This window comes from Hydractinia symbiolongicarpus, chromosome 8, assembly GCF_029227915.1.
Source record: "Hydractinia symbiolongicarpus strain clone_291-10 chromosome 8, HSymV2.1, whole genome shotgun sequence".
Taxonomy (NCBI): Eukaryota; Metazoa; Cnidaria; class Hydrozoa; order Anthoathecata; family Hydractiniidae; genus Hydractinia; species Hydractinia symbiolongicarpus.
The window spans coordinates 16,039,583-16,183,761 of NC_079882.1; the positions used below are offsets into that span (position 1 = coordinate 16,039,583).

The 144,179-nt window shown below is 37.5% G+C and overlaps 8 protein-coding genes across 12 annotated transcripts in view; 3 read left to right on the forward strand and 5 right to left on the reverse strand.

The window, feature by feature from the left end:
- The window catches only part of LOC130654279 (protein YIPF6-like), a 6,980-nt gene extending 3,709 nt beyond the window's left edge, over positions 1-3,271 (forward strand). Inside the window, exons 4-5 of the mRNA XM_057456831.1 lie at positions 2,394-2,551; positions 2,892-3,271. Of these exons, the coding sequence (XP_057312814.1) occupies positions 2,394-2,551; positions 2,892-3,007 (274 nt within the window). The 3' untranslated portion in view covers positions 3,008-3,271. The remainder of the gene's footprint in view (positions 1-2,393; positions 2,552-2,891) is intronic.
- A 21,485-nt stretch (positions 3,272-24,756) lies between these two features.
- Positions 24,757-35,005, forward strand: LOC130654367 (inhibitor of growth protein 1-like). The gene is made up of 2 exons (XM_057456931.1): positions 24,757-24,890; positions 33,929-35,005. The coding sequence occupies exon 2, from the start codon at positions 33,954-33,956 to the stop codon at positions 34,938-34,940; it is 987 nt and encodes a 328-aa protein (XP_057312914.1). The 5' UTR covers positions 24,757-24,890; positions 33,929-33,953; the 3' UTR covers positions 34,941-35,005.
- Positions 35,006-38,705: 3,700 nt separating this feature from the next.
- On the reverse strand, positions 38,706-41,699 carry LOC130653787 (uncharacterized). Its single transcript, XM_057456299.1, has 5 exons — positions 39,683-41,699; positions 39,523-39,624; positions 39,269-39,464; positions 38,879-39,158; positions 38,706-38,804 (listed from the first exon to the last, which is right to left on the reverse strand). Exons 1-5 carry the CDS (start codon positions 41,697-41,699, stop codon positions 38,706-38,708), a joined length of 2,694 nt encoding a protein of 897 aa, XP_057312282.1.
- Positions 41,700-47,637: 5,938 nt separating this feature from the next.
- On the reverse strand, positions 47,638-48,465 carry LOC130653788 (uncharacterized). The gene has a single exon (XM_057456300.1). The coding sequence runs from the start codon at positions 48,463-48,465 to the stop codon at positions 47,638-47,640; it is 828 nt and encodes a 275-aa protein (XP_057312283.1).
- A 276-nt stretch (positions 48,466-48,741) lies between these two features.
- Positions 48,742-53,056, forward strand: LOC130654366 (uncharacterized). Its single transcript, XM_057456930.1, has 2 exons — positions 48,742-50,060; positions 50,855-53,056. The coding sequence occupies exon 1, from the start codon at positions 48,922-48,924 to the stop codon at positions 49,930-49,932; it is 1,011 nt and encodes a 336-aa protein (XP_057312913.1). The 5' UTR covers positions 48,742-48,921; the 3' UTR covers positions 49,933-50,060; positions 50,855-53,056.
- A 2,493-nt stretch (positions 53,057-55,549) lies between these two features.
- On the reverse strand, positions 55,550-79,250 carry LOC130654363 (alpha-L-fucosidase-like). 2 transcript variants are annotated; one of them, XM_057456926.1, is made up of 10 exons: positions 78,757-79,250; positions 67,454-67,595; positions 67,219-67,325; positions 66,977-67,107; positions 66,692-66,822; positions 66,190-66,258; positions 56,721-56,818; positions 56,363-56,495; positions 56,109-56,279; positions 55,550-56,036 (listed from the first exon to the last, which is right to left on the reverse strand). In XM_057456926.1, the coding sequence occupies exons 1-10, from the start codon at positions 79,049-79,051 to the stop codon at positions 55,799-55,801; spliced, it is 1,515 nt and encodes a 504-aa protein (XP_057312909.1). In that variant the 5' UTR covers positions 79,052-79,250; the 3' UTR covers positions 55,550-55,798. The 2 variants fall into 2 exon arrangements, with proteins under 2 accessions (XP_057312909.1, XP_057312910.1); XM_057456927.1 differs by lacking the exon at positions 66,190-66,258 and having other exon boundaries at positions 78,757-79,246.
- A 5,686-nt stretch (positions 79,251-84,936) lies between these two features.
- LOC130654364 (uncharacterized) lies at positions 84,937-102,754 on the reverse strand. 2 transcript variants are annotated; one of them, XM_057456929.1, is made up of 7 exons: positions 102,511-102,754; positions 102,303-102,365; positions 102,147-102,221; positions 101,642-101,671; positions 100,516-100,612; positions 99,811-99,903; positions 84,937-99,066 (listed from the first exon to the last, which is right to left on the reverse strand). In XM_057456929.1, the coding sequence occupies exon 7, from the start codon at positions 91,027-91,029 to the stop codon at positions 89,878-89,880; it is 1,152 nt and encodes a 383-aa protein (XP_057312912.1). In that variant the 5' UTR covers positions 91,030-99,066; positions 99,811-99,903; positions 100,516-100,612; positions 101,642-101,671; positions 102,147-102,221; positions 102,303-102,365; positions 102,511-102,754; the 3' UTR covers positions 84,937-89,877. The 2 variants fall into 2 exon arrangements, with proteins under 2 accessions (XP_057312912.1, XP_057312911.1); XM_057456928.1 differs by having other exon boundaries at positions 102,303-102,754.
- Positions 102,755-103,289: 535 nt separating this feature from the next.
- LOC130654361 (uncharacterized) lies at positions 103,290-112,933 on the reverse strand. 3 transcript variants are annotated; one of them, XM_057456924.1, is made up of 3 exons: positions 112,866-112,933; positions 111,655-111,933; positions 109,496-111,454 (listed from the first exon to the last, which is right to left on the reverse strand). In XM_057456924.1, the coding sequence occupies exons 2-3, from the start codon at positions 111,820-111,822 to the stop codon at positions 109,943-109,945; spliced, it is 1,680 nt and encodes a 559-aa protein (XP_057312907.1). In that variant the 5' UTR covers positions 111,823-111,933; positions 112,866-112,933; the 3' UTR covers positions 109,496-109,942. The 3 variants fall into 3 exon arrangements, 2 of the variants coding, with proteins under 2 accessions (XP_057312908.1, XP_057312907.1); XR_008984404.1 differs by lacking the exons at positions 109,496-111,454; positions 112,866-112,933 and adding an exon at positions 103,290-104,893 and having other exon boundaries at positions 111,655-111,796; XM_057456925.1 differs by lacking the exon at positions 112,866-112,933 and having other exon boundaries at positions 109,494-111,464; positions 111,655-111,900.
- Positions 112,934-144,179: the final 31,246 nt, after the last annotated feature.

The window sequence follows — 144,179 nt, forward strand, 5'->3', positions numbered from 1 at the left end:
TGCATATTTAAGTACTTTGACTCATCATGTAAAGCCTCAGAAAATGTTGTAATTTTTTTTATTGCAAGCACTAACTTTTTGTTCAATGCATCTCGATCACAAAAATGATTCACAAAATTTTTGTCCATGCCTCTTATTTCCAGAAATCCTGCAAAGTTCAGCAAAAATTTCTCACATCGGATATTAAATCCACCAACATAAACAGTTTTTTGTGAAATGTCAAACGCAAGCTATCAATTCTGTCTATTGTGTATCACAAACAAAAAATAGTTTGGTGGCATTCAAAAATTAAATTCCAGAATTTTTTCGACCTTGTGCATGGGCATTAGGAGCCTGATTATATGAGGCAGTGTTGGCTCAGTTGGCAGGTCAACCCATTTTAAAAAAAAATCATATTATGAGAAAAGTCAACCCATGACATGATCGGCAATATAATGGATAAATAGTTAGCTAACTAGTGTGCTAGATTTTTACGTATACGTTTTTTTTTATATAAGCAATGAAAAATCCAAAATCAGGCTGGGATATGCTTGCGCCAAGATCTTATAAGGCTTAATTAATGCTTCCAAGATGCTTATCTCAAAAAAAATTAATGGGATATGCTGATGAAAAACAGTCGAATTGCTACAATATTTTAATCAATAAATAAGGCCATGCTTATAAAGTACAGTACTGTATTCCTTTTTTCTTTTTTTTTTAGTAAAAAACATACAGGAAAAAAGATTATTGTAAAGCATTTTTAAAGGCTCGGCATGCTTAAATTTCCCCGTATCCCAGCCTAGATATGCTTAAAAGCGCAATACTTATAAAAAAAAACATGTAGTGAGACTTTTACTTATAGCCATCTAAAACTAGCACATAAGCTCCATAACAAAGACTGGCCATGTAAGTAACTTTCAGATTTGCATGCAGCCTAAACGTTAAGAAGTTTAAAATTTAAATAAGTGCTTAGGAAGTCATCATCAAATTAGATTTCTTTTTAGAGTCTTCTACTGTGCTTCAGATGCGCTTACTCAAGTTGTTCTAAATCACGAATCCAATTAGGTGCCACAAGCGATAAGGCAAATTAAAAACGGATAGTTTACAGGTCTAGAGCTACTTTTAGGATTTAATTCTCTAAGAGCTCTGGGGACAAAAATGTAATAAAACCTCAGCGCCAGTTTTAAAAAGGGCTTTTATGTAGGGAGATTTATGATAAGTTATATGGTCTATCAGTTCACATTCCTTACAAACTGCTAACCGCCATGCTTGATACAAATATATGATTATTGACCTTCAATAAGAGAGAAAAAGAGAGAGAAAGAGAGTGTTGACAGAGGATGTGTGGTAGTTACATAATTAAAATAGCCAATAGATACAACTCTGAAAAAATATTTGGAAAATGTGATAAGAAAGTCTTGGGTTTTTTTATTAGTCTTAATTTTGAAAGTTCTTTTTACTCTCCCGTCTCCTTCCCTCAAAGTCAATTTTACTACTTACCTCTAAGGTTGCTGTGGTTCTTGTGTCAGCATCAGCTAAGCAGATTCCATCTGCAACATTAATCTTTGGAGAAGGGAGTGCTCAAAATAAAATTTCCAATATACTTTTTCAGAGTTGTAACTGAGCTGGATACTTGCTATTTTGACTGCCTAGCTAAGCTAGCTAGTTTTTATTATTTATTTTTTGTTGGTAGACTGTACATTAAGTTTTAACTCTTAATTTACGAGCAAACAGTAATGTAAAAATTTATTCACATCTTTTAAAAACGTGACTAGGTTGGTTTAGCTAGCACAGCTGTACGGAAAGATTACGCACTAAGATCTACAATATTTTAACTTATTTCAAAAATTTGTGAAAGTTAATATTTTGTTGATAAATTCTTCAAACTTGTATTTAAATAAATAGCATTCGTATGCTTATTTCTCGAAAGGAAAAGGGATATAGAAATAGGTTTCTTCTCGCATTATATTTCATTTTTGGAATGCAAAAGCTTGTAACATTAACTTATAGCTTACATAGATTTATTGTTGTGAATTCTTTGCTGTCTTTAGAATGTGTTATATAGTTGCGTTTGATTCCTCTTTGGTTTTAGTAAACATTTGTCTTTTTAGTTCATATTTACGTAGCATTCTATCAGTTTAGCTTTCTTTTAATGAATTGCTCATCTGTATATTCCGAGCCATTCTTTGTAGATTTTGGTGGTTTCATTAAAAAGAAAGAACAGTTTGTTGCCTGTCCGTTTCTGAATTTTTCTCTAATCTTTTTCTCTAAATCCTGTTGAATCGGATTACATAAAAACGCACGTTGTTTAAATAAGGACGTCCTGCTGCTAATGAACTAATTGCAGTCTTCACTGCTAATTTAGTCTTTCTGAAAGTATATAAAATGTATATTTTATTATTATTATTTTTCAGTTCTTTCTTTCAAAGTTTATGTGTTCTCGGCTACTGCATACTTCCATTGACGCTGGCTCTTCTGGTTTGCAAGATCATTCTGTTAGCAAAAAACAACACCATTTTGTTTGCCGCCAGATGTTTAGTAGTGCTAGCAACATTAATTTGGTCATGCTTAGGTAATTGTCTTTCTTTTTGTTAAGTACCTTAAAATAATTTTGGGAGTTTTGCGAAATAGTGACATTTTTTTTTTGCAAATTAAATACACGATAACATTGCTTTTTGTAAAAATAAACACACTTGATAAACTAACCACAGAAAGATCGGCGACAACAAATATACATTGATTGTAGTTCATTTAAATTAAATTTCTTCCTTTTACATAGTAATATACTAGAAAACTAAAAATTGATCTGCGAAAATACGCGAAAATTAACATTTTCTGGGTCGCGTATTATGCCTTCGCTTACAAATCATTTCTGGTGATTTCAATTTCAATTTGATTTTTCTTCTTTTTAGCTTCTCTGGCATTCCTAGGAGATAGCCAGCCTCACAGAAGGAAACCATTAGCTGTTTATCCCATTTGTTTATTTTATTTTGTTATCAGTTGGCTAGTATTGTCACACACTGGATAATAGAATGTTGCCTTCCAAATTTATGATAACCATTTAATCACCATACAAAAGGGTCATGAAAAGCTGCAGGTGATATCACTACTTAAAATGAAAGCACTCCCGTGTTGGGGTTAAAGGGCATCGCCAATCAAAGCTCCTATGTGTTGTCAAAGGAATAGCAAAACATTTTTTTAAAAAGTTTCGAACTTATTTATTTTTGAAGGTTATATTAATTATTTGTAAGCACGAAATTCGTTGTGTTAACCATGGAATCCATGTCACGAACTGTGTTTCTAACTTTATTAATCTGCGAAGCTTCTTTGTTTATTTCTCCATAATGATCAGCCCTGACCTACATTAGTGGTTGTTTTTTCAGGGCTCTTAAATTGCCAACGATTTCCATAAGATTTGATGTAGTACTTTCAGTTTTTTATTATATGGCCGTGCCGTGCCGAACCGAATAAAATATATATCACTTCTCAGTTTGGCACGTTTTGTAAGAGTCGAACTGAGCCGAGTTAAACTGGACTTCATCAAAACTTCATCAACGCATCAGAATCCAAGATAGTAGCTGTATTTAACAGCAATTCTTTGCTAAATATGGGTATGTTTCAGCACGGCTGGGCTAATGGCCTAAGAAAATTTTTTATCTCAGAAAATATATCGTAAAATAATTTCGCAGAGTTCAGGTGAACATATTTCCATCGAGTTTTGTGTCCATTTAAAAAGTAACACTTGTGAAAATTATTTAGTTATGCTTTTTATTATGGAGGAAGAGTTGATGTATTTGAATTGATCTTAGTTTAACTAGCTCTAGCCTCTCTAACTTTAAACACCGTTCAAAAATTCTCTTTTTTCCTTTTATTTTTATTACCACTACAATCATCATCAGCAAGGTTGTTCTTACTTTAACTCATGCCTTCTAATAACTTTAACTCATGTCTTCTAATAAAGCCCCTATTGCGTCTGTGCGCGAAAAAAATGTCGTGTTACGGAGACACTATATTATGTGTTGCATGAAAGACTATGACTGTCAACGGCACAAAAAACAATAGTCATTTCCTTACGACTCACGCTTTGTCTCCCCAAATCATGGCGTGACGCTAAAATTTACCAAAATTTAAAAAAAATCACGTTACGGGGGTTCATTAACTGTGGAACAAAGTTTCTGGATTCCCCGGCATATCGTTCTGGCTGGGACAGTTTTTAAACCATCCCGTATTTCGTTATGCTTGTGCAGACTCAAAGATGACTTTTTCTTCTTTGCCCTTCTTATAAAAATTACGTCAAGCTTGTCACAAATGATGAAATGAAAAAACGTGAACAAATTGAGAGTTAAAGCTACAATGGAAGATGACAAATCCCAGTAGGCACATAACGTTGTTATAACGTTTGATTTTTTAACCCTAACGCTTTTGGTTTGAACATTGCAAAATTTATGACGCTTCTTTTGCAACGTTTTTTGCACAAAACTAAATTAAACGTGTTTAAAACGGTATGAGAGAAACGTTTTGTAAATACCGCTTAAATGACGTATTTTTAACGTAATAGTGTAACGTTAAAAAACGGTGTATGATTAAAAGTTTTCGTAACATTTTTTTGTAACGTTATTTACACAAACTCAAATTAACGTTTCTAAAACGTTGCTGAGAAAACGTTTTTTGAAAGTCACTGAATTCACGTATTTTTAACATTATAGCATGATGTTAACAAACAGTATAAGATTAATAGGCCATTAGCTGTAAATTGAAAAGAGGCACATAATATGCATACGTAGCACATGAAAGAAAGCCCGCAGTTTCAGTGTCCAAAGTAACTTATTTATATGTGAAAACAAAATAGCCTAGTTGCCCATCTTGGATCTATGCCTTAAATAATGATAACGTCATCAAAAAACTTGAAATTAAAAATTACAATTTTGAAGAAACTAATTATACCACCTTGTAGAACATTGTAAATAAGAAAAAAAACGCTATTATAAGAACATGTTAAAAATCAACTGTGTGAAATTTAAGAATCCTTACGTATGTTTAAATTTCAGTCTATATAAACGTGTTGATCAATCAAAAAATTTAAGAAAAATTTAATGCTGGAGTTTGAACTGCACATATACATTAATTTGTATCGAAAGCACTTCATTATTCTTTTCACGTTTGTTCCAATCCTCCTTCTCATCGTCTTCATCATCATCACTTTCATCATCATTTTTATTATCTTTACTAATGTCTCCATCTGCCTTGTTCGCACAAATATGGCACTGGCACATTTCGGAACATTTGTTACTTGCTCTTTTGCATTGGCAATTACACTCTTCTAAAAGCGCCTCTGGTGTACAAGGTTGATTCATCCACTGAATAGCCAATTTTCCGTTTTCGATTTTCCAGCCTCTACCACCATCTATTTGTGATTGCAAACTTCTAAACCATATCGCAGCTTAATTGTATCGATGAATATGCATATGTAAGCAGTCCTGATTGGATGGCAAGGACTCGTCATTAAACTTGCCGAGACAGAAAGCTGGTATATCTGCATTTATTGACTCTAGTTAATTTGGTACTTTAAGGTGAGAAACTTTCGCGGGAAGTAAGTTTCGCGTTTTTGGGCCTTTTCGCGAAAGTTTTTTTCCTCGAAATTTTTCAAAATACCTCAACCGCGAAAGTTTTTTCCCGCGAAATTTTCCAAAAAAGCTCAACCGTGAAAGTTTTTTCCCGCGGATTCCGCCCCCCCTCAATAACTTTTCATAGGATTGTTCAAATTGAATCAAACTTGGCACACTTATAGTATGTCATAAAAGGAACAAAATGGTGGCATAAATTTTTGCTTACGTCAGCACATTTTCTGTGACGTCATCAGAAGCTTGAAAATTGTTAAAAATGCCACTATCTGCTTAAAATATAATTACCTTTGTTCTAGAGCGAATTTTTACATTCTGTTTGAAGTTTCTGAAAGCTAAATAATTTTTTTTAACATATCTTCCGGTTTTTACATGGATCAAATAAAAAATTGCCCGAAAATCCGTTCTTTTCCGATTTTCGGGTAAAATCCGAGAAAATCGGGAAATCGGATTAGTCACGTGTCAGAAATATTCAAAATGATTCTTCTTGATGAAACAAAGTTGTGTTGCAAGTTTCAAGTTCTAAGAATAATCCTAACAGGAGTTATTATATTTTCCCCATTATAAGGATTTCATAGAGATTTTAGGGGTAGTTTCGAGTAATGGCCAATATCAAAGCCTCTGAAAGGTATGGGACCTAAAAATTTAGCATGCAGGTGTCTAATAGATAAATGTTGAAACTCAGTAAGTATCATAGCTATATAACAAAGCAATCAGGAGTTATTAAAAAAAAAACGTCAGGGGGGGCGGAATCCGCCCCCCCCCCCGGACCGAATAGGGTTAATGATACTAACAAGGTATGTATTTATAAAAGAACAGACCAACAAAAAAATAACTAAACAATAGTATGCCTACAAATCTTCTTTTTTTAAAAATATTGAGATCTGGCGGTCCCCAAATATCTTCTTCGTCTGATTCGCCATTATCATCAGCTTCATCCCCAATATCACCATCTTCATTATTATTTCTAAAGTAAGCGATGGATATAAATTCTTGGGTAATGTGGCAGATTGCGGGGTTGTGCAGAACAGGACTTTCATTTTGCTCCTACCATCATCATCTGATGATGTCCAGCCACTTTCAATAACTTTCTGTTTCTGTGCATCTCCTGACGTCATGTGGTTGTAAAAGTCGACTAGCCACCTTGCGTGTAAAAGTTTTAATAGAGATAAGCGTAATTTATTGTCTATTTCATCGATAGGTATACCTTTATCCAATTGGGCACTAATTTGTTGTGTGTACCAATCATTGAATTTCCGAGCCATAAACCTTTTAGCATAACCATTGACTGTCGAGTCTAACGGTTGATAAAACTTTGTCATATTCGGTGGAATATTGGTCAGCAAGATTTTATTGTCCCGAAGTAGATTCAATACGTCGCTTGTCATTTGCCCTGTAAAAACATCCATTATCACCAATGCATATTGATCTTCCAACAGACCGCTTGACGATTTAACTGATTTGATGTACGGAATGACGATTTCGTTGAAGAATTTCAATGATTCTTCGCTATTTGAATAGTGTTTTTTATTCACACTGAGCGAGAAAGAATCAGGAAACTTGAAACGAGGGACACTCTGATTAGTTTTTTCCTCCACATATCAGTTGCATTGGTCGAAACTCTCCAAAGAGGGTAATTGCAAAGGTTACCGTGATGTTTCTTTTGTCGCTGGCTCCAGCAGTAGTGACAGCTGAACACCCTTTGAGTGCCATGGTTTGTTTTCTTCTTGGAACGATTGCTGAGGATGTTTGGTCCAAGTTAATAATAAGTAAATCTGGTATACTATTTCGTTCAACTTTCGAAACGACGTTATGATTGAACTGATACTCGATTTCTTTGCGTGCTTTGGCTGAAGTAAATCTTCATTTTAGAAACCCCATTCTCAAAAATAAACTTTTCGCCCATTGTGATGAATCGATGTCGATGGCCCCAACAACACCAGGATATTTTTTCAATAGAGCTTTCGCTGCTGAAACAGCACTTGCTCTTTTAATAACTGCTCCTCGATTACTTACAGCCAACAGGTATTTTTCAACCATTGAATCAAGATCTTCCGCTAATTTCAAAGGGCGTCCAGTTTTAGTACTGTATCTGGGGAAGGCTTTCTTCGGAGCTACTCCTTCCTATTTATCAGCTTTTAATTCAGCTTCGACTTGGCTGCGAAAAGTCCGTACGGTACTTTTATTCAGAGAAGGGAAACGTTGCTTGAACTTCCTCATAGCTGCAGTAGGACCATACAAAGACGTGTATTTTTCAACCTTCTAGTGTTGTTCATCACTCTATTTTGTATATTTTGATCGTTTTGATGCCGACGGCCCTTCTTCGTGGGCTGAACTGATGATTCCAAAATCAATTTCACCTATGCCAGTTTCATTTCGAGTAACGGTAGGCACCGAAGGATCTTCTATGAAATGAAAAAAGCACAATGTTAGTACAATGTTATTTTGCACTTTGTCAGTCTTATTTCAAATAGCAGTGATCTTGAAATCATTCTTAGATGTTTATTGTTAAAATTTAAAGGGTTATCTTACTTGCAGAGTTACTGGTTCCAGGTTCTTTTGTAACATTCCCCTGCTTCTCAGTTTTCTTTTTCAAAGCAGCTCTTAAAAAAGACATCCTTCTGCGTTCAGTACAATTTCCCAAAGAAGAAGAGAAAAAAATGTCTTAATTTTTTAACTTCAAAGGAATGTCGCGTTACACAACAATTTTTTTCTTTATGCGGCGGTAAACTTGAAAGAAGAAATCCAATGTTTTTGCTAGCCAACACATGCGGTGGAGTGTATTTTGTTTTGAGTTTTATTGAGGGGAGCTTAAGAATCAGGAAAAACACACCGGATTATTTGGATACTACAAAAACTGTAGGACTACATCATGTCTCACGTGAAGATTTTTGAATTCACTGCTGCGGTGCGTGGGTACTATTATTATAGAAGATTTTGGGTGCCACAGCCATGTCAGAAACTCTTTTTTTTGGACGAATGCGAAATAAAAGTTTGTGAGGTGGGAAACCAGACTCCAGTTAGCCATTTGCTGAGAGAAATTTTCCGAGCGACCAAGATATTTATCGATAGAGAGGCCACAATCAGCGTCCATCTAACAAGTGAACACTACAGACGCTCTCCTTTAGTACAAGGGGGTATAGAAATCGTGTGTAAAGTAACTGAGTCTATCCCTGGAACCAGTATCAATTTGCTTTTGATGGAACGATACAAGCAATTGATTCAGCAAACTTACACTGAACCTAAAATTGATTGGAAGTTATCTGCATGCCGCAACAGTTGGAGAATGACAAAAGTCTACAGTTATTACCCAGGAACTATCCGAACATTAAAGAAAAATTAACGTAAAAGAAAGAAGTCAAAACGGAGGACATTCGTAATTTTTTTAATCCTGTCGCTAGAAATAACGAAATGTCTGAGAACAAGCGTCAAGCAGAAAAAAGATTTGTAGAAATTGATTAAAAAATGAAAAAAATGGATATATAAATAAAAATGTTGTCTTGATTTTTCTCTTTCCGCAAAAGTTTTTTCCCGCGAAATATCTGAAAATAGGCCATCCGCGAAAGTTTTTTCCCGCATAATATTCTGACCTTAAAGTACCATACAAACAGCAAACGAAGATCTCCAACTTTTCTAATAGGTGCTTGGAAAATTCAAAGGATTGGGCAAGCTCGGAGAAAACCTGTAAGAATTTATCATTATTGAATGCTTTTTTCCAAGGAAGAAGCTTGCTTTTTCCTTGAATTGAACTAGTTGAATGACATACTAAAAAGATGAGAAAAAGCTTTTTTCTGTTATGTACTCATTGTGTATAATAAAATAACACACCTCGAAAATACCATATTTCAAGAATAAATATTTTTTAGCAGCCTGTAAACAAGTAGAAACCAATAACAGCTTTGCTTTTCTTCCCACCAAGCGGTTAACATGAATAATCCTTGTCATTTGTCCAACCCTGTTTCGAAGAAAATTTACTTGGTTCTAGAATATGGAGAAGTTAAAGAGCGATAGCAAATCATCAGTGTAAGGACACTTTAAACAAATATTATTAACGTTTTGTGCTGCGTGTTTAGCATATCGAAGCAACCTAGTATCCGCCTCCTCGTGCTCGCTAGTCAGTTGCAAAACGTCATCGACAAGCGCAGAATAAAGAGGTTCTGGAGCCTAAGAAAGGCGATGACACTGATCCTCATAAGTTACATACAAAACATTTCCTTTGAATTTCACAGACTGGTAAGATAACCAACAACTTAATAAAAATTTTGTTAGCTCTTGTTGCGCTTGCAAGGCCAATGCACTATTCTGCAAAGACGCCAAACGTTTTAGGACGGTTTGTGATAGTTTGCAAGATGTACATACCATCGAGTATTAAACAATGCTTATTCGGAATCCTATCAATGGTTCAGTTGTCAGCAGACTTTTCTAGAACAACCATCAATTTACTTCTTTATGTTTTTGAAATAGCTCCAGGAGGTTTGTCCTGCCATTGTGAAGCTTTTCGGTGCCGCTTTTTCTCGTCTGCCAAAAATTGCTGCAGAAATGAGAATAAAATCTGGAAAGTTTTGAACGAAATTCAGAATGCTATTACCTTATATGTTGTTCCACCTACCTGTGTGTTGTTGGCTTGACAGTATGCTTAGAAGGCGTAGTATGTCTGGGAGGTGTAGTAGGCATAGGAGGTGCGGCATGCTTCACAATAGGCTTGTTATTCTCGTCAACTTGGACCCCAACGCTTACGTTGGCAGGTGCAATTAAGATATTGTTGTTGTAACCTTTAATTTTACCAATACGCAGGTTCATGTTTGAGGGTAGCATGTACACGCTGAGCATGACGGCAGAATTGACTGGAGATCGGGCATACTGCGGCACCTTCTGAAATTGTGTTATGTCCTGCCCTACATTCTCCTCCCGCCGCACCATACTTCAAAATTTTTGCAACAGAATTTGCCTTACTGTGTAGTTGTCCGCACTAGACCCGAGTAAGGATGCTTTAGCCCCGCCTGCAACCCCAGCAACAAGACCACGTAGACGCGAATACTCTCGCTTAGCTTTGTCAGACCCTCCGACGTCAGACCCTGACTTGTCGGCATGATGAATTTTGCATAGTCCCCATCAACCTGGGACCACCACGAACCGTTTGTCAGGGAGGACATGACTGCTTTAAATTTGTACAGACTATTAGGATCTGCGCCATATTCCTTACACACCTGTGCATATCCAGATGTTGAGTAGGGATTTTTGTACTGAGAAAAACCGTTGTCATAAGGCATGGGTACCTTTATTCTTGCCAGTATACGCCGGATGTGGTAATACACATGGAATTTAAAGATGTAGTTGACAAGGGGTACGTAGCCAGTCAAGTGTTTAGCGGAGATGCCCAAAGCCGTAGTTGCGCGATGAGTTGCAAAATTAACCTGCACGTTCCAGTAGTCCAGGGCTAGTCCTGTCCAACTCACCCTAACAGGGTCATTCAACAAATTAGTGGGTATTTTTATGGCATATTCGGTAAACTCAGGGAATACCACATAAATATGTGATTCTGTAGACACGTACAGGTCTAGATGCTCCAGGTTTGTAATACCGAGGGCGATTTTTCCCTGTTTGACTTGTACTTTGCCTTGGGGTTGTACGAATACACGTTCATCCTTTTCTTCTAACAAGAAAGGGATGAAGCAACTCTACATCACCGACATTGAAAAACCTACGATATTTGAGGATTACCTGGGACAGGATACGAGAATTGCCCTGAAATCGAGAAGTATTGGACCTATCTGGTTGAACCTGTACAGCAACAACGACTATTATTCGTAAGGTAGGGCCTGATAAGAGGGTTACTCGAATTGAGATCATGAATGGTCTGTATAAGATCGAGGATTTGGCGACTATCGTCAATAATCAGGCAGAGGGTAGCATTAAGCTGTTTGTGTTAAAAAATGGACTCTGCAGGCTCCGTGTCAGTGACGGGTATACGGTTGTGATACATCGACAACTGCAAGAGCTCTTAGGTCTACCCTATGACCCCAGTAATAAGTACTACACGGGTGGTGATTAAGATGCAGTCTACACGACTAAAGTTTACCAAAGATTGAGACTCAATTGCCCTCAGTTGGATGAATGTGATGCCCTACTTGATGGAAAAAAGTCTAAAATTCTCGCTTTGCTTCCCACCAAGGAATTAAATGCTTGGGGGACATGTTCACCTTGAGTTTTGACACTCCAACGTACCTTCCCTTGAAGGGTAGTACGGACCGATTTGAGTTCATGTTAACAGACGAATATCACTATGACAAGAATGTATCGTTTACAGGAATTACGATGTGTTTACTGATAGAATGAATGAATGATGTAACCAAGCTATACCCGAATTTACCGAGTGCATCTGCACAAAGCGCTGAAATGCCGGAGGAAAGCCAGGTCTACAGACTCAAAATGATTGAGGAAATAGAACAGTATCTGCGAAGTGAGATTAAGGAGTGGGACAGGCTTGCAAAGAAGTTTAAAATTCACGGGACCTCGGTACGCCTCTGTGATCATGGGCTGCTGAGTATTAGTATTATCACCTCGGGCGTTGGGATCGGGGCGTTAGCCTCGGGCCTCGGAGCTCCCCTCTGTATTGCCATGGGAGGAATCACGATCGCCGTTGGAATTGGGCAGGCCGGTCTGCGGAACGCTTCAAAAAGATTAGGCGCTAAGTTCAAAAAACATGAAAGTATTAGGCTACTCGCGGAGACCAAATTAAATTCTGTCGTCGACCTGATCAACAAGGCCGTAAAAAATGGGGTGATCAGCGACTACGAGTTTAGTCTCATTATGCAGGAAAAACAACGGTATATGCTGCTGAAGGAGCAAATACGTCAACGCGTTAAACAGATCGTTGATAGACTCAACGAACGAGAACGTGCCCAGCTGATTCAGAATGGAAAACAAGAAGGTAGGGATGACGTCTTAAAAAACTTCAATCTGTACAGTATGCAAGTACTACCTAGAGTCTCCACCTGTTTACACGCCTAATTTTATATATTCTATAGGTCCACAAGACCTATAAAATATGGTGTTTTTAATCCTCACTTAGCAACTATCCGACTTTAAATTCCTTATACTGACATTCCACAACATGTACCTGAGAGTAGTAGTTTTTACCTTGCACATACACCGATGATAATGCCAGGATGGCACTGGCTTGGCAGGGTTCATTATAGGATACTATGGAATAACATACAATGGAATTTAGTCGTGATTGCGTCCTCGTAGTATTTGAGCTTGGCGTTGATGTAGCACTCCTTTTTCATTGGCTCCGTCGTCAGGTTCTAAGAGATCAACTCTTCGAACTTGGTCTAGATTTGCCTATATTTTTCGATCCAATCAGGATACTCTTCAAAATGAAGACTCATCGCTGGTACAGCACTGGCATTGTACCGGCTAACTTAATGCGGAGACCAGATTTTTAGTGTTTTTACTCTGAGGGCTACCACGAAGTCTCGTGTATGATACCCTGCAATGTACCGATTATCCTTACCTCCATTAGCAGGGATACCATCTGACACTGTTAGATAGTCCACATTGATATCATTAATATCGGTAAACGTAGCGGCAAAATTATAGAAAATTTTTAGTTCTCAAATTGTAGCATCTTCTTTATTTAATTTTAAACAAGGTCCGAGGATTGCTTCTCCTCGCACATACACAACTACCCCCGTTATACGTGATGTATTTCTGATAACAGTACCAACACAGCATTTTAGCCTTTCCCACAAATCTACGTCCGCAGGTACATCTATCATACGCATCGAGTACGCGTTCACAGTCCTTACATTGTTCCATTTATTTATAAAGATGATCCTCTAGGTCTTGAATTCTTTGTTTATTCTCCTTCCCCTTCTCTGATTCTTGTACCAAGGCCATCGCCATTAGTGGTAGAGAAAGGCCGATGCCGGTTATAAAAATTATAGCTACGTTTTCTATGGCCTCGAATTTTGATTGACGGTTGATGCACATTTATTATAGTATTTTTTTTTGAATTTTTATCTTACAACCTTTTTGTAAGATAACCTTGTTGTAAGATAACCTTGGAAATTTCACCTACACATGTTGTCACGCATATGCTGCGTTTTTAACTCATCTGGTACAAGCCTTACAAGACCGGCATGCCATTCAACAGCATTGTTGCACATGTCCTGGGTCTTGAATTGTTTCGGATAAACCAGAACATATCATGGTCTTTATTGAAAGCTTTGCTGCACATGTCCTGTGTCTTGAAGGGGTATGGTAAAAACTCGAGCATCAAAGGATCCTCCTCAACAGCCTTGTTGCACATGTCCTGCGTTTTGAAATGATCCGGCACATGCTCTAACTGGTAGGGATACTTTCAACAGCTTTGTTGCACATTTTCTGCGTTTTGATCTCCTCTGTTGCGTACTTTAACGAATTCATCTTCTCTTTCTTATATACACATTTCGGATTTCTTGTGAAGTGGTCAAAAAGTTGAGCAAGTTGGGAATTTCCCCTACTCCACTTGCGCATAGTTGGTCACGTATTACTGCGCATGCGTTGGATTTTTTGCTGATTATTAGCGGATTTTTTGTGGGATGTCAGATTTTTTGTGATGAACAGCTATGACGTCACAACTGGTTTTGTGTATAAGAGACCGTGGTTTTTTGAAATGTGTGGTTATAAGCCATCCCTATACTAGCTCAATCCTCTCCAGAAAAGATGGCAGCCCATTATGTTTTTGATGCAGCTCCATGGGATAATCCACATCGACCTCAAATATGTAGCCGTGCTTATTTTTCTTCACTAGTTTTGCGATCCTTTGGGATGTAAACATATCAACATTATTAACCCATTTAAAATCGTGAGTTGGTAGATCCTCCCGCATAGCCCAACCGTAAAGATTGTTGGCATCGAGGTATTGCAAGTACGACGATTCTTCATCAGGATTATACTGATCGCCCATATATTTATTGTTGGCCTTGGTATAGCTATGAACAACTTGCACAATACCGCCTCAAATACCTTTTTCAAACATTAAATTCATATCGGGGTCAGTTAAAATCTCTAATTCAATTCCAGTGCATTTTAATGAAACCTTCCGTGCCAGTCCCAGTGCACTGTAAAAGTGTGCAGGATCCAACTTATAATGTTTCATACATGTATCAGGAAATGTTTTAAAAACATCATCCAGCAGTACACTGGTGTGATACAATTCCATACTTTTTTAGCATATTTATATTCCATATCGGATTTGCGGTCCATATGAAGTTAACTATAAAATGCTTCCTTCTGACTCTTCAAAAACACTCCGACCCATCCATATACTCATATGGGTACCCGTCCTTACGTCGCATAAGTTTAAGTATACCATCCTCCTGATAAAACTGACGAAGGTGTTTACACTGACCATCGGATTGACCGTCAGATTACTTGATAATTTATCCAAGCTTGATGCCATAAATCGAAAACTATCGATGAATCGAAGCTCTATTTTTTTGATCACCTGTTCCCCATTCGAGTGGGTCACTCCCGCGAGAGGCACGGGGACCTTGACGCTGAAACTTATATATTTATCCTTAATTTCCGCAATACAACCTATATCTTGCGCGTTATATTTTTTTCCAAGCTCCCTGATGAACAGATGCGCATCGTAACCGCTCAGATTGTAAAATATGATAGGGATAATTTTATACACAATTTATATGCAATTGTTATGTGCTGCACCTCGGTAGAGACCTGTATAATGACAATAATCCCGAACCTTGCGATTGTTCTCAGAATCGTTGAATGGCTTCATGCAAATATGACATTCTGATGCCTCGTAAATCCACTCTGTGGTAGCGCTGGATTTTCCACATGAATCAATGTTCATTGATCAATGTTTGCATACATATTGTGTAAATCCTCCGCTCCTCCATTGAAATCTTCTGCATTAGGTTAAACAGTAAGCATTATCTTTTTTTCCACATGATCTACATTGACAGTTGCACTTTGGCAGAACCCATATATTCCACCTGTTCAATAACCAATTGCTCCACATGCGGTCGAACCAATGCTAGATAGCTATCAACGTCAGCTTTTTTAACACCGGGTATTCGGAAAGTTCTAAAATTTTTATGCGGTGCATGTTTATGCTAACTAAGTGTAAGATCAGCTGGTTCTTAGAGTTAGGGGATTTCCCCGATTCAATTTAAGCATGATGACGTCACACTCTGTTGAAGGTTTTGCGCATGCGCAGATGTTTCTTGGATGACGTCATATATTACAATATTTTGCGCATGCGCAGATGGGAGTCAGGGAGAGAGAGAGAAATACGGGTGGTTTAACGATTTAACACCAAAAACTCTACACTATAATTTTAAAACTATACGGATATCCATCGGAACTCCATAGAGCCGAGGGTTTTCCGCTTTAACCCCGAAATCATGTTCTTGGATATCGGAAGGAGTGCTGGGATAGCTAAAGGAGTGCTAGGACAGTGGGAAAACAACACTGTCGCAAAACATAAAAATATATTATATCTACTTTGGGTGCTGAAAACTGGAATGTTTTATTAGCTTTATTAGCATTCGAATGGGGATTCGAACACTTTTTTATCGCAAGTTTTGATAAGAAAATTGCACTGCAAGGAAAGCCTTCTTTTTTGTAAAATGGCAGCTGGAAAAGTATTTATATTCTGATTTATCAGATTCTGATTTTGACCATTCAGAGTCTGAAAGCTCTTATGATGAGGACCAACAGCATGCTGTAAATGAAACAACAACGTCAAATTTCAGGCGAAGGATAAGAACAAGAGGTGGAATAAATGCCCGGAATGCTGCAGCACAAGGAAAGGGAAGACGTATCAATCAAGTTACCCGACATGACAGAGAAATGCAATTATAGATACATGGTCGCGAGATGATAGAGACTCTGTAATACACAAATTTTCAGCAAATGCTGGACTTGAATTTTTGAATTTGACAAAGAGAACGCCGCGATTTTGGATCATTTGAAATTGTTTATCACAGAGGACTTCTATAAACAGATTTTAGCGCAAAAAAATTTGTATGCTGATCAATATATTGAAGCAAATCTTGATAGTGCAACATCCCGGCCGCAGAAAGCGACTACAGCTAAAGAGATAAGACATTTCCTTGCTTTGTATTTGCTAACAGGCTTCATTCGAAAGCCACAAGTCCGTCAATACTAGAGCACTGATCCTATTCTGAAAACTACCGCTTCAACCAGGGGTCATGCCACGGAATAGATGTCAAAAGATATTGGAGTTTCTACAATTTGCAGGCAACTCTAATTATGATGCTAATCACCCAAACCGGGATAAACTGTACAAAGTAAGATATGTGGGGGAGTTTTTAGTCGATAATTTCGAGACAAATTATCTTCCTGCCTGGAGCATTTCTGTAGATGAAGAACTTTTACTATGGGAAGAAAGGTTATCTTTCAAGCAATACATACCAAGTAAAAGAATCCGGTTTGGAATTAAGTTATTTACTCCTTGCGAAGATTCTGGCTATCTCTGAAATTCGTGTAAAATGTGTACTTTGGTAAAACTGCTGCTGGTGATGACCAACAACGTGTATTAAGAAAGGAATTGAAAAAATTGGCCTAATTGTTGCTAACTTAGCCAGCGATCTCCTTGGTTTGGGCTACAAACTGTACGTAGACAACTGGTACACATGCGAAGCGCTATTTCAATACTTTTACGAGAATAAAACGTGGGCTGGTTGAACAGTCAGAAAGAACAAATTGAAGCTTCCAACCTCCTTCAAACAGTAAAAGCTCAAAAGGGCCGGTTTGCATTCCAGAGGAATAAAAATATGCTTGCAGTAAGATACCAAGATAAGAAAGAGATATACATGTTTTCAACAATGCATAAGGCTGACTCAGTGGATGTTAACAGAATATAATCAGAAAATGGCTGGAGTTGACAAAATGACGCAATTATTAGTAATTATTTTGCATACGTAAAAGTTACAAGTGGTATACTAAGATTTTTTTCAACTTCTTGGAAGAAGCAGTTTACAATGCATTTGTTATATACGACAAGATTGAAGAAGAAAAGAAACATAAGTTCATGCAATTTAAGTTTAAAGTTGTTCGCCAGATGGTCGAAGATGCAGGTGTACTTCCTCTTGACATCCTGAAGGATCGTCAATTTCCAACCTTTATTCCTACAACCGAAAAGAAAGAAGAACCACAAAAGAGGTGCATTGTGTGCTACAAAAACAACTTACGAAGAGAAACTCGTTATCATGTGATCAATGTATCAGTAATCCAGGACTATGTGCCGCACCGTGTTTTATGAGATATCACCATAGAGAAAAGAGAAAGAGACAAAACGCGATAATTTGTGCGTTTCTCGCAAAACGACTAATTACCGATTCTTCCAGAGAGAATCCCGACAATTTTACTTGTAAAAGATTAAGAAAATAATCAGGTTTTCCACTAAATTCCGCCAAATGGTTCCGCCAGGTGTTTACCCACGCCTTCGAAATAATTTACCTGCACAATTTTCTTAAAATTTGCTTTAGTCGTATATATTTGTTCTTATAAAAATGTTATTAGTATGTACTGTAGCAAAGCTTGATATACACATTTTTGATCTTTGGCTTTACTTTGAGTTGTTTTTGACATGTTAGCTTGAAATTGTTCTTATATTTCTATATTTTAAGCATTTTTAATTTATTTTGTTGTACATATATTGCAAGTATTTGCAATGTAGCATCACGTAAGTATACACACGTTTCGAATAATAGTAACAATTGATCCAATGAAAATTTTTCCTTGACAGTTGTTCTTCATGTTTTTGAGTGTGCGTGTGTTTTTCAAGAGTCTTATTAGTAAAACTTCGGCTCTCTTTATGTTCTTTTTGTGTTCTTATTTTTTAGCCATTTTCAGCGTAATTGTTTTTAAGTTTAAGTATATTTGGCATAGAAAAAACAGGAGATTTTTATGTCAGGCAGGGAAAATACACCTTTCCCGAGACTTATTCTTTTGATGTGCCGCAACTTTCTCTGTTGAGATTTATGAAAAACGGTCAACAGATTTGAATTCCTTATCAAAAATGTCATAAAAAAAGAAAATTTCGAAACAATGCAGCAAGTAAACAACCTGCTATTCTAATTTAAAGAATTGTGGCATGCCCAACCTCTTTTTGAAAACGAGGCGGGACATGGTAACTTGAGCATATATGTGATATATATATCCTCAAAATAGCACTTTCTGTTGGCGTATCAAGTTAAACTTTTACACATAAATTAAACAAACTATGCTGAATTCAAATATGGTATTCATATTTTACGAGTTTAAAAAAAGTATGACTCATGATCTCGGGAAAGGTGTATTAAAATTGACTGGACACTCTTTCTACATAATCTATTTGTTTATATGTTATGTTATGTTATGTTATGTAGTAACATTTGTTGGCCCACAAAAACAGGTCAATTAAAAGCTATCTAGCTCTGCTTTGCTAAGAGAGAGCTTAATGATATATTTATCAAAATCTTTGATCTTATTTAGTACTGCTAATAAATTTACATTATGTGGTAAAAATCCTTTTCTACCTATGGCTCAAAATAAAATACTTTTTATCATTGACATTTGTTTACATTTTTCTTCCAGGGCCTCGCTTAAATATTTTTCACGACGATTTTCTTTGGTGTAATTTTCCGAGCAAATTGCAAAATCGCTTTAAAGAGTCTAAATTATGCTAACAGGTGCAGTTAATTATTACAAAATATTAAGTTTTGTGAACATTTATCAACCCTGATTGGGCCAAATAACAATCGAAACATTTTCTTTGACACGATTGGATCAGAGAAAACAATTCAACTTCGGGAACTTTAAGCTTTCATGAATGCACCACCTGCTTCAGTGATGCGCCTACTACAATTGAATAGCCGTTGTGTCTCTTTCTGCAGTAGTAGTAGTAGTGTGTATTTTTTTCGTCAAAGAGAGTTACAAGTTCGTTTATATATACAAGTTCGTATCGTTTAAAAGTAAATAGAAAATATATACATACATCAGCTAGTAAAATAAAGATCTCAAACCATACGATGAATTTTAAAAGACTGACTGGAGCTTGCAGAAAGCAATTTTGCCTTATCACCAAGCCCCCCCTTAAGTTTCGTTAGAGTAGAGAGTTATTATTCCTTGTTGTTGTTTAAAAGAAAGTAACTTCGTTTTTAAATTTCGCAATAAAATTTTTCCCACACTGCTTAAAAACACATAATGATGTTAACTTTTTTAAATCTCTGTCTAAAAAGTTATTCCATAGACGTGGTCCTCTTTTAGATATAGCAAAACTAGTTCGCTGCGTAATAATTTTTGGCTGCCTTAGATTATTTTCACGAAATCTAGTCGGAAAATTGTGATTTATTAGCTCAAAACTATTGTGGAATGTTTGTGGTGCTAACTTATTTTTAACTTTAAACATGAAGATTAAGTGTTGATAGATATTTATTTGATAAACGTTAAGCGTCTTTAAATCTTTCATTAAATGCCTTGAGTGAGTGCCATGATCCTGGTGGTAAATTATCCTAGTTGCTTGTTTTTGTTTGCTCAGAATTGGTTTTAATTTGGTCCTGTGTGTACTTGCCCATGCAATGTTTGCATAGTTTATGTACGAGTGAATTAGTGAGAAGTATATGTTTTTTAAACACATCTGGTTCAAAATAGATTTAGCTCTACAAAGAATACCAATATTTTTCGAGATTTTGTTTTCTACCAATTCAATATGTTTATTCCAAGTAATATTTTGATCTAGGATTACTCCAAGGAACTTACTTTCTGTTTCCCTTTCAATTTCTATATTGTTTATTGCTAATTTTGGTAGTTTTAAAGGAATGTGATCTCTTCTACTAAATTTGTGAAAAAAAGTATATTTCGTTTTTTTTATATTTAAAGACAATTTGTTTGCACGAAACCACTCATTTATATCGATAAGTTCAGTATTTACAGAATCGAACAAATCCTTTATGTTGCTACGAGAGTAAAATAAATTCGTGTCATCTGCAAACATTATTGGATCGAGCAATTTTGTAGCTCGTTTCAAATCGTTTACGTATATTAAAAATAAAAGTGGGCCTAATATCGAGCCTTGAGGTACTCCACAAAGTATGTATTCATAGTCAGTTTTACCTTTTTCATAGCTTATAAACTGTTTTCTTTGAGAGAGATAACTACGAAACCAATTGAGTGATATGTTTCTGATACCATAAAATTCGAGTTTTTTTATTAGAATTTCGCGATCTACGGTGTCAAAGGCTTTTGATAAATCTATGAATACACCTATTGTATATTTATTTTCATTAAATGACTGGAGTATTTGGTCAACAAGTTGGACAATTGCATGTTCAGTAGCATGTGCATGTTGAAATCCAAACTGTTTTTCATATAAAATGTTATGCTCTAAAAGAAATTTATATAATCTTTGGTACATGATTCGTTCAAGTAATTTTGAGAAACAGGGCAGTACGGATATTGGTCTAAAGTTTGTTGGTAACGAGTCGTCTCCAGTTTTAAAAATTGGAGATACTCGTGCTATTTTTAGTTGCTCGGGAAAAATACCTTCTTTTAGAGATATCGAAAAAATGTGTTTTAGTGGTTCAAATAGTTGATCTTGACAGTTCTTAACTACATTCGAACTGATATCGTCATATCCTGGACTTTTGTTAATTTTAAGAGAGAGGAAATTATCAGTTATTTCTTTATCAGTCAATGTTTCTTGCTTCATGTTTTCTTGATTTCTGTTTATATACGCGTCAAATTTCCGCTAAGTGTTAGGAATTGCTGATGCAAGTTTAGGTCCGACATTAACGAAGAATTTATTGAAAATTTCAGCTATTGTTTTAGCGTCTGTTATTTCTTCACCATTTGAAATCAGTCTCTTTGGGAATGAACTTACTGTCTTTTTATTCCCAATAACTTCTTTAATAATTTGCCATGTTTTTTTAATGTCAAACTGATACTGTTTTAGTCGATTTGCATAATGTTGTTTTTGTGATTTTAGTTTAATAGATTCAAATAAGGTTTTATATGCTTTATAATTATCCTCGTTCAACATAGTTCTCTTTTTAAGGAATTTATCGTATAATTTTTGTTTCCGCTTTGACGACTTTATGAGCCCTTCTCTTTTAATAATATCTCTATGATGTAACACACATATAAACTATGAATATGCTCTGTAGACTTTGTTTTTTGTAATTTTTTTTTCTTGTAAATGAAGCATTGAGAAAGTTATGTTGCCTGAAAATCTTTTTTATTTCGTGGGAACTACGGAATGACAGGAACATTTTAAGTCAAGAGCCTAAATTGTGACGTATATATACGTCCCGTGGAGTTCAAAGGGTTAATTTCAAGCAAATAAGTTGTTGTTGTTAATGTGAATTTAATTTGACATATTAATGATAACTTGTTTAACTTCTCGTTAGTTGACCGCAGATTTTATTTTATTTTTTTAATTTAGAACGAACGAACATTCTAGGATAAAAAAAAATTTGTTTGCCAGCTTGATCAGAATTTCCACAAAAACTTGGACTGTTAAAATTTTAAATAAAAACTGTTGGAATTCCGGATGTTGGATGACTTGTGCGTATAAAACTATGTGTACTACTAAGGCTATAACGAAACCCTTTTTTGTAATTTTTTGTGACGGATGAACAAACGATACTTTGACCTGTTATAAAAATTTATATAAACTATATATATAAAACTATGGGGTACTACTTTTCACAGCTGCAGAAATTGTTTCCATGCGTTTTACATTACTGGTTGATTTTGCTAAGTTGCCTGTTAAACTGAACTGAATAAAAAATAACAAATCAGTATACAAACGTTACAACGGTGCAGAAGGCTCCATAAAATCATGTTTTTAGCAATGGAAATTTTACATTTCAAGTACTTCACGATCATGCTAAACACTGATCAAATTGATATCTGCAGCAACTTTAGAGAGCCGGATCTTTGCAACGAGAACGAGAAAGAATATATGAATGGAGTTATAAAGAGGTACATCCTGTTTTCCAGTAAAACTAGACAAGGTTTGGATGGCAAGACTCCGGATTTTTTGGATCAAGTAGACTGATACAATGCATATCTATCATGCTTTTAGTAAAAGTCGAAGAGTTGTTGATTTTAAATTTGTTTGCAGCATGTATCCCAGAAATCACAAGCTTTTTTTCTTTCTTTGAACCACCATAATTATGCCAGATGGATGATACGATATTATCACAATTTATTAAGGCTTCGAAACACCCACTCTGAAGTGTTCGAACAATTCAAAGTAGGCCTTTCTCAATTCGTCGCACTTTGGAAACATTTTTAAGATCGCCAGTCGACCTCACACTTGAGCATATTATTAATGCTGATGCCGCAAAGCCAAAGAAAGGAATCACATCAATAACCATAATTCCATCACTGCTCGTCAACCTTGGGTAGAATTACATTCTTTAACGACAACTCTCCTCAACTCAGACGCTCAGATATCTTGGACTGGATAAGAAAGAAGATGTTTCACGACACTTGAAGCCGTACAAAAAAACAGGAATGATAATAAAAGTTTGAAGAAGGTAATTTCTATGAAGATACGTTAAATCCATTTAATGATACGGTGGATAAGGGTTTCCTTTTTATTATTTCAACTGGAAAATCAGCAAAAGAGGAAACGACTACATTCTTGTTATCAATTCATTGGGTCGGAAACGAGGTAAGAGAAAAAATTAGTAAAGAATGCAGGGAAAGAATCCAAATGTTTCGAAGGACGAATCAGCCGCCGCAAACTTTGTACATTTCAAGTGAATGTGACAGAAAGATTATTTCGAGTAAAGACAGCAAAGTCGTCGCTGCCTGCATGTATGGTTAGAGATGTGCTTAGTAGTGTTCTGAGGTCATCTTTGGAAAATAGCATAGATATGGCGAAGGTTTTACGACATCCTCTGACGTCAGTCCCCTCTGTCACTTAGTCATGTTGGTGGAACTAAGCTAAAATGTCCGAAATGTACATTGATGAAGTATTTGAAGTCAATAGTTATGTCTACAACACCTTTGATTAATTTCACATTTATCGACGCAATGTTTTACATGTACCTGGAAGTCAACCTTCCTGACACATTTGGTGGGATTGCAAAACACATCTTAAGAATTCTAATGAATCACGACGGTCATGAGATTCATTTTGTGAGCGATAAGTTACTGTCACCATCCGTGATCACGTCTTTTTCAATGTTAAGAAAAAAGTCATAAAATCAATGTCAAGAAAAGTTTTAAATAATCTTTACAAGAACTTAAATTTTTTCAACAAGTCTATTCAACAACTCTATCAAGTTTATTTTTCAAAGCTCTCACACTTGGCAGCTGGTAAGCAATATATAGTTTATAAATATTTATTATATTTCACCTGTAGTCATTTTTGAATTTATCACTACATACATTTTTCTTATATATTGTATATATATATATCGTTACAAGCATCAAGAGTGTGAGCAAAACTTGTCTTTTTTTGGTTGACCCTACACAGCCTCCCATATTCGATTGTCAATGTGTGGCTTACAGCAGGGATACAGTCAAAGATTCTCAAAGATTCATCTCCTTAAATTAAATTCATACTGCAATGGGAAAATTATCCTCTAACTCTGTTTTTAACCCCGTTCGCAAGGATTTCTGTTATTCCAAAATTGAAAAAAAATCCTGTTTCACTTTGGGCGAAGAGGTTTACGGTCACTTTTTATTTTCACATCCTTAAAAAAGTCATGAATACAAAGAATAGTTGACAATTTACGGGGTCATACCAAAAGGGAAATTTATCCTAAGAAGATGGAGCTATACTTTGCTTGGGCTCCGTTTTGGTCCCATGTTAATGCTATCTTCTTTAAACTGAAGAGGACAATCAATCAATAGCTAAAGCAGATAAAAGTATATTTTTCCTTCCTGTACATATTGCGTCCGTCTATTGAACTCGTTTAGAAAGATCGCATGGATGCCAAGAAAGTTTAGATTATGCAAAAAAAAATTAAACTGACACCGGTTTCTTCAACCTCGTTTTCAGGGCATTTTCCTCCTTTGATGAAGTTGATATAGCAGCACTCTTCGTAATAATGGATCAGGGGCTACAAGAACCTGGGGACGAGGTTGCGGTTTCCTGTGTATATTTCGTGGAACTTTTTCTTGTTGCTATTTCGAAACGAGGCTATTACATAATTCATTTCTTCCTCGATAAAACAGGCCATCAAAAAACAATAACAAAAACATGGTGCTTGTGAATGTAATGGCGCGTTTATTATATTTACTTTGTTAGGGATCGTAAGTGCTTTTCTCTTGATATATGTATAATAATTACATTAGTAAATATCAAGGACAAATATGTTAACTAGCATATACAAACTAACTGCCGCCCTATACTTAAACATCAATTTATCTGTTTTTTATTGGTTATTGTATTATTGTATTTGATTGAGTATCCTGGCATTCGGAACAATGCAAATGTTGAGTTTCATAAAAATTTAAAACAAATGTAGGGAAAACTTCATAAAACCCAATTAAAATATTTAAAAAAACAAAAAATATGGTTGATGTTGCAACAGCTTTTTCGTACTAGCTACTTCTTACTTCATGACATATTTGAATTCTAAAATATATGGAAACATGCAAATTTTTACAAGTTTATACACTAAATACAACTGGCTCTATTAGTAGCCAGACTTTTGATGCTTTTTGAAAAAATAACCACTAATCAACTGCAGGGGAAAATGCCGTAGTTTAGTGGTTATCACTCTCGTACTTTTAATGGCGATTTATTTTGGGAATTGAATATTACCATAGCCCCAGGTTAACCCAAGCCATGAGGGAAATTGGGGAGACTGCACACTATGTGGGCCATTGGATGTTGCAGGGAGTTGTCTGGCAGAGTACTGACCCTAATTGAGTTTGTGTAGCTCAAAGAGAGCATTAAATACTCCAGGACTCCCCATCAAAGCCATGACCCTTCCTTGAAATAGTAGACAGGGTATATCCCTCGATATTTGTGAAGCTAGCCATGCAAATTATGCACATCTATCTATATATCTATGTTTCACTGCAGGTAAAAATTACGGTTAACTGTTATAAAATTTTAAATTACAAATTCTGTTTTAATAATCTTTTGGTATTCCAAATTTTCTATTTTAAATAATTTTTGCTGATAAATCCAAATATGCCACATATTTTCCTTGAAAGTTTTTTGTTCTCTTTTTTAAAATTTAATAATGTTAACCCGGATCCCAGAATGTGAAAAATTATGTGTTGCATCGCCAAGAGAAAAAAATTTAAAACATTTGGTTTGTTACACATCAGTGAAACACCAAGCAATATATACACAATCTAATTTGTCTACGTCAAACTTTGCATTCATAAGTAATTGGGAGATACAAAATCCATTTTTTAATTTAATTTTGAAAATTCAACAAACATTCAAATTTTATTTCGAAACACATGATTGGTTGCAAATCTTTGATAAATTTTGAAAAAAACTGATTGGTTGATTAGTTTTAAGATTTTTAATCATATTTTACAAAATATATAGATCGTGTATCACCCACTTTAGGCATTTTTTCAAAAGATAACTATTGTCACTTCAGATATGCATTAAAACACAATCCACGGTAAAGTTGTATATATGGGCAGGTAAAATTAACCTGACTGCTGTTAGAAAACTGCTTTATGTTGAAAAGAGTTGGTAACTTTTTTTTTAGTTTTCCATAACAGAATTTAAAAATAATCATTTCAGAATGTTTAAATCGCAATGATGGCCTTTTTGTCAGATAGGGAGAGATTATTTCATCATTTCACACATTTCAAATATTACCAAATTGTGTTACACAACCGTATCTGACTTATTTTAGTCATAAGAATATTATTGTTTTTCTGTCCATGTATCTTTGTTAAAATTAATATGCAGTCAAAAATTATTTTTCAGCATCTCAGAAAACAGCTATAATCAGGAAGTCTGGAACTATAATAACTATATCATAGTTACGGAAATGTTTTTACTCCATTTCATCAAACCTTTGTAAGTTTAAAGGGGCTAGAGAACGGGGGTTAGTTTTCAACTTTAGTGACTTACACGAAAGTCGAGCTGATGGCAGTGATAAACAAAAATTGCTATTTTCCAGCATGTATGTAATTTACACACTTGAACATATAGATATATCTAGAATTTTTATCTTTCCAACCTCGGTCATGTTTTCATCCAGAATAAGTCTTGCTGTAATATTTTTTTGTAATATGCTTTTCAAAAAAGAACCAGCGAGCAAAGTGCACTGGTCTGTTCATTGCACGAAGCGCGTTTGCTGGATTTTTAATATGTGCACAGGATATACGGAATGTGAGCATTTTAACCGGTTCGTAGCCCCTTTAAAGTAATTTAAATTTGACAGAAGTTAATATGATAAGTTGCAAATCATATCATTTTAAAGGAAAATTACTTTTTTAAACTGGTGACTTTAGTTGACACTTGTATAGCTTATGTCATTTTCTTTTCTTTGTTTCAACATTGTATATACAAGATTTGGTTTGCCTATAGGTCAAGTGGTTGCCAAGATATTAAAAGCGAGTTGATTTCTGCCTTTAAATGTCCCAGCATGAATAGAGTTAATACACAAGCCACCGCTTGCTGTTACACTGGTTTAGATAGAACAATTATCCACCTTTTTTTATTTCACGATTGTAATAAGCCAGGTTTGTTGTGTGACCGTACCACTTTCAGGTCTCATGGTGTTCTTGGAGGAGCAGCACGTGGTACTGGTGGTGGTCGTGAGTGATCAGTTGTGACATCAGGTAGTTGTGGTTGAGGGGGTGACAGAGAATGAGGTGATTTTTCCTGAGTGATTCATGCATATTCGTATTGATGAAGACCCTGGACTTCTGTGATTGTGCCTGTTTTGGTCCACTTGTTCCCACTAAGTATTTTGTCCTGAACCCCACTTTGTGCCAACAGTCAGGGTCGGTAGCTGATGTGTGTGATCATTGTAACGTTAAACGATGATGTGGGTGCGTTTGGCAAGAGCTGCTTCTTGTTCTTTTTGCAGAGACGATCTAGCCTTTGTGAAGGCAGTAGTGGGCCGGGTGCACAGGAATGCTATCTCTCAGTTAACAGTAAAATAAAATTTGGACTGAACTCAGGTTAATGTAAGGTGCCAGCACAATCCTTGGCTAAGGATCCATTACGGGATAGGTTGTTGTAGATGATCCTTTTAGTGGCCTTTACTCCTAATTTAGATTGATTAGATTGTGGATATAATACAGAGGAGATAAAGTGTTTGACTCCCCATGCCTGTAGAAATTCTTGGAATTTAGTTGCTGTGAGTTGGGGCCCACCATTGGAGCTGATCTCCAGGGCTGCTCCATATGATGTAAATGAATGTCTGCATATGCTGCATATGCTGATCAATGTTGTTAGTTGCTTCTCCCGTGGGGAAGGAGTAAACACAAATGCAATCACTAAATTGGTTGACGCATGAGAGGGTAATCCAAAATAGTCCATAAATATGTGTTGGAAAGCCTATTCTGGAGAAGAAGAATATTGGAGAATATCTGCTTTCAGACAACGAAAACAGCGTGAACCAGCATATACAAAATGCCAGCTATTGTGACAGTACATTGCAGATTCTGGTGGTACATTGGTGGTGTTTCTTCAGGAGGAGGTATCTAATTCCTTCCTTACTCCAATCTGTTTGCAAACAGGTTGGAGCAAGGAACATGTCAAAAATGCAGATGCCTTCCTTGACTAATGATGTTATCTTGCCCTTAGACTCTTGAAAATGTTTGAAGGTTCTCGTCCCAGTAAAATTTGCAATTTGGTTCTATTAATTCATAGAATGGTTCCATAATAGAATGGTTCCATAATAGGAATCAGGAAATATGTCCAGGTCATCCAATTTACCAACCCTTTTAAAGATGGAATAAGTAACTTCATCAATTTTAGGTTTTTTGGGAAAACTCCTGTGGAAAGGGATAATAAGATCACTTAGTACGACTGATAGTTCATTTTTGATAAGATTGAGAATTCGAAATGGTATGCTATAAGGACTTGTGGATTTTTTCTGTCAAGTGAGTTTAGACAATTTATTATTTTATAAGAATTGACAGGAGTAGGAAAGATTAAGGATTAGAATTTTTCAAAGAAGTTTTAAAGTTTTTTGGTGTTTTTTGTTTCTTTTCCCTAATTTGATCTGCAATACTGGTAAAGTAAGAATTAAAGGAGTTGGCTATGATTAAGTGATTAATTTTTATGGATTGAATTCGACTCTTATTATTTTTTCTGCCTTGAATACAGGCTATTTATTATTTCCCAGATCTTTTTAACATTTTTTACATTATCAGAAAAAAAGTTTAAATGGAAATTATATTTACTCGTTCTACAAAAGTTTATGATGGCACGATAAGTTTTATATTGTTTAAAAAAGTTTTCAAAAGAAAAGTCTACATTGTCAGCTTGAAGTCTGAGGATTTCTTTCTATTTTATTTTGCTAAAAGCTCTAAAGAACGATTTTTTCCAGTTGCGAATAAACTGATAAATCAACTAATCTATATAATAATACGCCAGTTCCGTCTGTCTGTCTGTCTGTCTGTCTGTGACTTTTGCAAAGTGGACTAGTCGAAAAACCCCGTGGAAAAATGCACTGAGGCAGAATAAAAATTTCGGAATGGACGGGTTGATGACGTCATCAAAAAACCTTTAGACCCTAATATCTCTGCAACCGTTTGTCACAAGTACATGATCCTATACATTTTCTTGATCAGCATTTCAAGATCTAAACCATAAAGGCAAAGTGTACGATAGCCCCTATGGCTCACGTTTCTTCCAATTTAAAAACACTTCTCTTCTATGATCCAAAGAGTTCTCTTCTATATTCTCACACTTCTCTTCTGCATTTTGACACTTCTCTTCTGCACTTAGCACTTCTCTGTATGTGGCCCCAAACTTTCTCTTTACAAGTAATTTTAAAAATCTGGTCCGCAATTTTACACCCATGGTCTGTATAGTTTTTTTCACTTTTCGCAAGAAGCATACTTGGCTAACACGTGCTCAATTTACGAATAAAAATATTATTAAAATATTGTAGCAGGTCTCGAAGCATAAGCATGAATATTAAATTAATGAAGCCATTACAGTGCTCTTAAAACTTTGAGGCCAAATAACTTGGAAGCGAGGTAGTGACGTCAATGATTTTTCACTGCGGGGTAACTAGGGACCACCTAGGACCAATATGAGTAATTTTGCTAAACGTGGGTCCCCAAATCCGTTTCGGAATGGACGGGCTGATGACGTCATCAAAAAACCTTCAAACCTTAATATCTCAGCAACCGTTTGTCAAAAGTACATGATCCTATACATTTTCTTGATTAGCGTTTCAAGATCTATACGATGAAGGCAACAGGTATACAAATTTTTAAAAAAAATTGTGTTTTGCTGACGTCTGCAAAATTTTTAAACCCTTTTATCTCCATAGGCGTTCGTTGAAAACATAAGATCCTATGCATTATTTTGATTAGCGTTTCGACCTCTATACATTTCAGCCAACGAATAAATTTCGCCAATTTCTTTTTGTATATGCACTGCTGACGTCAGGAAAACATTTAAAACAACCTATTTTTCTATTGTCCTTCTGCCTAAGTGGATTTTTCCACGGGCCTTATCGACCAGTTAATTTAATAATGCTTTGTTATTGTTGCCTATCGATATGGTTATGGGTAGATACTGTTATGATGAACTAGCTAAAGTTAAAGTACCCAAGCAGCAAGGACATTTGTAGTCAGTCAATGGGTAATAATAAACTTTTATGAATAATAGGAAAAGCACATTCTAAAATTAGAATCATTACGTCTTGTTTAAAACCTGATAGCACAAATTGATTGATTTTTCTTGTTCATGCCATATTTCAACTACTGCTTGTGCACATTGTATCTCAAGAAACAAAAGTGGCATGTTTAAAGAAAGCCATTACCTTTGGCCCTATACCTCCTGCCAGGATTTTATTTAAACGTGGATGTCTTATGAATTTTCTTCATAAGAATCTTACCTTTAGACCACAGAAGTTATAAACTGACAGAAGGACTTTTTCTCACCTATTTTATTGGGAGAAATTCCAACCCTTATGGATGCCTTTTATACTCATTTTGCCACGCAAAATATCGTTTGAGCTTCATTTTAACGCACAAAACGTCTGCCGTGGCACAAGTTAAAGTTGCGTAAACATTTTAAGTTTGTCAAAAATACTTAAGATAAGAATCACAGCCTTAGAAATAATATATTACTTGTTATAGAGCTTAAAGAGCAGGAGCAGTGTTTCAGCCAGTCAGTATTTTATCTGTAACTTTAATAGATAGGCAGACAAATTAAGCGAAAACCAGAAAATGTCATTTACTCGCAATCAAATCCTCTGTGGTGTATCATTTTGCCATTACATTACATTAAACCCCTATCCCCAACGACGAAATGACATTTAGCGTGGCAACATGAAGATAAAAGCCACCCATTACCCAATTGACTGGGGGGTATCCAAACTCAAGCAGCTAAGATTAATATCAATTGTGTTAGGGAGCGTGGGGTTTTAAACTCTTGCATTTATTATGTGGAAATTTTATAAAAAAACAAGTTATCTTTTTAATTAAAGAACCAAAAAGGATACACGGTTGTATCTCAGTGTTGTATACTTAGTGTCTTAAGATATGTAGGAATCTCTCTTAAGTTGTACAAAAGTTTTAGTATGGTATCGACGTTAACTGTTGCACCTTCAGGTTGGATTGTCCCCCTAAAACAGAAGGTTAATGCTTCTCAGTTGTTTTTTTCATTTTAACTTATCCATCTTGATCGATATTTTTCTGTAAGAAGCATTACGAGATTTAAACTCGTAATAATAAGATCTGGATTTATTCTTTTTTTACCGTTTCTTGTGCTGCCTTTATGCGTCTTGAATCCTGATTCTTTGTTTTACGTATCAGATGATTTAGTACATGGCTTTGACTGTGTACGAAATAGAAGAAACGATTAAATTTTTAAATAATTTTTAGTTAAAAATCTGCAATGTATTCATTATTTTACAGATGGTTGTGCTTTGCAGAACTAAAATTGAAAGAGATTTGTTATTATTAGGTTACCACTTTGAGGATTTTGGAACAAATACAACATGTTTTTTTTTCTACGATTCCAAAATGAAATTTGACGGTTTATTACATTTGAAAATTTGAAGCCACCAGAAAAGTTTTGAAAGAAAAGAATACATATACAAAAACAGTCCCTGAAACTCGCAACTATCATGATTTTTTACCCATTCTAGTCAATTCATTAAATTGATTTTTCAACAATAAATGATGCTGAAAAGCAAATTATAAAAGATCCAATTTATTTTAAAAGATCACAATTTTTTGTGTGCGAGTCTCCTCGGATTGGCATTGTGGTTGACGAATAGATTGGGGATGTGTTGATAAAGTTTATGCACCTGCCATTCCCTGCAAGATCACTTATATAGCCTGAACGTGATGATATATGCTATGTTCCTGCAACTATACTTTGCATAATAAACCACAAGCACTTTCTACTGGACATTAATATTATTTAAGCCAAGATGACATAACAACCTTGAAACAGTAAATGGCTAATTGATTTTTTCTAGTTTATATTTTTTTGTTTGTACTATAAGCTACATACAGCTATAACTGCAGGTTAGAAAGTGTCTGATTGGGTGAGCTTTATTTTGTTATATCCTTCAATATTTTAAGAATATAAAAGCAACTCTGCTCATTTTAGAATATTTATAACCAATTTCGAAAAGGAGTTATTAGTTGCGCCAAATTTGTTTTGAAAGTAAAAAAAAAAAACATTTCCTAATTTATGTAAATTTAAACGTTTAAACGTTTGAGGCTTGCATCCATTAAGCCGAATCTTCACTGGACTCAACTCCACTTTTTGTGACGAAATATAAAAACCAATTCAACTTTTCCATGAACTTAAAAAATTTCCAGACCAATTCTGGTCCGGAATATTGATTGAACTGAATTTTGATAATTCACGTTTTTGAATAAATGACTGACCCTAGGTTTTTTGCCATTTCTATATATAACAGATGAATCTCTGGAGACGAAGGTGAATAAATGACATACTTGTTTTCGGCCATGAAAAAGGTCAAGTGATGTTAGTAATTAATAACTCTTTAAACATTTTATGGGTGTAGCCAAAAGACTTAAGATAAAAGAAAGCATGTTGTAGTTTGCTTGGTGGACACTACCATTATTTTGAGGACTCTGGACAGCCATTTCTTTTTCCATTTATCTTGTCTATTGATTAATAAAATCATAAACCAACTACTCTGCTATTGATCTGAATTGATTTGTAATATTATTTTATTCATGCACATGCACCGGGACCTGCTACGATATAAAACTGTTGGTAGATTAAGCACGTGTTAGCCAAGTATACTTCTTGCGAAAAGTGAATAAAATATACAGACCATGGGTGTAAATTTGGGGACCAGAGTTTTAAATTTAGTTGTGAAGACAAAGTTTCGGACCACGTGCAGAGAAGTGTCAAGTGCAGAAAAGAAGTGTCAAAGTACGGAAGAGAAGTGTAAGAATACAGATGAAAACTGTTTGAATCATAGAAGAAAAATGCTTTTAAATTAAAAGAGAAGTGAGCCATCGTAGAATTATACCCTTACGGTAGAAATGATATCGCCAACGATGGATGATGCGTGGTAGCTTAATTAAGTGACTAACTTACGCGCAAATAAAAACTTACCGTTGTACACTTGTCATTATGCTAGGTTCTTTGGAATGACTGACCAAATTTTGTCATATTTGAACGATGCATTGACAACTGATGTAATGATTGAATTAAGAGATCCTAACGATCTGAATTTGTGATTTGTGACAATGACCATGATAACTGGCAGGAAAAGAATTAACAATTGTAATCTAACTTACAGCCCCTCCCCTTGTGATAGCTTTTTGTATCAAATAATAGAATTTGGCACAAAATAATAAATATAAAAGGCATTACTCTGTTTAACACTACTTTATTTTTAATTTTTCAAACTAATCCACAATAAAAAAGTGTGTTTTACGTTTCTATTTACGTACGTTTTTATGATATACGCTTTTTTATAAATATACTAAAATTCTAACCAGCGTGGCCATAACCCTCTCATCCTGATCTTTATAAAACACTGTTTTATTCGTTCTGGACTTCTTAAGAGGTTAGAAGTAAACGAAATTTTTTGCCAAAACTTGTTTAAAAATAAAAAGTGCATCATTTCTAACAGAAATTGCCACAGTGTGTGTTTATTTGTCAACTCCTTCCATTTTAGGTTGATTTGAATATTGAAGATCCAAATGGCACAGTCTCCTGTTTTACCGATTATCCCAAACACAGAGTTTGTGGAACATTTTATAGACAGCTTAGAAAACTTACCTCTAGATATACAACGCCATGTTTCTCAGTTACGTGAATACGATGTATTGTATAGAACAAAGCTAGAACAAATAGGACGTTGGTTATGTATGTATCGAAAGGAAGATACTAGTCAGGAAAAAAGGAAGTTCTTAACAAAAATACAAAAGTGTCTTATCAAATCACAGCAATTTGGTGACGAGAAATTGAACATTATTTCCCAAATAGTTGACTTGGTTGAAGCACGCGCGCAGTTAGTCTCCAAAGAAGCGGAAAGTATCGATATGGAACATAAAGATGACATTAAGAACACTGTTTCTAACACCCATCGTGTAAAACTGGAAAAATCTAAAAATATGCAGAGTAATGAAAAACTGGTCAAGAGTATTTATGAAAAGCCTAAGCGCATGCGGAGAGTACGTACCATAGAAAAATTGCAGGAGAAAAATGACAAAAGCAGTACTAGTCCTCGCCATACAGCCAAGGAGAACGGTCAGGACGATGAGGACGTTGAAATGGAAGAAGAAGAAGAGGAGGAAGTTGAAATGCGACAAAGAAAGGATACAAAGAAAAAACAAGATAAAACGAAAGACAAAGATAAAATAAAGGAAGATAAAGAAGAAAAGAAAGTTGAACGGAATAACAAAGCTGGCAAAGTAACAAAAAAGAACAATAATAAACAAACTAAAGTAAAGAAGAAGAAAAAGAAGGAGAGAGAAACAACGCTGGATGATTTGCCTGTCGATCCGGATGAGCCGGTATATTGCGTATGTAATAGTATCTCATACGGCGATATGATTGGCTGTGATAATGAGGAATGCCAAATCGAGTGGTTCCATTTCGGGTGCGTTAATTTGACGCACAAGCCTAAAGGAAAATGGTATTGCCCGCATTGCACGATAGAAAGAAAGGAAAAGAACAAAAAGTAAACTTTTGATCGCTTTTTTTGTACATACAAAAATGCTTCTTTCAAGCAAACACTCCTCGAAACAAACGCGATATTTTTGTTAAGCGCCTCCATTTTATAACCCTTTATTTATATTAGTGGATATCTAATTTGACTAAGTTTAGCAGGATTAACCTTGACAATATTTGGAAGTAAATCTGTTTTCTGTTGAATATAATTTTTTATTTTTTACGCAGATAAGTTACAATCAAGTTAAAATGAAGCCTTGATTAAATGCCCGCCCAAAATAGTTAAAAAATTTGATTGACTTATTTGAAGTATTACGGTGAATATACGACGACTTATTTTTCCACACCTTGCCATTTATGCTGTCTTATATGATAAATATAGCGACCTATCCAGTCGATATTGCTCCGACTAAATGTGACAAATAACGTTTATACTGAATTTTTTTTATTACTCTAGGGGTAACGGTAATGCACCTCTTACTCAGGTAACCTATGACGTTTAAAAACGCCTTTGCACCTGATTTGTTTATAACTACATACAAGAAAGCTGAAAAGCTTAACAGTCATACTTTTTCTAAAACCCAACACACTATTAACATTGAATCATTATAACACCTTATAAGCCAGCGTTCATGAGAGGGAAGTAGAAAAAAAGACAAGGTATTTTACTTTTCGCGGCTCAGCATTTCCGGCCAGAGTTGCAGACTTATTTTCACGTCTAGATTTGTAGATTTGACTTTCAGTAATATGTTACAGTCTGTTTTTTTACCATAATAAACGAGCAATCGGCAAACTAATGTCTTGCAAAATCAAAATGATGGACAAAAAAATACGTATAATCGACGCAATGCTGATCAAGAAAATTTCGAAAAACCAACAAACACACACTAGCGTTAAGCTACGAATAAATTTTTTAAGCAAAGTTAAATAACATTGCAAATGCCATTGAGTATATTTTCTTGCATACCTTAAGTACAAAGTAAAGTAAAGAAGTTAAGGGTACAAATTTTCGCGAGCATTTAATTTCGCTGATGGGCAAAATGGTATTCGCGGAAGGTGATTCTCGAAAATTTTCGCAGTTATTTAATTTCGCGGAAGAGGTTTTAAATTTTTTGTTATTTTTTTGTTATTTTTAATTTTTGAATAACGGGTGAAATGAAGAGATTAATATAAGGAATTAAATATTTTTAATATAAGTTTTCTTTGTTCATTTAATCCACTTATCATTAAAACATGCAAAAGAATTTCTGCAGAAATCAACATCGTCTTCTTTATCTCCCCATTCAGATCCAGGATCGTATTCCCTATCGTTAACGAAGCTTTCAATCAGACAATTCGACACTTCGAAGTTCGAAGCATCAGTTGTGTTGGAGGATGCCATCAACGGAAATATTTTTTCGAAATGGATCTAAAGAGGGTATATTTTTAGCTCCCATCTTCATTGCATAAAGAATTCCAACTGCTTTCCATCCATTGATAACGATCGCTCTCTCTTCTTTGCCTGTGAATGGTCTATAAATTGATACGCTAAAACGTTGTCGTTTCTTTCTTATGGATGTTAAGTGCAGCGCAGTATTGTGAAGTATTAATTTACACAGATTACTTTTTGTACATTTGGAGAGACCTTAATTCCTGATATAATTTAAAAACTTTAAAGATTTACGATGATTTGCGTTACGGTTGTGTATTGTTGAGAAAACATATTTCATGGAGTGACCAACAAAAAAAGGTGCTAATGCAGTTATTCTGTAGGGCCACATCCGGCGACTGACGCAGGGCCCCAGCTAGCTACTATTTCTAAAAAAAATATAAAACAAATAAATACACTATAAATGTTTAAAGATATAATAATAACAAAAAAATAATTTTAAAAACAGATCGAAATAAATCAAAAATTTAAACCTGAAAAAATTCTAGCAATTTGTTTGGTGGGCGCCTGGCAAACTGCGCGGGAATAGGATTGGATCCTACTCTTTCGTCTGGTCGCTGCGATCACACGAAATGTTTCTCACGAGCATCTGATAGTGAAGTCTGATCGGCTTGCGCTTTTTTACCGCTTTGGGCTACTTAAACTTATGACCCTTGCTTTGCCCGCTAACAGTAACGCATTGACTTGTTCTAGCCTGTATCTCACGCACTTGATGAAGCATTTTCCAAATCCAAGATAATACCATGGGATAATACCTATTTATTTAAAATGACGGAACAACACTGTAGAAGTTCTGTGCACAATAGGCTACTGACGAACTCGAGAGGTATAGAAAACAAAATTATACGCGAATAAAAATCCGAAATCTTTTAGCCTGCAAGGGCTTTTCATTCAATTTTTAAATTGATTTAAAACGATACGATATAAATTATTTTAAACTATACAATATAAAGAACAATTTGAATTCACTTTATCATAACATCATGCACGAACGAAGAAGAGACAATTTGAAGCTTCTTAATATTTTTGAAAAGTTTCATTCTTTCACATTTTAAAGAAAAGTTAGAATAAAAAGAATTGTATTACCGACTCATACAGCGCAGTTTGGGCACGACTAAAGCGCTTGTAAGGACAAATTTTTCATAATGGTAGCACAACAAGAAGAAAACAACAACATTAACAGAAAATTTAACTTGTGGTGGCTTACCTATGGAGGTATAAAAGTTCTTCAATCAATACTAATAATCACAACTATAATATCTTGCACTTCTTGCTTATATTGGTATCATCATGGATAGCCCAGTAAAAAAGAAACGCAAAAAAAAAACTGTACAAATGAGGCAAAAAAGAACAGGCAATAATTATATAATTCTGTAATTCGTGCGAGCAGATATAAGGATTCTACCGGTTACTGCGTTCTTAGTAAAATCATGGCAGGTAAATAAAAAGATTTATTTTTATTTAAGTTTCTTTTTGTACACTTTCTAATATTACGCTAGTAAAATCTTTGGTCTGTCATTTGTACGTATCTTTGAAGTATCATTAATTATTTGCTTAGACTGCATGGACCGCTTCACCGACGAGAAACGATCATCTGTTAGACTCTATGATGCTAATAATCTACCAGATAACTCAAAATTTGGCTAACACAGATCCTGTTATCAGAATTACACCAATTCCCAAAGGTTGTCAAAGTTCAAAGAAGAGCAGGGAACAGTTGCCCAACGTAAAAGTATCAGGGATAAATCAATTACAGGTAACTCTTGCCTTTATTATAAATAAAAGGATCTGATTAACCATTAAATAATTGTTTTTTAAAGTCATTATATGATTTGATTATAATTACAGTTCCTATATTAATTTCAGTTTCATTGCTTGCGAAGAGAGAATGCATCTTCTGTAAATAGCAAAAAACATCACCACAGGAAAGCAGCTACGAAGGTTTCGTGAAATATACTACCGAAGCAAGTGCTAATGTTCTTTTGGATTTTTTGAAGACTGCTTACATTGTGGAACTTTTGGGATTGGATTACGAAGAACAACAAAAACAATGAAATTTGGAGGTCAAAGGAGCAAACAATCGATTGGCTAAAGCAAGATTGCATAATGCGTTCGGGAATGAGGTAACATTTTTTAAGAAAGCGGAAACATCATGTGAGTTTATCTTTAGTAGTGACACAACAGGAACGTCAAACACAAGGTGATAAGTGTAATATCTCATGAACAGGAACTCATGAAAACGTGTCTTATATCGACAAAATATTTTCTCTACTGCCGAAGCATCTAAAAGGTATACATCACATTGGTCACACGTGGCTTTAAGAGTCACGTGTTAAAAATATATAAAAAATTAACACTCCCCACCAAAAGCGATGATGTCATCTTCGTTTACAAAGTCAATTTTAATTTCGTCGTTATCTTCCTTGTCATTCTCGTAGTCGCGATCAGACTGTTAAACAGGATAAAGTTTGTTCAAAGTGCGTGTAATTATCGTTTATGATTGTTGTTAGTTGTGACTAATACCTTTGCTGCACGTATACGAGCGTCCTTGCTTTTCAACAATTTCCTTACTCTACCTATCTTCCATTTTGCTCTAACATCATCGTGTATAAGAACAACATCGTTTACTTTAATTTCGTAAGAGGACTGTAGCTTTTTCTTCTTCTGTTTGTGAAATTCGCATAAATCGACAACGTATTCATTTAACCAACGTTTCCAAAAATGATCGAGCACAGTTTTTATGTACTTCGCGCGAACTGTCAAATCGTCACTTTTTTCGCCATCGTATTCTTCATAATCGATACTAACGTTTTTTCCGTATATTAATTATGATTCGGAGTTAATGGACTTTCGTTAACATCGTAGTAAATAAACGCCAAGGGACGGTTATTAAGTATGCGTTCAATTGCTGACAAAATAGTCAATATCTCTTCATAATCAACTAAAGTTTTAAAAGTACTTTTTTCAAATAACGGCCTTTCGAAATATCCACCCTGCCAGGACGCAGCTTCAATATTAAAACAACACTTAATGCCATGCGATGATGCAAAATGTTGAACTTCTTTACTAATGAAGTTAGAACCATTGTCTGAGTTGATAACTTTCGGAGCTACATTTTTATTTACAAAACGTGTTAAACATTAAAGCTGAAGCAGACAAATCAGTACTAATATTCAAATAAACAGCTCTACTGCTAGCACGAGTAATCAAACAAATCCACGCTTTATGTACATCAGAACGTGAATAAATATCTCGTATATACAACGGACCTGCATAATCGATTGCAATATTTGTAAAGGCAAAGTTGAACGACAAACGCAGAAGTACTTGGGTAAGTATTTACTTTCATATCTTTTATACAATGTACAGGTAATAAATTTCTTACAACTTGTCTGAGACGCGGTATCCAAAATTGTTTACGCACGTGACAAAGAGTGTCACGTGGTCCATTATGACCAACAGCACGATGTGAATCCGAAACAATAAGAGGCAGAAGCTCACATTGTGTAGGTAAAAACACTGGATGCCGAGTGTCGTATGGTAAAGGTGAATTTTGTACACGACCTTTACATCGCAGAACTCCATCGTCATCCTTAAAAAGACCAAGTTTCACTTTTTCTACTTCAAAATTCTTGTTATTCTGGACCTCCCACTGAAACAATTTTGACCACTTGAATTTCGCAAACTTAATCTCTTCCACCGACAAATCTTCGGGCCACTCCCTTTTTGTTAGTAATAATGTGTTAGTAGTCTTCTTTTCATTTCTCTTCTTTTCTTCTTTACATCTTCTTATAAATCGTAATACATACGCCGTAACGCGCACCAATTTTTTAAAACTATTATAATTATCAACTTTACTGATCTCAGATAAACAAGGATCATTAACTACATCAGAGTCACTTTTTAAACACGTGAACTCTGTATTAACATTCAATGAAAGTTTCTCTGCACAGGAAGACTCCGGCAAGAACTTGTCTCCAACTTGCAGACGCGGCCACTCGTTTTCTGGTAAAGTTAGAAAACCTGGACCCTCAAACCAGAGACTCCTAGTGGAGAGCTTTAATGGCGAAGAACCTCTGGAACAAATATCGGCAGGATTATCATTAGTGCCAACTAATTTCAAGCATTTTACATCAAATAATCTTCTTATCTCAGTCAATCTATTTTGTACGAAAGGTTTATAAATTTTATCACTGTTTTTAATCCAAGAATACACAACACTAGAATCAATCCACGCAAATATACGTTCGATTGGATAAACATTGTTTAAAGCACGGGAGACTGTATCCAACAGTCTTGCTAACATTAAAGCTCCCAATAATTTTAAGCGAGGTATGGTTTGTGACTTAATTGGAGCAACACGCGATTTACTCGATACCAAAGCAGTTTTAATCTTACCGGATTCTGTTTCAAATCGAATATAAACACAACATCCGTTTGCTGCTTTAGACGCGTCACTAAAACCATGTAATTGGACAGACTTATACGGATCGTTCTCATCATTATAACAATAATTTCTATCAATTTGAATAGAGGGGACTTCGTGTAACTCTTGCACAATACCTGACCATATCTCTAAGTGTTCTGCCGATAAAGGAGAATCCCACTTTACATTCTTAATACATAAATCTTGAAAAAAGGTTTTCATTTTAACGATAACAGGATTTATCAAGCCAAGTGGATCAAAAATTGACGCTATTGCTTGTAATACGTTGCGTTTCGTTGTATCGGGCTTCGCATGAAATTTCTGCTTTATCTTCTTAAAATTAAACCCAATTTTATCACTATCTTTAAGCCACTGTAATCCCAAAACTTTTGTTGTGTTGCCTTCATGGTTTACCTCAAGAGGCCCTTTGTAACGTTCGTTAACGAGAGCTTCAAGTTTTGGAGCATTGGACTGAAATTTACACATATTAAAACTTGCTTCTGCTAAACGATCTTTAACTTTACAATAAAACGTAAACCCTTCGTCAACATTTGTAGAGCCGCCATTTAAATCATCGACATGTAAAGAATTTAAAAATCGTTCGGTAAATTTAGGATCAATGTCATCATAATTTTTAATATTTTTCGAAAACGTTGCGTTCAGCAAAAATAGCGAGGCTGTTAAACCAAATAAAACTCTACAAATTCGCCATTCCTCTAAAACGTTATTATCAAAATTGTCAAAGTCTATAGTATCAATGTTCTTAAACCACAAAAATCTTACATAGTCTCGATGGCCTGGAAACAAGGATATTTGTAGAAAAGCTTTTTCTATATCAGCAATAAAAGCTATGTTGTTGGCTCGAAATCTGGCTAAAACATCGAACAAAGGCGTGGCTATGGAGGGGCCAGGTTCCATACAATCGTTTTAAGAAGGACCATTTTTTTGCACTCCCATCAAAAACCATGCGCACCTTCGTAGTTGTTTTTTCTTCCCGTATCACTGGCTTATGCGGCAAAAAATGGGTGTGTCCTACAACGTGTTCATCTGGTGCCTTTTTAATTATTTGACAACTTTCTTGTTCTCGAATAATGTTATCGTATTGTTTCAACAATTCGCTTTTGTTTTTGAAAATTTTAATCATGTTTTTTAACTGTGGAACACACAGTTTCTAAAATGAGCGGCGTGCAAGATTCTATGTCCGCTTAGTTTTAACAACTTTCCTGATCTTTTCAGTATTCTGTACCTATTACTATGCGCGTCATACACGCAGTTGGTTCGGTTGTAAAAGACATTTTTAAGTACCGTCGCACGATAGCGAATTTTCTCATTCTTTGACCCATGATTGGCTGATTATTCAGAGACTTTGTCGCGTCATCTTGTTCGCACGTTTTTCAAAAGCTGTGCACAAATCTCGAGCCACCTTGAATTTCCTGACTTTCACAGCATTGCTGCCAGGATCGTGTGCAGTGTGTAAAGAAAGTTGATTATTAAACGTTTTATATATTCTACTGCCTGTTATTTGAAGTTCTCCTTGGCATTCATATGTCACTGTTGCCGCGAACATGCCTTCTCTTTTATATCTTTTGTCATACTTTGCTAAAAATTCTACTGTTTGCTTCTGGCGACATAGAGTTAAATCCAGGTCCTTATGCAATTATGAAATGTATTCAGGCATCATTTCACCAGGGTCACGAAAAGTTTGGAAATACTAGGGGGATACAATGCTCTTGTATATCTCTCTTCAGTATATGCTTTTCAACTCTCAAAGCAGTAAGTCGATGGACATGCAACGACTTGGAATATATATTGGAGCAAGGTGACACGTTGTATAAACAGCAATATAGTCTGGACTTCCTCTCTGCTGCGGAACTGCCAAAATTTATTACAATACAACATTTAACTATAAGCCTTGATTTCACAGCAGATTTCTTTGGATTTCTTCACAATGGCTCTAATTCACAAACTGAATTTATTCATAACATACATAGCTAGTTGCAATAATTTCACAGGAATATTAATTTTCGTAAGTGGGTACACTTTTGCTGTTATTCCAAACAAACGCCATTACTATTTGTTAGACTCTCATAGTCGAGATAAGACAGGTATGCCTTCTGCAACAGGCTCTGCAATTGTATTAAAATTTCCTGATGTTGTGCAAGTTACTTCGTACATTTTTGAAGCTTATTCTAAAAGTTCATCTAGTCAGATCCAGTACGAACTTCAGTTCATAACAGTGGATAATAATGGATATTCTGCAAGTGACAAAAGTAAAATTGTACCAAAGCCCAGATCTGAAAGACAAATTTCAAGGAAACGTGCTTCTGATGCTAAATGCAAAAGTGCTCAACGTATGAAACAAAAAAGTGCATGTATCTCAAAAAATATTGCGAAATAAAATACTAAAACGAAAGCGTCATCTGCGTCTTGCAAGAACACTGCCCATGCGATGACTTCACCCCATGGAAAGAAACCTGCATCACCTCACGATTGCATAAAAAGGTTTAGACGAAAAATACAACTTGGCCCTGTCCACATTTGTGTTATATGTAATAGGTGTTTATATCGCAGATCTGTCAAGGTTTTTCAAGACCACAAAAACAGCCATGTAGACAATCTTAACACAAATGTAGTTAGTTCAGATGGCAAAAAATATATTTGTTTCACATGTTCTTCAAAAGTGTCGAAAAATAAAATTCCATGTCAAGCAGTGTTCAACAAGTTAGCTGTTATTGATATTCCTATTGAGATATCAAGACTAAATAGACTAGAGACTGCCCTGATATCAAGGCGGTTACTTTTCAAAAAGGTTGTCATAATGTCGAAAGGCCAAATGCCTAAACGCAAAGGGGCAATTTGCAATATTCCCGTTTCAGTAAGTGAGACATTTAATTCATTGCCATGTCCGCCGGACACTTCTGGTTTACTCCTCGTAAAGTTGAAAAAGAAAAAGATTTTCAATGGTCAGGTTTATTTTGAATCAGTTTCCCCAGCAAATATTGAACATGCATTGTTATTTTTAAAATTGAATAATAACTTGTACAAAGATATTAGCATTAACCTGGACAATTTCCCATTAGAGTTATTAAACCTTGACCATGAAGAGGAAATCGTTATTAATTTAGAAACAGAAGAAGATTCCGAATCTGAAAGTCAACTTGCACAGGAACCAACTCATATATCAGGTGGCATCATTGACCATGTATATGTATTGAACAATCATTTTGATAATCCCATTTCCAATGTTGTATCATTGTATTATTCTGATCATGATGCTGTCATATTATCTCTGCACTAAATTTTATCAATATTTTGTATGCTATACTGTGTTACATTTTGTGGCACCCGCTTGACTTGCTAAACTTTCCTGACATTCTCATGATTTTTCTCAAACATTCAGTCTGACCTCATGTTTTGTGTATTTTCTTTTTGTATATATTTGGTATAACAGTTATTCTGACTTTAGACTCTCTCAAAAAACAAAGGTGGAATTCAAATAAAGAAACAAGTAGTTATGTCATCAAAAAGTAAGATAATGCACCATACGTTTTGTTAACTTTCTAAATGACTGCCTACTTTTTAAATATTGAAATCGAGTATTTTTAATTTCTGAATTTGTAAATGAATAAATCTCTTTTTAGAACAACTACCATCAAATCCAAAAAAAAGTAATTTAGAAGCAGGTAAAATTTTTTTTTTCAACTTAACTTATTTAAGCAAACTTGTATTCATGAATTTAATCTACTCGATCCAACATCGATTTCACAGATTTTAGCCATAAACGGGAATATCTGTGTAGTTTATGTTGCTATATATTACTTGGCGACAGTCAATACAATTAAATTCAAACTTTTATTCTAGTTACATACAGAGATCTCACTAGTTCGAAATATCGATCCATTAATAGAAACATTGCCCCTAAACGTAAATTCCTTCTCTTTAGAAGCGTCTACTGTCAGTGGTTACATCACTGGGCTATCACCCATCAAAACCTCGAAGAACAAGAGAAAGTATTTTGATTTCACTTTTCACGCAGAAGAAGATGTTCGCCGGGCTGTATGTTTCAGTCCGGAAAAACGTGAACTGTTGAAAACCATTCAAGAAAATTCATCTGGGTGTGTGATGAAAAAAAATCAAGTTTTCCATTGAAGATATTCTTGTAACAGACTATTCATCTGTCAGAAAAGCTGAACTAAAGTTTGACAAAACAAGTCTGGAATATACCTTTAAATCCATTAGTGATATTCTTAACGAATCCGCTCTCTATGAAAGAGTTCATTTGAAAGGAGTTGTTGCAAACATGTCCGAAATAGAAAGTGCTACTCATAATGATAAAAATTTGAAATATCGTAAAACTGTGATGTATGATAACACAGGATCTATCCACCATGTTACTTTTTACGGAGATTTAACCAAGGAAGTGGAGGAGGATATGTGCTATGAAATAACAAATGCAATGGTTCATAAGTTCAAATCACGACGATTCTTAAAGACAACTGAACAGACAGAGATAACAGTTTGCGAAAACGAAGACATTGATATCAATGCTAAGATTGTTGTCAATGATGTACAGAAAGAAATATTAGGAAAAGTGTCCTCTATCGATATGAAGTCGTTTAACACAAAATTATTATGCACTAATTGTAACGGTGCAGTGTCTTCTACTGATACTGAAGACATAATTGAATGTACTAAATGTGACCATGTCATGTCGTCAGAGGAATGTGTGTCTACTCGGAAGTTGTCATTTTCATTTAAAGACAACGCAACAAAAGAGAAATTCCCATGTAACACTAAATTTGAAATCGTTGAAAAGTTTTACAATGTGCCATCCTCATAAAAATTGAAACTTGTGAAAGCGATGTTAAGCACTCTTGTGAAAATAAAGTATGATGTTGATGAAGAAAGAGTTGTTTCCATTCATCAACCCAATGAGAAAAACAAAATTGACGAAAAACTTCCGTCTGATGTCGACTTAAACAACAAAGAGAATATTGATGTTGAAATGGACAAAAATGATGAGTGACCTAAGATCCAACCTAATAGGAATTCATATCTTGATTCTGTTAACATTTTTTAATTTTTTTATATAGATATAATACAGGTGTATATCTTTCTACGTTGTTGTGACATGCTGTTGTAATTTATACCACAACGCATGATACTTTATGACTATATTTTATTGTACATGTACCACGCTGTGTCAGATACTTTGATAGTATCAAGAGTTTTGTTTTTACTGTGTAGTGTTTTGATAATGACTACTTCTTTTGTTCACATTTTTTTGCTAAACGAAACGGTGTATCCGTCTCTGCATGACTCCTGTGTTAAACATTCATAGATGCCATAATTTTGTAATGGCACCTTTCTATTTTGAAATTTGTAGCTGAGATTTTATATTAGGTTTTTATAGTTATATTTGAAGTGAAACTATTTTCCACGAAAAAAAAAACTGTTACTCACAGTGGTAATATGTGTATTTAAGTACTTCACCTGTCAATTTTTAGTGTTAGTAATTTTCACGCGCGCACGTACAAAGTTTCTGCGCTTGCGTACGCGCGGGCAAGTGGAGGTCGGCCTTTACTTGCATTTAAAGCGCTATTCCTTCAATCGAATTTTGCGGTAGGTTCCACAGTTCTTTAGCCGCCCGGCTTTCTTGTTAATCTTTGTTTTGAAAGATCATAGTTATCTTCAAGCAGATCGTGATCTTTTATGGGTAGCTTGACCTCATAACGATCTTTTTTAAATGTCACACCTGCTTCAATACCATGATCCGAAATCTCGTTTTCTTCTGATTTTTTAATTCCCATAGTCTCGATGTTCCAAAATCCCTGAACCAAGTCTTCAAGTGTTTTATCTTCACTCAACTCATTTTGCACTTTTAAAACATGAGTATTAACAATGTTCACTGAAGTATCCAATTTAGTACTCATGACTCCGCCACTTAAAATATATCCCAGTTTTGATGAAATTGCTGTGGGCCCACCTTTGGTGCTACGTTTCATGTCGTTTTTCATAAAGGACCAATAATAATCCCCGCCAATCAAAATATCCACACTTAATGGTTGATTTTTTGGATTACTGTCTGCTAAATCGAGACGACACAGAAAAGGGTAGTTAGATTTTGCACCCTCGATGTTTTGGTTTGTCAAAGGATAGCATATTTCGGATACGAACGCGTTTACCGTAATATTTTCTTCGTCATTTTTCGTTTTAACGGTAAATCTAACCATGTCCAAAGTTTAGTTTTGTTTAGTTCCTCCAAACGTTTTAAGACACATTTGTTTTTTGTCGATTGTTTTCAATTTTAATTTTTCCGCCGCTTGCGGAGAAATGTATGACATTTGACTGCCACTATCAAACAAAATTCTAAACCTGTGACAGTTTTTATCATCAGAAAAAATTTCCGCAGACGCAGTTTGTAACAAAACTGCGTTAAAATCACATTCAGTATTCGCCACGTTATTTGAAGTTCCCTCACCTTCATTCTGATCATTGCTATCCTGGTCTCGATTACCCTTATTGCAAATAGACACATGATGACGTCCCTTACATTTAAAACATTTCCATCTGTGCAGTGTCTTGCTTCATGACCTGACTGTAGACATAAAAAGCATAATCCTTTCCTTTTTAAAATGGAAGAGCGCGCAGTCGGTTTGGAAACAATAGAGCAAAATTGCGGTTTGTGCCCTGGGTTTTCACAAAAAGCACATTTTCTTTCTTTCGCATCGAAATTCCGTCGATTTCCAACATAAAGGGAAGCACCAGAAAAACAAGGGCTTTCGTCCTGACCGGTTGAAACTTTTTCTCGCGCTTCTAATTCAGTTTTAAAAGCTTGCATAACCTCGCTTACTTTTCATGCGTTTTTTCCAAGTTGGCGACTAATAATCAGACGCAATTCTCCTGGCAGTTTTTGCAATAACACAGGTATAAGCATTGAGCCAAAGTTTTGAGATTCAACTCCTAAAGATTGTAAACTACGCACTTGCGCCTCAGTTATATCGAACAATTGGCGTAAATTACGAACGTCAGAAATAGCCATGACAGGCTCCAAGTTTAATAGTTTATTCATATGTCCTGAAATTATCATTTGCGGATCTCCGAAGCGATCTTTTAACAAATTTAAAGCAATCTCATAATCATCATTACTCAGTTTTAAACCGCTTATCGTAGATGCAGCATCTTTAACAACAAATCCTAACAAATAATTCATTTTTTCAACATTAGACATGTGATCGTTTTTGTCAACTGCTGTTTCAAAAGAATCAATAAATGAAAACCAATTAGTTGGATCGCCATCAAATTTTTTTATTTCAATTTTTGGCAGTTTAATAGAGCTTGAAGCACTAACTGACCTCGTACTGACTGTGTCACTTCTATCTTGTTTTGATTTTAGGAAACGATCAAGTATTAGCAGTTCATTTCTTACCCGTACTTCAAAGTCACTACTTTCTTGAGCATCTTTTATTAATTGATCTTCCTCTTCAATAATTTCGGAAATCTCTTCCGTAATACTTAAAAATTTTCCAAGTTTGCTCTCTATGGTAGTGTTCAACGTTTGCAATAACGTAAGTTTTTCTTCTTGATAATGTTCATAACAAGGTTTTATTTCTTCTCGTAAGTAATTTTCGATAACTTTTACTAACGTGTTTCTTATTCTTAACTTCTTTTCCAAAGGCAACATGTTTGTTTATAATACGTTCAAAATAAATAATACTCTGTTTCTTCTAACACACACAACCACGTCTTCTTTCCTTTTTTAATATAATAAATAATTTAATAAATAACGTATAAATGATATCAAAACTATCCGGCTCGGTGGACCATGTAATATATCTCGTAAAAAGCATAGTCATAAGAAAAAGAGATGGTCTGGTAATTCCGGGCCGTCCATATTGTGTTCCTATTGTTCACAAGCAGATATGTTTCTTAAATCGGGGTGGCCAGTTTAAGACCGCACGGAATTATCAATAATGGCTGCCCATGGGGAGGATTTCTTTGGTGAAGATGATTTTGATGCAATCTTGGCTGTTATTGATGAAGATTTATTAGAGAAAAATCGTGATTTAACTAAAGAATTATCCGAAATTTTTGAAGAAATAGTTGACGACCCTTCTGAAAGCTGTTTTTCCTGTGATATATGCTCCAAAACATGCAAAACACAACGGGGACTCACACAAGACACCGAAATGCGAAACATCGTCAGCCACAAAACCAGTTAAATGACGACAGCCTCACTACTGCTGAAACCAAGCTCCATCCGTTATACTTTAAGAAGTACACCCAATTAAGTGCAAGTAAACTTTCTAAAGATGAATGCTATAGTGAGAAGACCAGAAATGAATTTGTCAATTATGTTATTACAAACAACGATACAAACTTTTCCTATAGTTTTGTCAGAGATGTGATTGGTAGTTTTAAAGGCGATGCTGAAAAGTTTTATCCGGCCTTCTATAAATCTGTGTATGAAAATATTGTTTTCAGAAATTTATCAAATCGAAGCTCTATTCTCCTTGGTTTTGAAGTGGCTAATCACGTACTTGCTCATCTCACTAATTCAACTGTAAAAGAAAACACTGTAGAATTTTCTTCCCATGTGAATTTTTCACTCAAAGAAAGAAACATAATTAAATATCTAAGTGGTTATGTATTTAGTACCCTATATCGTCGCATTAGGAGATCAAAAAAATCAAGAAGTATGCTTGGAGTTCAAAGTTTGGACATCTTATTAGCTGGAAAGTCATGTCTTGTGGAAGACGATAAAAATTCTGATTTAGTAAATATGAAGGACAGAGGAGGGTTATGGTCAGTAACCGATGATGTTTTCAGAATTTTTTGTTGTGCAGAACTTGAAGTTCGTGCTAATTTTCACCATACAATTGATAGTAAGAAAATTGTTTCAGACCTGCTTGAGTACCCTGTTGTGCTTTGTAATTACAACAAAATAACATCACACTCAACCGAAAAAGTCACAAAAGAATTAGCAATGAACTTACTTGAGCATCTCATCATGCTTTATGTTCGTGTTCGTGTTTTTTCATTTGTGAAAGATAAATGTGAGCTGCACAAAATTGCATCAAAACAGAAAAAAGCTCGATCTCTACGCACTGAAATCAAGAAATCTTCAAGCAATCTTTCAGATGGACATTGACACTAAGAGTCCAGAACAGTGACTATAAACCTGTTACAACTGCTATTTTTATAGCAACAAATTTTAAAACAATATTATTTTGGCACATGGTATAATAAATAATTATGGAAGTCTACAAAAAGGTCCAGGTAGTGTATATAGGTTTTAAGGTATTTCAAAATATTTTTTATTAATGTTTGTGTTAAGCAGAAATACAGTGCTTGTTCTTGCTTATTAAGCCAATTTAATGTTTTTTATAAATGTGGGGCTATAAAAATAACCGTTTTTAGTTTCTTCTTTCTTCCAAGTGTGTTTAATTGCTCCAATATCAATTTCATGACAGTTACCAGCTATGGGTTGGAAAATCTTTTGTGTTCTAATTGTGTTGTCGTTATAACCAAAATCACGGATTGATGGGTTATCTTTCCTATGACCAATTGTACATTGACAACCAAAGTAGTTTTCAAGGGGATCTTGACAAAATCTTTCTGTCAGTACATATGGAACTCCATTATTAATTAAATACTGGATTAATTCAACAGTAGAATGGACAGTGATTTTGATTCCTTGGTAGGTTTGCCGTGAAAAAACATATTTGCTCTAGCATTATCCGTAAAATTACCAGGCCTATCAGCAATTGAATCCTTCCATGTTTTGAAATATCCTAGAAATGTTTCGGTCAACCATAAGAATCTTTCATCATCAACAGATGTGTAAGGTTTAAGAAATGGTTTACGTTTAATTGCTGCTTCTTTGGTATTCTTGACGTTAAGACAGTCAAGAAATTGGTCGAACATATTACAATATTTGGCAGTTGCATTAGCTTCTGGTGGTCCATACAATTTAAGAGCGTTAAAGACAGATTCGCTTAACACTTGTGCTGCCAGACGTACATTCATGACTGAATATGGTGTGAGTTTGATGTGGTCATTTGTTATTTTAGGAACAAGATGTAATCCACAGTCTAAGTCATCAAGGAATAACTTTGAAATATGGTTCCGGGTGATATAACTTCCATCATTCCACATACTTCTGGAACATCTTTCTGCAAGAGAATTACTCAGGCAATTGCGGGCTGTTTTAATTAAGTGTGGTGGATCTGAGATAAAGTAGATGTACCGTTCCTCATCCGCCATAACATTCAAAGTGCGGTATGTTACGTCCACTCCTGCATTAATGTCAGCTACACGGGTCATGTTTAGGTGCATATGGTACATTCGTCGGTTTGGAGATGCTCCATCACTTGTGACACCAACAACTTTTATGTCACATTTTTCCTCCAGTATGCCAACCGCTTTCCAAAAGAGAGGAAACAATTGAATTGATGTGACATTGGTAGTAGCAAAATTTGCAAATGAAAATTTTAAAGGATTTACAATGTTTCTCACAAGAAAAACTAAGACATGAGATGCAATTTCATCAACCTTTTTCAACAACATAATTTAGATCAATATCACCAAGGTCAACAAAACCGATAAGATCACCATTATGCTTATCCCACACAAGACTTTCTTGAATTTTCATTTCATCCATTAATAATATTGCATATTTCTCATGTGGTTGGAATTTGGAGACCATATTACACAATTCCTGGATAACGTCTTTGTTAAAACCTTGCTTTGGACGAATATAGTTCTTATAGTCCCTTAAACGACGTCTACTAGGGAGTACCAAGAAACCACTGTCTTTCTTATCGTCAACACGAATCTCATCATAAAAGGCAGGGAATTTTGCAGCTAAACCCAAGCAGTAAGGAATGATCATAGGATGATAGCGAACACCAGTTTTCGATGATGATAAATATTTCTGCTGCTCTTCCCAAAAAAATTTCATGAATGGTGGTATCTTGCGATTAGTTGTTGACATAATTTTTATGAAATCATTACCAAGATTTCTTTGGACTGGAACTGCACAAGTGGAAATTTCATCTTGCATTTTCTTTAACTCTTCCTTTAATTCTTTATTTTCCAACCTTGTTAAATATGTGATTGTAATAAGTTTTAGTGATTGAGAATAAATGTCGTGTTTAGCAGGAACAGACCATAATAAAACACGAACAGTAAAAACAAGATTATCATCAACATATATCTCATACTTTGGAACTGAGTGGATAGCATCATGACAGGCAAAAGAAGCACAATCACTTGTATAGGTAAAACTCCAACCGACTAATTTCAATAACTGAGTTTTAGAAATAAAATCAGTAGCTAAATGACTTGTACTGATCAGTAATGACATTTTCCACTGGTTCAATTTTTTTCTGCAAAATTGATTGTGCTGATTGACGAGGCTTAGAAGATGTGGAGGATGAAGGAAAACTTTTGATAGGAAGGTTTATTGTGGGGATAGCACCGAGAACAAGTGTGGTTCTGCTAGAGTGGTTACGATTCATTTGATCTTCGCTAAAGTGCTTTTCACAAATATATATTTTCTTTCTTTGAATTCTATCCCTTAGAGCATGATCAACTTCCCTATCTCTATCACAACATCAACTAACTTTTCTCTCCACGACTTTTCAAATTGATTCTCACCAGCAGGAACTTTAAAAATAGATAGACCTTTATATTTAGCCCTTCGTGAAACTGTGCAACCGTATATAGAGCAATTTTCGCCAGGCATGTTGAAAATAATTCTGTTTAAATGTTTGTTAATCCTATGTTGTTTACAGTAACTAACCACTTAAATGCGCCATTTTTCAACACGAGCGTGCAGTCAAAGCACTGGGTACGAGGTATATTCTGCTAACAAAAACATAAACAATAGAGCCGCGCGATTCACCAGACTATCTCTTTTTTTTTCTTATGACTATGTAAAAAGGAACTCATGAAAACGTGTCTTATATGAACAAAATATTTTCTGTACTGCCGAAGCATCTAAAAAGTATACATCTACATCACATTCGTCACACGTGGCTTTAAGAGTCACGTGTTAAAAATACATAAATAATTAACAACTGCAGCTTTATTGACATTAAATTGAAACATTATAGTTTATCTCCAATAGATGAACCAAACCTAATACCACAGACATGGTCACACTATATAATTTTCATGTTTGATATTGTTCTTACTGCTATTTACTTAGTCGTTGTATGTATGAGATAACATAAATTGTATAATATATGAGATTCAGTTGTTTTAGAAAATTATGCCTATGCGATACAATCCCAGGTAAAGAAGCAGTTCTTACACATACATCAGTACATACATCATACATTTTGAAGAGAATTCCCGTTTCTAAAAGCAATCTGAAAATCGGTTGTTTTATCAAGGTATGTCTATACAAAACATTTAGGAGAGAAGTCCGAGGTCAAGGAGCATCCATACACACATAATAACAATTGAATTTCTGAAGAAGGGCTGCGCGAAACATTTTAAAGAAAATTCCTTTTTCTAGAAGCAATCCATACACATTACATTAGGTTGTTTTGGCAATTTATGCCTACCTTATTTACTCTGTTATTCCCGCTAGTGGGATTGACGTTTTAACCTTAAAATTGAAGGCGAATTTACTACGCAGGCGAGATTATTAGGGAGACGTTATTTTTTTCAACACGTGCCAAAAAGCGGGAATAGTAGAGATGCGGAAGACGGTACTACTAGTAGTAAGCCTGTGTCAGTCCCGTGGCATTTCCCCTGTGGAGAAAATCCAAGATTAGTTTATGATCCCTTTCGTTATGCGCACTCTCTCTTGTTTTGTTAAACTAAGGCTTGATTTTCTTCCCTATTTTTTTCGTTGCTCTTGTGTGTCATGTTTTTTTTCTTATACACACTCCAACTGTCTTGTTTAGTTGGATTTAAAAGCCTGAAAAGAAATTTTTCAGATGAAAACGTTCCGAATAGAAGACTTTGCTATGATATTATTGGTTTACGCACTCCGTTTGTCTTGTTTCGTTGCAGTTAAGTCTACAGACAGTCATAAAATTGTTACGCGAACATTCCTTCTCGCGAGAATTTCTTGCCTTAAACTTGTGATGGCGTGAAGTATAAGGCACTATAAAATGTGATACATTTAAATTGTTTTTCTATTTTATATTGCTAAAATGAGTATATACAAGCAGAGTTAAAAATGTCACTAAAGAGTGAAAATCTACAACAACCAGGTTTTCATATAATAGGTAATCTTTGATTTATAGAGGGGGGGTGGGGGGGGGGGGGGGGGGGGGAGTTGCATACATTTATCACTTTCATTTATAGAGCACAAAAGTGCTTTGTTTTTTGTAATAGATCTATCACTTTATGGTAAAAAGTTTTGATATACCAGGTAGGCACAAGAAACCAAAAAAGTCGTTTTTAAAAAATTTTTTTTGCCTTTCTCGTGGACTTCTCTGATTATTTCCATATCTTGACTTTTTAATGTTGTTGTCATTGGAACCAAGTTAATCTCAGATTTATCAAAAAATGATAAGGCGTTATGACCGATTGTTTAAATACTTGTAATGGCACATAATTCTGCTAACATGATTCACTGAGATAAATTTTAGTCTTTTTTTGAGATATTGAATTTGAAATATTTGCACCTCAATACTTTCTATACTCTTGGACTAATATGATACTTATCTTAGATATATTGAGTATACGCAATCTTTGAGTTGTAAGGTGGAGATTTTCTATAAAGTCATACACCTTCGATAATGTTAGACCTTTTGCATTTTTATTTTATTTTTATTTTGTTGTTGGACCTGCTTATATTTTTAAACGTTCTGTATAATGAACATCCCAGTGCATTTTTTCTCTTTTATTTTTTTATTGCTGCACATGCTAATTTTTTGGACGTTTTGTTTCAGCGGTTATAGATATAGAATAATGCAAATTGTGACTTTTAAAAATTCAAATTACTGTGTTCTATGTTTTTATTTGGCACCCATCATATGGACTCGATGAGAGATTCAGTGGATTCTTTCACTGGACTTCGGCTAGTTATATAGATTATTCCACTAAATATTGCAAACAGAAAACACGCAAAAAAAATTATTGCTAAAATTGTGTTGCAACAACACCAATGACATTAAAAAATTTAGTACAGCACATAAATTTAAAAAATGCAACATCTACAATGCACCACGACTTTAATACACTTACTTCAATCACAATACGTTAGTCTTATTGTTAAACTTGCGACAAACTGAACTGATTTTTCGCTTGCCTGCTGATTATGACAATGCAAACCACTATGACTCTTTGAACATTCGTCGAGACTTTATAAAAACTATTTTCACTACATATTGCAAAAGTTTATTCTTGACAAAAAAAATAGACCCGGAAAGATCTAGCTGTGAAACATGCAATCCTGTGATAGATTGGTCTTACTTGCAGCGCATAGGGCGCGCAGGTTAGCGAAAATTTTTGGGTGATCGAGTTTCTAGATAAATTTAAGTTGATAAAGAACCAATCAATACGATGATACTGACGATCCTAACTGGAACGTCGATGACAGAAACGCATTCGACGCATTTGAAACTTGTTAAGTTTTTTTTTTGGCTTTACTCGCATTTAAACAATTTTTTGAAAAAGTGTAAACTAAAACATAGTTCCTTTTTTTCGTTATAACCAAGAATTTGCGAAAGCAAATTCGCGATTGTAAATAAAATAAAATAAAAAAAAACTTTCGCGATTTTCGTCTCGCAAAAAAGGTTACATTTCGCTTCCTTCCAAATGTATTTGGCCTGGCACATTGATAGAATATATGTACAAGTCTGAAGAATACCTAACAAATACCCTCCGTCTTTATCTAACAGCTCTTAGGCAATCGTATATATACTTCATGGTTCGTTTACATAAGTTTCGATTACTAGTATAGCTCACAAAACGGTAGCAATTTAATTTTTAAATTCGTAAATGGACCTAGTTGTCTTCAACATTTCGTCTCACATCGCACGTAAAAAGTTTTACTGGACAAAATACATTCGCAACGACCACGCCCACAAACACGGTCGTTGTTTAATATGATTAACATCAATCTGAATGCCAGGTTTACCGCTCTTTCCAAACCAATCGAGCTTAGATGGGTAGCCGTGTAGAAAGATGGCAGTCGAACTTGTTGGGACTACCTCGTGCAAAGTAATTATTCCATTAGGTGGCCACTGCAGTAATATCGCGAACACTGTACCACGATTCGATGTGTACCTGGAACAGAAACATGAAAAATAAACGTGGACGGACAAACAACTAACATTGGCGTGGACAAGACTTTCTTACATGATCTTCTTTGCGGCAGTATCATTGTGAACACGCCAGGGCTTGGTTGAATATATAGCGTCACCGTTAATACGCATCCACGAACCAAGCTGTTTTAGGCGCTCTTGAAAGATTGGAATAATTCTTCCATCGGGTGTAGGCCCAACATTCATCAATAAATTTCCTCCAGCACTAAATCAAATTCTAAGACCGTAAAGCATGACGACAAAATTGTTTTAAAGAAAAGGAAAGTTTAAAAAAATATTCGCCCTAACCTGACAGTTCTTGCTAGCAATGCTAAGAGAGATTCGATGTCGTACACTTCTGTGGCAGTCGCTTTTCTTCGGTATCCCCATGATTCTTTATCAAGAGTCATCGCGTCTTCCCATTTAAAATTCACTTTTGAATCTAAAAGAAATTAGTGAAAACTAATAAAAGATGGACAAGTTATTTAGCCAAACATTTAACACACAACTGTTCAATTTCTGTAAAATTGGAAATTGGTTCAAGTGCTAAGCTACCAACAAAAAAATTAAATTGAATTTACACTTTACTTGAGCACGAGACTTGTGTTGGTAAAATCATTATTCAGCAAGATTATAGCTACAACATCAAACTGAATAAAAATCTTACGAGGAGTAAAACGATCGGCACAGTTTTTTACATCTCCATGTTTGCATGTTGCTTCAGGGCCCCAACGGTCGTTCACCAGGATATTATCACGAACTGGGCTGAATATAAATTACGATGATTTCTATTTTTAAAATTTCTGACTAGGTTGCTTTTATACAAAAAAGCTTGAGAATTTGTCTAAAACTCACTATTTTATGGGTAATTTGATCAGTCCATTAAGTTATGAACGACGGAACTTTGTTACAATGACATCATTAATTTAATCTGCGCAGGCTCTGTTTAGAACAATTCTCCGTAATTTGCTGTCCACACTTTGTTTAGGACCTCATTTCGCCATTTTAAAGTTTTGAGGAGGAGATGAGTTTTTTTTGATTGTTTACATGGTTATACTTAACTCCAAAATGAAAGATTCTCTACTGTTTATATCAAAACATGTTTTTTAATTATAAAGAAGTACTGTACAAAAATAGCTAGCTGAACTCTTCCTACATTATTTTCTGTAGCACATTTTAGATTCATTTATTTTGACAGCATAGTAATTTTGGTTTGCAAGAACGTAGGAGTCAGTGAAAAACATGCCAAAAAAACAAAAAAGAGGTATGACTTTTCCTAGCCTAGAATTAGATGTTGCCTTAGAAAATATAATTGACCACATGGAATTTAGTGAGGAGCAGCTTAGTCAGTTGGATAATGAGAAGAATGCAAAAGACAAAGAGAAAGCAGAAGACATGAGAAAAAAACATTTGGGTCAATCAGGGAGACAAAGGAAAGAAAAAAAACTTGAAGACAGCGAAAGAGAAAGCCCACCTACAAAGCGACGCCTGCGCTCTGGCAGTGGTACAATACAATTTTTGTGAGAAAATACTGATGCTGATCGAGAAATGTGAATGCCAGAATTAAAAGCCAGGCGCAATGAGCAAAACTCACAGATAGAACAAAAAACAAAGATGTTAAATGCAATAATACAAATGCTTGCATTGTTAGTCAACACTAGCAAAAAAAAATATTAAGACAAAAAAATGTTTTACTTTTCACTATACATTTTACTATATGTACATACATTGTTGTTGTTTTAAAAAAAAGTTAAAAAAATTATATTATGGTAGCCTTCTTTGTTCGTTAAGTAAAGTATTTTTATTTATCAACGGTGGCCTAATATCGAAACATGTATGTGTATTTGTAAAAGACTACAGACAATAAATCTTTTTAACAGTACTTAGTTGTAATTCCGTTGAAATCTAAGAAAGCAAAATAATTCAGTATTTCTCCAAATACCCACCCAACAGATATCCTGACTTTAATCATTGACTTATATTCCTGCTGCATCGGTGTAATATAACCATTATTTTTAAATATAGCTTGTTGTTGAATGTGGGTAAGGTAAGCTGAATCTTCATAAATACCAGGTGGGTTTCCATTTAGGTTGTTACTTTGCTGCACAAGAGATAGGTGAAGGTTAGAATCGATGATATGTAGTAAACTCAACATGATGGCATCACTGTTTGTTTCCTGTTTCACTATGTCCCATGTGATCACTCGAAAGGTGCTCAAACAAGAAATGGCTGCGAATTGCAGCTCTTTGTCAGGTAGTGACACAGGAACTGTGTTGGCAGTAGGCAGATGGTTGGATGATTTTACCGCAGGCAAATCATCTGGAAGATGGATTCCTTCTCCGGAAACTGGTTCCCCAGATGGGTGGCGAGATATTGCATCAGCTGCGCTATTCTGTACTCCAGGAAGATAAATCATCTTAAATTGAAACTGAATGGTTTTCTCCTTTAAAGATAATTAACTCCTATATATACGGAGGTGTGGCACACTGTGGAGGGCTAAAATATGCTGATATCCGCAGCAAAAATCTGAAAATCATAAGGCAGAACCACATTTTTTTAAAATTACCCAGGATTCCTCGACGTTGTCCATCATATTGGCTAGCGCTGAAACTTGTGAACGAGACGCGGCTGGAAGCTAATGAATCGTGGCTTGGAACTAAAGACATGCAAAGAAATGCCATGATAGTGCAAGGAAAAGAAGAAGAGTCTTAAGTAATTTATTTTCATTGGATTAACAAGAATTTGAGGAACCCCATAATGAGAAGTAAAGAACAGAAACGCCCTTCTGATGTCTGATGATGAGGGATGGTCACATCTGGATAATAGTTATTTTGTAATTTTAAGCTACCTAGCTAGCATCATGCCAGCACTTCAGGGGCACATTTGTTATTAACTAATTAAGTAATAAAGTAAAGAGCTAAATATTTTATTTTTATGTAGCTAGCTACATAAAAGATTTTTCAAGGCATTCTGTCATTTTAATTAAAGATAGCTAGCTAGCGCTATTTGGACCTCCCATAACAGTGAACAGTCAAGACTTAAGTATATAGCTAGTTAGGTATGCAAGGCATTGCGTATTGGTTAAATATTTTGTCACGAAAAACAGAAACCTATATTTCATAAATAAATTTCTGCAAATGTACAGGTTTCTTTTATCAAACAGGAACCTATTTTTCATAAATAAATAAATGTAGATTTTCAGGTTCCTTTTATGAAAAACAAAATTTGAGAAAATAAAGCCAGGAGTAACATTCGCTTGAAGCGGGAAGACCTAAAGTCTCTGTCCAGGTTAAGAGTTAGTAAAGGGTAAACTGTGTCACACGGAGGACACTTAGTGTAATGTGTTACAAATCAAGTGGAGCGCTTATAGCATTAAAGGTATAATACATTTTTCATACACCCACATTCACAGAACTTATGATGAAGCCTATTGTTACTTCTGCAAAGCAAATACAGTTGTTTAGCATTTTTCATTTTGCATAATAAGTTTATGTGGATATTTAAAAATTAATTGTTAGTGGCACCAGGCTAAGTGATTAGTGCAAGTAAACGTGTTGCAGATCCATGTGGACAAAAAATAACTTTCTAACCACTTTAAATTTATACGGCATAAAATTTAGATTATGTATTTGGCACTGTGCTTTAGAAGCACATTCCCACTTTCTCTGAGCTGGATAAGTTTTTTGGTCCTAAACCTTGGACACATTTTATCTGTTTGAATTATTTTTAATCACTTAAGGTTTTTTGTACACATGGCTTGTCAAAACTGATATGATTTTTGGTTCATTTCATCAAACTGGTCTAAAAACATATGATGCTAAGTTTCAAGTCATTATTTTAATTTTTACTGAAGTAATAGGACTTTTACTTAGTATAGTTTTAGCATAGTTTTTCATACTGCTGACACTGAAATGGCTGCAGGGACTAATCGGTTTGAAATTAATTTATAATATTTTAATAACAAACTTTTTCTCTTTATGTGTTTTTATTTTCCCGCAAAAGTTGTTGCATAGCTTATGTATATGACATTAAGATAAGGATAAAAAGTTAGTGGGGTATGGGTTTTAAACCTTAATTTCCAGCGAGAAATTAAAAACTAATAAATGACAAAATCGCAAAAGTTTATCTTAAATGTAAAAGTAATCCACATGAAAAAGAAATCTTCCATATTACCCATATGGGGTAACTTGATGAACAATGAATTTTCCCACAGGTGTTCTCAAATATATGTAATATAATTTTAAAAAGTGTGATGTAATTTTCCTCTTAAGTTTTTACTTTTAACCCAGCTAAAAAGCTCAGCCTTGTCCTTTCATACTTAGTCTACCTAGCTAGAGCGAAAAAGTTTAATAATCAAACTTGACCTATTTTACTGAGTATTATGTAATAAATGCTATCTTAAGAACAACATCAAACAACGTCGAGGCTGTTCTTTTTTGTAAACAAACCCAGTGGTATTTTTGTGATAAGTGCCAAAATGCATTTTGCGCTTATGGGTGTAACCAGTGCCCTGTACGTAAATCCTAAATATTTATCTCAATGGCTCACTCTTTACGAATGACACCACGTAACAAAGAAACCGTGCTGTGCTATTTTCCGTAACCTATATCGTGATTTAGTTGTGATATCAGAATTAATTGTCTTTAAGTTTCGAAGCCTTGGGTTCTCGATGTCATTCAGAGAGTTGTCTTCAAATTTTTTTAAAAGCGGTTTATAGACCACAGCAACAAGGAGTTCCTTGCAGCCGAGTACAAAGAATCTAGCTCTACGTAATCCGCCAGCAACCACTAGAGACTCTCCCTCAACAAGTGCATAGTTCGCCTTATTTACTGTGTCCAACAAGAGCTAGATCGCCTCATTTTACTGTGCCTAACAAGAGCTAGTTCGCCTGATTTTACTGTGTCCAACAAGAGCTATTCGCTAATCCATTTTGCAGCAAAATGGTTCCAGCTTCTCAAAATGGCAGTGTTTTTGCAAGATCTGGACCAGTCTATCACTAAGCAAGTTGGGGGATTAGTGTCAAAAATTGCTATGCTATCCTCTATTTCCTCAGCAATAACCTGTTTGGATTTTGGAAGAGATTCTCAAGTTCATCATTCCAGTAGAAGGGTTATCTGGTTCAAGCAGCTGGCGGAAGGCCATCATTTGGTAAGCAGTGGCGAAGTCATACGACACCTGATTGACCAGGCCAAACCAAGATCTGTGATGGAAGTTGGGGTAGGAAAGTTGTGGCATCCAGATATCTCTTTGCTGGGCGGACGCTGTCTGGGGTGATCTCAAACTGAACGGTGTCAGCTCCAAAGATGAATATCTCTGCGTTAAGTGTTATGCCATGACGTCCACAGAGGTCAAGCCACTCTACTGCTTGCCAGAAGCTGTTTTCTGAGCTGAACGACCATAGGAGTGTGTCAATTATACACTTGATCTTGTCAGTGACGTGAGAGACGATATCATCGAATCTCCTGGTGTAGTCATCGCCAGAAGCCTTGTAGCCTTGCGGGGCAACTTTGTATCTATATCTTTCCTATGGTGTAATGAAAGTCTTGGAGTGCCGATTGTCCGGGTGGAGGGGATGCTGTGGTATCCATTCCAACAGTCAAAGACAGATTTCTTTGTGCCTTTGGGTACTCGACAAGCTAGGTGAAATGGAGACTGGGTGTGATGGGACTCCCTTTCAGCATAGGCATTGAGTGCCTGAAAGTCAACTGTTCGTCAAGACTTACCACTCTTCTTTGCACATATGAGCATTTGGTGGCACCAGGTCACGGATGTCCCAATCTTGACAGGTTTTGCGCTTAGGCGTACATCTTCATCTAGTCCAGCTTTGATATCATCTTGCCAGTGTAGGGGAACTGAAAAGTATGTGTGATGCGCCACAGGTACCGCTTCTGGTTTTATCATCAACCGTATAGGGGGTCCCTCAATCATCAGTAGCTGCTGATGGGTACAGGTGTTAAACGTACTGGATCCATAGTAATCAAGTAACCAATTCTCAAGCCTTTCCCGATTTGCCTCGGTGGTTTTGATGGTGGTAGTTGTCGTGGAAGGCATCCACAAGATTCGTAACAGTCATGTGCTGGTATAGTCACTTTGGTGGAAGGTTCATTGACCTTGTTTTTCTGTGTCTCGTTAAGTGACTTCATGTCAGATTCAGATATGGGCTCTGGGGGTAGCGGTGGCTTCGCTAGATGTTTGCAAGTGATGTCTGCATTACCATCGTGGGTGGTAGGGTTGGTTGTCTCAATAGAGGAGTCGGTGTGATCACTCTCATCACAGGCCTCACCAATTGTTGGAAACAAGGCTGGAATGAGACCAAGTTTTACGCAGGCTTCCTAACTGATGAGCTTGTCTGTGTCGTCTGTCACATATGTTATTTGACGGGTTTCAATTGACCTACCAATGCTGTCTGACCCAGGATTATTATGCCATTGTTGTTGGCAGCATGCATGCGCATGTTGACAGGAATGAGCTTTTCCTTGCTAATGGATGCCAATTTGTTTCACTAGATTGAGGCCGATGAGGCAGCTTTGACAGCCTGTGTTTGCCATGGCACAAACCTTGATAATGCGTGTGTTGGCCCTTGGAAAATGCCGAACCTGTTGTAGTCTTCTGTATGCAAGGTTGTGGGTTAGATGAAAGACGATCCCAACACATTATAAGTATGATGATCGAAGGGGACCATTGTGGGCAAGTAAGGTCAGTTGAAGTGGCACAGAGGCTGTCAAATATGGCATCTTTGTTGCTTGATGCTTTTTTCCTGGCTCTGCACACACTTTCCATGTGGTAGAGGCAGTCGCAAAAGTGGCATTTCTTGTTAAAGGCTGGGCATTCCTCTTTTCTGATGTTGATGGAAGTACTGCCCCTATGGCCAGTTTCTCCGCAGTAACCACAGATAGTACTCCTTGTGAGGTCCATACTCCTGACGCTCTAAACACGATGCGAGAGGAGCTTGTTGGCAGATCTTTTCTCTGCTTCTTTTGGCTCAATGTATCAAAATATATCCTCCAATGACATATCTTGGTTTGATTCCCCCAAGATATCAAGCTGGATGTCGTTGTCCGCTATTCCCCTGACCAATATGTCTGGAAGAATTTAGTCCGTTTAGTTCAACTCTGCTTCACAGGCAAACCATGGGAGGAGGAATTTACAGATTGTTGCTTGTCCTCTAATCCTCCAAATGATCGGATGGACTCCGAGTGATCTTGTCGGATCTCATGGAGGGCAACACGAGCGACCATGACATTCTCCTCTTTGACGGCTAGTTTTTTTATGGCAACAAGAACCTGGTCCTCTGGTTTGCTAGTTAAGTTTCCTCCAGCTTCCCTGGTCAGACCCTTCCGAAGGTCTTTCTCACAGCACTCAAGCAGCTGAATAACAAGGTCTCTTTCAGTAACCTTAGTCGCGTGAGGAAGTATGACCATTCTTCGCAGGAACCCGCTAATGATATGGTGGGTCGACGAACCTTCTCAATTTTTGCAGTGGCTAGGGCAGAAGTAGGGTCTGTATGAACGCCAGAGATGTATTTGTAGCAATGTAGCAGCCAGGTTATCGTTTACATCTGTAGTGACGTATTCACAAGCAGGAAATGGACAGTGCTGTATGGGCATTGCGGGCAAGTGTTAGAAAATATGGAAGACTCTCTTCCCTGAAGTGTCCTGAAAGGAGGGTGCCTGTAAAGAGCAGCCGTTGTAAGGAGTCTATGCCTTCTCCAAGTTGTGGAGTTGATGCAAGTTGGATACCTCTAAGTAAGATTGCCAAGTACACATACAGCCAAGTCACATGAAGTTTAAGATCATAAATAATGACTTGCGACTATTTCTCATTAATATTATATTAATTAAAGAATGATCTAGAATAAACAATAAACATCTACTACTTACATGTGCTGTGTATATACTACTCTGGTTATAAATTTAAAACATCCTGTTCATGAAATTCTTATGAAATCAAGCTGATTGGGTTAAAAAAACAATGTAGCGGAATTAATTGTGACTAATTTCGTACGCAAGGCCGCTTTTTTTCTGATTGTCGATTTCGCATTTTGGTACAGAAAATGCCGCAAACGCTTCCAGGTTACATCCAGAAGTGTGTTTTTATCTTTTAGCTGCATTGACACTTGAGTATAGTGGTATCACAAATATATCTAATAGTACCCCGACGCTGAAGAAACGCAATTCCGTTTAAGATTTTCTGTAATATTTAAGACATAAATGTAACACTTAATTCGAATAAAAAAGAAGAAAATTTGATGTTTGTAAGTCTTGTTCAAAGTTGAACAAAAACGTTAAAATTTACGTGACTTGAAGGAAAAATGAGAAGTGAAGCGTTTTGACCATCAGAGGGCAGTAAGGGCGTTGGTCTCGTTGGAAGGCTCAAAACGCCTTCCGCAATTGAGGCTCTTCGTGGCTATTCTACAAAAATCCTAAATCCACCCCTGAAAACATTGGATGTTAGCCACTTACAGGTGAGTCTATGTTGGCTAGTAGCAGTGATGTTAGGCACCACTTACAAGTTTGTGAAAATCATCACTAGACCTTTTTTCATACCCATTTGGTTCTGCGAAATATGTATACAAAAATGCAGAATAACAGGAGAACGAGATTAGTTATGAGTAAATTTCGGAATGCTAGTTGTTTACATGCAAGTTTGAAGAATGTATCAACTGTTGACTTTTACAGCTTTTAACTAGCAGTTTCACATAATCGAAGTTAACACAGTTATAAAGAGGGTATTGGTAGTGGTAGTGTGATAAAAAAAGTTAAAACATTGCAGATTTTAGGAGCGTATTCTTTTGGTATATGCTAGCTAGCAAATACCAAAACCTAAAACCTAGCCACGTTTATAGCATGATGTTAATACATATTTATAAATTTAGAACTAAAACTTAATGTACAGTTTACTAACGCTAAGTGGCAATTTATAATACACTAATCAGTTCAAAAAAAAAATTAGCATAACTAACAGGCAAACCAACAAGTAACTAGCTAGGCTAAAACCCTAAAAGTGAATTTCATTTTGAGCTCTCCTTTCCCCTAAAATCAATGTTAAATATCGAGAATGCTTGGCTGATGCTAACAAAAGTCCTTCAGAAAACTGGAGTACTAGTGAAGTAGAGTTAAGTAACATTGACTCTAGGGAAAAGGGACGGAACAGTAAAGAAATTTCAACATCAAATTTTTTCCAGGGTTGTAGCTATAGCTTATTTGCATGAGTAATCAACACAGCGTTTTGAACATTTGTTGTGCACAATGATATTCAAAATCAACATTTTTAAACTATTGGCTGTTGTGATTATGTAACTGTCACTACTCCGTCTGTCACTTCTCTCTTTCTTACCGATTGTCAATAATCGTACATTTGTATAAAGCATTGTGATGGTTAACCTAATACTTACAATTTGTAAGTAATATGAATTGATAGAGCATATAGCTTATCATAAATCTGCATATATAGAAAGATAAACTCTTTTCTTAAATGGCACCTTATTTTTTAGATTCTTATCTAAAAAAGGAAAATAAAATGAAAAATACCTTTTTCCTATAAGGACGTTTGAATTTCAACTGTAAACGTGCTTAATTTTCTCAGTATCTCAGTCTCAATGTTCTTAAAAGCAGGTACTTATGTATCTTGTATTCTTTCTTACATGAAATCTTGAAAATTAATCTTGCAGAATTGTTCATTCACAGAAAATAACCTCCATGGAACTGTTCGAGTAACCTTTTGTGTATTTTTTCGAGGAAAAATTTTTAAATTGCTTTGTGAAGTGATCCTTCCTAAAAAAAATTGTTTTTGACTGAGCAAAATCACTGCAAGATTTAGTTTGCCTGAAAAAATACCAAAATGCTAATTTTCAAAAAAAAAAAATTTAGGAATTAGGATATCATCCCTTCTGTTAACCTTGTGTTTTGGGATTTTAAATATTTTTTTAACCAAAAACAATCTACGATAAGACTTAAAATGCAAGGAGAGTTTAAAGTCCAACTTTCCGAAAACATTGGGCTGTTTTAATGTTTTGTGTATTATTCTTGGTGTTAAATGAGCTGGGTATTAGCTTGCTTTGAATATCATGATATAAGTAGCTAGATGGGCGACTTACATGTTCTAAACAAACATGAAATTTCAAGCTGGTTACTAACATTGCTGATGTTGCTGGTACATATTCTGTGTCTGCAGTTAATAGGTCTACCATATTATTCAAACAACATCTGTAAAAATAACATTAGCCAGGCTTACAGACAGTGCTTTCAAAATAATAGTTGGCCCTAACCTTGAGATTAGTTTTGGAAGTATTTAAAACCTACATTTTACTCATTTGTGATTTCAAAATTCGAATACTAATTTGGTTTGGTGTTGTTTAATAATTTCACTGTTTTGGCTCTCAGATAACTATAGACTCAGACAACTAGAACCAGTTGATGTCATAATTAGTAAAACGCAAGGGCCTTTAACTCACATACCAATAAAGACTATTTGGAAATTTTATTATGCTTTTATCACCAAGTTGTGCTTTTAAAAAACATACAAGTTTATAGAATTATTTAAAAATTATTCCAGTCTCAAAATGTAGAATTCTTTAAAATGGTCAAGGGTTGGATGAAAAGCACATAATCTAAACATGATTCTAATAAAATGTCATACCTGTCACTGTACAGCCAAGCTAAAAATTCTTTCGCCATCCAATAGTCAGTTGGACCAGCATCGCCATCAGACCATATATATTCGGGTTTATAACGTGTTACATAGTCATGCATCTGTGGAAGAGCAACGTTCTGAATAAAAAAGAGAAGAATAGATACACAATAACCTTGTGGGCACAGAGAAATTGAGAAGTAACTATCAGAAAGGGTATTGCTGTCTAATCAGTTCACTACTAAACATTTCCCTTGCAAATTAACAGAAACACCTGGTAAACATGTGTCATACCTTAACATATTCTTGTGTTGTAAAGTTGTTTGACTTATCAAACAAATAAAGTGGATGGAACCATTCAAATAACGAGTAGTACATACCAAAATGTACATTAGTGCGCGTACGGATTGCATGAGCGAGTTCACCTTAAAGATAGTATAGTATTAAGAAACAAAATGTCAAGAATTCTTTAGGAAATACTATTTTATCTAAAGAAACTACCAAAGACGTCAATTTTGATTTGAATGTAGTTTTACCAATGAGGTCTCTATGTGGCCCAATATCGACAGCATTCCAATTCCAACTGACATTAGATTTCCATAACGTAAATCCCTCATGGTGCTTGCTTGTTATAACGTAATACCTTAAATAAATACACATTAAAAAAAACACACATTTAATCTCATCTACATTTTTTTTTTAAATATTATCACAGAATGCTTTGTGACTTTACAAGAGTAGTTATATTGCATTTTAAAATTATTACAGTACCTTGCGCCAGACTCCTTTATAAGATCAGCCCATTCACTGGCATTAAAAAACTCGGCTCTCCATTGTGGTGCGAAATCAGGATAGCGAAAGTCAGGAGGATAGTTGTTTCTCATAAATTTCACAGCATGACTTTCATTTTGCACTAAATAAAAGAAAAGTAAGTAAGTAAGTAAGTAAGCAAACACGTGCTCCCTTTTCTGGAAAATTTGGCTCCCTAATTTGGAATGGTGCTCCCTAAATTGGAAAATATTGCTCCCTATTTTTGAATGCTCCCTGAGTGCTCCCTTTTTTGGATTGTTGCTCCCTTTATTGGATTTCCTGCTCCCTTTTTTTGATTTGTCGTGTGCCATATATTTAGAAAGTTTCAACAATGGTGGAGTCGAGCTGACTGCGTTGTTGATTTGTTGTTGCGTTGTTGAACAATGCCTGGTTTGATGAGAGAAAGGTTACTTTACTGTTCATGTTTTGTGTATTAGTTTTGATATTCATAGGTTTATATTCATATTTGTATGTTTTCTACGTAAAGCAACTTGTGGCAGATTTTGCTATAGCTAGGCTAACTACTGAAATCTTAAAGCAAATATTTTTTGAGCTATAAGCTAGCTAGCTAGCTTCTTCTCCAGCTAAAGCACTAGGCCTTTTGGAGCTAGTTTAGCTGATAAGGTATGGATAGATATGCCCTCAGAACTTTTCTTTTAACATATTTTCTCACTTGAAAGTTATACATACAGCTTAAGCCCTCGATCATATAGCTATATTAGTTAAGGGCCAAAGATTAAACTTTAAACTAGAGGTCAAACATTTAAAACTTTGCACAAGCTTTTTATTAGATGGATACACATCACTGTTCACATATATAGTATATATATAGCAGGATTTAGTAAGGATATGCTAGGTAAGCTAGCTATCTAGAGAAATTGTAGCTAGCAGTTTTTACATACACACAACATTCATAAAATTATTTGTTATACCGATTGTTATACCGATTTTGGGGAAAAATAAAGGAATGAAAACTGTGTTACTTCTTGTAATGATGAATAGGGAAAAATGGGGTGGTAACAGTTTGAGATCTTGTACGTTCACTTTACAATATTGCATGTTTAATAGAAACAAGTTAAGTTTCTTGTACAAATATTCATAAAGAATATTTATTATTTGGCTTTTGCGAATATAGTCAATCTTTCAACATACTTTTGAACAATATATTTTTTGAGAAAAAATAAATTAAATCTAGACGCCGAATATTTTTGTTAAGAAAATTAATTCAAACTGATCAAGTCATATAATTCATTTCTTTCAGAAAATTGAAACAAAGGGTATATTTACACATTAGTTTTATTTTTCCCTAATTCTAATAGAAGAATAGAAAAAATATATTCTTCTACGATATTCTTATATATATGTAAATACACCTTTATATTTTTTATATTATTAAAAGGTGAAGGGGAGCAGACATTTTTAAGTGCATAAACTTTCTTTCTGTTAAAATTTGTTTTGGTAACTTCGGCATATTTATTGAACAAAAAAGTGTTTATAAATGGGCTGTTGATTGCTTTTTGGGCACATATTTAAACAAAGAAAACATAAAATGATTGGAACATATAAAACAAAATATACACTGGCTGACACTGAATGCCGACTGTTTGTTCAATAAATTTTTTTACAGGTTAATGAATAAGGCAAATCTATAGAGACTGTTGTACTTGGTGAGTTTTTTTCTAATCAAATATTGTGAAGCTACTGCTTGTGAAGAGCTTGTGAAAAGCTTCACAGCTGTGTAGCTTTTCTTAACTGAAAGTACAACAACTTTATGAAGTTGTTTAAAAGAAATTAAGCAACAAGACGGTGCAATATATATAACGCAAAAAAAACTTTGAACATTGGAGCTTCAACAAGGAATGTTTTGTCTGCTATTGACATAAGTTCTTTACTTGCTTTCAGCTTTTTTCTCTTTATGGGTCAAGTTAATGACTGAGATTACCACTACTTTATTATAATGCCTAAAGTAACTTATTGAAAAAAAATTATTCATTTTACTTAGACATTTATATAATAAAATATAATAAAATTATATAATTTCAGTAAGTTATAAGTTCAAATTATATAATAAAATTATATAATTTGAACAAAGAGTTTTTTACAAATTGATTTAAAGGCCTATTTGTCGACCAAGCCATTATATACTTGATGAAGTTTATTAAATTGGACCCCATTATCTGATTTGGCAAATGTCTTGCATACTATACCACGTGTGAATATGATTAATCAAAGAGTATCAGAGACATCCCAAATTTTAAACAATAAAGTCTCACAAAATCTTAAAAATTATTCTTCAAAAAATTTATTATACGGAGCAAAAACAAGATATCAAATGTATTGTATTGTATATACACACAGTATACTCCCGTTAACTTGAACCTCCAGGGGACCAGGAAAATTAAGCGAAGCTCCCGTTAAGTCGAACTTTAGGAAAAATAAGATAATAGTTCGAGTTAAGGCGATTTTTCTTTTTTAAAAAAAACTACTAAAGTATCCAATGTTTTACTTCTTGCGTAGTGACCTATATTTAAAGTGTCATGTAAAGATCATTGGAAAAAGATGTAATCTTGGCGATGGGGAAGGTTTGAAAGTTCCCTGCACACTACATATATCCGGACAAGTGAAGTTTATATCTATTTAAAAAATGAATTAATTAGAATTAAAGAAATTTAATTTTTATCAAACAAATTGTTTTTCCTCTTGCCTTTAAAGTTCGAGTTTATCCGAAGGAATTGTCTGAAGGGGGGCTCGAAAATGGTTCGAGATAGCGAATGTTCAAGTTAACAGAGGTTCGAGTTAACAAGTGATTTTTATAAGAAAGTAATAGGGAATGTTCAAGGGAGCGGCAAAATATAGTTCCAGATAATAAAAGTTCGAGTTACCAGGAGTTTACTGTATAATGTTTACTCCATGAAAAAAATTACTGCAAAATTTTAAAACTTTTTGCCTCCAACTGAAGTTTGATGCATGTGTCTAATATTAGTAGTGCAAAACCATCTAACAAGTTCTGTGGCCAGAAAGCTATGTATACAAATACAGTTTAACATCATAGGGAAAAAAGGTTGAACAGAAATAAAATGAAAGAGTTTTAAAGGGACATATAATTTGTGGCTCTAATTATGTTATTAACAGGAAATGCTAATTAACTTCTCCCATACAAAATTAATGAAAATTTAAATTATAACTGAAAAATTTGTATTTATATGGTTATGTTGTTCTCAAGGTGTATAGGTCCTCAAATACCAACAAATATTGTTAGTAAACTGAATAAAAATACAAAGTTGAATAATTTACTTAATTATTTATATTGTAAACATGTTTCTTGAATATAATTTTTATATCTACTGCAAAAAAATATCAGAATACAAATATCATAGTTTAGAAATGTATGATAATGCATTTTTGTTGTTCTGGGTCAAATTGAAAAAAATCAAAAACAGCAGGCAACTTTCAAATAAATTAAAAATGTGACTCCTGTATTAACAGACGGAAACAAATAATAAGATTATAGCTATAGTTCAGGTAAATAATGCAACAATACAAGTTTTTTTATGAGAAACTAGTTTAAAACATTGAGGTTGAAATTTTATGAAAGATTAAGAGAATAAGAACGTATGTTTTATAGATTAAGAACAAAATAAGATGGATCTAGGGTTGAATATTCTTAGGTTTCAAACTGAAAATGTTAAAAGCATTTGACCCCTTAGTACCCCTTACTCAGTCGCGGTAGATGTTTGCTGTAAATGTGGCAAAGTTGAATAAGTTGTTCTACACGCATCACGTACATCTTCTTATGGATAGTTGCAATGCGTGTGATTTTTATAGTCTTCTGTATCTTTGTGCTTTTCATTGCTTTACATTTGTCTTTAAAGTATAAGATGAATAGTGCTCTGTATTCTGTTGAGAGATGTTGGAATGTGAAAGTAACTTGTCAATGACATTTACTCAGAGCACAGATATTGTACGATTGTTTTATTGTCGATAGTTTATATCTTTTCGATAGGGTAGAAAATATTAAAAATTATTACAGATAGATCTGTACATAGAAGGGGTACTTTATTTATTTATTTATTTATTTATTTATTTGCTTCATTGTAGATTATTTCATGCGTGGTTGTCCCTGTTAAACTACGTGAAGCCTTAATTCCAATTCCAGTACAGTACGATGATTTAACTTTTGTATACAAATTGTGTTATCAAATTCCAGGTAAATTCTGCAATTTCAATTGACGTTACCTAACAATAAAATCGTAAATAGTATGTTATATTCATATAAATATTTTTAGATGCTAGACTGGACGCTATATATGGAATTGGATCATTCAGCAAACACTGAGCCTTGTTCTATTGTTAAATAGTGTTAACATAACTATTCCCAATAGCATAATTGCAAATGTTATCAACTCTATCAATGTGACACGAAGAGTCATTGTTTAATATTTTTTTAAACAAAAGTTTTGTGTGGAAACTAAATAAACTAGCGAGAAGGCATTGTTGGTTGCGCGGGTTAAATAAAGCTTTTAAGCGATAGAAATTATTATATTTTAACAAAGATTGAAACTTTAATTTCGATAGAAAGTTTAAGAACGAAAAACGGCAATAGAAATGTTTTTTAGATCGCCTTTTCAAAATTTAGGAAAGAAAAGCGGTGATATAAATGTTTTTTTAGATCGCATTTTAAAAGTTTAAAAAGGAAAAACAGCAATAGAAATGTTTTTTAGATCGCATTTAAAAAGTTTAAAAACGAAAAACGGCGATAGAAATGTTTTTTTAGATCGCATTTTAAAAGTTTAAAAACGAAAAGCGGCGATAGAAATGTTTTTTTAGATCGCATTTTAAAAGTTTAAAAACGAAAAGCGGCGATAGAAAAGCTTCGTTTATCACATTTTAAAAGTTTAATAATGAAGAGCGGCGATAGAAATGATTTTTTAGAAAGTTAAAGAACGAAGAACGGCGGTAGAAAAGCTTCGTTAGATAGTGTTTTAAGTATTTAAAATGTTATCAACTCTATCAATGTGACACGGCGTGCCATTGTTTGATAGTTTTATAAAATAAAAGATTTGCGCGAAAACTAAATAGATAGCAAGATGCATTGTTTAAATCTTTTAAGAGATAGAGCTGTTGCACGCTCGAAAAAACAAAGACAATGTTTTTAACAATAAAATGTAGTGTGATACTATAAAACGTCAAAAGTTATATTTTTAAATTTTTTCTTTCTTCGGTATTAAAATTTAATTTGTTTTCGAAATCTTATTGCGAAGGGAAAAGTCCCGAACGTAGGGTTTTTCCGTTTGCGTTGCTAAACGTTGCTTTTTATAAAAAGAACTATTAAAAGTTTCACATGTTAAAAAATACGTTTCGACGATAAAGAAATATTACTAAAAGTTTTAAAAGTAGCATTAGTTTTTTTTAAAATATTTAGATCATTGGATTTGTTGTTTTTTAAAAAAGCTTGTGTTTTTTAATATATCGAGATTAAAATCGCGTTACTATAATTAGTTTCGTTGTTAAAAAAAATAAAAATTCAATGGCCTTCGGGTTTAATTTTTTCTCGCACAGAGTATTGTTTTTAAACGTTTCTGGCTATGCTTTTGTTTTTAATACGAAGCAATTATTTTCGCGCAATTTGAAGGGAACTCGCTATCCTAATGTTTTTTTGAATGAAAGCAATTATTTTTGCAAGTTGAGTGCACGCGTACGCTTACATCTGGACTGTACTGTATCTGTGGTTTTGCATTGCCACTCTTTTATTCTAGAGATTGCTATCAGAATTCTCAGGGTGCTTTTCAAGGCAGTAGGCAAGTCAACTTGTAAAATTTTTGGACCAGTTTTCTTCTCGGTAATTACCCATGTAGTAGAGATTGTCTTTTGTCCTGAATTTCTCACTTCTTCAAAAACCTCAAAATCCAGTTCTTAATCTCTCGTTCCTTGGCAGTGATAACATCTTTGTCACAATGGCGTTGTTGTGGCACTAAGACAATGTTTACTTCCTCAGTTCTTCCCCTTTCTACCTTTTCCCATTTATCAATACTCTGAAAATCTATACAAATGGGATCTTCTTTATCTGGGTGTTTCACATTGTACCAGGAAGAATACATTTGCTTTGCCAGCTTTATCGTTGCCTCTCTCCAAATGTTGTCACCTGGTTGCTTGTAGCGAATTTCATCATTTTTCTTTGGCATACCCCTAACGTTGTCAGTCATGTTTTGGTCCAAGGTGGCATCATCAAGTTGTATACTCCATCGTGTATAGCAGCATCAGCATGCTGTCTTTGATTAGTGCTTTTTTCGTCTAAAGATTCACAAATGCAATTCGCTTCACCTGAGGTAACTTTTATTTCAGGGCCAGGATCTGATTCTTTTGGCTCTTGAAATTCATGCCCAACGTTAACCAATCTGTTAGTTGATACCCTAACATAAACATTTCCATGTCACACAAAGACAATTTTTCCATCTTGACCTATTACAGTGCCAGGTCCTTTCTATTTGTTGCATTAGTCTCTCTTGTAAAAGACTTTACAACCTCTGTCAAATTGAGTACAATTTACCTTAATTTTATGTTTTAAGGCACGTCTGATTTTTGATGATGACATAGCTTCTATGTATGCTCTTCTAGCAGCATGCAAGGTGTTGATATGCTTTGCAAACACTTGGTTCATTGTTGTACCTTCAAGAGCTGGTGGCAAATCTCTCATCCTGTTGGGAAGATTAGGATTTTGTCCAAATACAAATTGATAGGAAGAAAATCTGTTCCACATTTGCAGGCAGTTCTTTGCATTTATTGCCCATACTAGAGCAGTTTCCAAAGACACTGTTGAATTGTCTGACAGTATCTTTTCCAGACATCTACCATTTTGCCACGGGCTTTCAGCAGCTGTGTTAAGGACTTGAATGTTTAAGTTTCCACACATATTTCTATAATCTTCATTGGCAAATTCGCCACCATTATCTGCCAAGAACTTTTGTGGCGCTCCAAATCCAGAACCAATCCACATTTGCATAACATTATCTATGATAGTGGATGGTTTTTTAATCTTTGATGATTCTTGCAGTGGTAAATCGGCTGAAGAGATCAAGCAAATATAGAATGTTTACGTCCTTGTTCCACTTTTTTAAATCCATAGCTACAGTCTCATTAAATTGATTTGCCAAAAGTAAACAAACTGCTGGTCGTGGTGGTGTTTTACAGAATCTTTGACATATCTCACAACAGGCATAGACTTCATCTAATATAGACTGATAATCATCATCCCAAACATTCGCATCACTCAGTTAGGTTTTCAGTTTACCTTGTGAAGGGTGGGCAAATTGCTTGTGTAGTTTGACCTTTTTTTTTTCTCTGTTCTGGATACATCAGCTTGCAAGGTATAAGGGGTCGTCTACAAATTTCGTATGATATTTTATACGAATATATACGAATTTAATTGCTTTTAATTCGTATAAAAATCGTATACAATTCGTATAGTGTTAAATAGTTATACGATTTTTAAAAAATCTAATACGAATTTTATACGATTTTCATACGAATTGTCATACGAATTATATTCTCTTTTATACGATTTTTCATACGAATTATATTTCGTTTTTAAACTTTTAACATGCGATCTAAAAAAACATTTCTATCGCCGTTTTTCGTTTTTAAACTTTTTAAAATGCGATCTAAAAAAACATTTCTATCGCCGTTTTTCGTTTTTCAACTTTTAAAAATGCGATCTAAAAAAACATTTCTATCGCCGTTTTTCGTTTTTCAACTTTTAAAAATGCGATCTATAAAAACATTTCTATCGCCGTTTTTCGTTTTTCAACTTTTAACATGCGACCAAAAAAAACATTTTTATCGCCGTTTTTCGTTTTTAAACTTTTAAAAATGCGATCTAAAAAAACATTTCTATCGCCGTTTTTCTTTTTTCAACTTTTAAAAATGCGATCTAAAAAAACATTTCTATCGCCGTTTTTCGTTTTTTAACTTTTGAAAATGCGATCTAAAAAAAACATTTCTATCGCCGTTTTTCGTTTTTAAACTTTTTAAAATGCGATCTATAAAAACATTTCTATCGCCGTTTTTCGTTTTTCAACTTTTAACATGCGATCTAAAAAAACATTTCTATCGCCGTTTTTCGTTTTTAAACTTTTAAAATGCGATCTAAAAAATATTTTATTTTGAAACTCATATACGAATTTAATACAATGTCAAACGATTTTCTTTTTTTTAAAACCATACGCATCTAATTAAAATCTCATACAAATTTTTTGTTAAACTCGTACGAATTTAACTCATACGAATTTAATTTAAAACTTATATGAATTTAATTTAAAACTCATACGAATTTTTTTAAACTCATACGAATTTAATTCAAAACTCATACGAATTTAATTTAAAACTCATACGAATTTAATTTAAAACTCATACGAATTTAATTAAAAACTCATACGAATTTTATACGAATTTAGAAAAATTTCATACGAATTTAATTACTGTATGGCAAAAGAAAATTCGTATAGCATATACGAATTTTTTTGATACGAATTGCTACGAATTTTGTAGATGACCCCTAAAGGCAATCAGAAATTGGTATTTCTTCCTTGTCAAGGGGAATGCAATAATGTCCTGATGAGGTACTATCAAGGTCTACTGTTTTGCCCCAAATTTCAGCTTGGTCGTTTTTAAGGTCTAATTTGATTTTGGCATTCTTCATTGCATTTTTGCTCAAAAATAATGGGATTTCACTATCAATCATATCCGTTTTGATGAAAATGCCTTTTCCAGCAATCTTGCATGGGAAGGTTACACTGGATTTCTTTGTTTCTCCTCCACCAAATTTAAAGACTGTTGAACTATCACAGTGCTGGACTAGTTTAGATTCTTTAGTATCTAACGTTTCTAGGTAACAGTCCATCCAATGCCTGCCTGCAACTGTAGATGTGCAGCCTGAATCAAGAACTGCCGAATTTCTTGTTTCACTAGTCATTAAACACAACTCGATTTCATTTGATCCACAAAATAATGTGATATGCTCCCCAGAGTTCATGGACCGTCTGTGAGGACAATCTCTCATAAAATGCAAAATAGACTCACAAATTTTGCATTTCGTAGGTTTACCATTGAAACCCAATGGGTTTGTTTTGGTGTCAGTGTTTCTAGATTGAAAATGTTCATTTTCAGCATGCCTAAAAATTCTCTGTGGTCTGCTAAAACTGTTATGTTGATATTTATTTGGACGATTGTAAAGTATCTCTGCTAAAGCTAAGGCTCCCCTGGATTCTAACGCAATGCCAGAAACATCACTCTCAGATGGGATAGCTTGTTCTCCATAGAACTTTCTGAGAGCAGTTTTCATTTGATCAAATAACTGTTCTTTCTTGGAGTAATCAACACCTGTTAACACCAGTTGTCTCTCCTTGTGAGAAAGTTTTGAAGCATCAAGTAGATTAAATGCTAAGACTGAGGAAGGCAATTTCATATCTTTTTGCATTATTCGGTTATTTTTCAAATTCCAAAACGAAAGTCTCAACTTTCTGGTTAGCTTCACGTACGTTTCTATCAAATATGGTATATATAACGTTTGTATACCTCACTTAACTCATCTTTTTTAAAAAGTTTATCCAAATAATCAATGCCATCATCGGCATTAATACTTTTCAGTTTCAGTTCATTAAACACTTTGTTTGATACTTTGGACACCCTTTTATTTAAAAAACAGAAATTTGGTACACGTTTCTACCAGTTAGAGGAACTTACATTTATGAGGGGGTAGTTTATATCAGTTTTGAAAATCTGACGATAACAGGGAATAACCCAATCATTTTCCATTATCTTTGATTTCATATCATTTTTGAGCTGACAAAACAAAATAAATTACCACTGTTCAAATCGGTTAATAACCTTTGTTTTATGAAATGGTCTATGAATCATTTAAAAAAATGTGAAACGATGGTGGAAATGTTGCCCAGATTAGAAACGCTGCGCGGATTATGTACGGTAGCTTTGGCCGGCTTATGTAAAACAGTTAAAAAATACTATTTGGCACTTAACAAACATAATCAGGCCAGCTTATACACAATACTTTTTATATTATTTCGCACTTCTGTATACAGCAATAAAAAATATTATTTGGCGCTTATAGAACGAATATAATCAGGACAGGCCGGTTTATGTACGACAGTAAATATTATTTGGCACTTATAGAACGAACATAATCAGGGCAGCCGGCTTTTATATCATTGGTGATCACTTCTGACAAGCAAATAGACCTAGTGACAAACTTGTTGTTGTTCTTGATTAAAACAAAATTTCGTGGAAATGAATTTTGGGATTCGCAACTTTAAAACTTTTCACCAAACTTAAAACAAATAATTTAAGTCATCCCAAGAATTTAATTCCCGCAAAAATAAAAATGAGCTTACCTATCCGAAAAATCTAGTTCTATGAAATTTGGTTACTTCAAAGTATATTATGTTGCAATGTACTTACAAGAGGAGTTTAAACTAAGAACTACGTTGAGACCTTTTTTCATTTTGCCTAGTTTTTAATTGCGTTTTATCCTACAGAAAAAAATTACAGCCTGCCTGGCAAGCCATTATATCAGCATTCATAATCTGGTCACCAGGACATAATCAGGGCAAAAAAACAAAATCAGGCCAGGTGTGCATAATACGACCGTCGTGTTTATAAACAGGAAGAGGGTGCAGATAAGCTGCAAACGCCCGCATCTATAGCTAAGGGCGAGCTCAGGCGACTCTTCGAATTAAATTGGCGATTGTCGTCCTAAACCAACCGCACATTTCCGAACTCGCCCGAAGCATTCCTGAAATGCAATTTCTTGTAACATACCATGTGGACGACGATAGTTGGAGGCGCTTGAAGAGAAAGGAGTTAAGAAAGTTAAAAGTTATTTATCAAGTAAATCTTATTAAAAACCATCAAAAACAGTTCTTTTAAGAACTTCCCTACCACATAGTAAGTTTATTTTAATTTTTATAGTTTTTTGGATCATTTATATGCTTGAGTTTATAAATATTTTGGAGTCACTCTCTTTTTTCTGGAGACAATCTCTAAATTTGGGGAATTTCTAAAAAGAGAAAAATATCTCTTGGTTTTGAAGACAATCAACAGAAATTGATACAACCTCCAAAATGAGATCTCGGCACTGTTAGTTAGCTAGTTCCAATCTTTAACACTTTGCCCTTTTTCCTAGCATATATATTATGTCCAGGGCTGTATATTCAACAAAATAATAATCTAGTTTAGCTAGCTAGCATACGTACTCCAACGTTGCCATAACCATTCACTGCCGGCTGAAGGTACCCCAAAAGAAGGTACGGAATATACTCCCCAGTGCATGAAGATACCAATTTTAGCCTCATCGTACCATTCAGGTGCAACGTGTTGATCTAAAGACTCCCAAGTTGGTTTGAAACGTTTTCCATACACCAACAAAATAAAAAACGTGATAAAAACGAACCAGCTCTGGACAACCGCCATATTTTTCCAAACTTTAAACAGAATTGACGTGAATGCTTTAAAGGCGGACATTTTTAAAACGTAAGGGCTGATCTCCATTAGGCGAATTTTGGTCGCTTAATGCATTTCAAAAAGAATTTCAAACAGTTTGAACTTTTTCAGCGATCCTTGGCGATTTTTTACATCACAAATCAGAATCAAAATTATCAAAATTATGCCCAAAAAAATGTACAGAAATATTTTTCTGCAAAAAAATAAAATCCATGTGTTTTCAAGTTAAACTTTTCTCGCTCATCTTACTTTGCTATGGCATATACCTTTATCGGGCAAAAAAAGTCGGGAAGAAATTTCGTCGGGGAAAAATTACGTCACTTGTGGAAAATAAGTCACTTCCCCAGCTAATTTTTTATATCTGTAGATAACCTCATAAGGGAATTGTTGTATCCTGCACGTTAGGAATCGACTGCCGTGTATTTATATATGTTGTGAGTTCGCACGTTGTATATTATAAGAAGAAGATAGTATTCTCTTTTCAATGTGTTATTAAAAAATATTTGTGTGTATCTATGTGATCCTAAGACACAATAGGAATTTGAATCAATTTTTTTTATTAATCCATATTATGATTTTCATACCAAGAAAACTACGAGAATAAGTACAAAAATTTAGTCCAAAACAATTATGTCATTTTTTGCACTAATTGCAAAGTCAGCATCTGTGTCACTGTCATCCTTTAGAGAGTAAAAATTGGCGGTTATGGGACAACGCGAACGCGCACGCACACAATCCCTAACTCACTTTGCGCATAGTAGTAATAGGGATGGCGTAAATACAGAATTTTAGTTTCAGGCGCAAAACTTCCACTTCAGAGTCCCTCTCAGAGTGCAGCTACCCCTCAAAAACCCTGTGACTTCAGTAGTAGTAAGGAGTGAACATATACAGTTTTCGCTCCTTCCACACCTTTACCCCCAAAAACCCCGCTTTCACCATTTCCATCACCACCTCCACCCAAAAAACAAGTAAAAAATGAAATCATATGACGTCATCAACGCATACGTGAAATCATAATAATACAGAATATAAATGCCAATAAACAACACAAAATAATATTAAATTATATAAACAACATATGACGTCATACACTAAATCCATGCCAACCACAGCGAACCAACGTAGATAAAAATAATTTCAATCGTACTAAATTTAAAGAAGACCACATACGGGGGCTGGGGAACAATCTTGTTACTGCATGGGAGTGCGAAAAGCCTCCCAAGGTTAAGAAGCTTTTCAAAAAAGAATTTCGAGCATATCCCCACTTCATCGTTTTTGATTTCGAGGCTCTCCTTGCACCATTGAACCAGCAGCAAACGTCTGATCTAAAATATATATCAAAGCATATACCCGTCAGCGTAGCCATCCACGATAGCTTACAAGAACATCCTACATTCATCATGAAGGAATACTCAAAGGTGCTTGTGAAAAAATTTGTTGATCAACTAGAGCAGAGACAGATCCGTATTGTCCAAGAAGTCGAACGTATATATCCCAAGCCGGATGATTTTGATATGCTCCCGGAACAAACTCAAAATGCTTGGCACGAATGGGTAAATCAAGTGACGGTGATAGGTTTCAATAATGGCAAGTACGATATCAACATGATAAAGCGGTATTTTGTGGAACGAATTGCGGGTGATGATAATATCAAAGTGGCGAAAAAAGACAACGATTACATGTTTCTAACCACTTCAAAGTTCAAATTTATCGATATTAAGAATTTTCTCGCACCAGGCCTGAGTTATGAAAAATGGTGCAAATCGTTGGATTGCAATCTCGAGAAGCTCGTGTTCCCATACGAGTGGTTGTCCTGCTACGAAAAGTTGAATCATGTTGGCCCAGTCGATCATGATGCGTTTTATAGTAGACTCAGTGGTAGAGACACACTCTCACCCGAAGATTACCAGACGTTCAGAAATGAGTTTTTTAAGAAGGGATGCGTCACGATGCTGGATTGGCTAGCCGAATACAATATGGCGGACGTAATACCATTTATCGAGGCCGTCGACAAGACCGCAACACTTATTATGAGGATGAAATCGACATTCCAAAAGATGAAGTGAGCATTCCGGGTGTTTCGATGCGATATGTACTCAACAAATCATTACGGTTGAACCCGGATATACAGCTTTGTGCCCCGGGTGATCCCTGTAAGCATAAATGCGAGGCTCTTTGCACCAAGGCGTTATGCAAAGCATGCAAGGAGGTTCAAAAAGATTGTACAATATGTACAAAAAACGAGGCCTATGAACTCCTGCAAACGGGGACGGTAGGTGGCCCAGCTATCGTATTTTGTAGGTACCATGAGAGTAATGTGACGGGTATTCGCTCACATATTTATAACTAACCGAAAAAATGTAGAACCATCCTAGGATATGACGCCAATATGCTCTACCCGAGCACCTTACTCCAAGATTTCCCTTGTGGTAAGGAGAAGCTAATAAAAATGGCAGACCCTGCTGAAAAAATAGATGATCTGGTGCGAGACATTCTTGATGGATCGCTTTTCGGGTTTGCTCAAGTTGATATTGAGGTGCCTACTGAGTTGTACGACAAATTTAGTGAGATGTCACCGTTGTTTGTGGTTAGAGAGATCGCTGATAACCAAATCCCTCAGCATATCAGCACACTCTCACCCGAAGATTACCAGACGTTCAGAAATGAGTTTTTTAAGAAGGGATGCGTCACGATGCTGGATTGGTTAGCCGAATACAATATGGCGGACGTAATACCATTTATCGAGGCCGTCGACAAGACCCGCAACACTTATTATGAGGATGAAATCGACATTCTAAAAGATGCAGTGAGCATTCCGGGTGTTTCGATGCGGTATGCGGGATGAAAAGGTAGTAGATGCCGCTATGAGGAGCCCATACCTGGAGGATTTGGAAGAGATTGGAGAGGCATACGAAGTAAGGCGGCTTAAACAAGGCGTTTCCATTAATAGAGCGTACCAATGCTGGATATATGTATATCAATTGGCTAAGCTGCGGATGCTCGAATTTTACTATGACTTCCTGGATAAGTACGTAGATCGACGAAATTTTGAATATTTGTATATGGATACCGATAGCGCGAATTTTGCAATCTCTGGCGATAATCTACGTGACGTTGTTCGTCCCGAATTAATCAAGCAGTACGATGAGGATGTTAAAAACTGGCTAGTCACTGATAAATATTCAAGGAGAACAGGAGGGTCATTCAAAGAAGAATTCATCGGATCCAGACAGTCAAATGTTATTTCGTCGAAGGTAAAAATGGCACGAAGTTCTCGTGCAAGGGCATGTCGAAAAAGCAGAATGAAGTGACATGGTTGAGATATATGGGAGCACTGAAGGGAGAGCTGGATACCGCTAAAAATGTAGGCTTCCGCGTATATAATCAGGGGATGGTGACGTATCAGCAAAATAAGCTGGGTCTATCGGCGTTCTATGATAAGAGAGTTGTACATGAGGATGGTGTTCATACAAAGCCGTTAGAATTATAAGTGATGACTCTTGTCCCAAAGTTTGCATATACTGATAGTATATACAACAAAAAATGGAGGATACTAAATGCTGTAAAAGCTGTAAAAAACCTTTATCTTTTGATAATTTTAAGATCCAACGGAATGGCGAATGGACAAAATGGTGCATCAAATGCCTCGACGGCATGAAGGCGACAAGGGAACGCAATAAATGCCACCATGGGAAACAGCATGGCCATTGTAAGGAATGCGATTTCCCTGGATATATGCATCACCTCATTATAAATAGGATTCGCGATGCTCTAAACAGAGAGCCTCCACCGAATACATAGGGTGCGGTATCTGCACATTCATTGGTCACATCCAAGATCAATTCAGAGACGGGATGTGCTGGGGAAACCGAGGGCAGTGGGAATTCGATCACAAAATGCCTATTAAATATCAAGAAAATGGTGCGCCACCCGTTTGGGAGATACAGCTCGTGCGGTTACATTATACCAACATGCAGCCATTGTGGAAAAATGAAAACCAATCGAAAGGCTATCGATTCATATCAGAGTAATTTAGCGCTTTATCCAAAGGTGTTGTGAGACATCACCTTTGGATAAAGCTGCAAATAAATGGAGTTATTGTTACTGATATCGATACTCCTCCTATACGTAGTAATCATTGCTTGTTTCTATCGGTACAGACGTCTAATAAACATGGCTCACAACTTAGCAGAAATATTTGACGATGTTGTAGATACACCAGCAGAGGCTGTTGATCAACCTATAGATAAACATCAGGCTTTGAAGGATATACGAAAGACCAAGCCACATTTACTGTCTAACAAATGTAGCGATAGTTTCATCGATAAGGCCATGGAAGATGTAATCGAGAAAATAAACGCCGAGGCGGTAGAACGCGACCTCCAGGAAAAGGGGCAAAAGACTGCCAGAGCCCTACAAAGTCACGCGATAAACCTATATACGAAAGTAATAGGAAATGTTGTACAGCTTGATAGTCCCGAGGCCCTACGCCAGGATCTAGAGGAGGACCCTATTATAAAAGAATCCATGGCTGACCTGGGTATTCTCATTTATACAGCCTTTGGTAGGTTCCTCGCACCTTTACTCGTTGCGGCGCACACCATAAATCATACCCAGATGTCTAAACAGGGTTCCCCCGATTCAGGGGAACTGGTGAATGATACAAGCTCTCCTTCATAAAAATGGAAGTGATTTTGTAACTCCAAAGAGTTATAAAAAATGAGTGAAGAACCTAATCAAGTAATTACCAAGAAGAATGAAGGTCGTGTTGCAGCCGGAAAACGACCTGCTGAATGGAATCGCAAGAACAAGGCCTACTTGCAGAAGAACATTGGTAAAAGTACTTCGCAGGATGGTCAAGAACCTGCAGCAGTTCCTCCCAAGTCCATGGGCAGTAAAGTATACATTGGTGGAAGCCTTATTATCCTCGCATGTATCGGAGGTGTCCTATATTTTACTCGTAAAAAATCCGCGAGTACTCAGCAGCCTCCACCAGCGGTTCATCAAAAACCTACCACAAACCACGATATTGATATTTTTCGTATGCGATAAGCTATATTTAATGTCTACAAACGTAAGCCCCCAGCAAAAAAAGATTATTGATATGATATACGAGACAATCGTGGACCTCGGTTTCACATTTGCATATGCTATGGTTGGTAAAAGGTTCCTTGGGATCTTGAGTCCCAGCACAAAACTCGATACCAGCGACGTTATGAAAATGGTAGCGTATTTCACAGCAGGACGCGGGAGTCGTGAATTTTCAGTGAGTAAGGGGTGGTTGCCCGCGAGTATAGTCCCCAAACCTAAGTAAGCACTGGAAATGTTTGTGTATACTCTCGGGTATACACAAGTTGAATGAATGACCTTGGATGTCGGTAAAAATCCGTGTACAAGCATCTTCACAGGAACTACCTCGTGTGGCAAGACGCAGCGCGTGCTCGATCTTTTGGAAAATGAGTACAAGGTTCATTTTCATAATATAGTGATACTCTGCCCCACCATCCGCTGGAACAAGACTTATCTCGATAGAGCATCGCTTTGGAAAGACCCCTATGTATTTCTAATAGAACCCGGTGACCAGCTCTATTACTGGATCGAGAAGCTGTCGTCGCTGCTGGCAGGTGAAGAAACATTATTTATCGTCGATGATATCATCGCCGATGAATCTCTCGACAAACGAAGGCAACCCTTACTTGAGCTCGCAATCTCTGGGGGACATCGAAGGCACAGCTGCTGGATCCTTTCGCAAGCTTACACTGCAATCCCTAAGAACCTCCGCCGACAGAAAAAGCAGCTGTTTATGTGGTACCCTAGTGAACGCTCCGATTTAAAATTGGTGGACGAAGAAACTAACCTGATAGAACCTACCGACTGGGAGTCGATCAAAAATCAACTCAAAAAGTCTAAGCACGTGTGTTTGTATATTCGACTCGAGCACCCTAGAAATTGGAGTATATTGGAATAAATAAACATGTCATACATCAGAACCTTAGAAAATCAGCTGAAAGCCTGTCATGAGGAGATGGACAGAATACCCTACCTTGAATCTCAATTAGAGGCTCCTGACGAAGAGCTAAGAGATGTTCTGGAGAGAGAAAGGATCCACAGGAATATTAATCATTTTGCTATATTAATGTCAACCGTCCTAATGATCTGGACCCTGGTTGGAACCATTATTTAAAATAAAATGTCACTTACCTTATTTAACACCACATTACCTGCTGGAGCTATTAAAATTCTATTCGATGATCAAGGTAAACCCATGTTTAAAGTGCTGATCTGTGGAGATTTTGGGGATTGCTAATATTGCAGAGTCGTATCGAGATATTCCAATCATTTCACGTAATGAAATAGGGTTGGTTTCAACCCCTTGGAAAAACTAAAAATCCTCATGATGTTTTCATAACATTGGATGCTGCTCTTGAGATTTTTGCGCGTTCAAGAAAACCAAAGGCATTTGAGGTCATGAAATGGATAGCGCTAAAGGGTATTTCAAAATTAGAGGAAACCATCAAGGAGAGGGATATGGCTATGGCGATGCTTAACGATGACCTCCAGGAAAGGAAGAACCAACTCGACCTAAGAACATTAGAAATTGCGGGCCTCCGTCAGAGATACGTGCCACATGCCAATGATGCGGGCAAGGATAATGTAATTATGATTTTTTGCAAACATACAACACCGGAAGACGATAAGTAACACCATCTTCTGTATTACTGCGCACGCGTTCAAAGACGTGGTATTTTAAAGAAAAGACGATGGATCAGGGCTCAATATCCTGAGTCTGAGGAGATAGGTCATGCATGCATTTAATCGGTTCGAAGAGGAAGAACATATGGAGCGCTATATATGTCACTTCAGGCTCATTGATCTTACTCGAGACAATCTCTATGACCTGGGTGATCCGGCATTAGAAGATTAGAGACGCGTGGTTTTGTGTGTTATGAACACACAAAATCGAGAAATATTACCAATCTTTCACATGCTCGGGAGGTAGTTCTACATCCTCTGGTATTAGCATTAATTCCTCTGATACGAAAGATCGATCAGGTCCATCTGCCAAATAGTATAACAACCTCGTACCTGTCACGATACGATCCAGCCTGTACGTTTTCTTGCTCCACCGGGCGTCAGTGGCGCGTCTTTTTTGATCCCCATGTTCTCCCCCAGGTTGTAGCAAGTACAAATAGAGCCCGTCTTCAGGTAGAATCTTTTCCTCCGTGTGCTTCTCATTTTTCGCAAGTGTACGTCATCAAGCTTAATGGCCTTGCTTGGCTTCATACCAATCATGGTAGTTTTAGTATTGTTTATGCTTTCCACAATATTGTACAAGTGCTTGACCCATGTACTACTCTGTTCGCCACTGACCAGCTCCTGCGCGTCTTGAGGCTTAAATAGCTTTTCGGCAAACACTTTGTTGTAGCTTTCCACGAACGCCGTGAACGCGTGGTGATACTTAGTAGTAACACGCTTTATCTCAACACCTTTGGCTTCTAACATGGTATTCACATCTGATTTGAATTCGCTACCTTGGTCACGTTGAAAAATCTTTGTGTATCGGAGAGGTCCCGCTTTGTATATGTCCTTGAGCATCTCCGCGATCTCATAAGCCTTTTTGGTTCTGAGGGGCCTCGCGACCTTATACCTCGAGGCAACGTCAATACCCGTCAAAATGTATTTGTATGTATTTCCATACACTGTATCATGGGGCATATAGAGCAAATCGAATTGATGCATTTCGTTGGGTTTCGTAACGGTGAAATGTGGGTAGTTGATCTTTTTCGGGCCTTTGATATGCCTAAGCCAGAGCAACTGACGACTAAGCCAATGTATGACTTTCTTTTTGGAAAAACCAGAGTTTTCAACAAGTATTTTAATGGCTTTTCGTCCAGTCCAGAGATGTTCGGTTTGGTAATATATATGAATTAGTTTTTCAGCCTCATCGGTTGTAACAATATGCTTTGCTTTCGACATGTTTATTACATATCGAAAACAATTACAGCCATTTGTACGCCACGAAGCCGAGGAGAGCTAGGGACCCGAGAATAAAGGATATTTCACCATCTTGTTGCTGTTTGCTCGGCGTGTAAAAATTGGAGAGTTTGGGAGCTTTTTCGATCGTCGCGATATGGTACTGTCTCATATTTTCGTCGAGCTCCTTGAGACTCTTCCCAGCTTGCCTTTGTTCCTCCCTTCTCTTATTGTACCAATCGATCTTTTCCTGTCTATTGCGCACCCACTGAGCTTGTGCAGTTTGAAGTTGTTCGATAGCTTTATCGTGTCTTTTGCGCTCTTCCTCACCATGCCCTGACAATTTAATGAAGATATAATTTGACCCACTGAAAGCCAAAGCATTGATCAGCGCTCCTCCAGCAAGAGCTGCTACAGTTGCCATTTATTTTGTAGGCCTTGGGTCTACAAAATCAAATTTTGATCCCTTAATAGTCTACACTGTGGAACCTGCCATCCAGGATGTTTAATTGCGCGTCTTGGATAAGGAAGACGTAGCACCTAATATCTCCATTACCATCCGCTTTTTTGTCATGTGCAGGGTTATACCGTCCGATAACCTTTGCAGAGGCCGCCCACTACCATGTAGGCCCCGATCAGGTGTTGCTCTGAAATCAATGAATAGCGCATAGCGCTCGGTGAAAAATTGCATGTGAATAGAGCTCATTGGGCTCACCTTTCACCGTGACAGAAATCTTCTCGATCTTGGGATTCTAGAATTGCTCATTGACACCCGCATAAGCCTTGGATACTCCAGGATCGACGAATAGTAGTAATATACCCACCAAGGATTTAGCAGGGGTATCGACTTGGAGATTGTAGGATGTATCACTTTTCTTCATAGTCACCACTTTACTCCCCAATACTCGTTCGTATGGTAGGGCGAGGCGGCTGTATCGCGACATCATAGCGCTCGCCAGATCCTCATTTACTAATTTTTCAAACTCGAGCGAAATGTTAGAGATTTTGTATGTAGCGTCAGCTGCTTTGGCTGCTGTGGATCCAGACGCTGGTGTACCGGCATCCTTAATGACTTGATCGTATGAAGCGAAATGTAGAACGAACTGTAGCCTATCGTGGAGTCCATGTTGATAAAGCGGGAGATCTCCTGTCGACTCGAACATTTTCCCCAACGGAATACAAAAGGTGTTTTCGTACGCCGCGGCTATAGCACGCTCCTCATTTGTTCCTACATGGTCAGACGCTTTTATCTGTAAACCGCGATTGGATTGATTCCTTCCAAAATCAGATTGTTCTCCCTATTAAATTTCGAAATCCAGAGATCACGGTAGACACTGAATACATTATAATCCGCAATATGCTGGACCTCATTCCCATTCAGCGTAATACGAAGGTCCCTCACAAGGGCTTTTCCGATGTTGCTAACAATAGTACACTTGGTATTCGTGCCGGTCAGCTCCATATCAAAGAGTAGCCGGATACTCCCAGGAAGTATAACATCGTCTCGACCCATGTTTGGTATTTCCACATAGAGATCCTCATTCTGGCCAATCGTGGACGGTACATGACTCACTTTAACCCGCTGCCTTTTGCCTTTGACAGCGAGTATAGTCTTGACTTCCTGATAAGGGTTTAGTCTTCCAAAAACATTCATTTATTTAGGTAGGCTGGTGATTGAAATAAATGGCTGATAATCCGGGATATGATGATTTTACGGATGAGAAGGATATTCCAGACGAGTAGCGAGAGTGAGATCCTTCGACGCGAGGATACTCAGGGGCCCAGCTCCGCTACAGAAGAGCAGTCAGTGGCTGGTAGTGCAGTTACAGGCGATAGCCTAGAGGATCATAGGTGGCAGGTGGTCAAAGAAAAGGTCGACTCACAAACACCTAAGTGATGGGCGGGAGCAGCAGCATAACGCTAAGCATTACGACAGGTTCGAACTACAAAGTAATCAGCTCATCTACAAAGGTATAGACAAGGACATAGCGCTTACAAATAAGGATGGTACATTTAAAACTGTTGGCGTGATACAGACGGTGTTGGGCGTAAGGCCATAGGGTTTACCAATGCCACAACACCAAACAAAGGCAAAGCAATGGCTCAGCAACTAGTTAACGAATTGGATAATGTCAATGAAAAGGCTAATGACATCGAGATGCTGCCGCTACTCGAAAACGTGCTCGATGACACGGATATTTCCTTTGGCGGGGATATCACAGAGCGTGAAAGAAGAGGGTTAAACCGCGAGCTTCAAACGTTACGTGGTAACTTCACGCACTTAAAGGGCAAGATGGTCTTCTACGACAGTGAGATTGACAAAGCAGAAGCCAAGGCGAAAGAGCTCGAGAGTAAGAAGACCACACCCGGGGCATCCGCAGAACAGCTAGCTATCTGGGACAGGGATATAGCCAAGGCCAATGAAGACTTGGAACGACTACGTGATCAAAAGGAGGCAACGGCAAAAGCGCATGGTTTACTATGATCCGACACTCAGAGCCAGCTGCTACACATCAAAGAGACATTGTTTAAAATCGCGGAGATGATACATCCTTGCGGGAGAAATTGACCATTTTGTTCAAAGAGCAGGGTATAACAATTGCCAACATTTTCTCAGCTGTGGGCTTATTAATATCCACGATCGTGCTCGCTGTCACTGGAGGAAGCACAAGCACCGTAGGAAGTACAGGAGGAAGTGGTGGTAGCAAAGGGTTTGTTCAAAAACAGCTGGAGAGATTGGAAAAATTCCTTAAATATCTAGCAGGGAAGGCAGGTGCTGCTCTGCCGGGGATAATTGGTACGATCGTATCATTCTTCTTCCGGGTAGCCGCTAAAGTCGTGGAATTTATGGCGAGACATCTGTACATGGCCATAGCAGGTGCTGTAGGTATCGTGGTGGCTTATGTGAGTAAAAGGAGGAATAAGAATCGATGAAGTATGTTGATAAAACACATTAGACCTATTTCTTCATCCATATATATATATACTCCCACGGTGATAACGATGCCCTTAGCTTCCTCATGAACAGCAGCTTCCTTGGTATCAGGCGTGGTTTTCTTGATATGTTGCCTAGGAGGTGTTGTGAAGGATGCCTCATGCTTGACAGCTTTGGTATTCAGGTCTAGTTTCACACCGACACCTATGTCAGAGGGCGCGATTAGAATGTTGCTGTTATATCCCACAATCTTTCCAATGCGGAGGTCCATGTTGGAGGGAAGCATATACACGCTGGACATCACGGCGAAGTTTACTGGAGTCCGTGCATACTGGAGCACCTTTTGAAACTCAGTGATGTCTTGACCTACGTTCTCGTCACGTTGAACCATGGCCTCGAACTTTTGCAGGAGGATCTGTCTAGCCGTGAAGTTATCGGCTTTAGAGCCTAGGATTGAGGCCTTGGAAGTCGCTTGGGATCCTAGTAGCAAGATTACGTAAACGCGTATACTTTCGCTCAATTTTGTCAGGCCCTCCGATGTCAGACCCTGGCTAGTGGGGATGAATAACTTGGCCCAATCCCCATCAACCTGCGGCCACCAACGGCCGTTGGTGAGTGACGACACCAGAGCTTTGAACTTGTACAAGTCGTTTGGATTCGCACCATACTCACGACATACTCGAGTATATCCCGAGGTGGAATAGGAGTTCTCGTACTGGGAAAAGTCTCCTTCGTATGGCATAGATACCTTCATTCTCGCTAGGATACGTCTCATGTAGTAATATACGTGAAATTTAAAGATTGAGTTAACGATGGGTACGGAGCCACTCATATGCTTGGCAGAGATCCCCAACGCCGTTGTCGCGCAATGGCAAGCAACATTCACCTGGATGTTCCAATAGTCCAAGGCTCGCCCTTTCCAATTTAGATTTACAGGATCGTTCAACAGGTTAGTGGGGACTTTGATGGGGTATTTGGTAAATTGCGGAAAGGCTACGGAAATGTGTTGAGTCCTAGACACGTATAACTCCTGATGCTCCAAGTTAGTTATACCGAGAGGCCACGAGCCTCTGTTAGACTTGTACTTTGCTGTAGGATTATAGCTATAAATATTCATCTTTTCTTTAAAGTAAGAAAAGATGAAGCAAGTATATGTCACAAATAGAGAGAAGCCTACGATATTTGAGGACTACCTAGGGAAGGACACGAGAATCGCTTTGAAATCCATCAGTATCAGGCCTACGTGGTTGAATCTTTTCGAAAAGAATAACGATTTAAAGATTTACAAAGCGACACCCGGATCGACCAATGATGGAGATTTTACCGTTGGGGATTTTGAAACACTCATCAAAATCGAGAAAGGCCTATATAAAATAGAAGATATCGCTGTTATAGTCAACGAGCATGCGGGAGGAAGGATCAAACTTTTCGTTTGTTCAGGAACGGAGTATGTAAAATCAGAATAAGTAAGGGATATGTTGCGATAGTCGATAAAACATTGACGGATCTTATGGGATATAATTTTGATACTAAGTCAATGTTCACTTAAGGCGATCACGATAGCTTATACAAGACTGATGTATACCAGAGGCTTAGACTCACTTGCCACCAACTCGATGAAGAAAGTTGTCTTCTTGACGGAGGAAAATCTAAAATTTTTGCCATCCTACCGACCAAAGAGTTAACTAATTGGGGAGATATGCTTACATGGAGTTTTGATAACCCTGTATATATTAAATTAAAGGGATCCACGGATATGTTGGAATTCATGTTGACTGACGAGTATCACGAGGATAAGAAAGTTTTATTCGTAGTTATAACCATGCATATTCTGATACAATAAATGACAGATATTACAAAGCTTCATCCGAGCTTACCACCAAGTGCGCCTGAGCAAGAGAATAACGAAAGTCAGGTCTATCGGCTGAAGAAAATCGAAGAGATCGAAATATACCTACGAAATAAAGTTAAACAACGTGAAAAGCTGTCGAAAAAGTTTGGAATGCATGGGACTTGGGTACACTACATGGATCATGGATTACTCGCAATAAGCGTGAAAACATCAGGCGTAGGTATCGCTAGTATGCTCAGCGGCATCGGAGTTCCTCTAGCCGTCGCGATGGGAGGGATCAGCATAGCCGTTGGATTAGGACAAACAGCATTAAAACAAGGTGGGAAGAAACTGAATTATAAACGTAAGAAACACGACTCAATAAGACTTCTTGCAGAGACTAAGTTGAATTCAATAGTTGATTTGATATCAAGGACTATTGAGAATGGAGTGATAAGTGACTATGAATTTAGCCTGATAATGCAAGAGAAGCAAAAATATCTCCTATTGAAAGAACAAATCCGTCAGCGTACTAAAAAAATTGTGGAGACGATTAATGAACAAGAAAGGCAGCAATTAGTCGCGCAAGGTCGTGAAGAAGGTAAAAATGAGCTTCTTAAAAGAATACAGTCTGTGAATTATGCCAACGGTACCTAGAGGCACCACCTGAATATTCATAATTTCAATGTTTTGTACAAAACATTAAATGACACCCACAACTTCACCTGTACTAGCGTCAACCATGAAATCTCCGTCATAAATTATTGTTCTTTTCCGTCTCGCTTTGAGGCCTCTTATGTACTCATCGAGTATTTTCATAGCCGCGATATCCGAGCAACGCTTGCAATATGGACCATCGGTTTGCGTTGCAATATCTCTATATTTTATCTTGTTAATTGAGGCTATAATTTTACCCTTCTTGAGGGTTGAGTAACCACGAATGCCCAATTGCTTAGCTTCTTTTTTAAGTTCATTCATGTTTATTAGACTACAACGAATGGTTCCTCTTCAATTGAATCAAGGTGTTGTGTCCTGGATTGTTGCACTGGTTTATACTTACACTCTTCTAGCATAACCTGCAGATAGTTCTTATTCCCTTGCCGATAGATACTTGATAGTGGTACTGATTGATCATGAAAATCAGTATTAATCTCCCTATTCCATTCCTTTACTTTGGTACTAACATAGCCTGTTTTAACCGGTGGGGTAGTGAATTCACTACCGTACAGTTTCTCTATCTTGGTGAGTATACTCTGATACCTTTCAAGCCATTCAGGATGATTGTGTAAGTTAAATGACATCGTAAGCGAGGAACTATCATCATAGCGGGATGCTCTATTGCTATATACCCCCCCTGGTGTTCTGATTAGTAGGGCGGTAATTCTATTATCATTTTTGTAACCTATCACAAATCTAGCTTCCTTGCCCTTATTGGGTTGTATTGGATCGCTAAGTACAATGTTTTCGATCTTTATATCGAGGATGTTAAATGCAGTTAAATTGTTATAGAAGTCGCCTGTTTCAATATTATTTCCATAAAAAAACATCCTGTTTATTTATGAAAATTAGACTCTAACTAAGGTTTTTTACAAGGACAGCATCCACCATTATACGTGATAAACATCATGTAATGCTGCCAACACAGCATTTTCCCGCATATAATTAACCTCCGTCCACACTTGCATCTATCATATTTATCGAGATCAATTCCACATTCATCACAATACTCAGTCATTTTATTTTTAAAGTCTTCGTGTATATTCTGTATAATATGAGTATATGCTATTGCGTATGACGTCATATGATTTCGTTTATATTATTATATGTTAGTATTTAATGTATTTATTATTTTGTGTTGATTATTGGCAGATGACGTCATGTATTTCTGGTATATATTATTATGTGTTGGTTATTGGCATATTCATATTGTTTTGTGTTATTATAAGCATATGATTTAGTTTTTTACTTGTTTTGGGATTGAGGTGGTGGTGGAAATGGTGAAAGCAGGGTTTTTGGGGGTAAAGGTGTGGAAGGAGCGAAAACCTGATTATAATCACTCCCTACTACTACTACTTCACAGATTTATCATATCTCAAATGAGTAAAAAGACACCGACCTCGTTCACTCATGCATGTCATCGTGCTCAACTTGAGTAGAAAGGGAAATTCCCTACTCAAGCCACGACCGCTGTTTTCAAGGTTCGAATGCACTTATAATAAAGAGAAGTGAGTTGGTTTCAATATGTTCCAGAGCCTCTCAAGACGCAAGAAATGTGCAATTGGGTGGTTGAAAGGTACCCCTCGGCACTCAAATATGTTCCAGATGATTTCATGGCTTAGGAAATGCGCACGAGAGCCGTTGAAGACGAACCTTGATTGTTCGAGTATGTTCCAGATCGGTTCAAGACGCAAGACATATGCACCAGAGTCGTGGAAGCGAATCCCCTTCTCCTGGCTTATATCCCGGATTGATTTAAGACGCAAGACATGGGCGCGAGAGTCGATGAAGAGGATCATTGGTTGTTCAAGTATGTCCCGGATCAATTCATGACTCAGGAAATGTGCATGAGAGTCGTTGAAGACGAACCTTGGTTGTTCGAGTATGTTCCAGATCGGTTCAAGACGCAAGACATGTGCGCGAGAGTCGTAGAAGCACATCCCCTTCCCTTTGCTCGTGTTCGGGATCGAGTGTCCGTGATTTATAATACATAAAATAAAACGATGAAAGAACAGTGCGATGACTGTGAATGCATACTTGACGAGTATGATAGATGCAAGTGTGGACGGAGACTTGTGGTGCAAGGTAAAATACTATGTTGGTATTGCTATCAAGAATATATTACATACAATGGAGGCAGCTGCGCATGTTATTTTAGGTCTGTTGTAAAGCGAAGCTCATGACCAGATGCTGGTTGAGATTTTAAAATCCTTAAATAAAAAGATGTTGAAATTTGGAGACAAAACCGTTAAGTCAAAAGAATTTTACACTAACGCAACACCACTAAATATCGAAGATGTGAAAATTAATAACCTTGTGCTAAGTAATTCTGTTCCAGCAAACAAAGGCAAGGATGAACGATTCGTGATTGGATATAACCAAGACGGCAACCTATCACCGTTATTGATAAAAACCCTAAAAGAATCTACTCTAAGGGTGTCTCTCAATACAGTGAAAATTCAGCGTTCACGATGTCGTTTGATCTTTGTGATCCTGAATGGTTAGAAAAATACTAGGAGGTCTTGGAAACAGTGGAGATGCATTGCTTCACCAACATCAGTGTGAAGAAAGATCGTTACATCAACCTTAAACTCAAGGAGTGGGAGGGTGAACTTAGAACCAATTTCCATAAGAAAAAATACCGCAGGGAGGTTGTGAGTGTACAGCCATCATAAAAATAAGGAGCATTTACAAACAAGGGTGCAACTATTACGTACAAACCTACTTGAAAGAGTGTAAATACAAAGAGATTGATAAGTATGGCGCTTGCTATCTTAGTGACTCTGATGATGAGAGCTTCACTGAGTTGTAGTTTACATTACAGCTTCGCGTCTTGCCTGCGCGTAAATGTTTATATGGTTGAAGCCAACCATATAAACAAACATGAACGCACTTCGAAAAGAAGCAAAATCATTGCAGGTTCCTCGTTTTTCTACAATGAAAAAGGCCGAGCTTGTTGAGGCAATCCGCAAAGTTAAGTACAAGAACGCTTTAACGCAAACAGACGGCCCTTATTGCAAACCTTGTGTTAAAATTGCATACGAGAAAAATCTTAAACAATATTTGCAAGATCTCGCTAAAAAATCGCGACGTATCATACATGATGAAGGTATACAAAATTGATACTGACACTGGTGAGGTGATCGGTTACGATTAACACGCATGTAGTTTTGTAGGGAGACTTTCCTATAAAACTTATATCAGACTATAGGCAGGCGGGGAATCTAAGTACCGTTGGCATACTGTACAGATTGAATTTTTTTTAGAAGTTCATCTTTTCCTTCTTGCCTTCCTTTTTCAATACTGAGCACGCTCTTGTTCATTAATGGTAATAATGATACGTTTAACTCGTTGTCGTATTTGCTCCTTTAGCACCATATAACGTTGCTTCTCTTGCATAATTAAGCTGAATTCATAATCGCTGATAATCCCATTTTCGATTGCCTTTGATATAAAATCAACGACAGAATTCAATCTTGATTCAGCCAGTAGTCTAATACTTTCATGTTTTTGTGATTAAACGCTTAACCTTTTTGAAGCATTTTTCAGGCCAGCTTGCCCAAGCCCCATCGCTATTGTGATTCCTACCATAGAATGCATTGAGGAGCACCCAATCCTGTTGCTAAGGCACGCTTAATAACGTAATAACGCTTACGCTGAGCAGTCCGTGATCACAATAGCAAACCCAGGTGCCATGGATCTTGAACTTTTTTGCAAGTCCATCCCGTTCCTTGATCTCCTTACGTAGATACTGTTCGATTTCCTCAATCTTTTTTAATCTATAGACCTGACTTTCATCCTGCATAGTATGCACATCCTCTGGCACACTTGGTAAATTTGGATATAATTTAGTTATATCAGCCATTTATTCTATGAGCAAATGCATCGTAATCCCTGTGAACAAAACGTTTTTGTCATGATAATATTCGTCCGTTAGCATGAGCTCAAATCGATCCGTCGACTCTTTTAAGGGGAAGTAGATCGGAGTCTCGAAATTCCATGTAAGCATGTCTCCCCAATTATTCAATTCTTTAGTGGGGAGCAAAGCAAGAATTTTTGATTTCTTCCCATCAAGTAGGCAATCATCCTCATCTAACTGAAGGCAAACAAGTCGTAATCTTTGGTAAACGTCAGTCTTGTACCATGAATTATAGTCGCCCTTCGTATAGTACTTTTTACTAGGGTCGTAGGGTATGCCCATGAGCTCTTGCAGTGCCCTGTGAATCACAACTGCATATCCATCATTTATACGGAGCTTGCAGAGTCCATTTTTCAACACAAAAACCTTAGCCTTTTCTTCAGCTTGTTTGTTTATAATGGCTGCAAGATCCTCGATCTTGTACAAACCGTTCATTAATCTCGATTCGAGTAACCCGCTGATCAGGTCCCGTCTTCCGAATGGTGAAATCATTATTACTGTAAATATTTAGCCACGTAGGTCGAATACTGATCGATTTTAGAGCGATCCTCGTATCCTGGTCAAGATAATCATCGAAAATCGTAGGTTTCTCTATATCAACGATGTACAATTGTTTCATGTTTAACGATGAATAGAAACGATGAATATTTACTCATACAACCCGAACGCAAAGTATGCACCAAACCATGGGAGATATTTGGAACGTCTTAAAGGGGATGACCTTTCGGTGCAGAACATCGTTATTGATGCTCAAGGTTCCTCGTTGAAGGTGAAATTTCCAGACATTTTTATTGATTATGAATTTCATTCTGGTACTAGCTCGCTAGTGACGGAATGGAATAGCCACCCTTTCAGTCTCTGGTCAACTCAACTTAATTTTGCTGATTACTGTGCTACATCTGCCTGCGGTATTTCAATGCAACATCTAAACGCTGAATTACCCATGGTTCGTGCAATACATCGATTTCATACTTATTTTCAAATCCGTAAATTTTGATCGGAGCTTGACATTTCTCTACCGGGTTCGGCTAGATTAAAGCGTTTAAACAACCCCTTTCAATCAACAAAAACTACAGCACCTAACAAATGAATTTGGAGTGTCTAGCATGCAGGGAACAAAATTGGAAAAATGAAAGCATTTTCAGTAGTTGGCAACTTCATCACAAAGATTATCCCGGTTCAAGACCAAGTTACTTCGATGAAGATTCTTGGAGTCGCTTAATCATTGAAAAAAGTCAAGGCTTTACTCGTATTGGTATTGAGCGATTATCCCCGAATCCGACAATTCCGGGAAATTCGATAAAATCCAACGCATGCGTAATAGCGACTAACGGGAATAATGCTGACATCAACAAAAATAGAGATTGCGCAAGTGAATACTGTCCTAGAATTTTTTAGTTGAACTCGGGATATAATAATAATAAACATGAGTCGACATCATTATTACCATTTAAAAACCTAGGAAATGTGTACTCGGGCTGTTCAAGAATATCCCAGAGCGCTTAAGGATGTTCCAGACCATTTCAAAACCCAAGAAATGTGTATCAAGGCGGTTCAAGAATATCCTCGAGCGCTCGAGGATATTCCGGACAAATTCAAAACCCAAGAGATGTGTACCAAAGCAACTGCGGAGTACCCGCATTTACTCCATTATGTTCCAGACCATTTCAAAACGCAGGAAATGTGTGCCAATGCCGTTTGGATGTACCCGCATATGCTCGAGGACATTCCAGATCATTTCAAGACCCAAGAGATGTGCAATTGGGGAGTTCAGGAGTACCCATGGCTGCTCGGGTATGTTCCGGACAAATTCAAGACCCAAGAGATGTGTGCCATGGCGCTCGAATATGTTCCGGACCATTTCAGAACAAACATTCAGGAAATATGTGCCAATGCCGTTTGGCTGTAACCTCATATGCTCCAGTATGTTCCGGACCGGTTCATAACCCAGGAGATGTGCATTGCAGCGGTTGAGAAGAGTTCATATATGCTCGCGGATGTTTCAGACCATTTCAAGACTCAGGAAATGTGTATCAGGGCAGTTGAAGAAGAGCCCAGGACACTCATGTATGTTCCGGATTATTTAAGGACTCAAGAAATGTGTGATGGAGCGTTTAGGATGACGCCTTTGCTGCTTAAGTTCGTTCCGGACTGGTTCATGACTCGGGAAATGCGAAGGGATAACATTTATCCCCAATTGCTCGATGCCTATTACGCGAGAAAGAAAGAAAAAGCTTAAATTAACCCTATTCATACCATGCCGCGCTGTTGCAGCACATATGGTTTCTATAAAGCCGCCATTATTTTTGGGGGGCACCGTTCATTGTGAAACCGCCTGACTTTTATTTTTTTTATATTTAGAACCGGTTTCTGGTAAAAAAAGAATTTAAATAAAAATTGTTGCTAATTTTAACGGTTTGTCATTACCGGTCAGAAATTAAATTTTTGAAGATTTTTGTTTTTTTCGGGCGACTCTTACATACAAAATCTTCACAAAAATATTAAGCATATGCTCTTCCAATGTTACAGTGACTCTTTCTAATTGTTTTTATATATATTCATTGCAATTTCAGTAATAAATTATAATAATGAAACGGCAAAAAATATCTGCTCAAGATGCGGTAAACGACATCCTGCAATTTGTCTACAACGATGAAGACGCAGACGACACTGATGATGAAAATGATCTAAATGAAAATGAGAATTAAGGTATATCATTAAAAATAAGTAACCGTGCATGGTCCACTTTCATTGGATAACAGGGCACAAAATCTTAACGCAAATTGCCAGTAAAATTAAAATCTTTGGCGCCCGAAGTTGTTAAAAAAAGGGAAGTAATATAGCCTAACCCAAACTATTTACTTGCCAATGTACGAATATTTTCATAACAGATATAAAAACATTTATGCTTGTAATTTCATTAAAAAAACATGTCATAGCTATTATCAAAGTACCTTCGCCACACCATAAAAATACGTCTTTTTTATAAAAAACACACTTTTGTTGTCAGCCTGGATATTTCTTAAATTCAAGGGTAGGTTTATGTAGTCACACTCCTGCACTCCCTTGAAAATACGAAATCCCTGTCAATCTACCAATTTGCTTTCTAAATTCTGTCAATGTATTGCGAGTCAGAATTTGAAAGTAAATATAATTTAAGCTTCAGTTAAACAATAAGAACTTTTACTCCTCAATGGGAATTATCCAAAATGGTTTCTTACTTTTAACAAAAAAAAAAAACAAATGCGAAAAAACACATGTCAGAGCAGAACTATTTGATCATTACTTCTTATTGCTCGAGGTGGACTGCGTTTTGAGCAGTTCATTTACCACAGCAATGTGAAATGTAGCAGATGGAAGAACCAGATTGAAATTTCGTGTACCAAAAGTACCTAGTATTAGAGATTTTGCGTCGAAAACTTTTACCATACCTGGCCAGAAACTTTCCTTTTTTTTAATAGAGTTACCAAAGGAAACAAACAACTTGTTTTCTATTTCTTTGTTCCACTGGCGGTAATTGCGTCCTAAATAAATAATCAGTGAATCCCACTAAAAATATTGACCACGGTTCAAACATTCTCTAACATAAGAAATATTTTCCTGCGTAACATCAACAGTAGAAAAGCGATAACAAGAACATCAATTAATAAGAAAAATTGTGTTTATGCTCGAAGTATTTGATAGAAATTAATAAAATACATTTTCTGTAGTTATCTAACGGATTTACAACCTTGGCACATCTGTTTTTTATCTTAATCGCAGTTAAGAAAGCAACTGCTACAGAAAGTTTCATGGTTATCAAGTTATTAACAGACATTTCTGCTCCCTCCCCATTTCCCCAAGCATGAAAAGGGTTAACAAAAGGACAGCTTTTTAATTTTTGTTTTTAAACAACCGTCTAGTATCTAGCAGCGCAAAGATTTGCACAAAAAAGTGGACAAATCTTGCTAGAAAAAAAAAAAGATTTACCTTGAATTCTCCATCCATTTTAAAAAGACCCTCCCCTCGCTTTGCAGTCCTACGCCCTTAGTAATTACATCGTCTCTTAATAGTTTAAATAATCAATAAGTACGGTTGTGTATCATAAGACATTATAAGACGTTTAAATTAAAATGCGTAAACGAAAAAATACAAACCTTTGCTTTCTTTTAGCGTGTGCCAATCATTGCCAACATCATAAGCGATCCCATTATCTTCTTGAGACACAACATAATCGGTTTTTTAACACCTTTTCTAAAACACAGAAAAGAATAATCTTACAAAACAAATGGTCACACCTTGATTCCATATAATTATTTTATATATACATTTACATAAATTTATATAACGGAAAAAGTTAACGCTTTGGCAACATTAAAAATGTGGGTTGAAGCACAACTGAGCATACACGATATTTTTATGTAAGCAATTAGTTTATAAGCAACTAAGTCGGATTTATTATAAAAATTGTTAATAAACTTCTGGAAAAAAATCTGGCTACTTTTTTTGTTCCTTTTTTACATAAATAATAAAAATTACTTGAATAATGTTAAGCAACCATTAAGCAACTTTAGATCTACAATTAGTAACTTCAAATTTGACAAAACAACATTTTTAGAAGGACTTATCGATTGCAAACGCAATCAACTTGCCAATACCCTGCAGCCAGGAGGTTGCAAAAAACAAACATAATATGCATGTTAAACAGCGTTCATAACACGGTAGGCACACTTTCTAACATTCCATAATTACGGAACAGCCCGAATCGGGTACCAATGCCGAAATATTGAGGAGGGGCATGTTGACATGAGCAACAATTAGCACAGCTTAAGAGCTTGAATTAACCAAATAACCTAAGATTCAAGTCCTAAGTCGGCTATGTACAGTAACAAGATCAAATTGCATAAATCTAATATAGAAACAATCGAGATTACTATTTATAGTGACGGACTTTAAAACTCACGCTCATCAAAATTTTAAATTGCTTATAAAAAGAATCCTGTAAAATATTTAACATTTTAAATTATTTTATTTCGTCATATTTGTTTTCAATATACAATTAGGGCAATTAGCATTTTTTTGTGCAAAAACTGACTCGTTGTTTTGTTTATTGGATGCACTTCAATCGCTTAAAGCATGAACTTAGCAAACTTTAAAACAATACTAGGATAGTATAAAAATGTGCTAATTTTATAGAGACGCCTTATTCTTATTTCTTCGGGGAATTGAAGCCTCTCTAAATGTCATGATAAATATTGAAATAAAGAATGGCTAATAGAATACCTGCTTTCTTACGAAGCCCATAAGATTTCCCTATAAAATAAAACAAAATATGTTACAATTTAAAATAAAAATCTAACCAACATCAGAGTTATTTTCTGATGCATTTAAATATTATCAAACAATCCTCAAAAATCCAAAACAGCCTTCAGTTGTTACTTAATTACCAAAAATAATGTCCTCATATATGGCGTAACTATAATAAAGGATGCGGGACCTTTTCTGAAAATAGAATTGTTACGTTTGTTCTCTACATTTTGTTCAGCTACAAAGGATAAGCCACACTTGTTAAACTGCAACAATCAGCAAATCTTAAGTTATAAAGTTATAAACATACTTTGTACAAGCGCAAAGTATGTTTCGTTTTACCTTTATCATTACATAAAGAAATACGTTGTTCTTCTACAAAGAAAAAAGTTATACCACTGAAAATCGATTTTTTATGGCTTCAAACGTTACACGAAGAGAAATGTTTACTAAGAAGGGGTTTACTAAAAAAATTGTTTACCGTTAGGAAGTTCACCGTTAGAATTCTTCGGCTTATTTAGCAGCTGATCATTGCATTGAGTAAGGGTTTGTTCTCCTGCAAGGCAGAAAGGTTAAACTATCAACATGAAAACAATTAGAAAAGAATTAAGGGATTTAAAGAATTGTAGTGTTTTACCTTTATGGCTTTTTGAATCTTCCGGTAGTTGGTCATTACATTAAGGAGCAACTTGCTGTTCTCCTAACAGTAAAGAACAGCTTAATATACTGAAAAACCTATCAAGGATTTAATGAATTTTAGTTCGCATAAGAAGCAGCTTTAAAACATAAAGTAGATGAAAATAGATTAAAAATTAGCAGTCCCTAAAACTAATTATCATAAATACCTGAGTCTATTTGAAGCAAATGTTTTCCAACCTTGGTAATAATGTGAGTAGCTAAAGGTGCTTGATATTTGTCCTGATTGATCTTCTCACTATGGCCCATATGAGAAAAAATAGTTCCCTATCTTGTCGTGGTAAGTCTAAACTAGCAAATAAGGTGCTAATTCTATGTCTGTTATTCGTTGCTATCAGCTGGTCTGTTGAGGAGAGTGATAACTTTCTGCATAGCTTATTCATTGCATGCCATCCTGATACATGACTACTAGAATTTTGTGAGCTAGCAAAGAGAAATTTGTTGGTTTGCATCACCCCGGCAGCCTTTCTAAACGGACTTAATGCAAGCTTTGTAATTGCAGGAACAGTGTCCGGAGATTAGGACAGGAACGAAATGGTTATTGCCTTTACTGGTCATATAACTGATTTTCATGGACTTAATCAGCTGTTGATCAGCGTTGTCAAGACTCTTTAATCGCTGTTGGTCGATCCATGCATTGCTTTCGGCATCTTACCAGTCTTTTAACATAAGACGAGCTGGTTCGCCACCCCGTCTTCCGTTAAGCAGGGTAAGTCTTGTGCACGCTGCATCCCTTAATTCAACGTAAGCATGTTTGTCATTGAATTCAAATTCGCTACATAGTTCCTCTATCCTAGATATTAAGTGTGTTCTTAACTTTGAAAGATCTTCTTCTAATGGGAGCTTTGCTGGCTTTCACAAGTTCACTTGTCTTTGCTTATTGATTTGGTATGTAGCGTCTCCAAATAAATGCTTTTCATTTCATTTCTTTGCCTTTGTCACCTTTCGCGCAAGCATAAAAGTGATTTTTCAAATCCTCTGTGGCACGTTTTATCAGAAAACACAAGTTTAGTTTTAGACCAGCTTTAATGTCTTCGCTATTGTCCTTTGCAACATACTTCTCAATTGCTTTTGCAAGATGCTCATAATTACGTCGATTAAACATGTCTCGGGAATTGCCATGGTGATAAACTATACCCTCCTCTTCTCTAAGCCTAAGTAAGACCAAAACACTGCCCTTTGAAAAGAAAGTCGCAGTCTAAAAGCGCTATGTTGTGAAATTTCGGCCCTACAAAATCAATAATTCATTCAAAAATTCTCTCCGCAAATTTTGTGAAGTCCGAGATTGTTGGTCATGTTACGGTCCATCAAAGCAGCGAAAATAACCCAAACACAGTTTTGTGTCCACGGCACACCTACTTAGCGTGCGCCCAATGCATCTAGTTATTTTGAGTCAATTGAAGTAGGAATAAAAGTTGTGTCAAAAAGCCACAACTATTATTAAACGGACCGGGCGGTCTGTTTAATAAAAGTTGGTTAATTCTGCGAATTTTATTCATACTGTCGAAGATTAATCTTCGCGGAATCCATTTATTGAACCTCGTAAAAACAACTTAAAAGTAGCTGGTTAGTAAGAGCAAAGTATAAAAAAAGCCCTGGGAACTAGGTGCACTTTTATTTATATTTGGTAGTTCATAATACTGGTGGTTCTCTGGTGGTTACTTCGAATTACTGCTGGTTACTGTTGGTTCCTACTTTTAGTATCTACGGGTGTTGATACCCGAAACACGTCCAAACCAATGTTATTTTTCTATTTAGCTATTTTTAAAAAGCTAAGTTTCTTTATTTTATATAATAATACAAAGTCTATGTCTTATTTGTTAACTGCGAAGACATTACAGCACAACTTCAATACACCAAATGGACCAAATTGGGTAGGTTCCCTGGTCATACCACTCGTTTCAAAACATACAGGTTGACGATGTTATCGAAATCTCTTCAAAAGTTCATGAAAATACTTGATCCTATACATCAGCGCTTCAAGTTCTATATATTGAGTCAAATAAATTTCTGAACTTTTTTTGTGTATGGATAGGTCATTGCTTACATCATTAAAAATCAAATGATATATTTAACTTTTATTGTTCTCCTTTAGTGGATTTTATGCATCGCAATAACTGTTTCAATTTTTGTGCAGCTTTTTTAATAACAAATGCACCGAAAAAAGTGGATTCATAATTGTTTACGACAAAAAAATTCTACAAACAAATTTAGATAGAATATGATTTAAATGAAAGGACTAAACCCACCTCATCCAACATTCCTTGCAAAACAACATCAATCCTTTCTTCATGGTCAAAATATCACCTTACAATTTATAAGTCTCACTGCCTTAAACATTAGCATGAATTGCATTTTTTTTCTCCGTACTACCAATGCAGAAAAACACAGAACAGACGCTTCTTTTTTTCAGGTGCATCCCTCAAGTGAAATTTTTTTCTCCGTTAATAATAAATAGCCTATATTTTCAAACACCTCCTTGTCATGGTCATCCTTACTTGATTCTTCCATTGGTAGAATTTCTGATTGAATCTATAGGTAAAAATACATTTAATTATCAGAGTAGTGACCACAGATTATTTTCTTAGAAGAGTAACATTTTAATTAAGAGTAATAATTTTATTAGGTTGTATTAAACTTGAAGAGAAAAAACACTGGTGACTTTAGAAAACTGGTGACTTTAGAATGGCAGCCATATTATCAGTAGAAATTTATTAACATCCACTTAACAAATTTAATTAATGCAGTCAGTACTGGCTTGTGTAAAAAAATAAAAAATAAACTGCAACATTTCACTGATTTCATGTAATGTCATGCAAAAATATTCTGGTATACATTAATTGATTTTTTATTGAAAGAATTTCATATTTAATTTTTTATAGAAAATAATCTTACTTTTTTGGATTCTTTATTCCTCACCACTTTCCGCTCCCGCATATTAATTGTCTTGGTTACTCAGTAAAAACACACTTATTAATCGAGAATATTGTATTATGGCACATTTTGGTATACAACATCATCCGCATGGAACGCAATTTGTAAATTTGGGGAATGGATTGGGATGCCGGGAAAGAAAATAAGTAAGGCAGGACAGATAACGCATGCAGCTAGTAATCATAACAAGGTAATCAAACCAAAATGCTTGCCCAAGGCAAAGAGGGTAATTTCCTAAGAGTATGCACGTTTTGGTTGCCCCTCACAAGTTTATGTCCTCATGGATCATAATATTGTGAACGGTTTCCAAGGCATGACCCAGATCTCTTCATGGATGAATTACATACTCATATCCTCTATTCACGAGGTACATTTCACAACTAATAATACATTTACTTGTCACTTGTAATTAATGATTAATTAATAAGTTTATTAATTATATACTTATTTAATAATTTATTCTCATGCATGAAGGATATTGTTTCTCTTCCACTTCAATCATAAAGGTACACTGCACTTCACTATAAACCGATAATCACATATGGTGTCTTCTGCACCCAATAAACATGTGTTATCAATAATCATGAGCTAAAGGTGGAATGCACAAGCTGGTCCAGTATTGGCCCAGCGTGTGTTACCACATAATAATAATATCAGGATTCATAAAAGGGTGTGCCTCACCGTAATGATAATAAGTGATAATAATATCAAGTAATAATAAGATACATAAGCCTCACACACGCATCTGTCCAAATGTTATATGGCTGACGTAGGAAGCCCGACATCCCCAAATTTCCCCAAATTAGTGTGGGTATTGGAGGAAAAAGTCAGTCATTAAGAGTACCGGCTTATATGCGTCAACAACATACATACATACAAAGGAGCCTAGATACACATAAAACTGTACAATAGCTATAAAAAGCAAATAACAGTGTATGGCCAAAACAAACACAAAGTCATAATACTTGACATATATAAAATCCATATTACGACACGAATTGTGTATGTAACCACAGGACCTAGTCTAGTAATTATAATACAATAAATAACAAAGATCACTCTGTAATTTAAATGGATCGAATGTCCCACAACTTAGGCATGCCATTGAGGTTGGCCATTTTAGAACACCACTGTGTTAACACTTTATTGGGAAGATGGATATATCGACGATAACAGTCGCTGGACCACCTGCCTAAGATCTGAATGGCAGAGTCTGGAATACCGCAAGATGCTGCGGCAGAGGCCCCACCAATCCTGAAGCTATGCATATTGAGATCGGGCCCATTTACACTAATTTTTGAGAGAAAGCTTTGACAGGACACAAATCACCCTTAATCCTCCCAAACCTAATTTGAAATGTTTTCCTAAAGGGATTGGTTTTAGAACTTTTGATAGTCATATAAAGAGTATTGTTGCAAGGTGAGAAGCTAAACTCGGATGGGGACAAGTGAATATTGGGATCAAAATAGGTTTTGGAGGGGCAAACATATTCCGAAACTCTTAACAGACCAAAAAAGGCAAAAAAATAAGGCATCGCCACATAGCTTTGTCACAAAATGAAAAACATGAATTGTTGATAAATCTTAGCATTTCGTGTAGGTGGGAGGGCGTGATTGGCAGTCTCTGGCGTCTTACAACATTCTCAGTTCGCCGAATACCCCTCATTACGTAGTACAATTTTCCCATGTCAGATATCTTTTTGGAAAATCCACAGATTAGACTTTGGTACTGTATCCCACACAAGTACACCTTAATAGTAGCATATTTGACCCGCGTTGACATAAAAGTGACATAGAGCTGAAGGTTGGATTCAATGAGCGGAAAAATCCGGATAGAGGGGTGGTGGCAAAACATTCTGTAGGATGAAAGTCCAGAGCGGTAGGTAAGTCTGGTGTTTGGTGATAAAGCAGCATCGAAGAGGTAATTCATTGTCACACTAAGCATTCGGAGATTGACGAGGGGATAGGAGTAGGAAGCTCTTCGCCGTATGGGCACTGCTCTTTGAACTTTGCGACCTGTAAACGCGAAAGTAGGTCTGCATAAATATTAGGAGTGCCACAAATGTGGCGCATCAGCAAATTTATGTTGTGATTTGCTGTAAAATAAAACAACAAGCGAACAAGTTTCATGATGTGCTCACATTTGCACGAACCAGTACTCCATATGCGGACAATGGCCTCGTTGTCTGTAAAAATGATAAACTGGCTATCAGACCACTTCTCACCCAACGAATGTACCGCTATAACAACCGCAAGCAACTCAAGAAAGGTAATGCTGTAATTGTTGGTGTTGGGAAAAGGGATGGAAAACCATTTCCCATTGTAAAAACCGCCTAAACCACTCATGGAAGCATCTGTAAACATGTTTAAACTTTCTGATGTGAGGAATGATGTTTGGATGACCGCCATCCCGTTCCAACTGGGTAAAAAATTCAGGCACCACTCAATGTCCTTGCGGGATTCCGATGTAACGGAAATGTGATGGTAAAGGCTACTTACAGTAGTAGAAAGGTCAATTAACCGGCGCAGAAAAATGCGACCACATTTGACAACTTTGCATGCAAAAGACAACAATCCTATGAGTGATAGTAGCTCCTTTTTTGTGCATTTTTTCTTTCCTTTCCACACTCTTAACAAGGACAAAATAGCATCAAATTTGTCCTGAGGTAAACGTATAACGAATTCAGTGGTATCAATTTCAATGCCTAACAAGGTCAGGACGCGAGATGGACCAACAATTTTTTCCGGGGCTAAAGGAACTCCTAGGCAGTTAAAAACCTGCTGGATTAAATTGATGATATTTTGGCAGGCGGCTTTTGAGGAATTACCTGTAATAAAGTCATCAAGATAATGAAGTAGCTGTCGAATGGAAGCAAGGTACTGAAGAATCCAGTAAAGTAGGTCCGCAAAGTGATTAAAAGTAAACGGTGACGACCGTCCACCGAAGGGAAGAACAACATCAAAAAAATATCTTCCCTGCCATATGTAACCAAGGAGGTACCAGTCATCCGGGTGAACGGGGCATAACCGGAAGGCATGTTTGATATCAAGTTTGGCTAGAAAGCAGTCTCGGCCGAGTTCACGTACCATATCAATGGCCTCGTCAAATGATGAATATGTAAGGGGTCGTCTACAAATTTCGTATGATATTTTATACGAATATATACGAATTTAATTGCTTTTAATTCGTATAAAAATCGTATACAATTCGTATAGTGTTAAATAGTTATACGATTTTTAAAAAATCTAATACGAATTTTATACGATTGTCATACAAATTATATTCTCTTTTATACGATTTTCATACGATTTTCATACGAATTATACTCTCTTTTATACGATTTTCATACGATTTTCATATGAATTTCATACGAATTGTCATACGAATTATACTCTCTTTTATACGAATTTTTATACGAATTATACTCTTTTATTTAAACGAATTTTCATACAAATTATATTTCGTTTTTAAACTTTTAAAATGCGATCTAAAAAAACATTTCTACCGCCGTTTTTCGTTTTTAAACTTTTAAAATGCGATCTAAAAAAACATTTCTATCGCCGTTTTTGTTTCTAAACCTTTAAAATGCGATCTAAAAAAACATTTCTATCGCCGTTTTTCATTTTTAAACTTTTAAAAAGCGATCTAAAAAAACATTTCTATCGCCGTTTTTCGTTTTTAAACTTTTAAAAAGCGATATAAAAAAACATTTCTATCGCCGTTTTTCGTTTTCAAACTTTTAACATGCGATCTAAAATAAACATTTCTATCGCCGTTTCTCGTTTTTCAACTTTTAACATGCGATCTAAAATAAACATTTCTATCGCCGTTTTTCGTTTTTCAACTTTTTTTAAAAAACCATACGCAGCATCTAATTACAAAAACTCAAACGAATTTTATTTTAAAACTCATATACGAATTTAATACAATGTCAAATGATTTTCTTTTTTTTTACACCATACGCATCTAATTAAAATCTCATACGATTTTTTTTTAAACTCATACGAATTTAACTCATACGAAATTAATTTAAAACTTATACGAATTTAAATTAAAACTCATAGGAATTTTTTTAAACTCATACGAATTTAATTTAAAACTCGTACGAATTTAATTTAAAACTCATACGAATTTTATACGATTTTAGAAAAATTTCATACGAATTTAATTACTGTATGGCAAAAGAAAATTCGTATTGCATATACGAATTTTTTTTATACGAATTGCTACGAATTTTGTAGATGACCCCTAACTGAATAAGAGTCCTTAGAAATGCCATCGTTAACCGAGAATCCTTGTGGTGATGAGAGGTCTAAAATTACCCGGATGGAACCATCTTTTTTAGGCGCTGCACCCAAAGGGGAGCAATGAAAACTAGGAAGAGGAGGACAATCAAAAGGGCCAACTGTATGCCCTCTATTCAACTCCTTTAAAATAGCTTCATCGACCTTGCTTGCATGTTCCATAGAGGATTTGTTGTTGGAAGTTGATGGGAAAAGTTGTCCATGTTGGTACCCAAGTTTAAACCCATGGCTAAAGCCAGAAAGGATAAAGTTGACTAAGACCCGATTGGGATGTGAAACTAATAAATTGCCCAATAATAAGACATTTACAAGAGTGAAAACAAAGGACTTAATCAGAAAAAAATTATTGGGTACTTGGCTGAGAGGGCCTAAATGAGCAACGGTGCCCTGGGTGGTTTTTAGAGCAATGGGGGCACTTGTGTGGAAAGGGACATGGATTGGAACATGACATGCCTCTATTGAACCGCCAGCACACCCTGAGAGTTGATGGAAATCGAACCTGGTGGAAGCTGCTTGCGGGAAGATGCTGGGAAGCATTCCGAAACGTGGGGCCTAACCCACCTGTACTGGAAGACCGGGGGCAATTCGTAGCAAAATGTCCTTGCTGACCACAACTAAAACATGCGTAAGAAGTTCTGGTGGAGGTGGAGGAGGTGTATGACTTAGTTAACAATGGAGCCCCTCTCAAGTGTTGCGTAACGAGCAAATCGTCAAGCTGGTCCCATCTCTGCAGAGAATCATTAGCTAACTGTAGCCGATGCAGTTTGTCGAAGGCACACACAGCGGAGAAGACGTATTGGTTGGCAAACTGGGTGACTAGAGTTTGATAGGTGACCAGCTGTGTGGCAAGATGGGGATAAAAATAAATAAGGCAACGTAGATAGTTGCTCCATGCAAGGCACCAGGAGGCAAAGTCCTTAATCCGAGACCTACCCGAGACATTCCTGCTTAGCGAGAGTCGGGGGACTCCATCTGCAGTTCTGACATTGAGGTCGTACTCACCCTCGTCATCGGGGACAAACGACGAATTTAAGGATGGTGGGAGGAGTAGTTCTAAATTAACATACTCCAAACGCTTAATTTTCTCCAAAACAGCCTTAGGTACGGCGGGCAGCGAAGGTACAGAACAGTGGGCCTGGGGGATGTGAGAAGACAACAAAGGGGCCTCAATGCGCACAGCTTCATCTGTAGGCTGAGGAACCGCAACAGCATCCGCGCCATCTTGATCAAGAATTGGGTCCAAAGAGCCGGCGGGCCGAACACAAGAGCACGAGGACAACAAAGATGGCGCAGTGTAATGGTGCCCCAAAGACGTGGTTGGTACAGTTAAATTCAAATGATTTAATTGGTTAGCCTCTACTTGGCTACGAATTTCCGTGCGGACAAAATCAAATAGGTCCTTTTTTAAATTGTCAAAAGTTGTATTTTTTCGTTTGAACAGGACTCGTTTATTCGAGGCTTTGTGAACTTTAGACGAAGGTATGGTTTTGTGCAAAGGAATTTCCTCACCAGAGGCATTGCTGATTTTGGCATCATCAGAGGATAATTCAGTGACCACGTGTTGCTGGGGAAGGTCGCTATCTCCAATACGTGTTGCACTGGTAAAATGAGCCATCAAAAGCTCAACAATATTCAGAAGAGATTTCCCTCTGGTGTGGATGTTTAAGGAGTTGGCCAGTAGAAGGAGCGCTTCCTTGCCCATAGAGGCCCACTGTTTAGCTGTGCTACCAGACTGGGGTGTGGATGAGCAGCATGGTTGTTCACTGGGCGTGTCGGTTGCTGGTGCTTTAGTGCCTTTTTGAAGAGGTTGTTTATTTTTAGGTGCCATAGTGTTGCAGTCCAGAGGAGCTTTAATCTTCAACAACCTCATATAAAATTTATCCTAATTAAGATTTCTAATTTGATGTATATACTGTTTACACCCAATTAGATGAAAAGTTTATTAACCAATAGACAAAGGCAAAAAAACAATAATTTAATTTTACAAAAATGTTTTTCAAAAGTAACAATTTGTCTGAGAACTAAAAATGCTGGTGTAAACACTTAATAACAAACCTCCTTATACCATGGCATTTCCAACTCTCCATAAAAATACAAAATTTCTTCACCAGGATTGATATCACGAAGAGCAAATAAACATAAATGCGGTTCATTGTAAGACACAATTTTTTTCATTGCAGAGTTAGGAAAGTATCTTGAGTCGTTTACCAGTATTGCTGTCATTATAGAGTTTTTCAAGCTGAAGTTTTTCTTCTTTTGATTTGATTAAGGTACCCTGATTATTCAGAATAAATGAACCTTTAGTGAAAATGGAGGTTGCAAAGACTCCCCAACCTAAAATAATCAAACTTTATATCAGAAAGTTTTTTTTATTGAGATATGGAAACATGTATATACATAAAATTCACTGACTTTACATTGCAATATTTTATATAAGGAAAATTAAGGCCATAATTTTATCAAAAACAATGTATATAAAAAATAACTGTAAAATTCACACATCTGTCTAAAGAATCTTTTGGAAAGGGCGAAATAGTGTTAGAAGATTTGATATATACCAAAGCGAGCTACAGCGTAAAACATACACAAAAAGAATTCTTTCATCTTTACAACATGGTATTATATATGCCCATGAAACCATTTAGTTTTACGTCTTCATAATACATCATGTAAATAAATATATTTTTATGAAACATAAGTATTTTCCAAATATTATTTTTCAACAACAACTTTTTCTGACTCCTACAACCATCTTTATAAACAGAACAGCTTAAATATCCTTGTTTTCATATTAAGTTTGTTGATATGTTATTATGCCTAATTATACCCACATCTTATTATGCATTTTATCCCAAAGTGTTAATATGCTGAATTATATATTCAAGTTCTTCACAAAACATGTTATGTTTGTGTCCTGAAGTCCCTGCAAAAAATGTTGGTCAGTCAGACTTTTGCCCAGGATTTCTAGGGTAAAGAAACAGAGTAGTGTCACTTAACATCACATTTAGGACCTTTCACATTGATTAGTGCCTTAATTATTCGCCTTTTTGTAGTCATATCTGCTTTAATTTAATTTGAACTGGATAGCTAGCTAGCTAAAGCATAGCTACCATCCTTTTTACGTGATAATATAAAGAAAAAATAACGTCAGTTCCATCTGAGTTTACCAAACAATTTTTGATAGTTAAGAAACTATTTTCCAACAGATTGAATGATATTTAGGATCTTAACTAAGTATTAATGTGGCTTTACTAACTATTACAAACCTGCTGTTTCGATCGAGTATTCCTGGCGACCGCCATTTTGTCTGATTCCCAGTGCAGCATTTACGGTAGCTTTGGCCCGGTTTTTCTCTGGCTTCAGGAGACCTGGTTTCCACGTTTTGATAAAAATGATTGGTTCACAATTCCTGCCCATTGAAGTTGAAAGAATTTTATTATTTTCAGAAGAATTATTTCTGGCAACAAAGAATACAAATAAAAACCAATAGTGTCGCTTTTACCGCCTATTTTTAAGTGGCAATCCGAGGTCTTTAATGTCCCCGAAAAGTCTAGTTTTTACTTTCTCCGCTGGGGTCAGCTGTTTATATATCCCAAATGCTTTTACATATCTTTGTCTATGCGGTACTTCACTCAGCGTAAATCATGCAATCTAATCGATTTTCTGAAATATATTCCGACTCACGCGCCAATATCCTCATAAGTCAATTTAATGAACTTTCTATAATACACACAACAACGCGCTAGTGCTCTCACAAGTTAATATAATTGATTTTCTCTCATATATGTAATATCCGAACTCACGCGCTAATTTCGTCATAAGTCAGTCTAATCACAAGTCAAATTAAAAGATTTTCTACAATATATGTAATAAATTCACGCGTTAATATCCTCACAAGTCATTCTAATGTAACCTCCATTTGCTGTGGTATCTTCTTCTTCATACGGAGGGGGCGGTTCACCCGGAAAGAAAAGATGAAACTCTAATAGGGTGAGAGGCGCAGACACTGTCACAACTAAAAGAAGAAAGTATCATTAGCTCAATTAAAAAGTCAAATTAATTGACTTTCTATAAAGGAATTTTTATAATAAAAGTGATATTTAGATTCATACAGTAATTTCCTCACAAGTCAAATTAATTGTTTCTTCTCATATATGTAATATTTGAACTCACGCTCTGATGTTCTCACAAGTACTATTAATTGATTTTCTCCGATATATGTCATACTTAGACTCACGCTCTAGCGTCCTCACAAGTCAATCAAATTTTTTCTCTGCAAGATATATAATTTTCAGATTAACCGTCCTCACAAGTCAATTTATTTGATTGTGAATTATTATATTTCATATTCGGACTCGCGGGCTAATGTCCTCACGAGTCAATCTAATGGATGTTCTATAATAAATGTGATATTTAAATTCATACAGTAATGTCCTAACAAGTCAAATTAAATGATTTTCTCTCATATATGTAATATTCGAACTCACGCGATAATGTCCTCATAACTACTATTAATTGATTTTCTCCGATATATGTCATACTTAGACTCGCGCGCTAGTGTCCTCACAAGTCAATCAAATTGTTTTCGGATAAACGCGTTAGTGTCCTCACAAATCAGTTTAATTGAGTTTAAAATAATATATGTCATATATGGACTCACGCGCTAATGAATGTACTCACGAGTAATTTTAATGGATTTTCTATAATAAATGTGATATTTAGATTTATGCAGTAATATCTCTCCAGTCAAATTTAATGATTTTCTCTTAGATATGTAATAATTGAACTCACGCGGTAATGTCTTGTCGTTGTTGATGTCTAATCGTTCTTCTGTAATACACGTAATATTTAAACTGTCGCTCTATTGTCCTCACAAATATTATTAATTGATTTTCCTTAATATATTTAATACTCAGACGCACCCGCTAATGTCAATCTAATTGTTTCTCTGCAAGATATGTAGTTTTCGGGCTTACGCGCTAATGTCCTCACAAGTCAATCTAATCGTTTTTCTATAATACATAATTTATTTCTATAACATAATACGTAATATTCGGACTAACGCGCTAATAATTATGTCTTTACAAGTCAAAATAATTGATTTTCTATAATATAGTTAATATTGGGTCTAACGCGCTAATAACAATGTCCTCGCAAGTCAAAATAATTTATTTTTTATAATATACGTAATTTTGGGACTAACGTGTTTATATTAATGTCGCCACAAGTCAAAAAATCGATTTTTTATAATATACGTAATATTTGGACTAACGCGCTAATAACAATGTCCCCATAAATCAAAATAATTGATGGTCTATAATATATATAATACTTGGACTAACGCGCTAATAACAATGTCCCCAGAAGTCAAAATAATTGATTTTTTATAATATATGTAATACTTGGACCAACGCGCTAATAAAAATGTCCCCATAAGTCAAATTTATTGATTTTCTATAATATACGTAATATTCGGACTCGCTCAGTAATGTCCTCAGAAGTCAATCTTGTCGATTATTCTGTGATATATGTAATATTCGAAATCACGCCGTAATGTCCCGATAAGCCGGTTAAATTGATTTTTCGATAATATAAATATAACTTATATATTAAGGTTAAAACCTTGCCATTTTTCAGCTACTTCCGCTTTCGTAATAAAAATTTGTTGGAGAATGTCTTAAAACAGACTCATTCTAGGTAAAGAATTAATCTGATGACATTATAAGGATCAACAACGACGGCACGTGTTTTCGAAATTCTTGCAACATAAGGTAATTTCTCCCTCGTTTTAATTCTACCGCCTTGATTAGACTGAGTTCTTTACCAACAAATCAACTTCTTATAAATGTAATATAAATGACTTCATTATGACCGAAAATAAACGTTATGTCTGCGCAAAGATTTTTGTTATTTTAACGATAAAAACAACAAGACTTATTTTTCCAGAAATATTGATGGTTTTGTCATTAAAATTGATTAGAAAGTGCGTTTAAGAATAATCGAAGTAAGAAGCGCAACAAAATTACGTCTTTGGCACTTGAAATTGATCCGTATTTGATCTAAATCTGGTATGTATTACATTCTTAGCGTCCATGCGTCCATCTTAGCAAAACGTTAGTAACCACCTGCTGTAACCAAATAGATGTAATCTAAATATACAAAAAAACACTATCTTCCAACACCCTCCTTAAATGTAGGCACATTTAAAAGATTTAAAAAAATACACAGATCTGAAAAATGCAATAGCGTGTAAAAAATGTCAAAATTACTTTTGTCATGACAAGCCTAGAGAAAGTCATGCCTGGCCGAAAAAGGTACGGGTACTTTACTCCGTAACCCACCGTTAATGTAAATAAATCGATTTAAAGTTTTTTGAATTATATGTTATTGTTGAAATTCTTTGGCGCTGATGTTTTCGAAATTCCAAGTAACTGTTTTTTTCCGTAATGCATGTTATTGATAAACCTAAATTAATGTTCACACGATCACTTTGTGTGTTATTAAAATATACCCAAATGATGTGCTTACGTTAATGTCTTCATAAATCAATGTAATCGTTTTTTCTGGAATATACATAAACGATATATTTACCTTAATGTCTTCATAAGTCGATATTATCATGTTTTTTTTTAGGAAGATAAGTATATCATATGCTTACTTTAACGTCATCAAAAATCGATCTAAACGTTTTTTTCTTGAAAATATACGTGAATGATATATTTATTTAATGTCCTCATAAGTCGTTGTAATTGTATTTTTTTTGGAATAGACGTAAATCAAATATTTACTTCAATGTCCTCACAAGTCACTTTAATACAAAGAAAAAGTTAAGTGAAAAATTATTCGCACAAATTTGGGATCGACCAAGAATTAATCACACCAAAATTTTTTTAAAGAATTAATTTATCTAACTTTGTTTTTTGTGTTGTTATAAAACGCAGGATTGTGTTTATTTAGGAAATTATAAAAGCCGACGACTCGTTTACAAGTTTTTGCTCCTATCCTATTCTCCTTTGTAGTTTTCTAACAGGCATTACATTGTTAAAATACCTTGAATATTCTTTTAACTTGTAGGCAGCTATTGTCTCACAGACAAGTTGGATCTTATATCTCTATAATAATAGCCGTATTCCGTCTGTCTGTCTCTGCGCGGACCCCCCGCCGAGTTAGAAAATCATGTTACGGAAACACGAATATCAAATGCGACATATTTTTATCCACTTTGTTGCGACGGGTAAATACAATGGACGGGCGAACCCGTGGATGTTTCCACGGGCAACGACTAGTTTTTTATATTTTTTTTTTAATTATTGACATCTTATTCCATTACATGAAAACATAATTATCTCTTTGTAAACAATTGCAGCTTTTTACAAAAATACTTGATAATCTATCGTAATGCAAAAAGATTTCGTGTAGTAACATACATTATGAACAACTTTGTAATCACCAAAAGAAATTTCTTATTAAAAAATTCACAAAAATTTCTAATTTCTTTTTTGTTTGAGGCAACATATTCTACAGGAATAACCTAATTAGTTGTAAGTCGATTGGAAAAATGCACGCGAACTCAGCCGTCAGTAAAATGAGCGGAAATTCCGTTACCGCTTGCAGTGACCCTTTCTGGCTAATAGATTGACAGTGAGAATTTTAATTTCCCTCCTATGCCTTATCTGGGACACAATATAAAAAAACTTACACTCTGTTCATATTTAACTATATGAAGAACATTATTTTATATTTCCAAATTTCACGTCAAAGCAATTGTATTTTGTAATTTTAAACTCTTAAGTTCTTTTACAAGTTCATATTTTACATTAATAATGTTTCCAAGTAAGTGATAAAATTGGGAGTAAGTCTGTAATAGAACATCCACACCATCCATGTAGTACTGCTACCCAACCGTTTTGTGTAGGGTTGTTATTACTGAACTTTGCAAAATTCTGCTATTCAGGTAATATATCATAACTTGTTTTAGAGGTCAAGATATAAGATATATGAAATTATGATATCGCACGACTTACGGGGACAGATAAATATGGACCATCAATATTTTCTGCAACCATGTCACGTAACCGATTCTTTTTTCTTTACGGTGTTTTTGTTTTGATGACAAATCTACACGTGCTGAACGGTGGAAACAAGATCGCTTTGCGGCTGCACGAGAACTTTTTGATATGTTCAACGAGCAATGCATGAAATCTATGAAGGCAACAGACTTTTTGGCTTTGGATGAAACTCTGTATCCTATGCGAAGCCAGGTTGCCTTCAAACAGTACAATCCAAATAATTGAATTCTGCTCGCTACCCGAATACATATGTAACTACACCATATGCAGGCAAACCACAAGCTGGAGATGGTGAATTTTACCGTCCAGGCACAGAAAATGTAACCACGTATCTGATCAATCGACTTGACAGCAATCAAAAGCTCGAAGGTAAAAACATCTCATTTGATCGCCTTTACACAACATTTACCCTTGCGACATGGCTTCTCACTGAAAAACATGTGACTTGCATTGGTACCCTGATTGCAAACAGAAGGGGTTTACCGAAGGATATCAAAAATGTTGATAAGCGGAAAGTCCTTGCGACTGAATTTTATTGGGATGACAAGAACGATCTCATCTTGGGTTCGTATGTTGTTAGTACCTCGACAAAAAAAAAGAATGTAATGATCCTTTCTACCTACAGACCCTTTCTTGGCACCACTATTGACGATGGGAAGAACAAAGCTATGCTGTACAAGCTTTACGATTTTACCAAAGGTGGGACAGATATAGTTGACCAACGGATGGGGTTTTATACCAGCAAATTTAAATCGCGAAAATGGTCAATGGTAGCATTCGCATACATTCTCGACATGGCACGCGTAAATTCATCTACTTTATTCGCGCTGAATAATAAAATTGATCCTTTGAAACAGGATTCTTTTGATTTTGGAATGTGCCTTGTTTTCGGTCTTGTTGGTCCTTTCGTCAAGCAACGTGATCCCGCAAACCTAAAGCCAGGCATCAAACAAAAAATTGCATTGACATTTGCATCAATGGGTATCTCGAATGACGTGACCCCAACACCGGTCAATGCTAGATTTCCCGCCGTAGGTGAAAGGAGAAGAAGATGCAAAATTTGTATTGAAGGGATGGAACATGGTGTAACTCAAAACAAATTACTAAGTCAAAAATCGTTATGTCAATCGTGCGGTAATAGTACATGTCAGAAACATCTTGTCCGTATTTGCCATAGTTGTATGGACTAACTTTTGAATGCGCAATTGACTTTTTTCATCCAGTTGTCTTGTTTTATTTTATTTCACTACTTTAGGAACTAGTTTTACTAAATTTCCTCTGCTTTTTATGTATTTTACTGATATAAAGTATGGAAATTTACTTCGTTTTACCCTGATTTCCCTACTTTTTACGTATAAAATTTTGGAAATTGTTGATTTATTTGATAATTTTTCAGACTAATTTAGCTTTTTCTTGATTCTTGTGGTTTCATTAGGTATTGTGAATACTTCATACAACATTTCAGATCAAGAAAAATATTTTTTATTCAGTTGTAGGCCCAATAGTGATGTACCTCAACCGTGCAATATTCGTACTTGACCGTAAAATTTTTTTCGTATTTCTCGCTTTTTTATGAGAGATTTTGGAGGCCTAACATCACGTTCTCTTGAATCAAATTTGATTTTAGGTTAATTTAGTATATATTATTGGCCTAGAACCAAGTTATATATTTTTTTCTATTTTTTTTCATCCGTCCTGTTGATTTAGGGACGACATAGGTATTTTACTGTTTTCGGCTGACCATGATTACTCACAGGTCGTTCTATGGATGATTTTGTAAGTTTATATGCTTTTTATTATCTCAAAGGATTCATTTTATGTTAAATAAAGTTATTCAAAATTTAAAATCGAAAGGACTTGTCGTTCCGGAGTTATGGCATCCGTGCTGTTAGAGCGCGGCACGATACCAGTTAGATCCCGGTGACACGGTATGAATAGGGTTAAGGAGGATTTGCTTCCAATGGCTTGGCATCCCGATAGAGTCATTGATTGGTGTTTTTCAGAGGATGAAAAGGCAGACCTTGAGCTCTTTTGGAGTAAATAAACGATGAAGGAACAATGCGAAGAGTGTGAACGAGTACTCGACACATACGACAGATGCTCCTGTGGACGGAGGTTCTTCATAAAAGGTAAACTGCTTTGCTGGTACTGCTGGTATGAGTATATGACGTATAATGGTGGTAGCTGTCCGTGTGATGCTAGTTGAAGTTTTGTTGTCACAAATAAAAGGATGTTCAAATTCGGTAACGAAAATGTTAACTCAAGAGACTTTTATGCCAAAGCGACTCCACTAAATATCGAAGATGCAAACATTGAAAATATCGTGCTAAGCGACCCTATCCCACCAAACAAGGGCAAAGATGAACGCTTCGTTATTGGCTATAAAAATAGTGACAAAAAGCATCAAGCTATCTGACATCTATAGGCAAGTTTCAAATTACTACATGCAAACCTACTTGTAGGAGTGTAAATATAAGGATGTCGATTTTTATGCTATCTCCTACCTTAGCGACTCTGATGACGTAGTAGACTAGAAGTGAAAGGTTTTGGTATGTTGTTGATCCAGCATACCAAAATAAACATGAACGTTAGCGAACAGAAAAAAGCTGCGAAAGCACTAAAGGTCCGTAACTACTCAACTATGAATAAGGCCGACCTACTCGAAGCGATCCGCAAGGTCTAGTATAAGGACGCTTCGACACAAGCGGACGGCCCTTATTGCGAACCTTGCGCTAGGATCGCTTGGGAGAAAAATCTTGAGCAGCTTCTGGAAGATCTCGCTCAAAGGCAGCGAACTATCATACACGATGGTGACTTGCTGATCGATGGTGATACAGGTGGAGTACTCGTCTAATGTATTTGTTCAACACAGTAGACCATCTATATACCAGATATCTCTTAGAAATACGCGGGTGACTCCTCTACATAGCACTTACATGCTGCACAGATTGTAGTGTTTTCAATAGATCATCTTTGGCCTCATGTCTTCCCTGTGCTACCAGCTGCATACGTTCCTGCTCATTGATACTGTGCACGATTTTCATGACACGCTGTCTGATCTGCTCCTTCAGCATCTTATACTTCTGTTTCTCCTGCATAGTCAAGCTAAATTCATAGTCACTGATGACTCCATTCTCCACAGCTCTCGAGATCAAGTCAACGATAGAGTTCAACTTAGTCTCTGCCAATAGTTTTATCTTCCCATGCTTTTTGCTCTTAGTATCCAGCTTCTCCCTAGCATTCCGTAGACCAGCTTGTCCCAACCCTACGGCAATCGTAATTCCACCCATAGCCACGGCTAATGGTACACCGATTCCAGATAGCATGCTATCAATCTCAACGCCTGAAGTTATCACACTTACCGCTAGTAACCCGTGATCCATGTATCTAACCCACGTATCATGCATCTTGAACTTTTTAGCGAGCTTGTCACGCTCTTTAATCTCGGCACGCAGGTATTGTTTCACTTCATCAATTTTGCCGAGCCTGTCGGTATGTTAAGTGTCCTCCGTACCCCCCGGAGCTGCAGAAGGTAAGCTCGGGTAAAGCTTTGCAATATCTGTCATTTATTCTATGAGCAAGTGCATGGTAATTCCAACGAACGAAACGTTCTTATCGTGGTAATGCTCGTCCGTCAGCATAAACTCCAGCCTGTCTGTTGAACATTTAAGAGGGAGGTATACAGGGTTATCGAAACTTTACGTAAGCATGTATCCTCATGCGTTTATCCCTTTGGTAGGAAGCATGGCAAGAATCTTGGATTTTTTCCGTTAAGCAGGCAGTCATCCTCGTCTAACTGAGGGCAAACAAGTCGTAACCTATGGTAAACGTCAGTCTTGTAGAATGAATCGTAGTCACCCTTCATATAGTATTTTTTACTGGGATCGTAGGGTAGACCCAAGAGCTCTTGCAGTTGTCGATGAATCACCACCATGTGCCCCTCATTGACACGGAGCCTGCAGAGTCCATTTTTCAGGACAAACAGCTTAATCTTGTCCTCTGCCTGACTGTTGATGATACTCGCTAAATCCTCGATCTTGTACAGCCCATTCATTATTTCAATTCGAGTAACTCTTTGATCAGGCCCTACCATACGGATGGTGAAATCGCAGTCTTGGTAGAGATTCAGCCATGTAGGGCGGATACCCTAGGTATTCCTCAAATATCGTAGGTTTCTCTATATCTATGACAAACAGCTGTCTCATGTTTCTTTAAAAGAAACGATGAGCATTTATTCGTATAACCCAAGGGCAAAGTACAAGTCCAACAGAGGTGAGTGGCCTCTCGGTGTGACTAACTTGGAGCATCAGGACCTCTACGTGTCTACGACTCAGCACATTTCCGTGGCCTTCCCACAGTTCACCAAGTACCCCATCAAAGTTCCCACTAACCTGTTGAACGATCCTGTGAGTGTAAATTGGGAGCGGCAAGCCTTAGACTATTGGAACATCCAGGTGAATTTCGCTTGTCATTGCGCGACAACGACGTTGGGGATCTCTGCCAAGCACATGAGTGGCTCCGTACCCTCGTTCAATCCATTTTCAAATTCCACGTGTACTACCACATGAGACGTGTTCTCGCGAGAATAAAGGTACCTATGCCCTACGAAAGAGGCTTTTCCCAGTACGAGAACCCTTACTCCACCTCGGGGTATGCGCAAGTATGTCGTGAGTACGGTGCGGACCCCAACGCTTTGTACAAGTTCAAAGCCCTGGTATCGTCGTTGACAAATGGTAGATGGTGGCCGCAGGTTGATGGTGATTGGGCCAAGTTTATCATCCCCACTAGCCAGGGTCTGACATCGGAGGGCCTGATGAAGCTTAGCGAGAGTATTCGCGCTTACGTGATCTTGCTACTAGGATCCCAAGCGAGTGCCAAGGCCTCAATCCTAGGCTCTAACGCCGATAACTTCACGGCTAGACAGATCCTCCTGCAGAAATTCCAGGCCATGGTTCAACGTGAGGAAAACCTAGGTCAAGACATCACCGAGTTTCAAAAGATGCTCCAGTATGCACGGACTCCAGTAAATTTCGCCGTGATGTCCAGCGTGTACATGCTCCCTTCCAACATGGACCTCCGCATTGGAAAGATTGTGGGATATAACAACAACGTTCTAATCGCGCCCTCTAACATAGGTGTCGGTGTTAAGCTAGATCTGAACACCAAAGCCATGGGCCATGATGTCAAGCATGAGGCGTCCTTCACCACACCTCCTAGGCAGACTATCGAGTCGAAGAAAACCACGCCTCGCCATGAGATGACGGACCATGGTCCAAGGAAGCCCACAGGCAGCATGAGAATACCAAGGCCACTGTAATAACGGTGGGAGTAGGGCTAATACTCGCTATCATCTGGATGAAGAAATAGGTCTAATGTGTTGAACAACATACTAAACTCTCAGTGCGATTTACCCTCACTCCTCCTGTTACCCACATGCGCAACAACAATACCCACAGCGGCAGCCATGGCCATGTATACATGCTTTGCCGCAAATTCCACAATCTTAGCCGCAACTCTGAAAAAAAACGACACCACGCTGCCAATATTCCCTGGTAGCGCAGCACCTACTTTGCCTGCTAGGTACTTCAAAAATCTCCCCAGTCATTTAAGCTGTTTCCGTACAAAACCTTTCCCACCTGTACTTCCTCCAGCACTACCTCCTCCAGCAGCAAATCCACCTCCCGTAACGGCGAGCACGATGGTTGAAATCAGGAGACCATCAGCGGAAACAATACTGGCTATAGTAATACCCTGCTCTTTGAACAGGATCCTGTGTTTTTCGACCAAGGTTTTATCATCCCCTGTCATCTTGATCAGGGTATCTTTGATGCTCCTCAGCTGAGTATGGATGCTGGATGCTAGTATGCCATGTGCTTCTACTGTGGCATCTTTTTGACCTTGGAGTTGTTCTAGCTCTTTCTTAGCCTCGGCTATATCCCTGTCCCAGATAGCTAGCTGATAGTTGGATACTCCGGGAGTGTTAGCCTTCTTCCCCTCAAGCTTGATATTCCATTCTATTATCGTGATCTCATTCTAGTATGAAATCATCTTGCTTGTCAGGATTTTCAGGTTACTCCGGATCTTTTGAAGCTCAAGGTCAAGCCCCCTTCTCTCGCGATCGCTGAAGCCATCAAACGCATGCATAAGATTCCGTGGCATCGACGACGTTCCTGATCTCCCCAAACGATTGCATCGAAATATTTTCAGTGTTCTCAACCTTCTCGTACCTGTTAATGAGCCTCTTCACCCAGCCGTTTTTTGGCTTGGTATACTCAGCAAAGCCCATGGCTTGTAAGCGTTTCGCATACAACCTCTTCTGTATCTCGTCAACTGCTCTCAATTCACCATTCATTTTCTTAAGCTCTACACCATCGTAAAAAAGCTGGTTTCCTCGTGCTTTAAATTTGTCGTACATTCTTGCACTCGGCTCTCCCGGCTCCGCCTCCAGAGCTTCGTAAAGGCTATTAATTATTGATTTCAGTAGTTCTCCCCGTGATGTTAGCGTAGTGTCTAGTTCCAAGCCTTCTAGCGTGGAGCTGGCGATGCCCGCGGAGCTGGGCCCCTGAATATCCTCGGGTCGAATGATCTCGCTATCGATACTAAACTCCTCAGGCTCGTCTTGAATATCTCCTTCGTATATTGAATTAATCGGTATTTATTCAACCCTCTACAACCTATTAATAAATGTACGGAATTAACCTAAATCCTCACAAGGAATTAAAAACGATGCTGGCCATGAAAGGCAAGAAGCAGCGTGTTAAAGTCTCGCATAACCCCAGTACGATTAACCAAAACGAGGACTTGTATATCGACATCCCCAATTTGGGTAAAGATGATGTAATTTTCCCGGGCTCTCTTAAACTCCTCTTTGACTTGGAGCTTACTGGTACCAACACCAAACGCACCATCGTTAGCAATATCGGCAAAGCCCTGGTTCAAGACCTTCGCATCAGCTTGAACGGTCACAAAGTGCAAAACATCTCGGACTACAACACCCTGGCAGTGTATCGAGATCTGTGGATCCCAAAGTTTGACCGAGAGAACAACCTAATTCTAGAAAGTATCAATCCTAATGATGGTACCATCAAAGCTCTACAGGTAAAAGCTAGCGACCATGTAGGAAGTAATGAAGAAAAAGCAATCGTGGCAGCTTACGGCAACACCTTTTGCATCCCTATCGGTAAAATGTTCGAACTCACGAGGGATCTGCCATTCTATCAAGCAGGCTTACACGACAGGCTGCAGTTCGTAATAAATTTTGCACCTCACGACCAAGTCATCAAAGATGCTGGTACGGCAGCATCAGGGTCTACCGCAGCTAAGCCAGCTGATGGCGCTTATAAAATTACCAACATCTGCTTCGAGTTTAACAAGGTTACCAATGAGGGTCTCGCGAGCGCTATTTTGTCGCGATGATCGAAAAAGCTCCCAAACTCTCCGACTACTACACACCCAGCAAACAACAACAAGACGGTGAGCTGAAGTTCATGGTATTGTCCTTGGCTCTGCTGGGTTTCGCGGTATACAAGTTGGCCTAGATGCAACGCGGGACGTTTTTGACATTTAATAAATGTCGAAAGCACATATTGTTACGGTTAAAGAAGCAGAAAAGCTAAGTCAAATCTACTACACCCCGGAACATCTCTGGACTGGACGGAAAGCGATCAAAATACTTGCTGAACACTCTGACCTTTCTAAAAAGAGAGTTATTCACTGGCTATCTCGCCAGCTCTTATGGCTCCAACATATTCGAGAGTCCAAGCGCATCAATTACCCTCATTTCACAATTACAAAGCCGAATGAAATGCACCAATTCGACTTACTCTACATGCCACACGATAAAGTGTATGGAAACACGTACAAGTATACACTTACAGGCATTGACGTGGCCTCGAGGTATAAGGTGGCTAGACCATTGAGAATGAAAACAGCTAGTGAAGTAGCTGACATGCTCAAGGACATATACAAAGCCGGACCCCTCAAATATCCGAGTATATTCCAGTGTGACAACGGCAGTGAGTTCAAGTCGGACGTGAGTAAGCTGCTAGAGACCAAGGGTGTTGAGATAAAACGTGCAACTACCAAGTACCACTATACTTTCACGGCGTTCGTGGAGTCCTATAACAAGGCGCTTAATCTGTTCAAACCTCAAGATGCGCAAGAGCTTGCCTCTGACGAAACTAGTACCACATGGGTTAAACACTTGTATACTATCGTGAAAAGTTTGAACAACACTAAGACCGCGATGATTGGTATGAAACCTTTGAAATCGATCACACTTCAGGAGGTCCCGCTTACGAAAATCGAAGACCATCCTGAAAAAAAGCCTCTACCCGACGACGGTCTATACTTGTACCTCCTGCAACCTGGAGAAGAGCATGATGATCAAAAAAGACGTGCAACGGACGCTTGGTGGAGCAAGAAAACGTATAGACTGGATCGTATTGTAACTGGTACACGTCTCCTGTACTATTTGGCAGATGGGCCTGATCTAAGCTTTGTGGCAGAGAAGTTGATTGGTGCCGGAAGATGTTGAAGTACCTCCGGAGCATGTCAAGGAGTGTTAAAATTCACGAGTCAGATGGTTATTTCACTGGTTCACCCGCTGCGGAGGAACCGAGTTGATATGTGTCGGTGGCACCGACGCATATCAATTTTGACCAGGTGGCTTATGGTTCCGTTAGTAAAACCGTGGCTGGATGAAGGGGACGGATTCCGTCCCCATAAACATCCTCTTCCATAACGTCTTATATCGTATTTTATACTTCTTCGGAGCATGTTAAAGAGTGGTAATTTTATCGAGCCAGATGGCCATTTCACCGGTTCGCCAGCAGCGAGGTACACCTGATCAGACATGCATAGGCGGAGAAACGACGCCACGGTTCACGCTTGTAGGGGGAGGAGCTCTAAACCCCTCCCTTACGGAAGGTCAAAATTGGCACAATTCATTCGTTACATTAGACATCATGCGGATTTTTTGCCTTACTAAGGGTGTATGTAGTACATACACCCACTATTTTCGTCCTTGGATGGGTAGACCCAGATCACTCAAAAATCTCCCAAGTCCTTGGATGCTCAAGTCTTACATACAAACACGCGTGTTTGGACTTGCTTAATTGGGTCTTTATGCTCTCCCAATCCCAGATAATGTTGGCTTCCTCATCCACCAGCTTCATATCGCTCCTTTCGTGGAGATACCACATCTTTCGTGCAGATTCTTTGGGAGGGCCGTTAAATTTGAGTGAGGAGCCATAGGCTGTGTTTTCTGTGCCTAGACGAGATAGCAAGTTCGAGCAAGGGCTGCCGCTTTTTATCGAGAATTTCATCGCTTATCATGTCATCGATAATGAACAAGCTCTCTTCACCCGCAAGCAGTTTCGATAGGTGTTTGATCCATTCAAATAACTGGTCACCCGGCTCTATCAAGATCACGTAAACATCTTCCCAAAGCGATGCTCTCTCCAGCGGATGGTGGGACAGAGGATTACAACGTTGAAGAAATGGTGCTTGTACTCGTTCTCCAGGAGATCAAGCACACGCTGTGGTTTCCCGCACGAGGTAGGTCCCGTGAAGATTGCTGTATGCGGGCCTTTTACTATCCCCAGCATTTATTCTATCTGCCTTGGGCAGACAGAAACCTTGGATGTACTTACTTCTTCGGGACTATACTCGTTGGAAACCATCCCTTTGATACGGCCATCTCACGGCTTCCTCGTCCGGCTGAAAAATAAGCGATCATCTTCATCACATCGCTGGTATCCAACTTAGTACTGGGACTACTAATCTCAAGGAACCTTTTGCCAACCATGGCATATGCAAATGTGAACCCAAGGTCCACGACTGTCTCATATAGAACGTCGATTATCTCTTTTTGCAGGGGTATAACGTTTGAACTCACTTATATCATAGATTATATCATCTTGAAAAAGTCGATATCAGGCTTGGCTTGAGGCTTTAAAGGTTGACGCTGCTCTGGTGCACGTGGGATATTTGCAGGCTGCTGAGCCGCTGCGGGCTTTTTACGGAAAGTATAATATGCCCCTCCCCACAGGCGAGTTTAGCAACGATGCCTCCACCAATGTATACACTGCCTGACTGTACAAAACTCACCCCAGAAGAGGTTTTGACTGTAGATTCGACAGCACCCTCTTGTTGCTTCAGATCTTCCTTCCTCTTCTTCATTAGTGCCACTAGTCTGTGCCCCTGGGCAACCCTTCCCGGGTGCTTTACTGGCTTTGTAATGACTGTTACTTCTTGTGGTTGTTGTTCGCTCATTTCTTATACACCATAAGACGTATAAGAATCACTTCTTTTTTACAAAAAGATGGAAGGCCAAGCCCTGGTCCTCAAGGATCTCCATGGTCTCTTTTATCCCTGTGAGTATGGCTTCAGGAGTGTTTAAATCTCTCTCGAAGTATTGCAGGAACTCTCTAAACGTCATGGGTTCTTTGTTTGGTGAGGCTATTCCAAGCTTTCTCTGTTGGCTGTGTATGATTAATGAATGGTATGCGCATCGATAAGCAGAGGTGCTAGGAACTTTCCGAAAGCTGAGTATACCAGTATACCCAAGTCAGCCATAGAGTCCTTGATGCTGAGGTCAGCTTCGATATCTTGTCTCATGGCCTCGGGACTATCCATAGACACCATGTTGCTGACAGCTTTGGTGTACATAGTGATGGCATGAGTTGACAGTGCCTTAGCAGTCTTTGTACCTTCTTCCTGAATCTCACGCTGAACGAACACAGTGTGTATCTTATCGATAACCTCGTCTGATGCTTTGTCAATATAGGCTTCTGTACACTTCTTTGGTAGAAGGTGCTGTTTACCTTGACGTATTGCATCTTTCAAAGCCTGGCGCTTGTCTATAGGATTTTCACGTTGCTCAAGCGCTTCTGCCGGGGTATCAACAACATCGGAAATTTCAGCTAATTTAGACATCTTTATTATTAGTCGCTTGTATCTCAAATAACCGAAGATGATCAAGACGTATGGGAGGAGTATAGCTATCAGTAGCAGAGCTTCCATCATTTATTTTGCCGCTAAACGATAATGACCCCTGGCGAGCGTTGTGATCTGGTCCGCTTGCACCTGCCGTTTGTCATCTGCCCTATTGAGTGCCAGCTTGTTCACTTCCTGCGTGTAGATTTGATGTCCCTTATTTTGGATGCAGACCCAGGTCTTGTATATGTCGACGCCATCCTCTAGGCAGCGCTGGTAGTCTTCAAAGGTGATGGATTTCTTCCTAACGCACTTCTTCACACCTTTCTCTTTGCGATCGCCGCCCTCTTTCGTGAGACTCTTGTATGCATACAGCTTTGCTCTCAGAGTGATGAATTCTGTCATGATCTTACCGCTTAGCTCATCCCTCATTAGACCTACCACCTTCTTGTTTTTGCCAATGGGGAGAGGTCTACCACCATCTTTGCTATAGGCACTCGTATCGAAACGTGTCTCTACATCATCGGCAATATCGCGGTAATAATCCTCCGTTCTGATGTGGTAGACAAAGGAATCCGTGTCCATATAGCAGATCCGCAGCTTGCTACCGTTCTTGGGCTGCATATAGTCATAGTGGAAGTTGTACATGACGGTTTTTGAAAGATCTAAAATAGCTTGACCAATATACACGGGCTTATTCATCTTGATTCCCGTCCTACCTATTTCAACACCCAAGAGGATCTCGCTGAAGTAATAAAATCCTTCTCAAAGTCGTTCTTGGCGGCAGTTCTCAGCCTCGTGTTATGGTCGATATAGTCACGGAGCCAAGGCTTTTGGTTAAACTGGATTACTCTATGCACTTTCTTGAGCTCGAGCCCGTGTTTCAGGGCTTGATGAAGAGCCCCGATGTGTACCACGTATTTCCGCTTATATTCGAGATTTGGGATTAGTTTCTCGATCCTGTGAACCACCTTGCGCTCCGGCAGGAAAGGCAGCTCGTTGTGCTTGTCATGCAGGCTCTTGGGATAATCAATGTCAACCTCCAAGATATAACCATGCTTGTTGTCAGCCACGAGCTTGGCGATCTCCTTCTCTGTAAAAGCCTCGATGTAGGAGACCCACTTGAACCCGTGCGTAGGCAGGTTTTGACGCACGGCCCAGCCATAGAGATTGTTGGCATTATTCCCGTTAGTCGCTATTACGCATGCGTTGGATTTTATCGGATTTCCCGGAATTGTCGGATTCGGGGAATTCGGGATTTGAGGGAAAGTCCCTATATTGTGCAATAAAGCGTGACATGATTTCTGATGCAGTTGCTCATTTGATGTATGATGTGCGTTCGCCACTGCACCAGAACCCCTATTTCTCTATCTCTCGGCTCCTCACACCCGAAGCCATGAATGTCTTTGAACGCCAAGAGATGGCAAGGACTCGTCCAGTGGTAAAAAGTAAGCTGTGAGAGTGGTCTGACTGGCTTGTGAACTATGTACCAGAGGGTATTAGAAAGCCGGTGCAAAGTAAATGTGCATCAGAGACAGTAAAATGTATGTTCTGGGACAGTCGACGGACGACGAAGACAAATTCCCGAAATCCGAAATCCCGAATCCGATGTAATCCGACAATTCCGGGAATACCAATAAAATCCTACGCATGCGCAATAGGGACTAGTGGGAATAATGCTGACATCAACAAAATCTCGAGCATGCGCAATTGAGTAAGGGAAAGTCCCATACTCAAAGAGTTCTCTTCTCAAAGCTCTGGTTGAGGTTCTATTCCCTAAGAGAAAGATGGAGTGGTTTCAAAATATTCCAGATCGCTTCATGACACAGGATTTGTGATCCATAGTGGTTCATGAGCACCCCAGGGCGCTTCAGTATTTTCCGGACCATTTCAAAACACAAGAAATGTGTACCAAGGCCACCGAAAGGGTGTCCGTGTTGCTTCAGTATGTTCTGGACCATTTCAAAACACAAAAAATGTGTACCAGAGCGGTGAGATTTCCCCTTTTGCTTGAGTTTGTTCCAGACAGACACAAGACCCAATACATGTGCAATATGGCTGTTTGGCATAGACCCCGGCTACTCAAGTTTGTTCCTGATCATCTCATGACCCAGGAAATGTGTACCGACGCGATTCGGGATGATCCCAGAGCACTCGAGTTTGTTCTGGATCTTTTCAAGACACAAGAAATGTGTATCGATGCGGTTAAATAGCTGCCATATCTAATCAGGTTTGTCCCGGACGATTTCAAAATCTATGAATAAGCAGGCGACTCCTCTAAATACCGCTGACATACTGCGCAGATTGAAGTTTTTTGAGCAGTTCAACCTTCGCCTCCTCACGCCCTTGCGCGATAAGCTGCTGTCTCTCCCGTTCATTGATCGAGTCCACGATGTTGCGTGTTCGTTTTCGGGCTTGCTCCTTCAACGCCATGTAATTTTACTTCTCCCTCATGATTAGGCTGAACTCGTTGTCGCTGATCACACCATTCTCCACAGCTCTTGAGATCAAGTCAACGATAGAGTTCAACTTGATCTCCGCCAGTAGTCTGATGCTCTCACGCTTCTTACCCTTGACACCTAGCTTCTTCCCAGCGTTCCGCAGACCCGCTTGGCCTAACCCCACAGCAATCGTAATTCCACCCATGGTCACGGCTAATGGTACACCGATCCCAGATAACATGCTACCAATACCAAAATCTGAAGTTATCACACTTACCGCTAGTAACCCGTGTATTTAACCCACGTACCATGCATCTTACACTTCTTGGCGAGCTTGTCGCGCTCTTTAATCTCATCTCTATGGTTCTGCTCTACCTCCTCGATCTTTTTCAAGCTATAGACCTGATTCTCGTCTGGCTCTTGATCGGGCGCACTTGGTGGTAAGCTCGGGTAAAGTTTAGCAATATCTGTCATTTATTCTATCAGTAGGTGCATGGTAATTCCAACGAACGAAACAATCTTATCGTGGTGATACTCGTCTGTCAGCATGAACTCGAGACGATCAGTCGAGCCCGTCGAGCCCTTCAAGGGTAGGTATACAGGGTTATCAAAACTCCAAGTAAGCATGTCTCCCCATGCGTTTAGCTCCTTGGTGGAAAGCATGGCAAGAATCTTGGATTTTTTACCAGTCATCAGGCAGTCATCTTCATCTAGCTGGGGGGGGGGGGAAACAAGCCTCAGTCGCTGGTATACGTCAGTCTTGTAGAATAAATTGTAGTCACCCTTTATATAGTATTTTTTACTGGGATCGTAGGGTAGACCCAAGAGCTCTTGCAGTTATCGATGAATCATCACCGTATACCCGTCATTGACACGGAGTCTGCAGAGTCCGTTCCTGAGTACGAAGAGCTCAATCTTGCTTTCCGCCCGGCTGTTGACAATGCCTGCCAAATCCTCGATCTTGTATAAATCGTTCATGATCTCAATTCGAGTAACCGTCTGATCGGGCCCTATCTTGCGAATGGTAAACTCGTTGTTACTGTAGATATTCAGCCATGTAAGTCGAATGCTGATGGTATTTCAGAGCGATCGTCGTGTCCTGGCCCAGGTAGTCCTCAAATATCTTAGGGTTCTCTATATCTGTGACATACAGCTATCTCATCTTTCTTTAAAGAAAAGATGAGCATTTATTTGTATAACCCCAAAGCAAAGTATACCCCTACACATGGGCGCTATCTCAAGAGACTCAAGGGTGATGACGCAAGGCATCGTTATTGATGCGAAGGGGTCTTCGTTAATGGTGAAATTTCCAGACATCTTTATCGACTACGAATTCCACTCTGGGGCGGTGTTGAATACCTGGCAAAGCCACCCTTTTAGCCTCTGGTCCACTCAGCTTAATTTTGCCACATATTGCGCAACATCCGCTTGTGGCATTTCTATTAAGCATCTAACCACATCCCTACCTCTTGTTCGCTCCGTTTACCGCTTTCACGCGTACTTCCAGATTCGTAAAATACTTCAAGATCTCGAGGTGTCTCTACCGGGTTCCAATAGCTTTCGACGTCTCAACAACCCTTTCAACATGCAAAAATTCTAACAATTAGCACGTGAATTAGGGGTAAGCGACAGCAAGAACGAGTGGAGAAAAAAGACACTCTTCAGTAGCTGGCAAGCTATTCGTAAAGACTACCCTGGCTCAGGTCCTAGTTATTTCGATAAAGATTCATGGAGTCGATGGATTCTCGAAACCTCTCAAGGTCTCACTCGTATAGGTATAGAGAAGCTTTCTCAAAGCGTAAGATTTTACGCTTACTTCAAAGTCAAGCTAACGCGAGGTCTAACACCATTGGCAATCAAGGTAGTTCGATCGATTATTATTATTATTATTAATTTATTTATAGTTGACAAGTTTACAAGAAAATGTATCTCTTCGGCTAATTATAGTCAACTTTAAAAACATTAAAAACAATAAAAAACTAAATATAAAGAATCTATAAAGAATACCGTATATACAATTTTTTTAAATATTTTAAATAATATGTCAAAGGATAGACTATGTAGTGGTGGTTCCAGATGCGCAGCTCCTCTACTTGACGACCTTTGAAGAGCTGATCCTCCGGCCCAGTGACATGGGTGAGGAAAATAAGGCGATTCCAAAATGTGCTCAAGTGCGCGCGTCCAAGGTCAATTTCTGGGTTGCTCATGGAGTATACATGATACCTAGCAATATGAGCCTTCATATAGGGAATGTCGTGAATTTCACGAACAAAATCCCCATCAGCAAGGAGTACTTCTCGATTGGTGTTAACCCACAGTTTAACGCCGGATAGGTCTTGGTTAGTAACCAACCCCTTGGAAGGATCTCGCAGTCGACGAAACATCAAGTACCAAGTCATGAAACGGGTGGCACCCCCACCCCGATCAGGTCAGCGGATGTCCACGAGAATACCAAGTCCACTGTAATAACGGTGGGAGTAGGGCTCATCCTCGTATATGTTTGGTTGAAGTAAGTTTAATCTGTTGATGAACAAAATAGAATCTCAGTGCGATTTGTCCTTACTCCTCCTGTTACCAACATACGCAACAACAATACCCACAGCACCAGCAGCAGCCAGGTATAGATGCTGAGCTGCGAATTCGACAACTCTCGCTGCTACTCTGAAAAAGAACAAGACCACGCTGTCAATAATCCCTGGAAGGACTGCACCTGCCCTACCTGCTAGATACTTTAAGAATTTTCCGAGTCTTTCAAGTTGTTTCTCCACAAAGCCTTTTCCTGCACCTGCAGCGGCACTTCCTCCTGACGCTGCACTTCCTTCTGTAACAGCAAGTACAATGGTGGAAAGCAGTAGACCTATAGCAGAGACAATACTAGCGATAGTAAGACCTTGCTCCTTAAAGAGAATCTTAAGCTTTTCAAGCAGGGATGTGTCATCCTCGGAGATTTTCAATAGAGTATCCTTGATGTGTCTCAACTGACTGTAAGTATCACGCTTGAGCTCTTTCACCTTTTCATGTAAAGCATCTCTCTCCTCCTTCATCCCCTTAATACCTTTCCCAAGCTTTTCTGTTTTTTCTTTAGCGTCGACATCTTCCTTGATTCGTTTCATACTGTCTTCCGCATCCTTAATCTGTATGTCATATGATTCTATCTTATGTTCGAAGCTTTTAATATTACCCTGGTATGTTTGAAGTTCTAGATCACATCCCTTTAATTCACGTTCGGTGAATTTGCCGGAGAATGAAGTATCCGTAAGTGTTCCCACATCGTGCGCAACCCTCCTTATAGTATCTATAGTCTCCGTTTGAATGATCTCGCTAGGATCCTCCTCACCCTCATCAACAATAACATCAACCTCTAGCGCGAGTTTACGGACCGCTTCCATTTTTGTTGGGCGTAGTGACATAGCTGGTGAAGCCCATATCTCGAATATCTTGAGCTTACGGCCCTTTTGTCTTAGTGTACTTCATGCTAGGAACCCGGTCCCATTCTCCTTCGTAACCCTTATATCTTTGAAAGAAAGCTGTCCCCCTGGTTACATTTGTATCTATCCAGGTTTTATCCAGAGGTCCAAGGCCCTGATTATGTAGATGTGTGTACAAAGCACTTACCTCTTTCTCTAGTACAGATTTCGTTATTCTATCAAGTGTACCCCCCCTGCTGCTCCGTCGTGGTATCTCACGCTGGGCTGAATCCCTGCACTTCTTCGAGCCCACGGAACTCCTGCGGCACAAGGATATCACTAGGGACGTTCTCGGGCCCGAGATCATCCATCTGAATGTTCTCCTCTGGTGTAAAGCCTTTGTTATCACATCCTGGATTTTCAGCCACGTTATAACAAATATGTACGGAATTAAGCTAGATCCTCACAAGGAATTAAAGACTATGCTGGCAATGAAAGGCAAGAAGCAGCGTGTTAAAGTCTCCCGCAACCCTAGCACGATCAACCAAAACGAAGACGTACCCAGTTTGGGACAGAATGATGTAATTTTCCCCAGCTCCCTAAAACTCCTCTTTGACCTGGGGCTTACTGGTACCAACACCAAACGTATCATCGTCAGCAACATCGGCAAAGCCCTGGTTCAAAACCTTCGCATCAGCTTGAACGGCCACGAAGTGCAAAACATCAGCGATTTCAATGTTCTCGCATTATATAGGGACTTGTGGCTGCCCAAATTTGAGCGTGAGAACAATCTAATTCTTGAGCGCATCACCCCCAATGATGGTAGAATCAGAGCCCTGCAAGTAAAAGCTAGCGGCGTAGAAAATGATGAGGAAAAGGCATCGCGGCAGCTTACGGCAACACCTTTTGCATCCCTATCAGCAAATTTTTCGAGTTGACGAGGGATCTACCCTTCTACCAAGCAGGCTTACACGATGGCTCCAGTTTGCCATACATTTCGCACCATATGACCAAGTCATCAAAGATGATGGTACGGTTGCTGCTGGAAGCACGGCAGCCAAGCCCGCTGATGATGGGTATAAGATCACCAACATCGCGTTCGAATTCGATAAAGTGACAAACAAAGGTCTCGCAGGTGCTATGATGTCTCAATACTCGAGGCTGGTCCTGCCCCATGAGCGTGTACTCCGCAGCAAGGTGGTGACAATGAAATAGGCTGATATCGCGATCACGGTGGATGGTGAGCCTAATGAACTGTACTCGCATGCTATCCTCTCCAAAGATTATCTCGAGCAAATCGTTGAACTCTTCGGATCCCACGATAACAAAGTGACCATCGGTCAGTTCCTGACTAAGCGCTATGCGCTGTTTATCGACTTCAGTGCAACATCCGATCACGGCTTACACGGTTCTGGAAGGCCTCTACAGAGGTTGTCAGACAGTATAACTTTGCACATGACCAAGAAAGCTGTCGGAACTGGGGATATTAAATGTTATGTGTACTTGTTGCAAGATGCGCAGCTTAACATCAAAGATGGCAGATGGCATAGCACAGAATACTAGAAATAAACATGGCTGCCTTAGCAGTAATGGCAGAAGGAGCCTTGATTAACGCCCTGCCATTCTTCGGAAGTAACTTCCTTTTCAGCAAGCTCTCGGGGCATGGTGAGGCAGAACGTAAGAGGCATGACAAAGCTATTGAACAGCTCCACGCAGCTCAAGCACAGTGGGTGTGTGACAGGCAGGGCAAAATCGATTGGTACAACAAGCAGCGGGAGCTTAAGCGTCAAGCTGGCGAAAGTTTAAAAGAGTTGGATGAGGGTATGCAACAGTATTATATCGCAACGATCGAGAAGGCCCCTAAGTTATCCGACTACTATATACCTTTGAAGCAACAACAAGACGGCGAGCTCATCATAGGATCTTTGGCTCTTTTGGGTTTCGCGGCGTATAAATAGGCCCGACGGCTCCACAAGAGCTGGGCCTGGAGACACGTAGAACGTTTTCGATATGTAAAAAAACATGTCGAAAGCAAAACATATCCTCACAGAAGAAGAGGCTGAAAAGCTTAGCAGTATCTACTACACCCCGGAACATCTTTGGACTGGTCGAAAAGCCATTAAACTACTCTCCGAGCAGAGTGGTCTCTCTAAAAAGAGAGTTACTCACTGGCTGACTCGTCAACTTGCTTGGCTCCGACATATTCGAGGGCCCAAGCGCATCAACTACCCACATTTCACCATCACAAAACCCAATGAAATGCATCAATTCGACTTGCTCTATATGCCCCATGATGAAGTCTATGGTAGCACCTATAAATACATCCTCACAGGCATCGACGTTGCTTCGAGGTATAAGGTAGCGAGGCCTTTACGTACGAAAAAAGGCTAGCGAGGTTGCTGACATACTCAATGATATATACAAAGCCGAACCCCTTAAATATCCGAGTATATTCCAGTGTGACAACGGCAGTGAGTTCAAGTCTGACGTGAGTAAGCTGCTAGAGGGCAAGGGTGTTGAGATAAAACGTGCAACTACCAAATACCACCACACTTCCACAGCGTTCGTCGAGTCGTATAACAAGGTGCTCGCCGAGAGACTCTTCAAACCCTAAGATGCGCAAGATTTGGTCACTGATGAACAGAGTATTACATGGGTTAAACACTTGTACACTATCGTGAAAAGTTTGAATAATATCAAAACAGCTATGATCGGCATAAAGTCCTCTAAAGCAATCAAGCTCGATGAGGTGCCGCAGCTCGAGGAAAAGCATGAAGAAAAAACTTTACCCGATGATGGTCTATACTTGTATTTGCTGCGGCCCGGCAAAGAGCACGGTGATCAAAAAAGACGTGCAACAGACGCTTGTGGAGCTAGAAAACATATAGACTCGACCGTATTGTAATGGTACCCGTGTCCTGTACTATTTGGCAGATGGACCCGATCGAAACTTTGTGCCAGAGGAGCTGATGCTAGTACCAGAGGATGTTGAAGTACCTCCGAAGCATGTTAAAGAGTGGTAAATTTCTCAAGCCAGATGCCATTTCATCAAGTTTTCCATGGCGGGGAACCTGCTCAGTTGATATGTGTTGGTGCCACAGATACATATCACTTTTGACCACGTGGCTCGTGGTTCCGTCAGTAAAACTGTGTTTGGTTGGGTGTACTCAGTCTAAGTACATCCCTGTAGATCAGTAAAAGCTTGGGTTCTCCGCCTGTGCGTGCCTGATCTACTCAAAAATCTTCCAGGTACTTAATCCTAAGTACCTCCAGAGCATGTTAAAGAGTAGTAAATTTCTCGAGTCGGATGGCCATTTCATCAAGTCCCCCGCCCCGGGGGACTTGCTCAGTTGATACTTATAGACGTAGTTTTTATGACTCATAATAGTCACAAAATCTCATATATTGCTTATATCATATCGATGTCGAACTTTCCCTCGAACAACTCACGCGAATCATCATCAGGTAGGGTAAAGTGGTTTTTGTGAGAGTTCGCAGCACCCAGGCTGTTGTCTCTAAAACGCTTTCACGTATGCAAGGCATTTGGGTCGTCACATCTACCTATTACAGTACCCTCGGGATATTTTGTCAAACTGGAGGCAATGCTCGTGCCCAGCCGTATGCGCTGACATCTGATCATATAGTAGGGATGCTTACCTTTCTTTCCATGCTCGTGAGGATCATTCTTCTTAACAACGCAGAGCATATTGTCGTACGGGTATCCCTGGGGGACATATCTCTCTCGTAGTTCAAATATTTCTTCGTCCCTCTCCTGGATGTTATCCTCTAGATTGGTGATGGTTACGTCCCTTTGATCGAGGTCATCATTAAGTAGTGCCAGAGCTTGACGCTGCTCTTCGATGGCCACGTCCTTTGCTTCAAGACATTCGGCAAGCTTTCGTATTTCTCTGGGTAGTACCTCCTCTACTATCCACCCCATGAATGGTTCTGCTTCAGGCCGGCCAAACTTTAGGAGGAAGCAATAAAGGCTGGCTTCTGTCAGTAAAACTGTGTTTGGCTGAGTATACCCAGATCGGGGTACACCTTGAAGATCAGTAATAGCGTCACCCAGCCGCATTTTATACTTCTCCGGAACATGTCGCTGAATGGTTTTTACTCCAGCCCTTCGTTCATACCCTACAGCTCTCCAAACATCGGAGGCTACGATGCATTGGCCCTTATCCTGAACGAAAAAGGATCGGACTTGTTTTCCCTGAAAATAATCAACCACTACAAGAGACATATCTACTTGTAATCTTTTTTAATCGGGGGATTGTGTTGCGAGGACGGTTCTCGTGATTTTTGCTGACAGCGGAACATGTTAAAGAGTGGTAAATTTCTCGAGCTAAATGACCATTTCATCAAGTTTCCCGCAGCGGGTAACTTGCTCAGTTCATAGGTGTCAGTGCTACCAACTATCCTGCATGCTTACACCTGGTCTTCTGGCGCCGTAACACCCAGGTCTTAATATTTCATCATATAGTGGATCATGGTAAGAGCCAGCGACGAGACGCAGGCAATTAAAGCGATCCGGTCGTTGTATTTATTCCTCTGCCTTATCATCTCATACAGCTCACAGCTCACAATCTCTAATCGCGAGTTCCTCATGACTCGCTTCCAAGTTCTCGATTGTTTCCTCCAATTTCTGGATCTCTCCCTCAAACTCATATCGTAATTTTTCGATACAAGACATATTAATTTAGTTGAAAGTCAAGGCAAAATGCTCCAATTTCAGTTGTGCCCGTCGGGTACACCTGATGTTCGCGTCACTCCAAAATTTTTCAGGTCCGAGGGTGTTCCAATATCACGTACAAGCAGGCATGCTTAGATTTGCTCAAGTGGATCTTGATCCCTTCCCAATCCGAGATCATGTTTGTTTTCTCATCCACCAGCTTCATGTCGCTCCTTTCGTCGGGGTACCACATAAACAATTACTTCCTTTGACGTCTAAGGTTCTTTGGCAAGGCTGTGTAGGACTGAGTTAATAACCAGAGACTATGCTTTCTATGCCTCCCACTTACGGCAAGCTCGAGCAAGGGTTGACGCTTCTTATCCAGACTCTCGTCCGCTATAAGATCGTCAACAATGTACAGAGTCTCTTCACCCGCTAGCTGCTTCGATAGTTGCTCAATCCAGTAAAAGAGTTGATAACCCGGCTCTATCAAGAACACGTAGTAATCCTTCCAAAGCGATGCTCTATCGAGATAAGTCTTGTTCCAGCGGATGGTGGGGAAGAGTATGACAACGTTGTGGAAATGGTGTCTCTACTCGTTCTCTAGTAGGTCTAGGACTCGTTGGGTCTTACCGCACGAGGTAGGCCCTGTGAAGATTGCTGCATGAGGCTGTAGGACCACATCGAGAGTCATATTCATTTATATCTGCCTTGGGCAGACAGAAACCTTGGATGTACTTACTTAGGCTTAGGTACTTTGGATGCAGCCACCTTTTGGAGACGGCCATCTCAGGACTTCCCCGTCCTGCTGTGAAGTAGGCCATCATCTTCATAACATCGCTTGTATCCAACTTGGTGCTGGGGCTCGAGATCCCGAGGAACCTCTTGCCAACCATAGCGTAAGCGAAAGTAAACCCTAGGTCCACGACTGTTTCATATACCATATCTATAATCTCCTTCTCTTTGGGGATCACATGTTTATATTATAGATTATCGCATGTAAAAAAAGTGGGTATCGGGCTGCGGGCTGCTGGGCTCTCGCTGAGGCGCACGTACCCCTCCAGATCCGTCTGGCGATGGCTCTGGTGTGGTGGGCTGCTGAGTCGCTGCGGACTGCCTACGGACAATATAGAATCCAACTCCTACACAGGCGAGTATAGCAACGATGCCTCCACCAATGTATACACTGCCTGACGGTATAGAAGAGCCTCCAGAAGAAGTTTTGACTGTAGATTCTACCCTATTGTTGCTTTAGTTTCTTCTTTTCCTTCTTCAGTGCCGCCAATTTGTGACCCCACGCGACTCTCCCGGGATGCTTTACTGGCTTTGTTGAAACTGTTACTTCTTGTGGTTGTTTTTCGCTCATTTCTTGTAAGTCGCGAGACTTGCAAAATCACTTCACTCTTGCTTACTCTTCATAGCATGCAGGGTCTCCTCTTGATGGCCTATAAACCGTTTCTACCATCGACCATAACCTTATTCATAAGTTTAGTTGCCACTAAATCATATGCTAGTGGTGGAAGCGATCTCCTGCAGGTGTCAGGATTTCTATACCACGTGCACAGTCCCCGTAAACGGCTGTAAGATCTGTATACCTGCAGGCTGTTCTTCTTCATGGGCCTGTGGGTACCTTGTTTACCCGTTTTGTTTCCCATCCTTTTCTTTCTCTTCATCAACCTGCTTTTCACCACTCTTGGACGTTGAGAGCTGGGCGTGATTAATTGTATGCGCAGCGACTAAAAGAGGTGCTAGGAGCTTACCGAATGCGGAATAGACGAGAATACCTAGATCAGCCATACTGTCCCTGATAATGGGGTCCTATTCCAGATCTTGACGTAGCTTATCAGGACTATAGGCACCACGTTGTAGCCTTCGTGTACATGCTGATCGCGTGACAGGAGAGTGCCTTGGCGGTTTTCTCTCCTTTCTCCTGACTCTCACGCTGAACGTACTTGGCATGCATCTTGTCGATCACATCGGGTGATGCTTTGTCAAGATAGGCTTCGGTACATTTCTTCGGCAGCAAGTGCTGTTTACCCTTACGCGCATCTTTCAAAGCTTGACGTTTGTCAAGGGGTTTTTCACGTTGCTCGAAGGCTTCTGCTGGGGTATCGACTACATCGATTATCTCTGCAATATCTTGAACTATGTTTATTACATGTCAATAACGAATTAAGCAAGCTAGGATCAAGACATATGGCAGGAGTATAGCAATAAGTAACACAACGTCCATTTATTTGCTCTCCTTAGCCACTAAGCGATAATGACTCCTGGCGAGCGTTGATATCTGATCTGGTTGCACTTGCCGTTTGTCATCTGCCCTATTGAGTGCCAGCTTGTTCACTTCCTGCGTGTGGATTTGATTTCCCTTGTTCTGGATCAGCACCTGGCTCTTGTATATGTCAACGCCATCCTCTAGGCAGCGCTTATAATCCTCGAAGATGATAGATTTTTTGGTTACACACTTCTTCACACCTTTGGCTTTGCGATCGCTGCCCTCTTTCGTGTGACTCTTGTAGGCATACACCCTTGCTCTCAAGGTGATGAACTCTGTCATGATTTTACCATTTAACTCATCCTTCATCAAGCCCACTACCTTTTTGATTTTACCAATGGGGAGAGGTCTGTTGTCATCCTTGCTATAGGCACTCGTATCGAAACGTGCCTCTACATCGTCGGCAATGTCGCGGTAAAAGTCCTCTGTTCTGATGTGATACATGAAAAAATCCGTGTCCATAGAGCAGACCCGCAACTTGCTACCATATTTGGGCTGCATATAGTCGTAGTGAAACTCGTATATGACGGTCTTTGAAAGATCTAAAATAGCTTGATCGGTATACACCGGCTTGTTCATCTTTACCTCAGTCTTGCCCATTTCCACGCCCATGAGGTGGCTGCTGAAGTAGTTTCCACCCTTGAAGCTTGGCTTTATGACGAGTTTCGCGCACTTGTCGTCATTTTTATTTATTTTTTTTTATTAACTGTCTTTCAGGCACTTCCATATTTTACAATGGCTATTCGTCCCATTAAAATAATAATAATATTTAAATAAAGAAATAAGTTATTCTATAAAAAAAGACACTGTAAAACTGTAGACAAGATTAGCAGAGTTCGAAGTGGCGAAGGATTGAAAGACATCGATATAGATTCTGACGGAGAATTAAGACCAGAACATATGAAAATGAAAATTATACACCAAAATATATAATAAAAAAAAAATATACATATATTAAATATATTTATTAATCGACGGGCTTAAGAAATAAAAACAATCGAGCAAATGAACAAAATTGAGACTAAGTAGAGCAGAAGGAATAAATCAAAGCATAAAGTATTGCTCATGGATTGGTCTCAATCGGTCAGTAGATGTTAAGTTAGGATATTGAGAAATTGTCGTTTTTTTAAAAAAAAAAAAAAAAAAAAAAAAAACTAGGTATGTTGCATAATAAAAATCGCAAGACCATGGTCTAATAAATATTTTTTCAAAAAAGTACGAAATTTTTTGTGATCAGATTCTTCCCTGATAGCTTTGGGAAGATCATTTAGAAGGCGACTTGCCTTACCAAGAAACAATTTCTCCGACACATTGATTTCATACTTAGAAATAACTTCGTCAACATTACGAGTTCCACGTCCAGCAATTCTCAACTTGAAACCTTTCAAATACGATGGAAACTCATCCTGGTGAATCGATTTGTGGGCAAGTTTTAAAATTTCAAAGTGTATTTGTTGCTGGATTGGTAGCCAACCAAGTTGTATTACATCCTCGAGCGTGGAATATCTCAGCGTTACAAAAGACGCAATTCTGCACAATAGTTTATCAAGTTTTTTCAGCTGGAATAGTGGCAGGTTCCAAAACAATGAACAGCAATAGTGAATTTTCGAAATTAGAAGGGCTTCTGCCAGTTGCTTCCGCAAACGAAATGTTGCTGTGCGACGAAGATAGCTAAGAACGTATAGTTTCGCATAAACTGATTGAGAGAGTTTATTGATATGGGTTTCCCAGGTTAGATTTTGATCGAACTGGATGCCAAGAAGTCTGTAAACGGTAACGCGTTCGATCAGTTGGTCCGAGTGGTGGATATGGAATGTTGAATGGTTGGGGTTCATGAGGTCGTGAAGTTTTGCCATTCTCGGTGTTGACAAAAGCATGATTTTCGTTTTTCTGTTATTGAACGCAAGATTATTTGTGGTCGACCATTGCTTCAGCTGGTCTAATCGTTGAGTCAAGTTGTTGATTGTAGGTTGTATGTTTATAGTCTTACAATGTTCATAGATACTTGTATCGTCTGCATTATGGCTTGTGGTCCCACCATCGACGTTGTCTTGTAGGTCGACCGTATAAAGGTTAAATAGTACAGGACCAAGAATTGAACCTTGAGGTACCCCAAATAACACTGTTCCGTAGTCAGATTGTTTGTCGTCTATCTGAACGAATTGGCGGCGGTCACTGAGGTACGATAACATCAGCATAGCAGCATTGTTGGAAAAGCCTATCCTTCGTAATTTAATCAACAGGGTTTTGTAATCTACAGTGTCAAATGCTTTTGAATAGTCCAGAAATGCTGCTAGCGTGACCTCGCCTTTGTTCATCGCGCCAACGATGTCGTCTCGAATCTTCATTAAGAGTGTTTCGGTCGAGTGACGCTTGCGGAAACCGGACATCGTTTGGTGGTATATATGGTTCTGTTCGATATAATCAACGATCTGTCTTGCCATTAAACGTTCGAAAAGCTTTGATAAGATCGGTAAAACAGTGACAGGTCTGAATTGGTCTGGAGTAATGGACTGTTCTGTTTTTGGAATTGGTGTTACTTTGCCGATTTTCCACAGCTGATGAAAGGTGTTTTCAGCTATCCCTGAGTTGATGATGTGAGTAAGTGGGGATGCGATGTGGTCAGCAATGGGTTTGATGAGTGCTACAGGGAGGTTGTCGTAGCCAGCGGAACAGTTGGGGGGTCAACTCTCACGGATATTCCGCGCGAACCTGTATTGAGCGACTTTTATACACCCAGCAATGGCCAGCATGAACGAGAATTGGCATTTATCGCGC

Excerpts from the sequence above, each read along its gene's own strand:
- LOC130654367 (XM_057456931.1), top strand. The coding sequence starts at position 33,954 with ATGGCACAGTCTCCTGTTTTACCGATTATCCCAAACACAGAGTTTGTG.
- LOC130653787 (XM_057456299.1), bottom strand. The coding sequence starts at position 41,699 with ATGGAACCTGGCCCCTCCATAGCCACGCCTTTGTTCGATGTTTTAGCC. Across the intron at positions 39,625-39,682 it reads GAAAGTAAATACTTACCCAA|GTCCGTTGTATATACGAGAT; the intron begins GTACTTCTGCGT and ends TCGATTATGCAG. Across the intron at positions 38,805-38,878 it reads CTCGTATACGTGCAGCAAAG|TCTGATCGCGACTACGAGAA; the intron begins GTATTAGTCACA and ends CCTGTTTAACAG.
- LOC130653788 (XM_057456300.1), bottom strand. The coding sequence starts at position 48,465 with ATGTTGCCTTTGGAAAAGAAGTTAAGAATAAGAAACACGTTAGTAAAA.
- LOC130654366 (XM_057456930.1), top strand. The coding sequence starts at position 48,922 with ATGCTCCAAAACATGCAAAACACAACGGGGACTCACACAAGACACCGA.
- LOC130654363 (XM_057456926.1), bottom strand. The coding sequence starts at position 79,051 with ATGGAGATCAGCCCTTACGTTTTAAAAATGTCCGCCTTTAAAGCATTC. Across the intron at positions 56,819-66,189 it reads GTACCAGCAACATCAGCAAT|CCCAGTTCGTGATAATATCC; the intron begins GTTAGTAACCAG and ends ATTTATATTCAG. Across the intron at positions 56,496-56,720 it reads TGCCGATCGTTTTACTCCTC|ATTCAAAAGTGAATTTTAAA; the intron begins GTAAGATTTTTA and ends AATTTCTTTTAG.
- LOC130654364 (XM_057456929.1), bottom strand. The coding sequence starts at position 91,029 with ATGAATATTTATAGCTATAATCCTACAGCAAAGTACAAGTCTAACAGA.
- LOC130654361 (XM_057456924.1), bottom strand. The coding sequence starts at position 111,822 with ATGACAGCAATACTGGTAAACGACTCAAGATACTTTCCTAACTCTGCA. Across the intron at positions 111,455-111,654 it reads AAATGCCATGGTATAAGGAG|ATTAAAGCTCCTCTGGACTG; the intron begins GTTTGTTATTAA and ends AGGTTGTTGAAG.